This window comes from Capra hircus, chromosome 16, assembly GCF_001704415.2.
Source record: "Capra hircus breed San Clemente chromosome 16, ASM170441v1, whole genome shotgun sequence".
NCBI classification, from domain to species: Eukaryota; Metazoa; Chordata; class Mammalia; order Artiodactyla; family Bovidae; genus Capra; species Capra hircus.
Genome location: NC_030823.1, coordinates 47,056,586 through 47,199,547, shown reverse-complemented (window position 1 = coordinate 47,199,547; position 142,962 = coordinate 47,056,586). Strand labels below are relative to the sequence as shown.

General features: G+C 51.3%; 1 protein-coding gene across 1 annotated transcript; it reads left to right on the top strand.

Annotated features, from left to right (window-relative positions):
• AJAP1 (adherens junctions associated protein 1) lies at positions 24,503–141,513 on the top strand. The gene is made up of 5 exons (XM_018060457.1): positions 24,503–24,631; positions 82,170–82,987; positions 137,018–137,105; positions 139,297–139,539; positions 141,381–141,513. Exons 1-5 carry the CDS (start codon positions 24,603–24,605, stop codon positions 141,451–141,453), a joined length of 1,251 nt encoding a protein of 416 aa, XP_017915946.1. The 5' UTR covers positions 24,503–24,602; the 3' UTR covers positions 141,454–141,513.

Genomic DNA, 142,962 nt, shown 5'->3' with positions numbered 1-142,962 from the left:
GTGCAATTTGCCCCACTTTCAGCAGAGACAGATCACGGTAAACGATTACACCCATAAGTTCCGTTTGAGGATTTAATGGAACAAGCCTGCCCTGCATTGATAAATAGCTCAGGCAGAGAAGCAGGCCATGGGGGCGAGGCTTCGGGGAGGGAGGAGGAAAAGGAGGGGCGAGGAGGGAGGAGAAAGAGAGGAAGGAGGGGGTGGCCTCTGCAGGGAAGAGGGAGGAGGTGGATCTGTCTGCTGCAGCTGCCATAGCAAATACAGCAGACTAGTCCACGGGATCGCTAAGAGTTGGACACGACTTCACTTTCACTTTCACTTTTCACTTTCATGCATTGGAGAAGGAAATGGCAACCCACTCCAGTGTTCTTGGCTGGAGAATCCCAGGGACGGGGGAGCCTTGTGGGCTGCCGTCTATGGGGTCGCACAAAGTCGGACACAACTGAAGTGACTTAGCAACAGCAACAGGGGCTTAAGAGGCAGACACATGGTATGCACGGTTCTGGAGGCTGCACCTCCAAGGTCAAGGCCCCTGCAGACATGGTGTCTGGTGATGATCTGCTTCCTCTCTTGCAGCCCTGCCTCATCTCACTATCTTCACCTGATCTCTCCTGTCTTTCATAAAGGCACCAATCCATCAGGAGGGTTTCACACTCAGGATCTCCCTTGGCCCTGCCTCCTGATAGCAGCCCATTGGGAGATAGGATTAATTTCTTTTTCTTTTTAAAATATATTTTTTTACTTATTATTCATTCCAGGTGGTGCTAGTGGTAAAGAACCCACCTGCCAATGCAGGAGACATAGGAGACTTGACTTTGATCCCTGGGTCAGGAAGATCCCCTGGAGGAGAGCATGGCCACCCACTCCAGTATTCCTGCCTGGAGAATCCCATGGACAGAGGAGCCTGGCAGGCTACAGTCCATAGAGTCGCAAAGAGTCGGAGATAGCAACAACAACAACGTTCAATCTGCCGCAGGTGGTCCCCAGGACAACGCTCGCTGGGAGTCATCCCATAACCTTCAGTGGCAGGGACCTGCTGTTTCATCAGCTCTCCATTGGTGTGTGGCTTTGCCTCCAGGCTGCCCAGGGCTGTGGCTGCAGGCCCCCACGTGCAGGGAGAGGAAGGCAGGTGGCATATGCCGACAAGTCCTGTCCTCAGGCCGAGGGGAGCCCAGTCTCTGGGGGCAGGTCCCGGCTCTCCTTCTGCTCCCTCATCTGTTACCAGCTGTTACCACGCAGGATGCCCAGCTGAGTGTGAACTGCAGAGAAACCACACGTACGCACAGGCTGGTGCAGGGAAGCCGTGCCGCATCTGCAGTGCATTCATAAAAAGTTACTGTTTATCTGAAGTTCATGCTTCACCAGCATCCTGTATTCTGTCCCGCAGCCTTTGACCCAGGCAGGCCTCAGCTTCCCTGAGCCTCAGTTTCCCCCTCCCCAGACAGTGTCTACCTGCGGAGACAGGATGATTCCAGAAGGCAGGGGCAGAGCCCAGGGCAAGCCTGCTTAGCCGGTGGTGGGTAGGTCTTGGTTGTCCTTCCAGTGTCCCAGACAGCCGGTAGACCACCACATAGCCAAGCAAGGTGACCACATGAGGGCAGGCTCAGGCCAATGGTGGAAGAAGTCCATTAGTTAAAGCCATGGGGCGGGGGGATGGACAGGAACACCACCACAAAGATACAGGCTTGAGAGAAGGCTCCGAGTCAAGGAAGACATGCCCTGGTGCGGGGACAGGGGTGGGGGGTCCGGGGGTTGGGAATCAGGTGTGGGAGGACTTTGCTTTAGCATGGGGATGGAGGCCCTGGGCTGCTGGGAGAGGCTGTGAAGGCATCTGGGATGGAGGCCTGGGCAGGCTGGCTGCTGCCCTGGGGGTGGGATGGGGTGTTGAGCTGAACTGTGTCTAGGGAGTGTCCTGGGTCCAGGAGGGAAGAGGGCAGAGTAGGGGTCAGGCCACAACCTCCAGATTTGCCAACCATGATATAAGGTCCTAGCATGGGACGAGAAACTCCAGGTATCCCAGCAGATAATGGAATGGCTGCTGGCCACCTTGTGAGACCTGCAGGCAGAATTCCAAAGTGGCTGAAAGATTGTGGTTCACCCTGGAGCCTGGTCAGAATGGTAACTTGCCTCTCGCCCATGGACCGTTGGGCTTCTGTAGATGTCACTGAGGTCCCTAGTCGGCTGATCTTGAGCTCAAGTCCATGGAATTCTCCAAGCCAGAATACTGTGATGGGTAGCCTTTCCCTTCTCCAGGGGATCTTCCCAACCCAGGGATCGAACCCAGGTCTCCCACATTGCAGGTGGATTCCTTACCAGCTGAGCCACCAGGGAAGCCCAACAATGCTGGGGTGGGTAGCCTATCCCTTCTCCAGCAGATCTTCCCAACCCAGGAATCAAACTGGGGTCTCCTGACTTACAGGCTGATTCTCTACAAGCTGAGCTACCAGGGAAGCCCTGTCCAGGGTTAAGACTGACCCAACTGGGAGAAGGTTCTTACTAGAGGGACTGGGGCCCTTCCCAAGTCACAGGCTCTGTGTCCTGCTGGCTTTGAGGAAGGAAGCACCATGAATTCTACAGTGGCAAAGAACTGAATTCTGCCAACTATGGGAGCTCGGATGAGACTCCTGTCCCCATCAATACTGTGATGGAAGCCTTGTGAAACCACACCAAGGACCCAGCCTCTGACTCATGGCAATTGTGAGATAACTGACAGGTGTTTTAGACGCTAAGCCGGTGATGATCCTGAAGCACCATAGAGGCTGTGCGTAGCCATGCATGAGTTCAAGGAGTGGGCAGGTGGCCACCAGACAGGTGTGTTGGGCTGGGACTTTGGCCTGGGTGAAAGGGTGCACCGGACCACTTGCACTTGGGATTTGGAATCCACTATTCCATGTCTCCAGACAGACTAGGAGATGGGCATCATTCATTCATTCCAACACATTTTATGTAAAAAGCAAAGACCTGGTGGTGCTGCCCTCAAGGGGTGTAGACGCAGATAGAAAGGACCAGTATCAACAGGTGGACAGGTGGCAGCTGGGGTGGGTGGTCAAGGACTTGCAGTGCAGGGGGCTACTGGGAAGGGGGTGACAGTGCTGGGGCCCTGGGGGGCCTCCTGGAGGGAGGATTTGGTGCAATTGATTGGGAGCTTGGTGAGCTAGTCCCCAGAGAGAATGGAGGTGAACCTTTCCTCCGATCCACCAGGGATGCAGGCTGGGTTGGACCCCAAGGCCTTCCCTGACCTGAGTCAGGTGCCCCCCTCACCTGGGCCAGGTACACCTCAGGGAGTGGCCTCCTAGGGCTTTCATCAGGTCTCCTCTCATGTGTGCTTCTACCTGGGGGTCAGAGTTTCTCCAACCACCAATTTCTCATGAGGGGGAAAAGCAGGGAAAGGATGTGGAAGGCAGTGAATGAAGGGAATGGGCCTTTCCTCTTTCATTTAAAGGGGCCCAGGCTTTGGCCATCAGCCCATTTCTATAATCTGAGGACCCAGGTGGTGCAGCCATAGCCACTAACGTCCCCGGCTCTGCTTCTTCCTCTGTCTCAATTAAGATCCGAGTTTCCACGGGGATCCAGAAAGGTCCTCCTGCCATCTGAGTCTTCTTTCTAAACAAGGCACTGCTCTTCCTTGCTCTCTGCACAGCAGGAAATTTGCATTTTTAATGCTCAGTGCTGCATGTATTGATTGAAATTATACTGATTTGCATTTTCGAGGTGGTCAGCCACTGGAGCTGTTTTTTTCTGATGTATGTATCTTAGAAAATGAAGCCATAAGCCATAATCATGAGTGACAGAGGACCTGGAATTCGGAGGCAGCTTCTGGAGCCCTCCTTGGAGTAGGGGCTGCTGGGGCTCCTGGGGACACCAGCTCTTGCCCAGGAACTAAGGCTTGGCGCCTGGGGTAAATGCTGAACATCCTTCCCCGAGGGGTGTGTCTTGCAGTGTTTTATAGGGGGACTGACAATTAGCCAGACTGCCAAGGTCAGAGGACTCTGGGGTCATTCACCCAAGACCACATTCACTTCTGACACCAACACCAATCGGGGGTGGGGGCAGAATCCTCAAATCACCTTTAGGTTTGATAATTTGCTAGAAAGACTCACAGAACCCACTAAAGCTGTAACTCATGATTACAGTTTCTTATCGGTCAGAACCAATCAGGGGCAGAAGCATGGGAGGGTAGAGTCTGAGTGGGCTCCAAATACAGAGCTTTCATTGTTCTCTCCGCATGGGGTCAGGACACCCCGTCCTCCAGCATGAGGGAGTGACAACACATGCTGGGCATCACCCACCAGGCAAGCTCTTCTGAGCCCTGTGCCCAGAGCTTTCTCAGGGCTCCACGGTAGGCATGATTGATTGATTGACGATGGTTTGATTGGTGACCGACCCACTGAGTGCCCACCAGTTCCATCTCAGTTACCAGGCTGGCTGAGATGGCAGGACCCAGAGCACCTCTACCAAGTCATATGGGTGGTCTTTCCAGCATGGCCAGCCCCATCCCAATGGTGGCCCTCCTGTCAGGATGACAGGTCACCTTCCAGAAGCCAAAGGCAAATATCAGACCACTCTCAGTTGCCATTCAGTTGCTAAGTCACGTCCAACTCTTTGCGACCCCACAGACTGCAGCACACCAGGCTTGCCTGTCTGTCACCATCTCCCAGAGGTGGCTCATACTCATATCCATTAAGTCAGTGATACCATCTCATCCTCTGTCACCCCCAGACCACTCTTCAGGCAAGGCCAAATTTTTCACCGTGCAGAGGACTTCACGGGACTCACCCCACCCAAGGCCAGGCCACACCCCTACAGCTCCCTCTGAAGGACCCCAAGGCAAGGAGGAGTTTCAGACCATCAGAGAAAGAGCCCTGAAGTCAAGTGGTGTGGCTGTGGGCAGGGGCTATGGGGCTGTCTACTGCCAAACAAGAAGGATGAATATACCCTGAACCAAGCCAGGGGGGTGGAGACTGGCACCCCAGCAACGTTTCCCAGCTGTGCCCCCATTCACCCACCTGCCCTAGCTCTTGCTGCCTCCATGGTCGGGAGACCGTCTGACCTCAGCCACACTGGGCTGGCCCCTCCTCCTGAACTCAGTCTTCTGTGTGGGGTCACTTGCACAGTGAGGTCTCCCTGACCGCCCTGCCGAGGAGGCTGTGAGCCCACCCCTGCTCTTCCGGTTGCTCTCAGGCCCATTGTTATTGTTGTTGTTTAGTCCCTAAGTCATGTTCCACTCTTTGCGACCCCATGGACTGTAGCCAGCCAGGCTCCTCTGTCCGTGAAATTCTCCAGGCAAGAATACTGGAGTGGATTGCCATTCCCTTCTCCAGGGGATCTTCCCGGACCAGGGACAGAACCCGGCTCTCCTGCATTGCAGGTGGATTGTTTACCACTGAGCCACCAGGTAAGCCCCTTGGGCCCGTTACTTTTATTTCATTCATAGACTTGGGTGTGGAGGGTGGAGGGATATTAGTTTCCTACTGATGCTCTAGCGAAAGTTCATATACTTGGAGACTTGAAACACTTATTATCTTATCAAATATGTAAAAATCTATTTTCTTGTAGTTCTAGATTCATAGGTCCTATAATCAAAGTGTCAGCCAGACGTCCTGCCTCCTGGAGGTTCGAAGAGAGAATCCCATCTTGCCTTTTCTAGTTTCTAGAGGTGCCAGCATTCCTTGGTTTGCGGCCCCTTCCTCCATCATCAAAGCCAGTAGGGCAGCATCTTGCAGTCTCTGACTCTGACCCCCTGCCTTTCTTATACGAGGACCCTGTGATGATGCTGAGTTCTCCAGATGATACAGGACAGTCTCCATCTCGGGATCCTTCATTTACTCCCATCCATGAAGGTCATATACTCATGGGTGCTGGAGGTGAAAATGTAGACATCACTGGGGCCATTATTCAGCCTCTTGTGGGAGAGATTATCTATACACTATTTTTATCTACATGGCCTTCCCAGGTCGCACAGTGGTGAAGAACCCACACGCCAATGCAGGAGACACAGGAGATGGGGTGGAGGGGGGAGGGGGTTTGATCCCTGGGTTAGGAAGATCCCCTGAAGGAGGAAATGACAATTTACTCCAGAATTCTCACCTGGAAAGTTCCATGGACAGAGGAGCCTGGTGGGCTACAGTCCATGGAGCTGCAGAGTCAGACCCGACTGAGCACTGATGCACAAGTGCATATCTATACAGCGTCTGCTCACCAATTATCTGCCTCACACCCCGCACCAGCCTGCACATCTCCTGAGGGCAGCAGCTTGCTCATCGTTGCACACCCAGGTCCTGTTATGAGCTGGCGCATGGTGGGGGTCTGTGCAGATGCATGAAGTAAAGGACAGAATACAGTGTGAGAGGCAATGGGGGCGCTTGCTTCCTGCCTGTCACCCAGCAAGTTCAGAGAGACAGTGGGTGTGGGACCCAGCGAGGGTGGGGGTGGTCCCTGTGCCATGAGCTGCAGAGCTCTGCCTGGGAGGCCTGCCATGGGACTGGTGGGTTGTGTACCAGAGCCTGGACACGACAACCCTGCTTCTGAGAAGTGTGGGCAAGTGGTCCAGGGGAGGGGGTGCTGCAGGAGGTCACAACCCACCTCAGAGGCTGGTTCTCCCATCCTTGGCTGCACGATATGGAACATAGAGGTACCCCCTCTCTCTGGCTGTGCCCCACCCTGGGATGCTATTCAAGTAGTAGATCTGTGAGCCACAAATAATACCATGACCAGACTGGGTAACTGAACCCCAGGAAGAGCTCAGGTTTGGGGATGCCTGGATCCCTCTTACAGCCTTGTACCAGGAAGAGAGCAGAGAGAGACTCAAATTCAACAATGTTTGGTCTGTATCAGAGGGTTTGGGGAGGCCAACCCCTCCCATCCCATCAGCCTCCTCTCAGGTTCCAGAAGGTACAGCCTCACTGCTCTTGGGTCACCGGAGAGGCCAACAAGAAGCGTGGACGGCAGTAGGTGGACTCATGTTAATCGGAGATAAACAGCCATCTCCACCTCCTTTTCCGTGGTCCTCCCACCAGGATCCCCATCTCTCCTCTCCTAGAAGGTGGGCCTGCTTCCCTTCTGAGTGAGTCAGACATCCTGAGCTATTGTGTTTTGCTTTTCATTTGTTTTTAAAAGTCTCCAGAGCCCAAAATAGCATAATCTTCCTTGGGCATGTAAAGATAATTTATGAGAACTTGGCCTGTCTCTACAAGCATGGATGGCAGAAAGGAGGAACCACCTGAGGACTGTGTCTGCAAGCAGCCCTCATCCAATGTCTCTTCTTGGCTAAATTAGCCTCTTGTTCTCCGCCAGGTAATCCCAGAGTGCAGCCAGAGCCCGGCATCCAGCCAGATTCTCGTGTGTCATTTGTTTCTAGGAGAAATCCATCACTTACGATGTTTAATGGCAATGAAAGGAGTCGTCTCCTCATTGGGGCCTCCCATCCTTCAATTTGCCGGACTGTTTTATGTGACATAGGGGAGGGAGTGTTCCAGGTGACCCCAGGGACCTTCCTGCAGACCAGAGCGGGTTTAAGAAAGCCTACTCCAGCCTCGGCTGGGGTGACCTGAACTGCCCACCTTCACACTACCCACCCATTCACCCTGCTCATTCACCACCCACACAATACACAGCTGCTCAGCACCCGAACTGAGCCAGGCAGTGAGGGTGGGGCTTCCCAGGGCAGTATCTGGGCGTTTGCAAGGGCCAGTTACTAAGAAGGTCAGTTCCAGTTCTTCTCTGGAGGAAATGATGGTCCAGCAGGAGGAACAGAATATGATGAGGGTGGAGATGAGGATGACAGAAGAAGGCAGGACGAGGATGGGGAGGAAGAGGCTGGCAGTGGATTGTGGCAACAAAGAGGACACATGGTGGGCTGTGGACCCACAGAGGAGGGACGCCTAACCCGACAGGGAGGCTGGGAAGACCTCCCAGAGGAGGTGAGACTGTGCTGAGTCCTAAATGACCAGGACAAGCTGGCCAAGAAACAGAGGAGCGAGGAGGAGGCACTTTCCAAGAGGGTCCACTGGATGGTGCACAAGCCAAAGGGCCAGTAAGACGGTGCAGGGAGCAGGACATTGACAGTGCGGGCCTGGGACAGGTGCTGTGGGGCTGAGTACCAAGGAACGTACCTACAGGGAAAGAAAGTCCAGGCCCTGACCAGCCGGGTGCTGCTGTTCCGCATTGTATGGGAGAAGTTGAAATCCAGTGTTGAATTGTAAGCCAGGAAGTGACTTCACCAGGGCCATCATCCACTTCACCATAGTTACTGAGTATTTATTATTTACTGTGTACCAAACACTTCCAAGGGTCGAATCTATGATGACTCATACAATACATAGAGTACTCAAGAGGTAGAAACTATTACTTAACCTCTTTGTATGGAGCACAGAAAGGTTAAGTAACTTGCCTGAAGACAAACAGTTAAAATTTCTGATGCAAAGCCAGGGTTTGAACCCAAGTCGTCTGGCCAGCACCTACATCTTCACTGTGCTTCCTTATAACAATACTGTTCGGGTTTCCCTGTGGTCTTTGAATGATGCCGTGGCTCCTGGGAAGAAGGTGGGCTTGAGAGGGACAGAGCTGGCTGCAAAGGGTCTCCGAAGCTTAGACTCTCAAGGAACTTCTTTCTGTCATGTTGTGTGGGGGGTACCTTTTTCCCCTGACATCAGTGCCTGCACCCCACTTGACAGACATATCTACTCTCGGGGACCTCCTCAGCCTGTTAATCATGACAAGTGCAAATCAGAGATCTTTCTATCAAGAGTCTGAAAGCCCCGTTTTCAAAGGATGCCTCTCATTGTACAAATGAATAGCCATCTCCTTATAAAGCATTCTTCTTTGAAATTCTGGGATGAAAAGACGAGCCCAAGTGATTGGAGCGATGGTAATGTCACACAAATCACCATCCTTGTATGGTACCAGGATTCTCATTTTGATGTTGGGGGTGGGGAAGTGTGGCTAATTAGTGTCCTCTGACTTCATGCTCCAAATCTGAGCTGTGCCCTTCCTACAGCAGGAAGACTGTCAGCCAAGGAAAGTGGTGCATGCAGAAACAGGGCTCCGGTGAGGGGATACTCTCACCTTGGGCTTTCTCCTCCCTGCTCTGGGCCTTTTGAAGATCTGGCAAAGATGCTTCCGTGTCACAGCAGGAACCCCTGGGACCCCGAGGACTTAAATGTATTGGAATCCAGGACAAACACTTCTCAGCAGCTCAGGCCACGTGTCCAAAGTGCACTGCCGGCCTCAGGAGGCAGTGATGTCTGTTCTGCCCCAAATACGGGGAAATCCCTCACCTTGAACCAGGTGGCGCATGCGTGAAGTTGCTGATACCCAGAGCAGGGGTAGGGGAGCTGTGAGCCATCATCCCTGGGTGGAATGGTCAGGCCAGTCACTTAGGATGCCCTTGGCCCTCTGAAGCCCTCCTCCATTGCTTGCTGGGAGCACGGAAAGCTGCCAGGAGGAAAGGGGAGTCACAAGATGCTTGCATCGCCGGACCAGCCCTGTCGAGCTGCAGAAAAACAAGGAAACACCAGCAAAGAGAGCAGGAGAATCTTAGGAACTGAGATGTGCTCACTCAGGCATGCTCGCCACAGAGAGTGACCTGCAAAGAACAGGCAGGATAGGACAGTGCTTCTCTTTATGCACTTCAACCCCGAGTGCCCTCGATGGCCACCTCCTCCCTGTACTGTGCAGGGGGAGGTGGGGAGCATCCCACAGGCCTCAAAGCAAAGGACCTTTGGGGTTATCCCACCTGCTCATGAGTCAGAGGTACTGAAATGAGGCAAGAAAAGATAAGATTCTTCAAGACAGCTCTTATAATGGGGTGCTGTTGGGGCCAGTCTGGGTCACCGACTTTCTTGACCCTGAAAATTGTCTGTTGCTCAGTCGTGTCTGACTCTGTGAGACCCCATGGACTGTAGCTGCCAGGTTCCTCTGCCCATGGGATTTCCCAGGCAAGAATACCGGAGTGGGTTGCCATTTCCTTCTCTAGGGAATCTTCCCAAAGCAGGGATTGAACCTGAGTCTCCTGGTTAGCAGGCAGATTCTTTACCACTGATCCACCAGGGAAGCAAAAGTAACAGCATGCACCTTGCTCTCCAAGCAAAGTGAGTACCAAGTGGTCACGCTGGTCGAGCAGGGTGCCCAGAGGCTACAGGAATAGTCTGGTTAACAGAGGAAGAGACAAAGATTCCATCTGAGTTCCAAACCTTGCAGAAAATCCTCCTGAAATGCTTTGTCGCTTGGCCTCCACTGGAAATCTTTGCATGGACGCGAGAACAGGACTCTTAACTGTGGGCAGAGGCTCCTGTGATCAGTGCTGCCATTGCTTGGGTCAGAAGCAGCCGGAATGCACAGAATTTGATTAGCCCTACGTCTCCCTGTACAGCGTGGCATCACTGTCCATGCATGGCCCTTTTTAAAAAATATATGTATTTGTTGAAGTACTGTTGATTTAAATCATTGTCAAGTCTTATATTTAAGCCTTTAAGTTTTGAGTTTGTTTTGAGTAAATTTTTAAAAACTTAATTGGAGGATAATTGCTTTTCAATGTTGTGCTGGTTTCTCTTGTACAACAATGTGAACACTATAACTACATACATATCCGCTCGCTCTTGAGCCTCCACCCCACTCCCCCTTGAGTATATTTTTGTGTGTGGTGTGAGGGAGTGTTCTAACTTCATTGATTCACATGAGCTGTCCCGCTTTCCCAACACCGCTTGCTGAAGAGATTGTCTTGCCCCCCATAGTATACTCTTGCCTCCTTTGTTGAAGATTATGATGTATGGGTTTATTTCTGCGCCCTCTGTTCTATCCCATTGATTGTCATGTCTGCTTTTCCGACGATACCATGCTGTTTTGATTACTGTAACTTTGTGGTATGATCTGAGGTCTGGGAGGTCCAACTTTGTTCTTTTACCTTAGGGCTGCTTTGGCAGGTTTGAGTCTTGTTCGGTGATTATTAGTTCCACATAACTTCCCTCGTCTTGAAAAAGGAGGACCCATGACACTGAAGAACGAGGAGGTGATGGAATCCTGGACACAAACCCAGTCGGTGGGGGTGGGGAGGGATCAGACCCACTCTGGATTCATCAGCTTCTTGTAAGGGCACCAACCCCATCGTAGGGTCCCCGTCCTCAAATTTATCTAAACCCAATCCCCTCCCAAAGGACCCACCTCCAAATACCATTGCACTGGGGGTTAGTGCTTCCACATAGGAATCTCCAGGGGACACAAACGTTTGGTTCACGGCACTTTCCGACAATCAAGAAGCCAGCCGACCAGGAAGCAGGCAGGCGGGAACCAACAGCTGTCAGGAAGTGACTTTGTAACTCTGCACCCAGAACTAAATCTCTGCACTGCAAGTTCCCCTGGAGAGCAGGGGGATGTCCCACACCACCCCCAACCCATCCTGAAGATGGGCAACAGCCGCTGGACACTGATTCCACACCCGACTAAGGACGACAGGACTGCAGTGTGCACACCCACTTTGCCACACTGGCTGGGGGAGCTGGGTGTCAGCCACAGGGCTGAAGGGCTATGCATCTGTGCTGCCCACCTGCCAGCAGAAGACTCCAGAACACACTCTGCGGACCTGCCCCCTGGGTGCCTCCCAGAGCAGCTGTCTGGGCTAATAACGTCCTCACTTTAAGGGGTGCTATCAGGATAAATAGCCCAAATTTATCAAGACTTGACTCATCGTTAACTAGTTTATAATGTTAGCTGGAATTGATAAAATGATCACCATCATCGCCATCACTCACGCACAGAGTGGGCATCCGATGAATTTTTGAATGAAGGGGTAAACGGCTATGCTAACACTGCACAGGTTTTACAGGCTGAGCCAGTTATTGAGTCTGCATCTCCTTCTTCACTTAAAGATTACCGCTATTAATGTAACTAACATTCTTACTAAAAATAACATTTCCAAATTAAAAGGACATTGTGTGAGACATCCGGATCATCACATCTGAATCTCCATTCAGTCGGTTGCAACATGTCGTTTTGGTTAATGTATCTAAGGAAAACTCAGCCTCAGACATCGGTGTATAAGAGATGAATGTTTTAATAGATTTTTCAAATAATTGTGGGTATCTTGTTTGAAACCACATGGAAATTTGACAAGTTGTGGTTTCTTAATGGTTAGTTGCAAGGTGGAATTCCATGTCTGTGCCTTTTGTACTGTATTACATTAAAATCCACCAGTTTATCTTACTTTGAATGGATTTTTACCCATGCATGATTTTTAAACAGCTTTATTGAGATTTAATTCGCATACTACAAAATTCAGCCATTGAAGGTGTACAATTCAATGGTTTGGGCATATCCACAGATATGTGCAGTCATCACCTAGTCAGTTTCAGAACATTTTCATCACTTTAAACCATCTTAAACAGAAATTGTACCCTTTAGTTATCACTCCCTATCCTCCCCCTGCCCAAAGCCCTGAGCAAAACTCTTTCCTGTCTTGTTCTTGTTCAGTCGCTCAGTCATGTCCAACTCTGTGATCTCAAGGAGCAGCATGCCAGGCTTTCCTGTCCTTCTCTGTCTCCCGGAGTTTGTTCCCTGTTCTGGACATTTCTCATCAGTAAATCACACATGCCCTTTGTCTGGTTTCTTTCACAAGCATCATGTTTGCAAAGATCACACATGTTGTAGCATGTGTTGATGCCCCATTCCTTTTAAAGGTTGAACAGTCTTCCATTGTATGAGGATCCACATTCTGCTGTCCGCTTGTCTGCTCGTGAGCATTTAGGCTGTGTCCACCTCTGGGCGATTGTAAGCAAAGCTGCTATGAGCTTGCACGCCCACATTCCTGGATGGACTCTCACTTCTCAGTCTTAAGACCCCTGGTGGCTTCAACCTCCCAGTTGTGTGCTCAGCTGCTTCATCATGTCCAACTCTTTGCAACCCCATGAACTGTAATCTGCCAGGTTTCTTCTGTCCATGGGATTTTCTAGGCAAGCATACTGGAGCGGGTTGCCATTTCCTTCTCCAGACTCCTAGGTGGTATCTCTTTAATGCTCAATAGCTTTTGACAGCGTATTAAAAAGCAGAGACATCACTTTGCTGACAAAGGTCCATGTGGTCAAAGCTATGGTTTTTCCAGTCATCATGTACCAGTGTGAGTTGGCTCACAAAGAAGACGAAGCCCTGGGGAACCTATGCTTTCAAATTATGGTGCTGGAGAATAGTCTTGAGAGGCGCCTGGACGGTAAGGAGAGGAAATCAGATTATTCACTGGAGGGAATGAAGCTGAAGCGGAAGCTCCAATACTTTGGCCACGGGATGCAAAGATCAGACTCATTTGAAAAGACCCTGATGCTGGGAAATATTAGTGAACATGAATTTGAGTAAACTCTGGGAGATAGTGAAGGACAGGGAAGCCTGGCATGTTGCAGTCTATGGGGTCGCAAGGAGTTGAACATGACTTAGCGACTGAACAGCTTTTGATGTGGGAGCACTTGATTGATTGAGTCAGCATAGAACTTATAGTCCAAACCGGGACACCTTGAGAGTGAGACAGAGCAGTGTGAAGAGGTACTCCAGAACAATAGTCCTAGCCTGTCTAGGTCACCCTGTTTGCCGAGAGCCTCCCCTTTGGACACTCGTGTGTCCCTGGTTGGCAATCAAGTTCTTTTAATTAATTAACTAATTAATTAATTTGGCTGCGTTGAATCTTAGTAGAAGCACATGGGATCTTTTGCTGTGGCTTGCAGGCTTCTCTAGTTGTGATGCACAGGCTCTCGAGCACGAAGGCTCAGTAGTTGTAGCATGCAAGCTTAGTTGCCCTGTGGCATGTGGGATCTTAGTTCCCTGACCAGGGATTGAACCTCTGTCCCCTGGCTTGGAATGTGGAGTCTTAACCACTGGACCACCAGGGAAGCCTCAACAATCAACTTAGACATTATACAGATGAGGCTAGCTGCCCCTCTCCCAATTTTCAGGCAAGTTTTCATAAGCCGATGATGCCTCGATCGCAGAGAGCTTACTAACCTTCCCACATGGATGTTTGGGGCTTGGAACTTGACCCAAGGAATCTAAGGATGATGACAATCCAATCTCATCAGTCCCTTAATCCCAAATCTGGGTTCCAAAGTGATGTCTAGCCCGCATTTTCTGAAACTCACTAGGCTGAACAAGAAAACAACCCGAGAGAAGGGATCTCATTTGCCTGATGCAGCAATCATGGAATACAAGTTGGCTCAATGAGCATGTGAATCGAGGAATGGCTGACTCTAGGCTGCTGACTGCTCTGCCCGGAGAGAAGTTGACCCAGATCTGTTTGTCCTTGATTTCCTACCAAGTTGCTCAGAGGCACGGGCAGCTTCAGATCCCTCACAGCACTCTGCAGAACCCTGCCTGCATTAGGTCTCACTGTTCTGTTCAGACATGTATTACTTTCATCAGTATGGCTTTCCTACCGTGTGAGTCTCCAACTCTCCTCTGAGATCCAGACACCATTATTCCACAGCCACTCACAGGACCATTTGCTACTGTAGGAAGGAGGGCCAGGGATGTAGTTTGCAGGCTTCTAGCCCCTAAGAGCAGGAGAGAGCTTAGAAAGGAGGCGATGGTGCCGAGTACCAGACAACAGCCAGTCAATGACCTTCAGAAGGTTTCCAGTGGACAATTATGCATTTCTATCTTGTGTCCTGCTTATAGTCTGGATTCTTCTCTGAACTGTCTTATGAAGAAGGTGTGTTTTAACTGATCAAAGTTTACCTGGTACCTAGAATCATGCACAATAAATCTTTGATGCATGAAGGATAAATTAATAAGTAGCTGATACCTGTCCTCAGATGTATACCGGTTGCACTGACAGCAGCTCCTTCCTAATCATGGCAATGATTTATGAGCATCTAATGTTGCAGGAGCATCGCCCAGGTCATATGAGTTAAATCCCCCCGAGGTTTGCTCCTTCCGGTCTCATTTGCAAGATGTGAGAACCACGGTAAAGGAAATGACATAACGGTCTGAGATCTGGTAAGTGGTGAAGGCAGCACTTGACACTATCTGTCTGATGTCAAAAAAGGGGAACAAATGGAATCCATATCCTTCTGATTACTGTACACGTCCTTTTTTTGGATACAAATGTCACTGTTCATTATGAGGGTAGGGGCAGTTTCAGTGGTATCCAGGCTATTGCTTCAAAAAGATACCCTGGATTGCTGATGTGTTTGGGAAGCCTAAGTCCTCAAGCTCATCTGGGATGCTGTGGGCCTGATTCAGCTTTTAAACACCTGCTCCAGACACAGCAGACCAGGCTACCTTCTCTGGAGCCCTTTGCTGGCTCCTGCAACAGAGGAGAACTCTGGGCATCAGACATGCAACCCAGATGAGCCAGGAGTCACTGTATCCTGGGAGACATGTACCTCCTTACTCAGTGAAGCTTCCAGAAACTTCAGAACAAAGGAATGATGAATTCCTTAGCTTCAACTCTCCCATCCCCAAGGCAGGAAGAACTCAGCGAAAGAGGCGACATTGGTGAACCAGGTGTATATCAAGATGTTAAGGGGGAAAGGTGAAGCCGGTACAGGAGACGCAAGAGCCCCAGGTTTGATCTCTGGGTTGGAAAGATCCCCTGGAGAAGGGAATGGCAACCCACCTCAGTGTTCTTGCCTGAAAGTCCCATGGACAGAGGAGCCTGGTGGGTTATAGTCCACCCAGGGTCAGACATGACTGAGCAACCAAGCACAGCACACCGTGAAGACGTAAAACCCTGTGTTATGTTTCTATTTAGACTCTTGATTCTGGATTGATCTCAGTCATTCTTTTTTGTTTTAACTTTTAGTGACAGTTGATAAAATTCTACCCTAGGAAATTTAGAAACTTAAAACAGTGAAGGCCTACAACTGAATAACTACCACCCTTACAGTAAGCAATGGCATGCTCTCAGTGAGGATTACATTTGGCCAAAAGCTACAGAAAACTGGGACCAAATGAAGCTTGAGCTAATGCGAGATCTATTTCCCTTGCCAAACAGGAAGTCGGTGGGCAGGTAATTTGGGATGCATGTGGCTGTCCACCACGCCGCCGTGGCCCAGACTCCTTCTGTCCCTTTACTCTGACGTTTTGACATGCAGCTTCCACTCTCATAGCTGTCACCTCATGGTCACAACACGGCTGCTCCATCTCCTGCATCCTATCTGCTTTCCAGGCAAAAATGAGGACAAGAAAGAAGGCAGAAACAGGTGCTGAAAAGTCAGCCCCCTTCTAAAAAAATTCACCAGGTATCCCATCAAGCAATTTCTTCTTATATTTCATTGGCCAGAACTGCATCACAAGCCACCCTCAGTAAAAAGGAGGTGGGGAATACGTGAACTTTCAGCCAAGCACATTTATCACTCCTCCCCACCTCCCAACAAAGTTCTGTTAGTAAGACAGACAGGGGCAGTAGATACGGGGTGGTCATCTGGCAGTGTGTAAATGCAGCCACATTCCCTAGAGGTCCAAACAAAGGTGAACCCTTCATACAAGCACAGTTCTAAAGATGGGATTAGGGCCAGAGTTGATTATGCAGGGGACCAGCTCTACTGTGCATCAGAAAATCATGATCCCGGGTAGTGATTGGTAGAACTTGAGTACTGAACTGCTTTGAACACAGGTTCCCTTCCAGGGTTTCGGCTTTTTAACATACTCAAAAAAAAAAAAAAAAAAAAAGAATAAAACCCATAGGACCAACTAAAAAAAAAAAGAAAGAAAGAGGGTGGTGAAATGGGTCTCCATCAAGAGTCCTTCGTGTGTTGTACTAGAGAGAGCTTCAGCATTGGACATCCCAGACTGGATCACTGAGTCATCCCTCCCCTGCAGGGGGATCCTGGACAATCAGCTTTGAAGTTCTGAGGCATATGCATGTGATCAGGCCTGGCATTCAGTCAGCATGGTTGGGAGTAGCCACTCCAGATATTACAGAATTGAAGCACCTTCCTACGAGCTGCAAACAGCCCCTCTACTGCCCAGCACCCCCGACCGCCACCTCTGGTCCTCTCCCGGAAGCCCTGCATGACCCCGTGGCTGTGGACAACCTTCATCCCAGTGCCCAAGTTGCACGGTATGAAATGCTTTCAATATAAGCCCGTGTATGATAGTATCACCAACCTCTCCGGGTTGCGGCGGCACTTAAATGAGGTCAGAAATGTAAAATTCTTCATGGTGAAGAATTTAAAATTCTTCATTCATCTTCCACGCAGGGGTGACTTTCAGGCTACGCTGGGCATTTGCTCTGCACTGGCGCATTCAGGAAACGACAAGTCTTCCTCCCTCCTTGGCATGTTCTGGAAACCTCTTCAAGCCGAAGATAACAGCTCTGACAAGGCACTGTTAGAGGAAGTGGCTTTTCTGCTCAATTACTTTCTGGATTGGCTGAGAGCAGCCCAGATGAGCTGCTGCTGGGGGAAGGCAGGGTCCAGTAATTATTGACTGAGAAAGGAGGCCACGGAGGTATCTTAGAAATGATGGTGATGACAGTGGTGTCCATGGTGATGATGGTGATGGTGATGATAATGATGATGGGGATGGTGATGATGAAAAAGATGGTGATGGAGACGATGGTGACGGTTGCTTTCGACTAATCCAAGCTCTCTCTTCTAGATAGACATACAGGCCCTAAAGATGCATTATCTGACCATTTGTATAGTTAGGGATAAAGCCAATCAGCCCCACTACCCAATCATTAGCGACAACTGTCTGCCTCTGAGTTTCCAGCGTTAACCAGGTGCCTGACTCTTGGGTAGGGGATAATGTTTAGATGAATTCTTGCAGCCTTGAGGTTCAAAAATCCATCTAGAGTTCAGAGATAGAAAAAAAGCATGTGAGCACAACATGCTTGCCAGAAAACATGCTACCTTCCTTTGAACAAATGCTGGCATTGTCAAATTTAGGGGCTCTGTAAAAATAAAATATTAAACCTTCTGGAATTGTTGGCACCTATCAACTCTGAATATTCATTGGAAGGACTGTTGCTAAAGCTCCAATCTTTTGACCACCTGATGCAAAGAGCTGGCTCATTGGGAAAGACCCTCATGCTAGAAAAGATTGAGGGCAGGAGGAGAAGGGGAGGACAGAGGATGAGATGGTTGGATGGCATCACTGACTCAATGGGCATGAGTTTGAGCAAACTCTGGGAGATGGTGAAGAACAGGGAGGTCTGTCCATGGTGTCGCAAAGAGTCGGACACAACTTGGCAACTGAACGACAACAACAATGACTCATAAGTAGAGGTGTCACCTGCCTTTCTCTGGGGGAGGTTTCCATTTCCTCAGCCCGCTGATGCCAGCCTGGCTGTGCCACCTCCTGAGGGTAGCCTTAAGGGCCACAGTGAGGTTCTGCCATGACCCTGCGCTTCATGATGGGGTGTGCAGCTGACAGCAGCTCCTTCAGGCTGGTCCCGAGTGAAGACAACATGCATGAGGACTGATGGGGCAACATGGTGGTTTTAAGCCTGAGCGGGAAATCACCCTGTATCAGGTTTGGTCACCAAGCTCTGCAGGTTGTCTGTTGATGCAACAGTTTCTGGTCTGGGCTGAACGATGTTGTTGATGAATTGATTTGGAAGAGACAACAATAGCTCAGAATCCAGGGCATCCAATTCGGCCCTTCCTGCTTCGAGCCAGGGGTCCCTGGACCTGCCAGGAGCAGCGACCCCTCCAGGGTCAGCCTTCAGCCCCTGTGCACCCACCCCTGATGGAGGAGCTTGTCCCCCGGGAGCCTCAGTCACTGGTATTTTTTCCTGCACATCCTCAGGGCTCAGTCAACACAATGAGGGCATCCTCAGTCTCTCCCCTCTCCTCCTAGAAGGAGTGGGACTTCTGGGGCTAGCAAGTGATGTCCCCCGGTCCCTTACTGTATCATTGAGTGTAACCAAGGAGCCCCTGACCTGCCCCCAACCCCGTTGATTTTCCTTAATACCCAGTTCACCCATCTAAAGCCCCATCCTGAGAACTCTGTGAAGTTGGGTGGCCCTTCTTGCCACCATGGTCCCCATCTACCCAGGGCCCAGAATCTTCTGGAATGTGAGGCAGGAAGGAATTTTCCTCGCATCTCTTCTGGAATTAGTCACCGTGTCCCAATTCTTCCTCCTGGTTTCTCTGGCCACTGTTGTCTCCCCCAGCCCTCACACCCCCACAGCAGAGGTCTCCCAACTCCCCTCGACGCAGGCACAACTACAGAAACTTTGCAACACGGGACAAAAGCCTCAGACTTTGCTTCATTTAAAAATTAAAAAAAAATTGCTCATGTATTTTTGGCTGTGTGCATAGGCTTTCTCTATTGTGGAGAGCAGGGGCTACCTTCCTAGTGGTACAAGGGCTTCTCACTGAGGTGGCTTCTCCTGTGATGGAGCACAGGTGCCAGGGTGCCTGGGCTTCAGTAGTTGCAACATGCTGGCTCAGGAGCTGCGGCCCATGGGCTCAGTGATCGTGGTGCATGGGTTTAGTTGCTCCATGACACGTGGAATCTTCCTGGACCTCCGGCATTGGCAGGCAGAATCTTATCCAGTGCACCACCACGGAAGGCCAAAACCCTCAGATTTCAGACTCAGTCACAGGAGAATGTGTAAGGATTCAGCTGGGTAGCCCCATCCCCAGGCACCTCATTGCCTGGCTTCCCACCCATGTCTGTCCACCCTAGACCCTCTCCTCTCCGGCTTCATGCCCCAAACCTCCAGACCCTGTAATGCCAAAGGACTGCTAATCGAATGGTCACTTCATATTGCAACGGGAATGGACCCTCCTGGTCTTCATCCTTGCCCATTTAAATAGAACAGGAAAGCTGGTCATCACAGAGACTTTCTAAAAGGCTTGAAGTGAGGGTTTTCTTTTTCCCAGATCAAATTCTCAGGCAGCCCTCATGGGAGTCCACTGCTTGATCAGAGGAAGCGGAGGGACCATATTTTTCTCTCTCTGATACACATGCGTATTTGACGGGTAGTAGAGACCCAGCATCTCCTTTGGCCAGGCCTAGGTTGCTGGACAGTGGCCCTCTGAATCATTTGATCAGAGGGAGTCTGTTTCCCTCCCAGGCTCTGACCTGCCCACAGCTGGAGTGGGGGGTAGAACTCCAAAGTCAGGGGCACTTATCCTCCCCCACTCAGGAGGAAAAGTGACTTGGACTTCCTTTCCCAACCTTCTGACCCCTTGAAAGTTTTAATGAGCGGAGGAAGCTGGAAAGGCAGGGGGGCAGGGGTAGAGAAGACTGTGTGAACACTTTAAAGAGACATAATAATTTCAATCAGTATTTCCCATCCATTTAAAATCACAAACGTAGCCACTTAATCAAATGTCATGCTTAAGACACATTTACCTCCTTGGGAGAAAAATGAACAATGGCAGCTCAATTTGGCTTTGGATGGGTTTTAAAAATAGTCAGGTCTGTGAAGGCCATTAGGTAAATGGTCTAAGAGCTTCAAAGAGGGCCTCCCGCTGGGGGTCGGCCAGCTTCTTTGTTGGGAAAATAGTGCAGGGCAGAGAGGGCTTCCAGAGGCTGGGGCCAGTCTTGGATTCCAGGTCCCTGGGCGCAGGCTTCTCCTGGGCAGCGGGCAGGGGGGGAACTTGATGATCTTTCAACAATGGGTACATTTGAAAAGTGCCCTTTTGCATTTGTTGAAGCTTGTAGGCGTGTGTCTGTGCCTGTGTGTGTGTGTGCACGCTGGTGTTCTGGGTGGGAGATGACTTACACCATCCCCTCCAAACTCCCAGGAGAGGAGAAAAATGGACTGGTCAGAAATATGAGATGCCATCCAAGCACAAGAAACCAGTTACATTAACAGTGAAATATGTCATTGCTCTTAGTGTTAGTCGCTCAGTCATGTTCAATTCTTTGCGACCCCATGGACTGTAGCCCACTAGGCTCCTTCTGTCCATGGAATTCCCCAGGCAAGAATACTGGAAAGGGAAACCATTCATTTCTCCAGGGGGTCTTCCTGACCCAGGGATTGAACCAGGGGGTCCTGCAATGCACGCAGAGATTCTTTACCATCTGAGCCACCAGGGAAGCCCAATATGTCATGATTTTATTCTTTTTCAGCACATACAAATGGCCATGTTGGGACTTCCCTGGTGTTCCAGTGCTTAGGACTTCACTTTCTACTGCAGGGGGTGTGGGTTCGATCCCTGGTCAGGGAGCGAAGATCCCAAATGCCTTGCAGCCAGAAAAAAAAAAAAAAAACCAGAAGCAATGTTGAAACAAATTCAATAAAGACTTAAAAAAATGGTCCACATAAAAAAAGGCTTTTAAGAATGACAATATTTGCATCAAGAGAAAAAAATAAAAACAAAATAAGAGTTGTTCTCTTTGGAGAATTTGCAGCTGAGTGGTCAGTGCCCCAGGGAACCAGAAACTGGTAGGTCTTTGTCCTAAATCTGACTTTCCAGCCCGGGTGAGGGCAACCTCCCTCCCTCAGGTGTGGAAGGTGCCCCGCCAAGTCTTGGTGGTTCCCTGCTGGGTAACTTCCCCTCCTGACTGTCCCTGCCCCCAGCTCTTTCCAGAAAACACTTCCATTTGCTGTCTTCTCAGCCCTGAGGTTCCTACCTGAGGTCTGGGGATCCCCTGGGTATGTGGGTAGAATGCAAGGGGTCTTTATACTTGGATGGTGAGAAAAATCACTTAAGTCCAGCAGAGCAAGGCGGTGTGACATACCTGAGACCATCAAGCAGAAACTGCAGACATTTCTCTTGCATCACCACGACTGTGGATGGCTCAAAATATTACTGCTACATGTCCGGACACAGCCAAATCATGGCACACTTTGAATCTGGCAATTCATCCTCAGTGTAATAAGAAGAACATACACTGCTATATGAAAAATGCATTTTAATATCTTGGTGTGTTTCAGTACACTTGGTTCCCTAACAATCCTGTGCATTTTAGCTTCTATGCACTTAAAAACGTTCTGAGACGAGGGTTTGCTTAAGGGTGCTGAAGGGGTCCTTGGAGCAGAACTGGTCGGGAGACCCCCAGGCTCACCTGGTCGAGCAACCTCATTCATCAAGGATTATTCTGGCTCCTGAAGGGCCTCCCTGGTGCAGCACTCCCACTTTATCCCACTAGGTGGCAGCAGTGAAGTCACCGCTTCTCTCCAGGCCTCAGGGGCCCAGTCCATAGTTCCAGGACCTCCCTTTGGGATCTGTCCACCCCCTTAAACGCTCAAGCAGAGAGAGGACTCCAGGGGAAGACCCGCCAGGGGTGGTCAGGTAGGTGAAATGCTGATTCAGCCTGCCGCTTCTTCGGACAATAATAGTGAAACAGTGTGAGGCAACCTCATTTAACCCCCACAGAAATCTCTGTGGAAGGGAATATGGAACCCATTTCACAGATGCGAAAACTGAGGACCCAAAGAGGTTGATAATGTGCCCAGGATCCCACAGCGAGTAGACAGTGGCACCTGGGCTACCTGCATCAAAGACTTGGGGTTATCTGGCCACCACACCACCCTGTCCCCTGCCCTCTCCTCTAGGACCTTCTCAGGGAGGCAAGTCACCCCCTTCTGTCCTCCTGCCTGGGCAGAGAAGACCCTTATGACTTTCAAAGTCCTGGAGGCTCAGGGATGAAGTTGCCTGCCTGGGAGTCCACAGTTCCAGGGACAAGCACCGGGCCTGGCTCCACCCCACAACCATCTGCCCCCTCCCAGGGAGGCCTCTCTTGATAGAGGGGGTCTCTCCCGCGGGGCTGGGGTTACAGAGCTTCACTGGGAGAGGCACCTGCATAGACCACTGGTGCCTGCCCCTCCCTGGACCCCCGCATCCACACTTGCCACACAGGAGCTTCACTAGCTGATTTATAAGGCCTGGTTTGTGCACCTCGGGCCGCTGAGAGTTGGAAGCAGGGCTTTGTCGCGGCTGCTCACGCTCACGGAGTCGGCCTTCAATGCGGAGTTTCCCCCGAGTCTCTTCCAGGTGTGAGGGACCCCGCCGCGGGCCCTTTCGCCTTTAGTCAAGGCCTTGCAAGGACAACCTAACCAGGTAGGCACGGGAACTCCAGGAACCGACAGTCCGGGACGCCGGGGTCCTGGAACTCTCCGGGGTCCTCCTTCTTCAGGGCTGGCCGAGCAGCAGCTGCAGTCGGGCGATCAGGCGCAGCCGGACGCCCAGTCCGGGGGGCGGTTGAGGTTTTGGGGTTCGGGACGGGACGGGACCGGTGTGGGGACAGAAGATGGTGGAGCTCTGACCAGGGACGCAGAGACTTCTCTCACCGGAGCCGAGACAGGGGTCCAGGCCGCGGGGAGAGACGAGTGCCTAGTAGCGGACCCTCCCACCTTCCTGACTCCAGCGGCCGCTTCAGCGCACCTCTCTGCCTGGAGGAAACTTTTCTCCCAGTCTCCGCCCCAGGCGCCCCCAGAGTACTTCCTCGGGAACGTCCCCTCCCCCAAACCAGCTCTCCCGGGGCACTGGGCGCACCGGTAACCGGGTCAGAACCTCGAACCGCTTCGCGTGCCATCCGGTTACCGTGGCAACACCATCCGGCGGCGCCCGGCGGTCCAATCCGAGCCCGCGGCGTCTCTCGAGCTTTTCCCAAGGTGGGGACCGGGACGAGGCCAGAGCTGGGGAAGGGGCGGCCGGGGCCCCGCCTGCAGTGTCTCCGGGGCCGGCACAGCCCCGCTCGGAGAGGTGGGCCACCGCGAGGCGGGGCGGGCGGCAACCGGCAGCCTGGGCCGGGCAGGGGGCTCGGGCTTCAGTTCGAGGGGCGGGGGAGCGGGTGACGTGAGCCGGGCCGGGCGGGCGGAGTTGGGGCCCGCTCGGGGAGGCGGGGGCGAGCGCGCGGAGAGGCAGACGCGCGGAAGGAGGCGGCCGAGCGGCGCTGGCGGCTCTGCGGCGGGCGCGGTGGGCGCGGGCGGCGGGGCTCCGGGATCCCCGCGCGCCTCCTCGGCGCGGCGCCGCCGCCGCGCGTCCCCACGCCCCGCGCTCCACGGCGCCCTCGCCCCGCGTACCTCCCCCGCCCGCCTCCTGCCGGCCTCCGGCGCCGCGTCCGTCTGCGGAGCGAGCGCTCAGACGGAGCCCCCGGCCAACTTGAGCGGCGCCGAGCGGCGGCTGGAGTCCCCGGCAGAGCCCCCCAGGTCGGTGGCACGCGCAGGGGAGACGCGTCCGCCAGCGTCGCCGCCGCCCGCACCCCCGGACCTCGCCGCCCCCTCGGCGCGGGGCTCTGGCCGGATCGAGAACCGCGCGGCGAGACACGCACTGTGCGCGGCGGCGCCGCCCGCCTCCCTCTTCGCGGCTCCGGAGGACGAAGCCGCCGCTCCCCGATCCTCGCCGCGCGGCCGCGGCGCCGGAGTGCGCCCCTCCCGGGCCGGCAGCCGGCTCCCTCACCTCACCGCTGCCTTCTCCGGGTCGCTCCCGGAGGGGGTCGCGAGCCCTGCACCCGGGCTCAAGGATGTGCGCCCCCGCGGGCCGCCCCGCCTGAACCATGCGCCCCAACGGCGGCGGCGCGCCGGCCGGCATGGAGCCCCGCGCGGCCGCGCTCTGACTCGCTCTGCGCCCCGCGGCCGGCGGGCGGCGGGCGGCGGGCAGCGGGCGGCGGCGGACCGAGAGCCGGAGACCGGCGCCGCGGGACGGAAGCGAGCGGGCGCGGGCGCCGCGCAGATGGCCGGGGCGAGCGAGATCTGAGGCTCTGCTCCCCGAAACGTGACCATGTGGATTCAACAGCTTTTAGGACTCAGGTGAGCGACCCGGCCAGCGCCGGGGTGCGTGTGGGCGCGCGGGTGCGTGGGTACCGAGCTGGGCTGAAGCGGCGCTTTCCTCTGTGTTGCGAATAAAGCGAACCCCTCTCTGCTCCTGCGAGAGGCCAGCCGGTGTCCCGGGATCCGGGTCGGGGCGCCGCTCCGGAGCTTGGAGCCCCGGAACCGGCTGTCCCGGGTTCCGCGTGTCCGGGTCGGGGCGCCCGCCCCATTTCTCCCGGTTCTGGGGCCGGCCGGGCGCGCCCGCGGCTCCCGGCGCCAGCAGCGCAGTGTCCTGGCCGGCCGCCCCGGCGCGCCGCCTCTTCGGGGCCCAGGGTAGGCGCGGGCCGCTGGGCGCGGCGGGCTGTGAACCCAGGGCGGGGGCCGGGGCTGCAGGGAAAGCCAGGGGCTCCAGGTCTGGCGAGAGCTCGGCCGGCGGAGTTAGAAGAAACCGAATCCTGATAGCCACGCCGCCCCTCTTTTCCCCTTCCTCGGGGCCCCGGGGCTGAGCAGGGGCCTCCTGGGCTCCCAGCTGCCGATCCAGATGTTTGCCGGTGACCTCCGGGCCCGACGGGCGCGCACAGCTGGCGGGCAGCTGGGGCGGGAGACGTTGAGGCTCTGGGGGAGCGCGGGAGGGCACCCTTTCTCCCCTACGGGCAAACACCCTCCAGGAACGCCCCGGGGTTTGCCTTTGTCCCGGACTCCAGGGCCGGTTGAAACCGGGAGTTCGAGCTCGATGCCCCCAGCAGGGGTACCCAAGAAGACCCTTTGGTGCAAACTTTGCTCGCCTGCCACGGCTCTCGGGTTTCAGCCCTGCTAGGAGCCAGTCGGACACACTTGGCCCCTTGGCTGGGCAGACGGCCTCCGATCCGTCGCCCTCCCGCCGAGGTCTCGGCGGAGCTGTTGCGTGTGGGTCCCAGGTTGCATCGGAGAACTGGAAGGACGCAGGCGGAGACTGCGAAAGCCAGCGTGCGGTTCTCGAGTTTGTCCACTGGGATGCACTGCACTCCCGCTTTGGGGAGAAAGGGGCCCGGTCGTCGCCGGAGCCTGTGCCTGAGCCTTCCCCACCACCAGCCGATAAAAGCTGGGGGAAGCGAGCTGAGGGGGGAATCGAGTGCGCGTCCTGATTTTGAGAAACTGGGAGAGGATGCAGCCTGCAAGGCGTCTCCTAGCTACCCTTGATTTATGAGACGATTCCCCAGTCCCGGGGCAAAGCCTGTTGGAAATAGCTAGTGAGAATTGTCCAGTGTTATCCTTGGCCTTTTTCTTGAAAGCGGCGTTCCTTGTCTGGGTGGCCGGGTCGCGTTCGGCGGCCTGGGCTTTAATAGGTTAATACTGAAGCGGGTTGCGCTGGATATTGGCTCAGCCTGAATCGATGTCCTGTACTCAGATTAGATAAGGTTGAGGCTCAGCCGCTCTGGGACACAGACTCAATGGAGCGTCAGGGCAGCTCTGCCCGAGTGACCCCTTCCAGGTGCCCTCGCCTCTGCCTGCCGGGTTTCAGCCAGACTCCAGAGCCTTCCGAAAGACAAAGGGGTTCCCCCTCTTTGGGAGAGAGTGCTCCTTCAGCTCCCAGACACCTCCCCAGCTGCTGTCTGGCACTGCCTTCCTGATTGACTGACGGCAAGTTATTTGAACCGACATCTTTCTTTATTACTAACTTGCTAGATTGAAAGATTAGTATATTTTGATAAAGAGAAAAGTGAATAAATATTACGGGAAAAAAGAATCTCTCTGGTGGTTCAGAATTCACTAAAACAGTTCATCTAACGTATCCCTGAGTGAGGTCTACTTGGGCTTTTGCTTTAGGAAATAGTTCTGTTGCTGATTTTGAAGTTTGACCTTTTGTTTCTTTCCCTTCAGTTTTAGCACAAGAGATTTTCTGTAAATGTGCCTCTGAGGACGGGCTGTCACCTTTCGGGGAGGCTGGCAGGAGAGAGCTCTGTCGTGTCTGAGAGCCATCCCCTGGCCGGCTGGCCAGGAGAAGGGGCTGTGCTTGGAAGGTCTGTGTTTCTGCATCTCGCCAGGCACAGCGAAACAGTCACTAAAAGCCAGGAATGGCTTGCCTGGGACCTGCTAATACGTTTTTCCTTGAAGGCAGCCCATTTCCTCTGCTCCTGAGCCCTTCCATGGCCCCCCCAGGTGAGCACCGGGCATTGTGCTGCCCGGCTTCCAGCCTGGTTAGGTCAGGCAAGCATAAGACATGGGGCCCAGGTGACAGGAGATGGCTCTGGGCGCGACCTGAGTGAAGACTCTCAGCTCTGGCTTGCGAGACAAAGTCTGGGCTAGGATTTCTGCTTCTGCATTGGAAAGGAGCTGTGCGCGGTGCCTTTTCTTCCGAGGAGGAGGAGGAGGAACAGATTGAGTGTTTTGGAGCTGTTTTTATGCCTTTTTGGTGGTGGTTGTAGCAGAGCTCCAAAGATACCTTCCATCCGTGCAGATAAAGGTATCTTTTGAAGGTGGCCTCAGAGCCCTGCCAGCTGCGTCCGAGCTCGATCTGGGAGCAGCTTGAAGGGGATGCTTACTCAGCAGGCGGCACAGATTTTAGAGTTCGGCCGCCTGCTTGTGAGTGGCCTCTGAGGCCACAGCCCTCCACGTAGCAGCTTTCTCAGGGCTCGGAGCCTGCCAAGCACTTGCCAGGTGTCCTCAGGGGCACAGTGGCTAGCCAGCAGCAGGCTCCTTGCAGGCCTGGTTCCTGTCCTTCTGTCTGTTCTTCCAGCCTAATGTTCTGTTGGCCCTTCTGTTCCGGAGGCCCCGGGTGTGCCTGCGGTGGGGGAGGGTCTGTAGCAATTTAAGATGACTCTTCTTTCATGGGGGTTCACACAGGTCCCCACCGGCCACACGGTACCATGCTTGGGCCTCTGTGCACAGTCCCAGTGGTTTGGTTGTCCCCATCGCTGCCTGTAAAGTCCTCCAGCAGCTGGGGCCCTGCAGCTGGGCTCTAGAGGACCAGGTCAGAGGCTCTGTCCACAGACGTCATCCTCCTGGTCAGTCTTGGTTCTCACTCACTTCCAGCTGCTGGCACCAAATTGATTACCACTGGAGCCCCTCAAGTGTCAGTGGCCGTGATACTCATCCAGGACAATATTGCTGGAATAAATCATCATTTCAGGAGACAGTTCACATCTTTTCTGCCACGTGGGTGCATCTCCCCTCACCACTCAAAGCTCCCCCACCCCCCAGGGAACACACTGTCCACGAAGAGGAGGGGGCAGTAGGCTCCTCCCAGCCTGTTGATTGATTTATTCTTTGGTTGATTTATTCTAATCACCTGCTTCTTTTTCTTCTGTGCATCAAAGAGGCCAGTAAGTGGGGAGCAGGGCACAAGCTGAGACAGCTCCTCGCCTCCCTGAGATGTCTGTCTCCCAGTCCCTGGAGAAAGAGCTGCCTTCTTCCCCATGCATCCTGCATCCTCCTAGCCGGGTCGCTCAGAGGGAACAGCGGCATCCCACCCGCCTTGTGGTCCCCAGCCCCAACTCGGACACCATCAAGGTGTTTGGCAGGTGTGGGCTTCTTGAGTTCTTTGCCCCTCAGACATTGTGTGGGGAGATCACAGGGTGCACAGAGCATGTGGGGCAAAGCTGCACCCTGCGTTGTGATGAAGTGGGTGGACACCAAGCCCCAACCCGGCCGACCACTGCCCAGCCTCCCGGAGGCCTGGGCTCCTGTCTGGGGTTACGTAAGAGTCATCTGCTTTCCAAACGTAGTTGCCAAGTTTTCTTCAAAGGGCTACAACTCAGTAGAGACCAAATTGATGTAGAGATTAGCTTGGAAAGCCAAATATATCCTTGATCTAGATTTTCACGTTTGAAGTCTGGCTCGAGAGGGTTTCTCCTGCCTGATGCCAGTCAGCCAGGAGGGGGAGGCAGGAGGAGGACTCACTGGGGCTACAGTAAACAGACCCTGTGGCCCCAGACTCCACTCTCTCTCAAGACCCCCTTCCAGGAATTCAGAGGAGCTGGTTCGTCAGGAGGCCATCCAGCGGGGAGTGGTGGTTACGTAACTCAGATTAACTCAGTTCATAGAAAGTCAGAGGCTGCAGTGTTCCCATGTTGGAGCTCTGGGAGCCCTTGGGTCCTGGCTCCCCCGGTGGCCATTCATATAGAGCCTGGGTTGTTTCTGGCTGCTTGGAGGAGGCTGCTCTGGCCCCTTGTTGGGAACAGCACTCTCTACCAGCAATGAGCCAGGCACAGTAGGGTACTTCTTCAGGGCCTCTTCCAAAGCCCCTTCCAGAAGAGCATGCAGGATCCATCCCCTACTGCTGGTGGTGGTGGGTGGGGGTAGTGAGCTGGATTGTCTCCTAGCAACCTCTGGACCAGCAGAGTTAATTGGGATGTCCCAGCAGGTGCAGGGAAGTAGCCAGGCGATAAGTGATGTTTCTCTGAGGGTGCTAAGAGGCTAGAAGCCCCCCGTTCATCTATGGGCATCTTCGTAGTAGATAAATACCTCCAGCATGATCCAAAGAGAGCTCGGGTGGAGGACAGTGGGAATGGTGGTGTCCGTTTTGCCCTCGTTGGTCCTGACCCACTGACCTGGGCACCATCAGAGTGTCATGTGCTGGCAAAGAACAGGGTCCTGCTGCTGTACCATGGGAGACTAGGCGATCAGGGGGTCAGGGGTGGGAATCAGGGGGCGGGGGAATCAGGGGGCTGGTGGAGGGTTGGGGGGCTAGGCTGGAGGGACTGGGGATTGTATTTGCGTCTCCATCCCATACGTGCACTCTGAAATAAGCTATTACCTTTATTTCTCCCCTCCCGCCAAGACAAGGTGGGTGGCAGCCGTGCTGGGTGCATCTGTGCGTCAGCCTTCTGCACACGCCGCTCACGCGCTGGTTCTGTCCACTCACCAGGGTTTTGGTCATTTGGTGCATGGTCTCTTGGGTGGTCAGCCAGCAGAGCCCACTGCCTCTGCCCTCTTGCCGTTTTCAGCCCAAATGGGCAGGGGCCTGGACTCTGTGTCTGCTGAGACCTCCTGCCTGACTCCCCAGCAAGTCAGTGCTTGGGCCCTGTGTGTGACCTCAGGGGTTTCAGCTGGCACTGGAGACTCGGGTATACTGGTGCACCTGCGCTCAGGCTTCCTGGTTGATGCTGGAGAGGAGCCCTGGTCTCTGGACTGTGAGTGATGAGGGCAAGGGCCGTCTCATCCTTCAGCACCTCTAGAGAAGAGTGCTGCTGCTGCGCAGATGCTCAGGAGCTCTCTGCAAATGAGTAAACGTAACCACTTGGCACAGTGCCCATGCTTTTTCTAAGTGTTGCCCTTGTAGTCACTTGGTCTTGACGCTAAGCTAAGATCCAGGAAAGGAATGCACAGCCAGAGCCAGGTTTAGGTTGAGACTCTTTCTGCCCCCCCACAGACAGAGACCTTCTTCAACCCTACTTACTGGTGCTCACAATTCCACCATTAGAGATTCATTCCTTTGGCTTGAAACTTCATCACAATTGGAATGCAGGCATGTGCAGGAAAAACTGTCTGAGCTACTGATCTGATAATAACTGAAAGCACTCAGTGGGATAGTTTTGAGTTACTATCAGTTCAGTAGGAGTGAGAGCATCCAATTTTTAACTTTCTGAGAGGAAAGGTGAGTGTAGAAGAAAAGAGAACATGAAGGCAGGTGGCACAGGTCTGGCAGTGGGGGCTAAGGTACCACCAAGGGAGGCCTGAGAGGCTGGGGCAGAAGTTGAGGGCAAAAGGCAAGCTCACTGGCCTTCCATGGGCTGAGGTCTCCCCTCCCCTGGACTGTCTTGGGGAATAGGGACAGTTAATGTGCCTACTAGGGATTAGTGGAAGACAGGGCCAATGCATCTGAAAGAATATTCTGGTCAGTATAGGAGTGCAGGTGGGCAGCTGGAAGATATTGAGGAATGTTAGTAACACATAGGCACCTTAAGCCATGTCTGTTCCTGTCTTAAATGTGAGCTGTGGAATTTGTACTGTATTTGGATAAAATATGCACGCTTTTTTTAAAAATTGAGGTATAATTTTCATAAACATTATATTAATTTCAGGTGTACAACATAATGATTCCATACTTGGATACCTGTGAAATGAGCAACACAGGAAATCTAGTTAAGATTTGTCACCATACATAGTTACAGAATTTTTTTCTTATGGTAAGAACTTTGGGGGGGGGATAAATTAAGAGGTTGGGATTAACATATATGCACAACTATATAGAAAATAGATAATCAACAAGGCCCTGCTGTATAGCACAGGGAACTATACTCAGTGTTTTGTATTAACCTGTAAGGGAAAAGAATCTGAAGAAGGATATAAACAGATAGATAGTTGTTTAGATAAAAACTCAGTCATGTCCGACTCTTTTGTGACCCTGTAGACTGCAGTCTGCCAGGCTCCTCTGTTCATGGGATTTCCCAGACAAGCATACTGGAGTAGGTTGCTGTTTCCCTTCTCCAGGGGATCTACCTGACCCTGGGATCTCACCCATTTAGGCTGCATTAGTAGATGGATTCTTTACCACAGAGGTATTGGGGAAGCTTCATAGATGGAGCTTTATACATATATATCTTTGCTGTTTACCTGAAACTAACAAGACAGGGTAAATCCACTATAATTCAACTTTAAAAAGAAATTAAAAAAAAAAAAAACAAAAAAGAACCTTTAATATCTATTCTCTCAACAACTTTTAAATATGTGATTCAGAGAATAGGCTGGCGGTTGCCAGAGATGGGGGGTGAGGGGTGGGGAGTGGGTGAAAGGGTGGACGGCTCAAAAGGTGCAAATTCCAAGAATGAAATAAGTCCCGGGGGTGTCATGTGCAGCTTGACACTGTAGTTCAGGAGAGATATCTGCTGTAAATGTCTGTACAGCACAGAAAGATGTCCTGATCCCTGTCTCCACTTATCTCTCTCATTGGGCTTGCTCAGCTCCTGAGTGCCTGGGCATGTCCCACTCTGAGCAGATGCCGAGCAGACCCAGAAATGAGTGGATTTCTCCTCTTCGAGACTCCTCACTCCAATAACGGGGGCAGGCAAATGAGGGTAAAACACCCTTATTGGGGTGAAGAGGAGCACTGTCCAATAGAAATATAACACGGGCTACATTGGTATTTTGAAATTTTTCAGTAACCACATTAAAAGAAAAATGTAACAGGTGAAATCAGCTTGAATGATATATTTAATTTTTCAGTATATGCAAAATAGCATTTCCACGTGTCATCCGTCTAAAATAAGATTAATGAGGATTCCTGTTACATTCTTACCCTGCTCTGAGGCTTGGAGATCAGGAGTGCAGTCTGCTTTCATCTCTCCCTCTGGACTTGCTGCATTTGGGGGCTCATATTGGACACTTCCGTATGGAAACTCAGAAGTGAGAAAAGCAAGTGTTTGGAGACTGCCACCTCCCCAACCAGTGGGTCATGTTGGCACCGTTGCTCCATTAGTAAGAGCTCCGAGGAGGGCCAGTCTGGCCAGCAGCCCTCCTGATTCAACAGCGGGCATTTGCTGATGCCAGCTCTATGCCGGGTCGGCGCCAGGGCCAGAGGCAGAAGGATGAGCTGGGGTGGGGGCATTGGCTGCTGCCATTAGGGGTCCTCAGCTTGGAGAGGGGGATGGGCTGTGCTAGCATGTCCTGTCCTCCATACCTACCATACCATCAGGGGCCCCCCACCAAGGGCCCCCCAAGCTGTAATAAAACATTTTTGGGGCCCTGAAGAAGGGATGGCAGAGCTGTTCCTTTGTAACAGAGGTGTCAGAGGCCAGGGTCAGCTGATGCAGAGGGAAAAAACCAATGAAAGAGCCTAGTGAACACAGAAGCTGTGTTGCCCACCAGAAAGGAGCGCTGACCCCCAGGATGAACAACCACAATCAGAACCTGGCTTCTGACAAATGCTCAGAGAGACAATAGACCCCAAGGGGCTGGTGGGCAGCTGATCAAAGCTGCACAGGTACAAGGGGGCTCTTCAGCAGATTTGGGGGCAGTGTCCTTGCAGTGACCAGCTCACCCTGTGCCTTCAGGAAACACTGATGGGGATCTCACTAAGTGCAAGACCTTGGCTCTGGGCACACTTCTGGGCAGTGGGGTGTGATCTGTGAGGGGACTGCACTTTGCTGAGGTGCCCTGAGTTACCTGTTCTTGAGTATTAAAGAATTTGTACTGTGGAGCAAGTCCACAGTATGGGAGTCTGTCTGTATTACATGGTAAACTCTTTGAGCTCTGAGAAAAGTCTCTTTCTGATATCATTTAAATCTTTTTGAATGTACTGACTCAGTTAAGCAGGGCACAGATTCACTGTTGTTCAGTTGCTAAGTTTTGTCCTACTCTTTGTGACCCCATAGCCTGCAGCACACCAGGCTCCTCTGTCCTCCACTGTCACCTGGAGTTTGCTCAGATTCATGTCCATTGAGTCAGTGATGCTATCCAACTATCTCATCGTGTGCCACCCGCTTCTCATTTTGCTTTCAGTCTTTCCCAGCATCAGGGTCTTTTCCAGTGAGTTAGCTGTTTCCATCAGGTGGCCAAAGTATTGGAGCTTTAACTTCAGCATCAGTCCTTCCAATGACTATTCATGGTTGATTTCCTTTAGGATTGACTGGTTGAATCTTGCTCTCCAAGGGACTCTCAAGGGTCTTCTCCAGCACCACAATTCAAAAGCATCACTTCTTCATCACTCAGCCTTTTCTATGTTCCACCTCTCACATCCATACATGACTACTGGAAAAATCATAGCTTTGACTATATGGACCTTTGTTGGCTAAGTAATGTCTCTGCTTTTTAATATTGTGTCTAGGTTTTTCACAGCTTTCCTTCCAAGGAACAATCATATTTAATTTCATGAATGCATTCACTGTCCATAGTGATTTTGGAGCTCAAGAAAGTAAAATCTGTCACAGTTTGCACTTTTTCCTCTTCTATTTGCCATGAAATAATTGTAAAATCCCTAAACTCAAACTTAGGGAACTTTGGGGCAACTTAGATGACGATTAAGTGGCTTCTTGTGCCCAAATCCAATGATGCAGCCTTTTCAAATGGATCTATAGGCTCTACCAGCTGTTGTGAAGATTCCAGCAAAAGAAGGGTGAGGAAGGAGTAGTCATCAGTGTCTGTAGAAGAGGGATCTCAGGAGTTCAGTATTGATTGATGGACCTCAGTATACCAGGGCCCTGTGCAGAATTTTCATGCTATTTCATGGAATCCCTGGTTCTGAAAAAAGAACATGTAGGTTGGAGGAAGGGAAGGTCTCATGGAGAAGTTCTGACAGCGGGAAAGTGTTATTAAAAAGCTATCATTCTCAATTCTGTAGATCAATATAATTTATGAAAATAGACCAAGAAAATCCTTAACAGAGTATTAATAAATAGGTAAACTTAGCAACATGGAAAAGAAGCATGTGGGGGCTTTCAAGGTGGCTCAGTGGTAAAGAATCCGCCTGCCAGTGCAGGAGATGCAGGTTTGATCCCTGAATCGGGAAAATCCCCAGGAGATGGAAATAGCAACCCACTCCAGTATTCTTGCCTGGAGAATCCCGTGGACAGAGGAACCTGGTGGGCTGCAGTCCATGGACTCGTAAAGAGTCAGACATGACTTAGCAACTGAGCATGCATGCAAAACGAAGTATGCACCGTGACAAAGTGAAGTTTATACCCTGGATGCAAGGATGGTTCAATATTTGGAAGTCGGGTAATGTAATGTATCATAAGAAAAGGCTAAGGAAGAAAAATCAGAGGATCATATATGTTTAATAAATTCAGAACTTATCTGTGATGAGAACCTCTAGAAAAAAGGAGTAGGAGTGCATTGCCTCAACTTGATAAAGGACATTTATAAAAACTACCACTGCCTTGATAGTTAATGCTGAGAAACTGGATGTTTTTCCCCTGAGATGAGGAAAAAGTCAAGGATATGCGCTCTCACCACTGTTATTCAACACAGTGCTGGAAGTTCTAGCCAGTGTGCCACAGGAGAAAAGGCAATAAAAGACATACAGAAAAGGAGAGATAAAACTGTTCTTATTTGTAGATGATACAATTATCTCTATAGATATGATTATCTACATAGAAAACCTCCTGTAATCTATTTTAGAAAACTCCTAAAGTTAATAAGTGAATTTAGCGAGGTTGCAGGATATGAGATAAATTTACAAAAATGAATTATATTTCTATTATCAGTGAACACACGGACACTGAAATTTAAAAATGCAAAACCGTAAGTGGTTACAGTTGCTAAACAATGAAATATTTCAGTGCAAACCTAATAAAACCTGTTATGCTGACGCCTTGTATTCTGGGAAATACACAATGCTGATGGAAGAGTCAAAGAAAGTCTGAATATATGAAAGACATACCAGGCTCATGTACAGGAAGACTCATCATAGTATATGTTTGAGGATGTCACTTTTCAGATTGATGCAGAGGTTTAGCACAATTCTAATCAAAATCCCAGCAAAATATTTTAACACATAGATAATTCTAAAATCCATATACAAAGGAAAAGGAACTAGAATAACTAAGCCAATTTTGAAAAAGAATGATGAAATAAGAGGCATCGGCCTATCTGATTATGGCATTACATAACTACTGTTATCGAAACTGTGTAGTATCAGTGAAGGGTTAGATTCACAGATCAGTGAAACAGGAACAAGGAATCTAGACTCCCACAAATACACACAACTGACTGCTTTTTCAGTAAATGATGCAAGAACAAAAGGACGTTTATAGGCAAAAATAAAACCCTCACTTTATACAAAAGTAACCCTGGATACCAAGTTCTGGATCCCAGAATTAAATATAAAACACGAAAACACTAAAACTTTTAGGAAAAAAAAATCTACAAGATGTGGGGCTTCCCAAATAGTTTTTAGACTTGACAGCAAAAGCACAGTCCATAAAAGGGGAAAATGATAAACTGGACCTCATCAAAATGTTTGCATTTTCTCTGTGAAAACTTTTTAAGAGGATGAAAATATAGGCTGAAGAGTGGGAGAAAATATTTGCAAACCACACATTTGACAAAGGGCTAATATCCAAAATACAAAAAGACTCTCAAAACTCACAAAGACATCTCAAAAAAAAAGAGATACAAGCTAATTAGAAACAGGTAAAGCCATGATGGGACATTCATCAAAGAGGGTGTTTAGATGGTAAAGAAAAAAAAAGGCATGTGAAAAGAGGGTCAACATCATTGGCTGTTAGAGAAATGCAATTAAAACTACAATGAGACTTCCTTATCTATCTACCAGAATGGCTAAAATAAAAAATACTGACACCAAATTCTGACCAGTATATGGGGACCCTGGATCATTCATACACTGTTGATGGGAAGGTGAAATGTTCCAGCCAGTCCACAGAGCACTTTGGCAGTTTCTTATTAAATTAACCATGCAACTTCCTTGAAGTTGAGCATTCCACTCTTGAGCATTTAGAAAAATGAAGATTTCTGTGCACACGAGAAATTGTATATAAATGCTTATAACAACTTTATTTGTAAATAAATTCTCAAATTGGAAACAATCCAGGTGCCCTTCAGTAGGTGAATGGCTAAACATATCGTGGTACCTTTACACCATGGAATACTGTTGAGCAATAAAAACGAGGAAGTGCTTAGTATGCGCAGCTGCCTGCATGAACCTCCAGAGAGTTATGCTGGGTGAAAAGAGGCAACCTCAAGGGTTACACACTGTATGGTGATTCCACAGTCTTCTTGAAATGAAAACATTATAGAAATTATAGTTCTTGTAATTATAATTATAGAAACACAGTAATAATTGTCAGAGGTTAGAGAAAGAAGAGAATGGCTATAATAGGACAAACTCGGAGGCCCTCATGGTGACGGGAACTTTCTGTCTTGATTGCATCTGTGTCACTATGCAACTTATGTTGTTGCTGTTCAGTCACTAAGTCGTGTCTGACTCTTTGTGACCCCATAGACTGCAACACGCCAGTCTGTCTGCAACACTATCTCCCAGAGTTCGCTCCAATACATGTCCATTAAGTCAGTGATGCTATCTAACCATCTCATCCTCTGTTAGCCCCTTCTCCTTTTTGCCTTCAGTTTTTCCAGCATGGGGATCTTTTCCAATTAAGTTGGCTCTTCCCATCAGGTGGCCAAAGTATTAGAGCTTCAGCTTCAGCATCAGTCCTTCCAATGAATATTCAGGACTGATTTCCTATAAGATTGACTGGTTTGATCTTGCAGTCCAAGGGACTCTCAAGCGTCTTACCAGCACCACAGTTTGAAAGTATCAGTTCTTTGGCACTCAGCCTTTTTTATGGTCGAACTCTCACATCCGTGCATGACGATTGGAAAAATCATAGCTTTGATTATATGAACCTTCATTGGCCAAATGATGTCTCTGCTTTTTAGCACACTGTCTAGGTTTGTTGTAGCTTTCCTTCCAAGGAGCAAGCGTCTTTTAATTTCCTGGCTGCAGTCACCATAAGCAGTGATTTTGGAGTCCAAGAAAATAAAGTCTGACACTACTTCACTCTTTCCCCGTCTGTTTGTCCTGAAGTGATGGGGCCAGATGCCATGATCTAAGTTTATCCAGCTTATACATTGTATTGTAGTTTTGTAAGATGTTACTGCTGGGGAACTGGATAGGGGTGTGCAGTATTTCTTCCTATCATGTCTTACAACACTTGTGAATCAACTCAAAAAGTATCGTTGAAAAAACTAGTATTCTCTACCACACTGTCAAAGGTTAGCATCTGATTGTGTGTGTGTCCCCTCTTTAGGTACCATGTATTTGAATTTAATGACAAGTCATGGGTGATGTGAAAACAGGTAAAAAAAAATTTACAAGATTTGCTATGCCACACTTTTTATCATGCTCAATACATCAGCATGTACACTTGCAGTGTTGCTAATGTGATGATATCTGTTAGCAGTGATGGTAATGAATGACCTGGTGCATAATTATTGGATAAGAAGAGCTGTCCAGATTCATGCATAAATCAGGTCAGCTCTGAAAATAGCGCAGGCTTTCTGGGGACAGTCCTGCTTGCCTGCCCTGGCACATAGGGTGGTATCAAGACTGTATTCCAAGGAAACGCAAACAGTTAGTTTCCTGTTTTTAGATCAGTAAGACAAGAGCCTCAAGTTTGTGAAGGCACAATGTTCCTTTGTATCTTTGCTGTTTTCACTTTCTTTGGTCTTTATGATAAAAGAACTGGTGTGTGTGTGTGTGTGTGTGTGTGTGTGTGGGGTATGCACACATGTGCTCTATTAATACTTGTGGAATGAAGTTGGATAATGCAGTGGGAAACTCCGTGTCAGATTTGGCTGTGAACTGCTGTGATTCCAAGAACTAGACCTTTTACTTCTCTTTTTCTCTCCTTTTCTGTCCAGCTAGGAGGCGCTGGAACACAGTGTTCCAGACCTTTCCATAACCTGGACTTTTGCAAATGCTAGCCAATCAGCACCATCTCAGTCTGTCCTCAGGATCCACGTGACAACCCTGCAAGGCAGGTGTTGCCACTCTGATTTTACAGAGGAGGAACCTGAAGTTCAGAGAGGTTAAGTGATTTGCTCAAGGTGACTCAGGTGGCTGGTGGAGGAATATGCTCTTCCCACCGTCCTTTATGGCTCTCATGTTTTATATAAAATCTACTTTTCACTCCCTTGATTTAAGTCACATTTTGCCCTTCTAGGAAAAATAAAAATGAAAACAAAACCAAACGTAAAGTGGAGAAGGACCCAGCCACTGTGATGTCATGTTAGCACTCTGTGGATCTAGCTAGCCCTGACTCTGAGGTGGTAAGTCCTTCCTGCACCCAGAATTTTAGGTAAAAGCTTTGTACTCTAAATCAGAGGTTATTTTGCAGCAAAGAATTCATAAGATGTCATAAAAAGATGAAAACTCATACCTGTGACACAGATACAATTATTTAATCTATTTAATAATTTAAAATAAGTATGTTACCAAATTTAAGGAAGCCTCTTTTGAGAGCTCTTGTGAAATTAAACTTGAAATTAATGGGTTGAGAAAGTTTGGTTTAACATGACTTGTAAATCTAGTCTAGTACCAAAAGAATTCATAATGGAAGTTGGCACATCCCATAATACTCAAAAGCTCTCACGCATGGGATTATCTGAATGGTTGACTCTGATTATGATGCGTATGTATATGTACATGCAGATGTTTAATATGTAAAGCTAAATAGATGGACATAGCTAAATACAGCACATTTAAGAAAAAAAAAAAAAGCTTAGTCTGGATAAAAAGGATTGCCCACCATGTGTGTGTTTATTGAGGTATAGTTTACGTACCATAGCATTCATCCATGTTAAATGTACAGTTCAGCTTCTAGTGAACTTACTGTGTGTGCAACCATCTCTGTACTTATCTTAGAGCATTTCCACCGCCCTCAATAAGATCCCTTGTATTGTTTATAGTTAATCCCATTCTCACCCCCAGCCTCAAGCAATCTCTTGCCTGACTTCTGGCTCTAGATTTGCCTCTTCTGGGCATTTACTATGAACAGGATCAGACTTTTTAGTCTGGTTTCCTTCACTTAACATAGGGTTCTTGGGGTCTACTTTGTGGGCTTTTAAAATTTCTGATTAGCGTTCCATTTTTTGGACATACCACAGTTGGTTTATCCATTCATCTGTGGACGGGTCTTTTCGCTTTGCTATTCTGTGGCTGATACAAACAGTGCTGCTGTGACCATTCTTTCCATTTCTCTCCTGATCCCATGCTGTTTGTACCCATCCATATAAATGCTTTGGCAGGGGTGGGGTTCAGAGATGCCCTTAAGGTGTTACTCATTTGGTGGAAATGCACAGGCCAGGTATCCAGGCTCCACCTCTGGCTTTGGATTTGCTCCTTCCCTTTGATCTGAAGAGAAGAGCTGACTGCACAGAAACCTTTGTTTATTCATTCATTTTTCATTCGATACACATTTATTGAGTGTCAGCTGTGTCTCGCCATGGTGCTGCATCTTGGCGAGATAAAGACCCGGACAAAGGTTTCCGTTCTGCCTTGGTACAAAGATACTGTGAAGGGGAACATTTTGTTCATTGGAACAAGGGCTCCTAACTGGCCTGGGGCTGGTTCACATGGCTGGAGGGAGGCAGCCTGTGGCCTAGGGGTGGAGGGGTCCTGCAGATGGTCCTGCAAAATGTCCCCCAGCCACAAAGCACCCTCCTGCTGCAAGTGGCTGGTGTGGCCCTCGGGTCTCCCAGGGAGTCTCAGGGAAGCAGCTGTGCTTTTTTGGGGGTCCTATGCTTCCTTCCGGAGGGCAGTGGCCATTTTAAGGAAATCTACCACCATGGGACATCTTAAAACAAAAGCTATCATTTCAGATGAAAGAGAGAGTGCGGGTCTGAAAGCTCAGGACAGAGTGTTTGGTCTGGTTTTGCTGTGTTGGCTGCAGAACCCCCAGACCATCCTCTCCTGCTGGGGGTGGGTGGGGAGCCTCATTCTCAGCAGTCAAGGTTGGCCCTGAGAAGTGAACCTTTGGGTGAAGCTCCACATGGTCCCATTCGAGCATCCATATAACCCACTTTGATGAGTCTCATCACTCCCCCTTCGGCCCAGCTGTACCCGTGATCAAAAGTGAATGTTCCCCCTGGGGATCCAATCTCCCAAACTGTTGCAGAAAGCCACCTTAGGCCGGGAATTACCCAGGGATGCCCGATGGGCTTCATTTGCGCACATCCACTGTTTTATAAAACTGACTTTTCTAGGTGATCAGTGAGCAGGCAGGGTTCTGCCTTGTAGGCTAGCATGGAGCCTCCAGAAACCACGAGGCCAGGCTGTGACAGAAGCCTCAGCCTCCAGACCAGTTGAAGACCACGTTCTCACGCTTAGCAAGGAGCACATTGTGATGAGGAAGGATCCACCCTAGAGTCCGTTTCTCTCACTCCTCCCACCCCCTGTCTTTTGTAAAGAGAAGATTCAGGACTGTACCCAGATGCTGAAGAGAACTGTGCTTCCTGCTGAGGGACACGGTGGCTTTCAGAATGCAAGGATTCTTTAGGGAGCCAGTTATGCAAGACAAGAGTAAGCATATTTATTTTTATGACACCACATTTCAAAACCCCAGAAAACATTGACGGAATGGCCCCATTAGGCGCTGGCCCCTAGTGCTGTGGCATGGCGCTGGGCAGGTTTCTGGGGGGCACTGGCAGGCCCTTAATGAAAGCCCGGCCTGGGGCTAGTTGACTGCCTGTTACTGCTCTGGCCCCAAATTCCACCTTCCCTCAGCATCTGCAGGCTAATTCAAGTGTCTTCACAGAAGCCCGATGCCTTCGAAAAGCTGAGCCTCAAGCTCACACAGCTGGCATCTGTCTCCCAGGTTCTTGTCCCCAGGGTCACGGGAGAGGTCAGGGCTGTGGCTTTGTCACACCAGCCACCAGATGGCCCCCTGAGGGTGTGATGCCCCAGCACTGCAGCCCAGGCCACTTCTGGCCTGGTGAGGCCGAGGGAGAGTTTCTCCTGCAGCTTCATTCTGCGGGTGCGGTGACCTGCCCCCAGGTGCAGTGCTGTGCTAGGCACGGAGACAGGGGACTGCCCCCAGCTCTGCAGGAACTCTTCATCAGAGTGGGAGCAGCGGTGCAGCTGGAATTGCAGGAGCTGAGAGGAAGAAGCAGAGGGCTCTACCTGGAGCCACTGGGAAGACTTCCTGGAGGAGGTGGCACTTGGCCCTGTCTGGGAAGAGGAGGAGGAAGAGGGTGCAGCTAGGCAAAGGGAAAGGGTGGCCGCTGTTGACCACTTCCAGTGCACGTGCTTCACAGCCAGCGACCTGGGGTACCGAAGGGTCAGTGACTTTCTGAGGACACCCCTCTAACCCCCGCCGCCAGGAGGAGTGTGGGTGCCAGGAGTAGATAGAGCTGGGTGATTAGCCAACAGCACAGAGTCAAGGTGGAAATTTCCAGCAGGAAAGGGAAGATGGGAGATTGGATCCTCCTCAAATGATGTCACGTGTCGTCCAAACCTGCGTAGCAGAAAAGACGCAGGCCTTCTTACAGTAGCTTCAAAGAGAGAGCTGGTGTGTGCAGGTGTGTGCGTGGAGGTGTGTCTCTATATGGGGTATGTTTGTGTGGGGAATATGGGTGTGTAGGTGTGTGTGGATGTCTGTGTGTTGTGGGAGGTGTGCATGTGTGTGTACATTGTCTATGAATGTGGTGCTGTATGTAGCTTTTGTGTTTTTGTGTGTGTCTGTGTATATGGGGATTGTGTATATGTCTGTGAGTGTTTTTGTATGTGGGGTGTGTGTTGTGAATGGGTGTGTATGAGGAGGTGTGTAAGTGTCTGTGTGTTATGGAGGCATGTGTATGTGTGTGTATGTCTATCTACAGGTATGGGAGTGTATGTAGTTTTTACGTGTCTTTGTGTGTGTCTGTGTGTATAAGAGTGCATGTGTAGACGTGTCGATTTTTATATCTGGGCCTATGGGATGTGTGTGTGTGTGTGTGTGTGTGTGTTGTGTAGGGGAGTGGGTATGTGGCATCACTAGACTTGAAAATCACCAATTAACAAATCTTTGCCCTTTTCATCCATCAGCTCTCAAGCAGTGCAAAAACTTTCACAAAATCTCTTAATAGCTCTCCAGGGTCAGGAAACATCATTAGCCTTATTTCACAGACTGGTAAACTGAGGCAGAGAAAGGGTGAGCAGTGTACCTCAGCTCACGCAGAGTCACAGAGGATCTAGCCCAGACTCTCGGGCAGCCAGCGGTCTAGCCCCGGCCCTGGGAGGGGGACTCCGGGGACAGCATGGCATTTCCTTGTCTTATTCTGTGTGTCCTTGGGAGCCCCAGCCTAGGAGATGGGACATCATCCATGCTGATGTCCATGGCAGCTCTGAGAGATGATGGGAAGGGTGGGCTTCGAACCAGCTCCTCCCATCATCCTAAGGCCCCCCTCCTCCCACCTTGTATAGGAATTCCAGAGTCCTTCTGAGCTACAAGCAGAAAGAATTCATGTCAGTGGCGCAGGGAATATTTGGATCTCACAGGAAGGAGTCAGACTCAGCCAACACTCCTTTATTTTTCTTTCTTTCTTTTTTTTTTACTGATATGAAATTCAATGGTTAACAAAACTAACCATTTAAAAATGTACTTTTCAGTGGCATTAGTGCGTGCACAATCCTGGGCAGCCATCAGCACTAGCTAGCTGCAGACGATATTCGTCTTCCAAAGGGAAGCTTGGTACCCACCAGCTGTCACTCATTCCCCTCCCTCATCCCCTGGCAACTGCCAGTGTACTTTCAGTCTCTAAACTGTCTATCCTGGACAGTCCCTGTAAATGAGATCATGCAGCACCTGACCTTTGGAGCCTGGCCCCTCTCACTCATCCGCACGGCTGCCCGAGTCAGTGCCTCATTCTTTCTCGTGGCTGAATAATACTCCACTGTATGGGTGGACCGCATTGTATTTTCCATTCATCCACCGATGGTGATTTGGTTGCTTCACCTTTGGGTACTGTGAATAGTGCTTCTGTTCATGTGAGTGTACAAGTGTCTGTCTTAGGCCCTGCTTTCGATTCTTTCAGGCGTGCGTAGGTGTCAGCACTTCCCACACACGGCGTTTATGCACACCTACCTGGGTTGGAAGCAGCTGCACTGTTTGCGTGATCTTAGGCAGCTCCCGTGGTCCCTCTGAGTTTCCCCGTGGGCTTGGGATGGGCTTGTCACCCCACGTGGGGCTGAGAGGAGGGTCACTGTGTGAAAAGCACAGCCCAGGACCTGGCTGCCCAGTGACAGAGCCACCCCCATCCCCACTCCCTTACAGAGAGCCAGGCTTTCGCTTTGCCTGTGGTCCCAGTACTGGAGTGCCCGGCATGGAGCAGCTGTTTTCATCTTTACTCCTGACACATCCCCAGGGAAGAGGCTCGGGTGAGAAGCAGCGCTTTTTATAAGCTCTGCACTAAAGAGGGATTATGAGCCATTTTGGGAGTGGATTAAAGCAATTGCCCCTGGGATGGATCTTATTCTCAGTGACTTCTGCTTTCCCCTTTTCCTGGACCTCAGAGCTGAGTCGTGTGGTCTATTGAAAACCACCTGAACCAACATTTATCCTTTTAGTTGAAAAGCCAGCCTGGACCATGCAATCACATGGGACCTCTGTGAGCCAGCCATGGGCCGTGAACTTGGAGCATCCCCATAATGACTTCCTGAGCCTGTTGCCTTTCCTTGAGAGCTGTGTCTTGCCAGCACAGAAGTGCAATGCCCACTCTGCTGCTGGCTCCTGGGACACTGCTATCCCTCGAGTCCAGTGCCTAGGTCCGCAAGGAGCAAGTGGGTGGACGTCTCCCTGTCCGACCCCATCCATCTGCAGTTGTTAAAGAACCTGCTGGGCGACTTGTCAGTAAAACATGTGAGAGCGGGAGCACAAAGGCGTCGTATTCCAGATTAATTGGAATACGGGTTCCCAGAATGTTATTTTGTCCTCTCCCTTTTGGAGGAGGGGAAAAGGCAAATGACTTACCCAGTATGTCGACAGGAGGGTTTAAGTTTTAGGGAAGCGTCTTTTAAGGGATGCCCTGGCGTGGAGACGGTTTGCAAGAATGCCCTGAGCCTCATGCGTCGTTCCCCGTCTTGGAGATGGAGGTGATAGTAACACTTGCTGGCATTTCATAGAGTTTGCCTCACACTTTCCATGCGTTGTTGTTCACAGCCACGGGTAGAGTTGGGTGATTTTGTTCATTTCATAAGTGGAAGAAACCGAGGTCCAAAGCATAATAGTGATACTAATAATGACATGAGGATGACAGTTTTCATAAAAATAGCAATAGCAAGCGACTGTTACCAGGAGCTTACAGTGTATCATAGCACAAATGCATCATCTTTCTTAATCTTCACACAGACTGATGGGAGCATCAGAACATGAATCTTCTTATCTGACAGGTGTGGGACCGTGGGCTCAGGACACGCCCGCCTTTCCCAAGCACAGTCTGGGCAGTGGAAGAGACGGACCTCTCCCAGATCCTTCAGTCCCTCTGAATGTCTTCCTGATTCTGCGCTCACAGCGTATCTCCATTCATCAAAGGATGCTGGCATGATGACATGGAAACCTCGTTAGGCATGCTTCTAATCTAAAAGATATTGGCCCATTATTTTTCCTGCTTTTGTAGATCCGGAGACTGAACAAAATTGAATCCCTGGGTAACCAGAAAATGTAATTAATGGGAACACAGAGTTTCATAGAGAAGCTGGTTGGAGCCTGCTTTCATTGTGATGGTCTGAGCGGGGATCCACGGTGCAGACCTCCCACGTGCACTTGGGTGCGGTGGCAAGAATGAGACTTTTGGAAATGAGCGTTCTCCTGAGCACTGTTCTTCCCCACTGATGGTGTCTTCCAGAACCCTCCCCCACCTCCATGGTTTCTGTGGTTTGAGGCTCTCTGAGGTGCCTGAGCATCATTACAACGTGTACGTTTAATCTAAACACTGCCTGTCTCCTGGGTGTGGACCCTTGGCATTGGGTGGGAGGGCATTCAAGGTCACGGAGACCTTCCGTGGCTGGACCTTTTGGTTGCTGAGTGTCACCAAGGTTATTGGACCCCATATCAGTGCAGTATGAAAAGCTACAGGCACATTGAACAAAAATGAAAGAGCTGAACCTCTAGGGGCCACAGGGCTACAAGTGGTCAGATGTTCCAGCATTGGGGGCACTACAGGAATGGAAGATGTTTCTACCTGAGCTTTGCCCATGTGGTGTTGGGATATGGTATGGCCCTGTTTGGGATTCTGCATCGTGCTTCTGATGAAGTCTGAGGGTCTGGGAAGCACGATGTCTGGCAGAAGCTCCTCAGATGGCCCCAAAGCAGCCATTTCTGGGGACCAGAACCCACTGTAGAGGCACTTCCATTGCAAATGCCAGCTCTCTCCAGTGCCATTTCCGGAGACTGGACCTTGTCTCTCTGGTGCTCCACGGGGTCTCCAGGGGTGAGTGTCCCAGTGGATGATGGTTGAGACTTGTGGCCCCCTTGCAGGTCCTGGGCTTTGACTGGGATGCGATGCTCTGCCCTGAATCCATCACCTGACACACAAAGGGGACTTTGCAGAAGTAATTAAGGTCACTAATCAGTTGATCCTAGAATAAGGAGATTTCCCTGGATTATCCAAGTGGCTGTAGTGTGACTGTGCATGCCCTTAGACACTGAGGCAGAAAGACGGAGAGATGCAGAAGCCAGGTAGGGTGATTCCAACCATCACAAGGATGTGACGTGGTGTGGAGATGGAAATGACCACCCATTGAGGAAACAGGGACTTCAGTCCTGCAACCACGGGGACTGGATTGTGCTGGCTGTCTGCATGACCTCAGAAGAGGATCTTTCCCCAGGGTCTCCTGGGGAGAAGCAGCCCAACAGTGCCTTGATGTGAACTTGTGCAGCCCTGAGCAGATGGTCAGCCATGCCCCTCTGGGCTTGGACCCACGGAGGTATGGGCTGATCCCTGGCTGGTGGTTCAAGCTGCTAAGTTTGTGGTAATTTGTTACACAGTGCAGCTGACTGATACAAATAACTTAGGTTAAAAAGGTGTCCTAGATGTCCAGTTTTCTTATGCCCGCTCCTCCCCTCTTCTCTCCCCACCCCCCATTCTGTTCTCTCTTCCCTTCTCTCCTAAGGCTTTATCAGAATTAGTGGTTCCTGAGATTTGGGATCTCTGTAGACTGTATTGAACTGTGTTGCCACCACATGAGGCTGCCAGATAAAATATAGGATGCCTGGTTATATTTGAATTTCAGACAATTGTTTAAATGTACCAAATACATTTTTGGTAAAAGTTTGTCCCAAGTTTTGCATGAGATATCCTTACATTAAAAAAAAAAAAAAGGCTAAAGCTGTGGTTTTTCTGAAATGCAGATTTTATTTTCATTTGCTAAATCTGGCTGCCCTGGACCCCGAGATTGCAACCAAGCTGAGGGACTGGCTTGCAGCACAGGCTAATGGGTCAGGGGAGGGCATTGGAGAGGGGATTCACAGAGAACCTTCGGGGTTTTAGGAGCTATTATGTAGGTCAAGGGTCAGCAAGCCAAAGTCTGAGGGCAGTATCCCACTCCTGCCTGATTCTGTAAATAAAGTTTTATTGGCACATGGCCACACCCACTCATCTGCATATTGTGACTGTTTTTGTGCCACAAAGGACAGGATTGCATGATTGTGCCAGGGAGCCCTGCCCAGCTCAGCAGCCTAAAATACTTGCTCTCTGGACTTTTACAGGCACAGTTCGCTGACTCTTGGTGGGTTCAGAGGTCAGAGGGAAGGCAGAGGTGCTGGTGGTGAAATGAAGGACTGAAGTCAGATACAAGGGGGGGCTTTCTGACCCAGAACACAGCTGGCCAGGCTTTTGCACACAGCAGGCAGGAGCTCTTGGCCCCCAGGGCTCTGGTTTGATGAGAAGCTTATCAAGCCAGTTTTTGTTTGCACAGAGGACAGGGCAGAGTAAGCAGGCTACACTCTTCTCTGCCTCCCCGTCTCTGTATTTTGGGGTCTCTGGCAGAAAGTTCTGTGCAAACAAAAGCCTCCTTTCATCTGCATGTGCCTATTTCTGTCTCGTTGCCTACTTCTGCTCTTCCTTCTTGACATTCAGCGTTTTCAAACACAGATTCTGCACAGGGCATGAATCATGTTGCCATGTGGCCATGGAGACGTTGTCTGGGGCGCTGGCTCCAGCATCCTCCTACAGGCTTGGGGAACACACTCCCTTCCCCATAGAGTCCAGGTGTCAGAGCCTCAGGACAGGAGGAGGGAGCAGGACCTGGGACATAGACCGTGTCCCACTCTCCAGCCCCTGTCCCTCTCCTGAGCCCCTTGAGGACCAGTGATAGGAGCTGTCTCCAGGACCACCATCTCTTCCTACTTGGGCTCCTGTGTTTGGGAATCCCCGGACCACTCCCACTTCTGACACCAGCTGTAGCATTTGAGGGTCCTCAGGGTGGTAAATTACTAGAGGGGCTCCCAGAACTTGGAAAGGCTCTTGCACTCACAGTTAAGGTTTATTACAGGGAAAGGATGCAGATTAAAATTGGCAGTGGGAAGAGACACATGGGCAGAGCCCGGGAAGGAGCCAAACCCAAACTCCCAGTGGGCCCCTCCTTGTGCAGTCAGGACATCGTCCTCTCCTGGGGACAGTGTATGATGGTGCACCTGCAGCGTTGACCCCAGGAAAGCTCACCCGAGTGAGGCTTGGTGTCCACAAAGTTTCCACTGGGGCTCGGTTGACTGCCCAGGTGACTGGCCTCCATCTCCACCCCTTGAAGGTCAAGCAGATACCATGTGACGGACCCCTGAGTCATACTCTTGAACTATTTGGTGGCCAAGCCCCCCAGGAAAAAACACAGGCATTCCGATCAGGCAGGACATTCCCAGAGCCTGGACGCACCTCCCAGGGGCCATGGGCAAAACCAGACCTCTCAGGTCAAGGTTAAATCCTTTACCACACAGTGTCCTTTACACCAGGGTCTGAGGGTCTTGCAGAGTCTCACTATGGATGGAGGTGTAGCCAAAGCTGGTTAAACGCTGGTCTGCAAACCTTCAGGGCAGAGGAACTGGGAGAAGGTAGAGTGGTTTCTCCCTGAGTCAGCATGACATCCTGGGTGTGCAGTGGAGTTGCTTCGAGAAACAGCATCAGAGCTGCTTCGTTTCCTGCCGGGACTCAGACACCTTCACTGGAGTGGAGGCTTGCGTCCTTGCTCAGGGACAGCAGCCCTTGCCAGCCACTCACTGCCCCTCCTCCTCCTCTGGGTCTGGACACCCAGCCTCCCTCAGAAGAGGACTCTGTGTTGCTTGGTTCTCGAGCTGCAGATATCGGTGGGCACCATGCGTTGGCCTCCTCATTTCATTTTCGGTGCCTGTGTGTTAGTCACGCTGCTCCGATTTCCTCATCTCTTAGGCACTCGCTCTTGGTTTTTTTTGTTGTTTTTTTTTTTTTTTTCTTATTCTTTTTTTTAACCAGTTCCAAAAAAAGATGATTTGTGTGAAGGGAGTGAAAATTGAGTTTATTTACGACAAATTCAAACTTCGGCGAAGAATTCCAGAAGAGGCTACTGGCTCCTGAGATGGGTCTGGTTGCATCATCATTGTACATGATGTTTCCGGTCCAGCTGGCCAGTGAGACGCTGACCCTCACTCCTGTCCTCCTGGGGTCCCTGAGGTCGACTTCTGCACCGCCCCTTCTCAGAGTCAGGAAAGTTCGCTTTCAAATAATGCACACATCAGAAAGAGAAGGTGGTTCCTTGGGGACTCCAGCCCACAGGGTCTCTGGACGTTTACGAGGGGGTGGAGGCAGACAGGCTGATGGAGGGAGATGGGAATTTTGGGTGTCCTTCCTGTCTGTCATCCAGGTTCTGGGGCTGACAGTGCTCAGGCAGACCTTGTCTTCTAGGGTCTCACTGAGGGTCAGGCACCAAAAAAGGGCACTGTGAGGATTTCTAGATGCCAGCTGGGGTATGGCATTGTTGAATTTGCTAAGAGTAGGGACTCTTGAGAGTCCCTTGGACAGCAAAGAGATCAAGCCAGTCAATCCTAAAGGAGATCAACCCTGAATATTCACTGGAAGGACTGATGCTGAAGCTCCAATACTTTGGCCACTTGATGCAAAAATCTGATTCATGGAAAAGATCCTGATGCTGGGAAAGATTGAGGGCAGGAGGAGAAGAGGGTGACAGAAGAGGAGATGGTAGGAGGGCATCACCAACTCATTGGACATGAGTTTGAGCAAGCTCCATCCAGGAGATGGTGAAGGACAGGGAAGCCAGTTGTGCTGCAGCCCATGGGGTCTCAAAAGTCGGACACAGCTGAGTGACTGAACAGCCAAGAGTAGGGAAAAGAGATGCAGTCGTGCTGGCTCCAGAAGTTTTTTTTCAAAAAGAGCAGTGGACAAAACTTCCGCTGATGGGTTGCTGTTCACTGGGTCTGAATAGAAGGTCAGGCCTTCACCCAGCCGTGGGTATTGGAGCTTGATTTGTAGATGGAGAGGGGAGGAGGTAAGAGTCTCCTCTTGCAGGAGCACCAGCTCACTCCCCTTTCCTTGAGTCATCTGACTCCTTGGAACCAACCATGATGCCCTCCCAGCCCTGCCTGCCTGGCCCAGCCCTTTGTGGAGGGGCTGGCAGCCCTGCTGGTGGTCTTGCCCAATCCCTGGGGGCAGGTCAGAAGGTGACTCAGACACCCTAATCTATATCAGCATCCTCCTTCCTGTTCCCTGGCAGAGATGACCAGTCCCACTCAGAGCCATGGAGAGAACTCCAGAAGTAGGAGCGACCATCGGTAGGGCCCCGGTGCCCAGCATTTTCCTTTGTCCTCACCCTCAGGCGTCTATGTATGTCCCTGGCCATCCTGTGTTCAAAGGCCCACCCCCCGGGGCCCCCCGAGACAGTTCCTCGTTTGTAGGACACTGGGGAAATGTGACACGGCCTCGCTGACTCTCATGTCCTTCATCAGGGACAGATAGATGTTCCAAGAGAGCAGGGCTGTCAGTCTCACTCCTGCTGGATCCCCGCACCCAGCACAGGCCTGGCGCATCCCCAGCGGTTGTCTGCCATGGGGTTAATTCACTCAGGGATGGATGGGTGGGTGATGGAGGGGCTGAATACACAGAGACACGGGAGATGTTTGTGTGTCTAGGAGGAGGGAAGGCTTGGGAGAATCAGGAGTTAACCTGGGCCGTGTGAGCTGAGGTCCTCCGTCAGCAGGGCTGTTTGGGATGGAGGGTGGTGTGAACTTTGTGATGGGATGGGGAAAGTGGGCTCACAGGGTGGCTGAGATTAGTTCAAGGTAAACAGTGACATACTCTTTGCAGGAGGTGTCCAGTGATGCAATGAACGGCTCACAGAGAGACTGAGTTCCCAGACAGAAGAGGCATACAAGCCCAAGCTGAGTTGTCAGGGACAGTACAGAGGGGCACGCCTGTGGAAAGTTGGGGTGGGCTGTGATCTATGGTGCTTTCCAGCTTGTCGGGCTCCTGAAGGCTAAGGACTCTGACCTCACGACCTGCTTCTTCTAATAGAGAGGCTGCCGAGGTGGTGTGTGCAGCCCCTGCCCAGCCTGCTGCAGAGATTAATTGCTTTTCTTGGTCATAAATGAGCTGTTCAAATAGAGGAGGGTCTCCATGAGAGCTGGCCAGTGGCTTTTCTCTCCTCTTCCAGAGGGTACCCCACTGTCTCCTGGCTCACTCTGCTATGCCAAGTGGATGGCAGAGAGGGGATTAAGAAGGGAAAGAAGGATTAAAAAGAAAGCAAACAAACAAAACACTCTAACATCTGAAACCAAACCTGGCCGTGCAGTGGGCGTGAGGCCCTGGTTTACGGGAGACTCTTTTCAAGTTAGTCAGCCAAGATTCACGTGGGGTGGGAGAGACTTGCCTCATACAAAGGAACCAGCAAATATTCCAAATGAAAATGACATAAATTAAGAAAAAAATTATGTGTGAGCCTGTGCTCAGCTCATTAAGAGTCTGTAGTAAATATGTACCATGAATGATGAAAATGAACCACTGTATTTGTCTGTCCACAGTGGTTTTGGAGCCAACTGTTGGTTCAAATCAGAATGTCAATTCACTAATTTTTTTTTTTTTTTAATATCTATTTTTCATTTAGGCTGCATTGGGTGTTAGTTGTGGCCTGCAGGCTCAGTAGCTGTGATGTGCAGGCTTAGTTGCTCCGTGGCACCTGGGATCTTAGTTTCTTGGCCAGGAATCAAGCCCACAGCTCTTGCACTGGAATGCTGGTACTTCACCACGGGACCACCAGGGAAGCCCCTCGATTCACTAATTTTAAGAAGAGATGTTGGGAAATTCCCTGGCTCTTGAGCGGTTAGGACTCTACCCTTTCACTGCCAGAGCCACAGTTTCAATCCCTGCTGTAAGATCCCACAAGAGGCATGTGCCCAGTTGCTTTAGTCGTGTCCAGTTCTTTGTGACCCCGTGGACTGTAGCCCCCCAGGCTCCTCTGTCCATGAGATTCTCCAGGCAAGGATGCTGAAGTGGGTTGCCATGCCCTTCTCCAGGGGATCTTCCCGACCCAGGGATCAAATCCACGTCTCTTAAATCTCCTGCATTGGCAGGCAGTTTCTTTACCACTGAGCCACTGGGGAGGCTCCAGAAGCTGCATATCCCAGCCAAAAAAATAAACAGTAACTGATATTATAAATACAAGCTAGAACTATGGAGTAGGGTGCTTTTTGTTTTTCTGAGTAGTGGGTTTTCTCCCTGAAGACAGCTTTTTGAGTGTGGCTCAACCTGGGGCCCAGTAAGTGGTGGGTTTAGCAACCCCCAATGGGACTTAAATGGAAGAAAGTAGGGAAAACCCCTAGACCATTCAGATATGACCTAAATCAAATCGCTTATGATTACACAGTGCTAGTGACAAATAGATTCAAGGGATTAGATCTGATAGAGTGCCTGAAGAGCTATGGACAGAGGTTTGTCACATTGTACAGGAGACAGTGATCAAGACCATCGCCAAGAAAAAGGAAATGCAAAAAGTCAAAATGGTTGCCTGAGGAGGACTTACAAATAGCTGTGAAAAGAAGAGAAGTGAAAGGCAAAGGAGAAAAAGAAAGATATACCCATTGAATGCAGAGTTCCAAAGAAGAGCATGGAGAAATAACAATGTCTTCCTCAGTGATTAATGCAAAGAAATAGAGGAAAATAATAGAATGGCCAAGACTAGAGATCTCTTCAAGAAAACTAGAGATACCAAGGGAACATTTCATGCAAAGAAAGGCACAATAAAGGACAGAAATTGTATACACAGAAGAGCTATATGAAAAGATCTTCATGACCCAGATACCCATGATGGTGTGATCACTCACCTCGAGCCAAACATCCTGGAATGTGAAGTCAAGTGGGCCTTAGGAAGCGTCATGATGAACAAAGCTAGTGGAGGTGATGGAATTCCAGTGGAGCTATTTCAAATCCCAAAAGATGATGCTGTGACAGTGCTGCACTCACTATGCCAGCAAATTTGGAAAACTCAGCAGTGGCCACAGGACTGGAAAAGGTCAGTTTTCATTCCAATCCCAAAGAAAGGCAATGCCAAAGAATGTTCAAACTACCACACAATTGCACTCATCTCACACGCTAGCAAAGTAATACTCAAAAATTTCCAAGTCAGGCTTCAGCAGTATGTGAACCATGAACTTCCAGATTTGAACAAAACCAGATTTAGAAAAGGCAGAGGAACCAGAGATCAAATTGCCAACATCTGTTTGATCATCCAAAAAGCAAGAGATTTCCAGAAAAACATCTACTTCTGCTTTATTGACTATGCCAAAGCCTCTGACTATGTGGATCACAACAAACTGTGGAAAATTCTTAAAGAGATGGGAATACCAGACCACCTTGCCTGCCTCCTGAGAAATCTGTATGCAGGTCAAGAAGCAACAGAACCGGACATGGAACAACAGAATGATTCCAAATAGGGAAAGGAGTACATCAGGGTTGTATATTGTCGATCTGATTATTTAGCTTATATGCAGACTACATCATGCGAAATGCCAGACTGGATGAAGCACAAGCTGGAGTCAAGTTTGCTGGGAGAAATATCAACAACCTCAGATACACAGATGACACCACCCTTATGGCAGAAAGAGAAGAAGAACTAAAGAGCCTCTTGATGAAAGTGAAGAGGAGAGTGAAAAAGTTGTTTTAAAACTCAACATTCAGAAAACTAAGGTCATTGCTTCCAGTTCCATCACTTCATGGCAAATAGACAGTGAAACAATGGAAATGGTGAGATACTTTATACCTGTTTGAGCCCTGAAGGTCAAGAACAAGCTGCTGACTAGGGCCCTGGTGGGTAGCTCTGTGCCATGCGCCCCCCAGCTCCTCCCCATCTTAAACGTATCATCCAACTTCAGACAGCACCCTCGTGCGTGTTCTGTACCCCACTTCCTGATGCAGCCATTTCTCTCGACGGCCCTCGTTGCTGTCTGGTCTGCTGTACTTTCACTTGATTTGTGTCTTGCCTGTCTCCCCTTCCTGGAATGTAAACTCCATAAGGCAGAGGGTTGTATCTTGTGTCCCCAGACCCCAAACAGAGATGTTTCAGAGCAGACCTTCAGTAAATATTTGATGGGTCAATGAATGAATGAATGAATGAATGAAAGATCCTCATGTCTTTGACTTTTAGGTGGGGGCCACCTGAGATAATAAGTGACCCCAGCTGATTAGTTTTCGGGGCTGTCATAACAAAGGACCCCAGTGACCCAGATATCATGTCTCTGGATATTTACCCAGAAGAATGAAGCTTATGCTTACACAAAACTCTAGACATTATACTTTACCACAATTCTATTTGCAGTAGCCAAAATGTAGAAATAACCTAAATGTTCTTTGATAGGTGAATGGTTAAACAGACTATGCTGTCCAAAAGACAGCAGCCTTGAGACCCAGAGAAGAGCTAAGATTTTAGTTCAGGTCCAAAGACAGGGAATGCCCGATGTTCCAGCTCAAAGCAATCAGGTAGAAAGAGGTCCTGCCTCCTCAGCCTTTTGTCTTTTTCAAATCTTCAACTGATTGGGTGAGGCCCGCCCACAGCAGGGAGGGCAGTCTGCTTTACTGAGTTTCAGATCCAAATAGTGATCTCATCCAGGAACCCCCTCGCAGACACTGTCAGGATGACATTTGGCCAGATGCCTGGGGACCTCATGGCTTAGACAAGTTGGCACATAAAATTACACATCACACCAGTTGTTAGACTTCAGTATGACCTCTTCTTGATTACATCTTCAAAGACCCCATTTCTAAATAAGGTCACATTCTGAGATTCAGGGGGATGTGGATTTGGGAGGATGCTATTCCCTTCCCCTACTATACACCCAGGGACTTCTCTTGTGACTCAGCTGGTAAAGAATCCACCTGCAATGAGGGAGACCTGAGTGTGATCCCCGGGTTGAGAAGATCCCTTGAAGAATGGAAAGGCTACCTGCTCCAGTATTCTGGCCTGGAGAATTCCATGGACTGTGTAGTCCACAGGGTCGCAAAGAGGTGGACACAACTGAGCAACTTTCACTTTCACTATACACCCATGGGAGGCAGAGGCTTGGAAGGAGTTCAGTTGTGGGTCCACTGGGCCCACAGCCTTCTCCTCAGTAGATGCTGTGTGTGAATGAATGTCACGGGACTGCACAGAGGCCTGACCCTGCTGGCCCCAGCTCTGGGCACCATGCAGGCCATGGCTGTCCTCTTTACTCCCTTGCAAAACCTTTCTTGAGGCTGGTACAACTGCTGGGCAGAATTACAGATGTATCTTCAGGTGTGCTGGAGTTTTTCTATCTAGACAAATAAAATTTGTTTCTTCCCCAATAAGAATGGCAAAGTCGCTGTAGCATTGCTGCTTAGGTGCTTAGGTTCCAGCACAAGCCTCTTTCCAGACTTGTTTTTATGTGGACTTTTGGCTGAAGGGGAGTCTAAATAGGCCATTTCTCTGCAGGATAATAGTCTTATGTCTTATAACCTATACAATATACGAGCTAAATAACAGGTCTTTGACATTAGAATTTGGGTGGATTTGGAAATATTGTGAAGATAAACTTCTGAGCAAGTTGTGTTTGAAAAAGAGTGCTTTCCAGCACCTGTTATTGGCTTAAAATCCTGAGGGGAAGAGTTAAATAAATCAACGAGACAGGTGCAGTTTTTAGATTAAACAGCCAAACTCGTACAAAATCCCTTTGTCTAGACTGGACAAACGTCAAGTGTTATTTCAGACGTTTTGATGAAATGCCCACTGTTAACCCGCAGCCCGCTGAATGCCCACACTGTTTGGAAAAGCCCCTTGGACGTTCATGTTTTCAGCACCACGGACAGTGTGCAGAATTACCGCAGACCTCGATGGAGAGGGGTGTGCGCTGGGCCACGCTGGCGTCCCTGTCTGCCAGCCGCAGGCCGAGGAGAGGGGCCCAAGCGCCTGCCAGAGCCAGACTGGGATGCCAGCCATGCCTGCCCCTCTGGCCAGCCTCTAGGGAGACCCACGAGGTGCCAGGGCCTCTGGGGGTGGACCGAGGCAGGGCTGGGTGCTGTCCTTTCTGAGCCTCTCTGCTCACACTCCTAAGGCGAGTCATCTGGGGCAGAGGGGACTTGACTGCACAGAGGTGGTCCCAGGGCAGAAGCCGGCTCCTCATTCTGGGAATCTCTGTGCCCCATCGTGGCTGTGGAGGAGAAGGCCTCTCTAGAAACAGTGCATCTTCAATTGTCACTTCTGGCTGTGTCCCCACACAGGATAGGCAGGCCGTGGGCAGGAAGCTGCGTGCTTGGGATCTGATGGGCCCGAATGGGGATGTTGCTCAGCTCGTGATGTAGGTCTCCCCACCTGCAGAATGACAAGGGTGATACTAGCCATGGTGGCAACGTCTCTCAGCTTGCTACATGCTGGACACCACACGGTGGTCAGTCCTCAGCACCCCTGCAGTGATGCTCATGTTACTCTCTTGAGGCACAGAGAGGGTGAATACATCCTTAAGGCCACACAGCCCAGAGAGCCCAAAGCTGGGATTAATCTGTGGAGTCTGGCTGAGGGTCTGTTATCAGACTATGGTCTGATAACACCATAGTCCCCTGGGGCTCTGATGCTGTGGATTGGGATCTCGTAACTTCAGAGATGCTAAGCGTGTGGGCAGCTCACGTCTTAGGATCATGGAAGCAGAGGTGCTGATGTCATGGGGCTGTGGGAATGGTTGATGAGGGTCTCTGTGAGTGGTGACCCATCATCACTACTGAGGTTGTCATTACTACAAAAGCATCTCCATGCTGGTCCAGCCTGACCACCTGTCTGGCTCCCACCTACCCTGTGGGGCTTCCTCCCCTGACCCTGCCTGGGCCCACCCCCATCTGTGTCTGCACCTGGACCACTTTTCTTCTGATCTCCTGGCTGGAGACCAACCACATCAGCCCTCAGAGGCCAGCCCACGCCCCCACTGCCTCAGCCTTGGGGCGTCCCAGCTCCCTGTACCAGGCAGCTCATTAGTGCCTGTGGAGCATCTACCTGGTTTTGTATGATTTCAAACCCAAGGTGTCTTCTTTGTTTCCTGTAGCCCCACCCTCACAACATGCAGAGCCATGCTGAGCCTTCGTGGGGCCTTGGACGTGGGTGTGACGGTGACGATGATGGCAATGATGATGCCTTTGTAAGGAGTAAGGATGCATCATTGTCATGGCCAGGACCCTTCTACCCCGTGGAGCTCAGTGGGTGGTGTGTGGGCTCCACCTGCCCCACCTGCCAGAGCCCCAGCGCTGTGTTACTGGCAAGAGTCAGATGTCTGCGTCTCAGATCTGGACTGTTACCTGCTGTGTGGCCTTCCATGCATTACTCACCCTCTCTGGGCCTCATGCCCATCATCTGTAGAATGAGCTAATAACTGCATCTGTTTGTCAGGGGCTCAGGGAAATTAAATTAAGGCCTTTGAAGTGCTGTGCACAATGCCTGCCCCTGGTGCTCACTCAGTGAAGGGCCACTGGCATTCCCACTCAGCCTCAGAGCCCGGGAACCCCAGCCCTGAAGAACTTGTGAAAATGCAGATTCCCGGGCCCAGGGCCTCTTGATTCCCTGGGTCTGAACTGCAGCTTGAGAATGTGCATTTCTTCGAGTTCCTGGGTGTTGCTGGTGCTGCTGGCCCTGGACTCGCCCTGAGAACCTCAGAGCCAGTTTGTTCTGCTTCAGTGGCTCTTCTGTGACTTTGGTGTGCGGAAGACAAAGGGACTCTGCAGACCTCGGGGGCAGAGATGTGGGAGGCGCCTCTCAGTGGTTTGGGGGCATGGCTTCCTGTACCACGTGCCCTCGACCCTGGGCCTCGGGGGAATCTAGAACGTCTTCTGGCCTCAGAGCTGGAAAACTGCCCTGAGACTCAGGATGAGATGAAGTCGTCACTCACCCTTTGTGTCATTCAGTTTGCTTCCATCTGAGGTCTCTCCTTGTGCCGGCTCCAGAGGGAGGTCTGGGGCCATGGAGGCAGGGAACGTCACCCCTGCCTGAGAAAGCCTCGTGAGAAGGGTCAGGAGAGCGTGATGCACAGGGCTGGGGGCCTGGGGAAGGCATCCAAGGTAGGCAGGAGGCCGGGGAGCAGCTATAAAGCCAGGGAGGGTGAGCCTCTCAGGTGTGCGAGGGCAGGCAGGCCTGGCTCACTGGGCGGATCCAGTTTCCTGTCTCTGCAAAGCTCCAGTATGTGCAGGGCAGTGAAAAAGGGGTGCGTTCCGGCTGTTTCGGGGCAGCTGTTATACAGTTGATAATTGTCCTCAGTAGAAATTGTTCTCCATTTCATTTGCTGCTGGCTCAGCATTTCTTATAGGTTTAAGAGTGCACAGTGCAGGTCGGCAGGAAGGAGTGGGCCAGGAGACCCCCTCGCACCTGGAGCTGCCTGCCATCTCTGAGCGTGGCTTTCTAGCTATCAGCTTCATGAACTGAGGGAGGCAGAGTTCAGGGAAGTGAGGTGAGACCGAGGGCAGCTCAGCAGCCTGCCTGCCTGGCTGCCTGGGGGAGGCATAGGGTGGGGTGGAAGGGCGTGGAGAAGCTGTGGGGAGGGGAGGGGAGGCAGCAACCTGAGCAAATTCTCTGCACATCCTGATTCCAGGGAACTGTTCACCTCCTGCTTCTCAGACATCCCAGATCCGTGGCTTCTCTGGGTGGAATCCTGGGATGAGTAGTTTTTGCAGGTCACCTAGGGGTCATCACTGGCTTTCGAATAGAGCTGCATCCTAACCATCAGAGACAGTCTGGCATCTCTCCATCTCACAGATGGGAAGGCTGAAGCACCGGGTATCGACTTGTTCAAGGGCAGCTTCCCAGGTGGCGCTAGTGGGAAAGAGGCTGCCTGCCAGGGCAGGAGACGTGAGAGAGGCAGGTTCAGTCTCTGGGTCGGGAAGATCCCCTGGAGGAGGAAATGGCAGCCCACTCAAGTACTCTTGCCTGGAGAATCCCATGGACAGAGGAGCCGGGTGGTCTACAGTCCTTGAGGTCGCACAGAGTCAGACACGACTGAGTGATTTAGCAGCAAGGGCAGCTAGTAAACACAGAGAGGGGATAGGACCATCCCGTGAGCTCACCCACCCCTGGAGGGTCTGCCAGTTTCTTCCGGGATAGCAGGGCCTCATGGTGGCCTCAGAGGATGGACTCAGACCTGGTCCCAGGCATTGTCCTCAGCTCTCTGAAAAGTCAGGAAGACTATTCTAGCCTCCTGCTGCCGGAGCATCCCCTCTCAGCAGGCCTTCTCTGCCGGATGTGATAGTGGCTGAGAGACTGTCCACGCTGCCCCATGTCTGTGTGACAGCCAGCCTTCCTGGGCTCCAAGAGTCTCTGTTAGTCCGATTATGTCCAGAATCGGGAACTGTGAAATGCTTCCAGCCCATAAATCATGAAAAACAAAGACATAACCTTGCTTCTTTCTGCACCATCAATACATTACCTAATTCAATCATAAAATGGAAGAGTGGTTCCATTTGTATAATTCCATAGGAAACATCAGCAGATCTTTGCATTTTAAGTGCTGCCTGCATGGCCTCTCCACGGGCCATGCAGGGTCCCCTTTGATGAAATGAGTGTCGAGCAGAAAAGGGTATCGAGGAGCTGCTATGACACTGCCTTCATGCTTATTTAGGGGATCTTTTAAGGCCTCGCTGCTGGGGTTTATTTGCAAATGGTCTGCAAGCTGCTAACAATTTGTGTTTCACAATTTGTGGGGCCTGGTAGCAGCCAGGGTCCTAACTAATGACACTGACAGGTCATCAACGTGGCATCTTTGTCTTCAAACTGCTGTCGGCAGGCACTGCTTCCTGAGAGCAGGAACTTGGGGCTGCAGCCCCCTTCCCAGGCAGGGGATAGGTGGGCTGGATGAAGACCATACCCTGGCTCCTTCTTAACGTGCACTGTGGGGCCTCCCCTCATCCCCCCCAGCAACACCCCCAACTGCAGGGGCAGGTGCTGTGGGCAGCCTGCCATCAACCATCTGGTCAACCTGAGGCCACAGGGCTGAAGGTCTGTTTGCTTGGTTATAGCAGCCTCTACCAGGATGGGGATGACGAGAAGAGTCAGATGACAGACACAGGGACCCAGGCAGCCATTGAAACACTCACCAAATTTGACAGAATCCCTTTCTTTAGGGATTGCCCCTTGTTTTGCCAGGCAACCCAAACTATAGCCTAAATGTCAGGGTCTTTTCTACTTCTCTGAGGTCTTTTCCTCAAAAGCATGTGCCAGGCACAAGAGAGCTGATGGTTGATGGTTACTGAAGTGATGAGACAATTGAGCCTCCTGTTTACTTCCTCCTTAAGTTTACTTCCTCCTTGCTAAAAAAGCAGAGACATCACTTTGTCGCCAAAGTCCATGTAGTCAAAGCTATGGTTCTTCCAGGAGTCATGTACGAATGTGAGAATTGGACCATAAAGAAGGCTAAGTGCTGAAGAATTGATACTTTCGAATTGTGGTGCTGGAGAAGACTCTTGAAAGTTCCGTGGACCACATGGAGATGAAACCAGTCAGTCCTAAAGAAAATCAACCTGGAGCGTTCATTGGAAAGCCTGATGCTGAAGCTGAAGCTCCAGTACTTTGGCCGTCTGCTGCAAAGAGCCAACTGATTGGAAAAGACCCTGATGGTGGGAAAGATTAAGGACAGGAGGAGAAAGGGGCAACAGAGGATGAGATGGTTAGTTAGCATCACTGACTCGGTGGACATGAATTTGAGCAAACTCTGGGAGACAGTGGAGGATAGAGGAGCCTGGAGTGCTGCAGTCCACGGGGTCACAAAGAATCAGACACAGCTTAGTGACAGAATGGCGACAGCATTACTTCCTCCTGAAAGCCCTTGGTGGGGAGGGTGTCCTCCATTCAGGGCTGCCTTAGCAAATGATCACACCTGTGCAAATGTCCCGGGGCAGCTGTACCACTGGCTGGGATTCTCAGAACAACGGAAATACATCCTCTCCCAGATCCGGAGGCTGGGCATCTGAAATCAAGGTGTGGGCAGGGCCGTGCTCCCTCCAGAGGCTCTGGGGGAGGGGCAGGAAGATGCTTCCCACCTCTTCCAGCTCTTGGTGGCCCAGCATCCCTTGGCTGGTGGCTACGTCTCTCCACCCCATGTGTCCTCCTCCTCCATGTCCAAAATCCCCTTCTGCCTTTCTGCTGTAAGGATACTTGTCACTGTATCATATGTCCCAACGAGTCCAGGATGACCTCACCTCCTGATCTTTAACTTAATCACACTGCAAAGACCCCCTTTCTAAATAAGGCTCAAGTCCAGGTGGTTGGAGGTGGCCATCTCTTTTGGGGGGACACCATTCGGCCTGTGTAGCAGCTCTGGAACACCAATCTCCTGCTGTGAGCTGGGGACTTTGCATCCATCATCCCTGACCTTTCTGAGATCCCACCAGACACCTTCTGTCCTTTGAAACTTACAGATGAGGACACCAAGGCTCACAGTGGGCCCGATGCACAAAGGTATGGCCCGGGAGTGAGTGGTTGAACTGGCCCTCAACCCAGGATGGTTGGGCTTCAAGGTCCAGATTTCTGCCTTGATAACTGTCTCCCTTCCTCAAGCTGGAACCTTGAGGGGGCCTGGGGTTAAGTTTTCTTTCTTCTCTGAGAGTGTAAACCCCTGAATTCCCTTGCACCCCCAGCAAAACCCCTTTTCCAAAAGAGTGCCCCTATTCACAAATATTCAGTCTCAGTAAGTAAATGAAATGATAAACCCCAATTCTCCTGGATCGCTCACTGGTGCCAAGGGAGCAGGTAAGCCTGGGCCAGGTCCCCACTGAGCCTCTCTGGTCAGGAGGCACCAGTAGGAATTTATCCCCTTGCTGCTATTCTGCCATCTCAAAGCCTGCAGATAAAAAAAGGAGATTAGCTGAGATGCGGATGTGGACAAACCATTCTTCTGAAATGTTTTGTCCACTCTTCTCAGCTGTGGTCAGGACTACCGCCTGGCTCTGGGCAAGTGAGCCCCTGATCTGTGTGTCCCCTGGCCTTCCAACAGTCACCAGTCCCTCTGGTCCATTGGCATGACTCACTGGCTGTGTCAGTCCTGCTTTTAGGATTTCAGGCTCCAAGCAGAAGGTAGTCATTGCTTCTGCAGAGGGCTCAGGGTGGATAGAGTTAGTGTTCCCGAGTTGGACCAGCATCCTTGCCGCCCACACCCGAGCTGACCAGGGCAGCTGTCTGTCATTGTGATCCCCTGTAAGGGAACCTCCCATTCCCTCCACCCTGGATTATCAGGACCAAGAACACTCTTTGTAGAATCCATTCAACAAACATAGGAAAGTATTTGATTTTTAGAGCCACGACTATAGTGAGGATGTGGGGTAGAGGGCTTGAAAACTTAGGAGATCTTTGTGGGCAGTCACCATGTAGCGCAATCCTGGGGGCGTTTAGAGAAGCTGTGGATGGTTTTTGCAGTTTCCTAGGATCATTTGTTGTCTCAGCTGAAAATTCAGAAATTGGCTCTCCTTAAGCCCCACACAGAAAAGTATAGAAACATGGGCATTCCCTCCATTGGCCTCAATGTACCGATCTAGCCATAACATTGTGTCCAGTGTGAGGTCAACCCGCGTGGGCACAGCCTGGTGGGCAGCCTCTGGACTGGGGCTGGAACCCCTGGGGTTTACATGCTGGACCGGAGGTCCTGGTTTTCTTTTTGATTGGAAATAAAAGTACCTGACAGGTTGTCTGCTTTCGTCATCAGATGGTGGGGGTCAAGGGTTGCATGGTACCAGCTGGGGCAGGGAATGGACACAGTTCAAAGGGATGGTAGCGGGAGTTTCTGCCCTCCATGACTAAGGCTTCTTTAAGAAACGAAGATGTTCACAAGGGAATTACGACCACTCGGGCTGTGGCTGTGAAACCCTGAGCTGAATTATGAGATGAACGTGGCTGTCATTTAGACAAGGCGGAGCACGCAACACCTGGTGGTCAGCGCAGACAGAGAATGGAGGGAGGCACCCCACAGATGGACCAACACAGGTGTCGTCCGTCCGTCCATGCATCCATTCGCCCGTCCCATGTTTGCACGTGGGGTGTTGCCAGGGAGACTGGGATACAGACCAGGGCAGAGCCCACAGCCTCAGGGGCCCCCAGCCAAGGAAAGGGGTGCAGCTTTAAGGGGCTGCTGATGCAGGCTGTGGCTCCCAGAGACTTTCTCTGGGCCCACCTTTCGTGGGATATAGGAGGTCGTTAAGGCCGGCAGGAGCTGCTGCGAAGATGGGAAGAAGGCCGGGGAAGGGGCGTGCTGGGTGGGGCCAAGACTGGCCTCGCGAGCCCTGTGGGGTCAGATGTGGGATGTGGGGGCACCGTTTGGGGTCGATAGTGCCTGGCCCAGGGGTTGGCCGAGCCATGGGAGCGTGCACGTGCGCTCGGAATGACCACAGGTGCGCAGTCTGAGAGGCGCTGTGGGCCCATCCCCTGTCTCTCCCAGGGTCCAGGGAGGTGATTCCTCCACTGTTTGGTCAGACCTCGGGCTGGCTCAGTGGGCCCAGGTCTCAGCTGGGGCCTGGGAGGGTCCAACAGCGAGCTGGCCTGACCGGGGTCTGTCAGCTCTTTGGTGGGCTGTGGGTCCAAAAAGAAAGGAGGAGGGAGGAAGGGAAGGAGGGAGATAGACAGACAGGGAGAGAGAGGTTGATGTCCTTAGGTGAGATGCAACATGTGAGAAATGTAAATATACATTCAAACATAGGCTTATTTAGTGAAAACACCCAAGGTGTAGCTTCTCACTAAAAACAAACAAGTGATTAACTTGGAAATAGAATTCTGGAACAAAAAAAAAAAGCCCGATTCGACGTTTTCTCTCGTCGTTTATCTCACCGTGGAGATGATCCACATACTCGAATTGGATCAACTCACAAAATGCACAGACTCCCTAAGAGTATCGTCACCCCCATGGATGGGGAGACTGAGTTCCAGAGGAACTACAGGCCCTGAGGACCCCCGCTCAGAGCAGGCACGTAGGCACGCAGGCAGCACGCCCATTGGAGAGACCCGTTGGGGCTCAGCCTAGGGGAGCTTAAGAGGCTCTTGGTGAGTGGTGGGGAGATGAGGTCCCATTCTCTGTGACCATGTCTGTGGGGTGGGGGGACTCGGGCTCCTGGCTGACTTGGCATGCTGGCCCTCATCCAGAATACTCTCTGTTCCCTATGGAGTGTCCTGAGGCCGCAAGAGGGAACAGGGCATCCAGAGCAGCTCCTGGCAGAGCTCAGAGAGAGATATGCCTACATCCTTCTATCCCAGGGAAGGTTCAGACACAATTACCGATAAATCAGAACAGCGCTCCCAGTATGAATTCAACTGATTGAGGTGGTTAAATCGTTTGCCCTTGTCAAAGGGTGGCCCGATTAACAGCCACACAAGCAATTTGATACACCTGAAATGCCCACTTTCCTACTTTCTGAGCGGATAGCAGATTGAGGGGAGCCTGGTGGAGCCCTCCAGGAAGGCAGAGCCTGGACCAGAGGCCCGGCCCACCCTCCCTGTGAAAGGTGAAGGGAATTCCTGGAGGATTTTATACACATAGCAGGGTGAGGACCAGACTCTCCATTGCCCGAGACCCTCCAGCAGATTTCTGCTGAAAGGGGTGAACACGGGAAGCCAGGACTAGATGCAAGTTGAAGATGGGGTCCTGAGGCCTGGGCCTTGGATTTGCTCCTTTACGGAGGGCTGTGCCTGGAAGGGGCTTCCCTGGTGGCTTAGCCGTAAAGAATCAGGCTGCAATGCAGGAGACCCAGGTTCTATCCCTGGGTAGGGAAATCCTTTGGAGGAGGGAATGGCTCCCCACTCCCGTATTCTTGCCTGGAGAATCCCATGGACAGAGGAGCCTGGTGGGCTAATAGTCCATAGGGTCACAAAGAGTCAGACACAACTGAAATGACTTAGACACATGCATATGCCTAGAAGAGTCTGGATTTCAGCCTTGAGATGTGATAGGGCTATGAGCACCTGGAGTGAGCTTGAAGGACCATGTGCTTTGCACTCCATGGAGAGCTGGGCTCCCGTGAAGGGTATCTGTGAAAGATGGGGGAGGGATGGAGAAGCAGGCTGGCGGGCAGCATCGCTGGAGGGGATGGGAGCCCCCGGGAGAGACAGGTCAGAGAAGAGCTTTCTTCTTTCTCCCCTTCAAAGGGAAAGAGGGTACTTGCCTCAGGTGGGCTGCCTGGCCCAGGGCAGCATCCCCAGGTTATAACACGGGACCTGCTCAGCTCCAGTGCATCCATGTGGACTTGATGGATGTATATAATATTTCCTGCCTCCTGATAAGACAAACAAGGCCCAGCCCTTCTTTGGAGGAGCATAGTCAAGGGTGGGGTCTCCCCACTGACCATGGCCAGACATGTGCCCAACTTCCCCAGGAGGATCATGCAGGGGCTTCTCCCATCGAGACCCCGCAGGAGGTTTTCCAGGCTCTAGCCCCTATCACTGATCCCTGGGCAGGGCTGGCCACTACCCTGCCCTCTCCTCAGGGGTCTGGGATGCTGAGCTGGGTCTGCAAAGGCATCCAGAGCTTTCCTCCCTTCACGACATGTGTGACTTCTTGTATTAAAGATGGGGACCCAGCGAGTGGCCATCAAAGCCTACACGGCTGCTGCTTCTTGTCCTCATGGGTCTGCAACCTGGAGCTGCCCTGGGTTCCCCGAGGAGGCCCCTGGAAGCAGGAACATCACTGTTGCTCTGTGTCTGCACCTCCGGGCTGCAGGCCTGGTTGAGAGGGGCAGGGCTCTCCCTGTTTATGGAGCATCTGCCCACCCTGGGTCCTAGATTGACCTTGTTTCATTTACTCCTTGCCCCAAGGCATCCTGTCCATTTCACAGGTGAGAACACTGACAGCTTAAACCCCTGCCCGAGGCTGCACGGTCCATAAAAAGAGACAGGCCTTTGCAAGTTCTCTGGACATTCGAGGCCCTTGAACTGATTCTAGTGGAAGGGAAGTCCTCAGTGTGTATCGACCCCAGTCCTCTACAGGGGGACATGCCCTAGGGCTGGGAGAGTCCAGCTGCTCTTGGTAGCCATGCCTCCTTCCCCCATCCCTCTCAGGCTGGAGCTGGGCAGGGCCCCCAGCCACCTTCCTTGTCCCTCTCTGGGAAGTAGGGCTCAGCCCTCAGAGGCTGTGGGGGGTGCAGGTCAGTCAGCAGGGTCTGGGGCTGTGGGTGGGCAGCCTGGATTTCCCATCTCAGGAGGCCTGTCCTCTGCGTTATCAAGGCAACAGGCGATAATAGGAACAACAGCACTGGTGCTCCTGGGAGCCAGCTCTGCACATGTCACGGCATCTCCTCGCCACCACCTCTCCAAGGGTTAGAGGTCATCCTTGTCAACAGAAGAGGGTGGAGATGTTGTCTCTTTGTTTCCAGATCCCCAGAGCCCATCACTGTAGCTGCTTAATCAACGTTTGTGCAATAATTGGATTATAACAAGAATTAGGAAGCAAAGTGTTATCAATATTAAATAAGAATCAGGTTCAGTAAGCATCCACCTTAGGCTGCAGATTTCCTCCCTTATCCCAGTTCTGGGAGTTTGGTGGGGCTGGATTCCTCTTCCAGTTCCCAGAAGAAAGCATCTGAGCAAACCCAAGAAGCCTCTGTGATGCTATCAGGATGTGGAGATGCATGTAACGGGATGGGGGTGGGAGGAGAGGCAGTGGCCACCAATGTCATGGGTAGGCGCTGGGAGAGATGGACTCTGAGCTTCAAAGGAGACCTGGGAGAGAGAAGGGTGGGGGTGGGAGTTAGTCATGGGTGGCTTCCTGGAGGTGGTGAGGAGGTGATAGGGGCTAAAGCACACCTTCCTTGGAAGTGCCAGAGCTGCCACCCCCACTGTCTGCAAAGGGGGCCTTCCTTCCACAAGTGAGGCTGACCACAAGTGCGCTGGGCACCGAGGAGCTGAGAGAGAGAGTTGCCTACCTGCGTTAGGTTCCTGGGCCCCAGGGCACATGTGATCATGTCAGGAATGTTTGTCACGACTTGAGGGGTGCCATTCTCATCTTCTTGGTGGAGGATGGCAAAGCCCCCAGGTGTCCTGCAGTGCCCGGGACAGCCCCCCTCACTGCCCTGCCCCAAAGAATGGTTCAACCCAGATGTCCATGTGTAGAGGCTGAGAACCCCAGTGTGGGAGGGAGGGAGGCATGGATGGAACTGCTGTTCAGAGTGGGGGTGGTGGGGAAGGGGCGGGGGGCTCCGAGGGCAGAATTCTGGCTGTGTTACCTGGTAAGTGGTGGTGCCCCATGGCTATGCTGATGGCAGGGGTTTTACAGGGCTCAGGTTGAGTTCTGCTGTGAGCTGGCTGTGAGGATGGTCAGGCCCAGGACTGGAGAGCCGAGTCTGGACCGGTAAGGTGGGGTCGTGCTTGTGAGTGACCCCTGCGGGGACAGTATCTGGAGCTGCAGTGCCGGGTCCCAGGAGAGAGTGATGACAGGGACCCACAGCAGTCACTGAGCCCTGAGCCCCTGTGGTGGGAGCAGCAAGAGAGAGCACCCTGTCCTGGTCAGCTCAGGCGCCGTAACAGCCACCGCAGGCCTTTGTCCTCTCCTGGTCCTGGAGGCCAGAGTCTAAGATCAAGGTGCGGGTGGGGCCTCTCTCCTCAGCTTGTAGATGACCAGCTTCTTCCTGTGTTTCTACATGGTCATCCCCCTGTGTGTGTCTGTGTCCTGATCTCTTCTCTTATACCACACCAGTCATAGAGAATTAAGATCCCACATCTATGAGTCATTTACCTTAATTACTTCTGTAGAGACCTCACCTCCAAACAGTCACTTTCTGAGATATTGGGGGTCATGACTTAACATATGAATTTGGGGGGACATGGCACAGTCTGTAGCAGAGCCTCAGAGGGAGGGAAGGTTGACCCCAAGAGGAGGCATTGCTTGGGGGGACGCTGCTCTCAGAACTGCCAAGGGTTCATGACTGATGACCCCCCAGCCTATCTCCCAGGTCTGATGCTCAGCTCTGCTGGGCTGATTGGGGAAGAATTTCCCGTGTTTCATCCCCAGGCCGGTGGTGACCATCCCATTAGCTATACACCAAATTGTCTTGCGGCCAAGCTCTGGACACCCCACTTACAGACTCGGGTGACATTGTGCCCAGGATGGTGGGCTTCATGGCACGGCCCCTGGAGGGGATGCAGGGTGAACCAGAAGTGGAGTGACTGCAGATGTGTGGGCACCTATGTCCATGTGTGACCATATGTATGCACACATGTAGTCCAGGCTCGTGTGGCCTGCAGGGGGAGCACCTCTCGTGGGTTGGATGAGTCCAGAGTCCCAGCAGGATAGCTGAAGAGGTGAGATGGAAGTGCCCCGGGGAGGCTGTCTACCTGAGCCCCCAACCCAGACCCGCTCAGTGCTCTTTGTACGTAGTGAGTTCCCTGTCAGCATTTGTATTTAAGCTGAGGCTGGAAAAAGCCATGGATAGTGGCGGTTACAGCACAGATGTCCATCAGGCAGGATGTCCCCTGGCACTGTCTGGCCAGCTGGTGGCTGGGCCCTCCTCACTCTGTACGCAGGCCCCAACATGAGATGGGACCAGGCAGCTGAAAAGTGGGATTGAGTCCTGTAGGCGGGTGTCCGGTCCCCCAAGCATCTTGCTGACATCTCTGAAACATCCATCCCCTCATTGGTAATGTGGGAGGACTGGAGTTGCATCTCTCGGAGGGTGTGGATGGAGTAAATGGGAACTGGGGGACTGTTCGGGCAAGCGCTCGGCTCCTATTTGTCTGGTGTCTTTCCCAGCACTTGGGGGCACCATTCCCTGGTCCTGTGGGACTAATGCCAGGCCCCTCCCCACCTCGACTAGGGATGAGTGTGTTGGGATGTCAGCAACAGAGCCTCTGTCCTCCTCATGTCTTCCCGACAGGGACGCGGGAACTTGCAGTCATAGAGACAGAATGGTGACCTACATTGTAGGATTTGCACAGATGACTTCACGGACTTCCGGCTATGCCAGCTTGTTTTCCAGTTAGCACTTTCTTTCTCTCCCTCGTGGGCACTGTGGTATTAGATGGACCAAGGAGGAGCCCCTGACCACTCCCTGCTCCCCAGATGCCCTCTCCACAGGAGCCCTGTTCTCGTGGAGGCCACTGTGTGGTCCCTCAACCACCTGCAAAGGCCCCATTTCATCTCAGCCTCACTTACACTCAGGTACAAAAGACTGAGGATGGTCATATGGTTGCAGCTGGGCGTGGAGATGGCTGCCTCTGGACTTCCGTGCTCCCTGGTCCCATTAGGTGGGCTGAGTCTACTTTCACTGTGAGAGGAGGACCCTGCTTTTCCCTCCTACCTGAAGTCTGCCCATCACAGACTCCGGAGGACCTTCAAGGTCATCTGCCCTCCCCCCACCCTGGTCGGCTACAGGGGCTTCTCCCCTGGTGGCTGATGAATGGTCATCCTTCCTTTGTATGATGCTCCTGTTCCAACACTGGTGCCACCCACGAGATTCGGAACCTCCCCAGGTTCCTCTGCAATTTCACCTCCTTCATATTGCTCACTGTGAGCTCTTCAACTAGCGCCTTTGTCTTCCTCATGGTTTATCTTGATATTCAGGAGCCCACCATGGTCAGCCACACTGAGCCCCTCTGAGCAGAGGCTGCAGCTTTCCCTAAGGGATGGTCCCATGGGCCCTAGGGCTTGGGGTTGGCCTGGAGACCAGTGGAGAGAACTAGAGGGTCGCAGCCTAAGCTGGTCCTTGGGCTCCTCCGGCCGTCCACCCGTTTTGTCGCTGGACACAGAGATACTCTGCCTTCACCGCCTGTGGCCTGAGCCCAGCCTCCTCTTCAGTCCTAGGCAGCAGTGTAGCTGGGCGCTTTCCCGAGAGCTCTGCCGGCGTCTTGTCACTGTCACCCTCTCCCGCACAAAGCGGGCAGGTGAACACCTCGGGAGATGGCGTGCAGGGGAGGTGGGGTGACCTGTCCCCGGCCATACACTTGGTGAGCTGGTGACGGAGCTGGACTTTTAGGCCGCGTCTGCCTAACCCCCAAGCTTTCCCTCAGCCTTTTCACTCTTCCTTCCTCGTGTCCCACCCTCGCCACCTCCACCACTGTCATCCTTTTCCTGTCTCTGCAAGGCCCACGGCAGCTCTGCTTCTGTGACTCTGAGAGGCAGAGACGCCTCCACCGTTCGCCCCTGTCCTTCCTGATTGGCTTACACAGTACCAGGCACCTGTACTGGACTTCGTAAATGCGACATAACGATGGCAACAAAGCTGAAATAGACATTTCCCATGAGGACAGAGGGACTTCACTGGGTGTTGTGGAAGCTGACATCATTTATCCTTCTGAGTCCACTCTCCGGGGACAAGATCAGCATTAAGGAGCCATCTATCACCAGGAGCAGTGTCGGCTACTCGGAATGTTCTCCACGGGGAACACGTGTGTTCCCCAGTGCCAGAGAGGTGATGGGACGGTTCTCCAAACCTGAAACCCTGGAGGAATGCGTCCTTCCCAGAACCGGCTTCCCTCCGGGCTGAATATTTACCTCCTTCAGCGTCAGCTGCTTTCAGTTGTATTTTTAAGAGTCTTCTTTCCAGAGAAAAACACAGCTACTATTTTTGTGCTTTTCTTTCTTCTGCAAGATGAGAGTAACAGCCGTTCTTCTCGGAGGGTTACCGTGAGAACGGCATGAGACAGTTCGTGTTGAGCACTGAGCCCAGAGCCCCACGTGGAGCTGGTGCTCCGTCTGTGTGCGTGATGGTTCTGGTGCCCGCCCCGCCCTTTCTGTCCTCGATCAGCTCTGTTCAGCTCAGTTTTCCATAAATACGCATCTGTGCCGTGGTCCTTATCTCTCCACATGATTGCATAAGAATTTTCTTGTGAGCATCTTCCTAGCCTGGCAGGCCTGACACGTGGTGCCCAGGACCCCTGTGCTGAAGAGTCAGCTGGCCTACAGCATTACTTCCCCCCAACCCCATCTTGTTGGAGTGTTAGTCACTCAGTCGTGTCCTACTCTTTGCGACTCCATGGACTGTAGCCCGCCAGGCTGCTCTGTCCATGGGATTCTCCAGACAAGAATACTGGAGTGGGTTGCCGTCTCCAGGAGATCTCCCCAACCCAGGGGTCAAACCTGAGTCTCCTGCATTGCAGGCAGATTCTTTACCGTTTGAGCCACCTGGGAAGTATCATCCTATGTCTCTTGTTAAAAATGGGTAGAATTAAAAAGTAGAATTAAACTGAGCCCTACGGAGGAGCAGGGTTTCCCACGTGGCTCAGTGGTGAAGAATCCTGCCAATGCAGGAGATGCAGCAGACACAAGAGTTGCAGGTTCGATCCCCCTAGTCGGGCAGAGTTCCCAGAGAAGGAAATTGTAACCTGCTCCAGAAATCTTGCCTGTAAAATCCCATGGAGAGAGGAGACTGGTGGGCTACATATAGTCCATGGGGTCGCAAAGAGTCTGACACGACTGAGCACATGGGTGAAAAGCAGGCAGTGTTCCCCAGCTCTCAACCCTGGATGCCTGGGGAGCATTCCAAAATGTTATGATGCTGGGCTCCCTCCCCAAAGATCCTGATTGGTGAGTCTGCTGTGGTGGGACTGGAGCTCAGAGTTTGTAACCATCCTTTCTCCCAATCGGATGGTTCTCATGTGAAACTGAGGCTCAAAACCACTGCCAGGGGTTTGGAGAATCGACTTAGCCTTTCTGGGGAGTTCTAGTCTTTGTTCTGAGTTGGCTTTTGTGATGATGAAGGTTTACCAGACATCAGATTTACCTCCAACTCCTATTCAGGTTTACCTTTGCCCTGAGAGAGATGGAGAAGACAGGCTTGACCAGGGGATGGACCAGCTCCTGACAAGGGCCCGTCTCAGACCTTTGCTTCCTTCCTGCAGAGGGAGGATGGCCCTGGGTACCTGGCAAGATGGGCTGGCAGATCCGAGGAGGCTGCTCAGCTGCTGGTCACATCCTGGGTGCTGCCCAGACAGGGCACTGACCCCACGCTGGGGGGACGGTAGCTGGGCAGAGGGGACTGACTGGGCTGGGGGGCACTTGGTGGGGCCACCTTTCTCGGATGGCCTACTTGCTTTCTGGGTGCATGACGGCTGCAGGAGGGCAGTGGGGGCCTGGCCGCAGCAGCAGGGGCTGTAACATGAGACACGCAGAGACCCTGCTCTCCACTCCCAGGGAGAGAGTGTTCCGCCCACAGGGCTCCCCACCCACCGCTTGTCACCACTTCACTCCTCCGGAATGCTTGCGGGCACGTTGCCCAGGCAACCAGAATGCCAGCGCGTTGCTATCCTTCAGTCTCCTCTGAGCACCTGCGAAGCCTGTCGAGCAACAGCCCCCGTGCCTCAGAGTTCTGTACACGCCCTGCTCTGGAGCACCCAGGGAAGGAGGATGGGTTCCTGGGTGCCATCCTCAGCCATGGTGGGGAGTGGTGGGACCATGTCTGGGAGCCGAGCCTGAAGTACTCACCATGGAGTCCCTGACACACCATGGTGCAGGCACCCATGTTCACCCCATTTGATAGGTGGGGAAACTGAGGCTCAGAGAGGTTCCACTCATTGCCCGTGCTCACACAGCTAGGAGGTTGGAAGTCAGGTCACCAGCCCTGAGCCCCTGTGTCAGCACCACACCAGGCCACTTCTGGAACTCCAGGGCTTTGTGATGGGGGCCTGTCCTGTGCACGTGGAATGTCCTGCAGCCTCCCTAGCCTCTGCCCACTAGATGCCAGTAGCAGAGCCTCCCTCCCCAGCTCCTGGTGCCCAGGAACGTCTCCAGACCTTGCAGAACATCCTGTGGGGGCGTGACTCCCCTGGGGAGACACTGACGGCATGAATGCGCTGAGTTATCTGGAAGGCGTCACTGACACACGAGGGCTTGTTATCTTTTGCGAGTTCGTGAAATGATTCCCTGGAAGCCGCAGGGCCCTGATAGCTGGATAAGGTTGGGGGTAGGGATGTGGAGTCCTACCTGCCCAGGCTAGGCACCCACCCAGGCACCTCCCTATGAGTGGAGCCTCTGTGCAGATGGTCCAGGGAGTACAGTTGCCACGGTTACAGCTTATCATGGGTTTGTTCTTGCTCTACTGCTTCTAGTGTGTCCCCGGTCCCAGTGGTCTAGGGCTGTTGGGACCTAGTTTCTGAGCACAGAGATCATGAGTCCCTGAGTCCTGGACTCACAGTGACCCCAGGCAGGTGCCTTCATTCCTGGGTCTCCTGTTGCCCACAGCTGGGTAATGATGGTTTGGGATGAGGGCAGCTACACACAGATGCTGCAGGACAGAGGGGCCTATCAGGAGACTGATCTTCATGTGCTTCGCTCACTGTGAGGCACCAGGAGTGCGAGGGTGCCAAGTGGAGGGTGCTGAGGGGCCCGCAGACCCAGGACTGATCCCACTCTCCAGGGAAGGAGAGTAGCCAGAGATATCCTGTTGCCTGTTGTGTTGGAGGTTTATTTCCAGGCCTGCTCCCTCTCCACGTCAGACACCGTGTGTGTGCCCAGCATCCACGGAGGCCACGGAGTACAAAAGTTTAGGCACCGTGAGCACCTTTGCTGAAAGGAAGTGAAGTGAAGTGAAGTCGCTCAGTCGTGCCCAACTCTGCGACCCCATGGACAGTAGCCTGTACCAAGCTCCTCCATCCATGGGATTTTCTAGGCAAGAGTACTGGAGTGGGTTGCCGTTTCTTTGGGAGGCTTTAATCCCCTGAGTCCTGGGGCTGAGCACGGAGCAGCTCCAGCAGGACATCATGGTGATATCGGGCTGGGAGCACTGTTTGAATGAATCAAGGCTGCATTTGTTTCATTAGGAAAACTGAACCAGTGACACTTTCCAGAAGAAAGTGTGTGTTCCCTTCTGGAGCCGGTATGGAGGGGTGGAAGTTGAGGCACCTGTGTCCATGAGCAGGGAGGGTGGGTCTCTGCTCTAGAGAAATAGTCAGAAGCTACTGCACTCTATTGTTGCTGTTGGGGATCCAGGGTACACAGGGTGGAAGGGGGCCCCTCGAGTGCATCTGGGCACCAGAGGGTCCCGTGTGGAGGGGGGAGATGGACATACCCTGGTGCTGGAAGTCCTTGTCCCTCTTTCTCCAGGGCAGAGAACTTGGGGCAACACTGAGTCGGGGTGACGCAGCTTTTCCTGCCCTGGGTACCAAGCTCTCCCGCCTCAGCTAGAACCGATGCTGCTGCTTCCTTATGGGATGTATGTTCCACCAGGAGGAGAGGGTGCTGAGTCCACCTGGAGTTTCACTTTGCCCGATGGGCAGCGTTAAGTGTGACTATCCTCTCCCCTCTCTCCCAGCCTTGCGATCTGGGACATGACCTCAGAAGACTCACTGCCACCTCCATCCACCCCAGACCCAAAGCCTGCACTCCACGGTCTCTGGTCTTTTTCGAAGAACAGAATTCTGCCATCAGTTTCTAGGAGAGGGCAGCTCTAAATGTCCTGAGAGAGAATCTCATGACTTGTTCCTCCCAAGCCTCCCTCCAGCTCCCTGAGGGGGAGATCCCATGGCTGAGCACCCCAGTGCCTTCCTGCCAGCCCACACACCCAAAGCACATGGAAGGTAGGTTTGAAAGGAAGAGAAAATCCTGCCTGTCACCACTGTCCTTTCTGTTTGGGACGGTGACTTCCTCAGATTTGTCCCTTTCCACAGAGTATTAATAAGCAGAGACATCACTTTGCTGACAAAACTCTGTATAGTCAAAGCTATCGTTTTTACTGTAGTCATGTATGTTAGAGTTGGACCATAAAGAAGGCTGAGTGCTGAAGAATTGATGCTTTCAAATTGTGATGTTGGAGAAGACCCTTGAGAGTCCCTTGGACTGCAAGGAGATCAAATCAGTCAATCCTCAAGGAAATCAGTCCTGAATATTCATTGGAAGGACTGATGCTGATGCTGAAGCTGAAGCTCTAAAACTTTGGCCACCTGATGTGAAGAGCTGACTCATTGGAAAAGACCCTGATGCTGGGAAATATTGAAATATTTGGAATAACATGGAAATAATGAAGGCAGGAAGAGAAGGGGGCGACAGAGGACGAGATGGTTGGATGGCATCACTGACTCAATGGGTGTGAGTTTGAGCAAACTCCAAGAGATCGTGAAGGACAGGGAAGCCTGGCATGCTGCAGTCCAAGAGATTGAAAAGAGTTGGACATGACTCAGCAACTGAACAGCAACATGGCTTGGCTGCTGGATGGATGAGATTTGAAGAGTTAAAAACAGTGGGTTTTCTCCCTTGAGTGTTTGCTGTGCTTGGGGTCCTACTTCCTGAGATGAGCATGTGGAAAGGGGACAGTCATTACTTTTCAATGGGGACTCCTGGCCGACAGGACGTCACAGGGGGCTGAGGTCATCAGCAGTGGTGGGTTGTGCTGACAGCAGGTGCCCCCAATATCATGTGATGAGGAGGCTGCTGCAGTTCTGTGTTTCCTCCCAAGAACCCATCAGCCCAGTCTAACCTTGAGAGAAGCACCAGACAAATCCCAGTAGAGGACCATCCTACAAACTACCCAACCCATCCTGCTCAAAACTTTCAAGGTCATCCAGAGAAAGCGAGTCCGAGCGTCCATCACAGTCTAGAGGAGCTTGAGGAAACGTGATGACTGATGTCACATGGGGGCCTGAGCGGGATCCTGAAAGAGAGAACTGGTGAAACCCTAAGACAGTGTGGAACTTGGTTCCTGGTCATGGGCCCATGTGTTCTCCTAGTTTTGATGGATTCATGTTGGTGATGTAGGATGTTCTCATAGAGGACTCTGGAGGACTACACAGGAGTTCTCTGTGCCCTTGTGCAATTTTCTATGAATATAAAACTGCTCTAAAAGCTACCATTTGTGGCCCCTTGGACAGTAGCCTGCACCAAGCTCCTCCGTCCATGGGATTTTCAAGGCAGGAGTACTGGAGTGGGTTGCCATTTCCTTCTCCAGGGAATCTTCCCAACCCAGGGACTGAACCCAGGTCTCTCGCATTGTAGACAGACAGTTTACCATCTGAGCCACGAGGAAAGTCCAAAAGCTACCATATGACCCTGCAATCCCATTCCTGGGTGTACACCAGAGGAAAACATGATCCAAAAGGATACACACACACCAGTGTTCATTGCAGCACTGTTTATGATGGCCAAGACATGGGAGCAACCTAACCGTCCATCGACAGAGGAATGGATAAAGACGATGTGGTCCATATACACAATGGAATGCTACTCAGCCATGAAAAGAAGGAAATAATGCTGCTTGCAGCAACATGGATGGACCTGGAGAGTGTCATCGTGAGTGAAGTAAGTCAGACAGAGAAGGAGAAATATATGGCTTCCCTTTTATGTGGAATCTGAAATGATGCAGATGAACTTGTTTACAAAATAGAAACAGAGTCAGAGACTTGGAGAAGGAACTTATGGTTCAGGGAGGGGGATGGACAGCGGGGGGGATGGGGAGGGGTAATTAGGGAATTTGGGATGGACATGTGCACACTGCTATGTTTAAAATGTGTAATCAACAAGGACCTACTGTATAGAACAGGAAACTCTGCTATGTGTTATGTTGCAGCCTGGATGGAAGGGGAGTTTTGGGGAGAATGGATACATGTATATGTATGGCTAAGTCCATTTGCTGTTCACCTGAAGCTATCACAGTGTTGTTAATTGGCTATTCTTGAATACAAAATAAAGTTTTTTAAAATTTAAAAAAGATAAAACTGCTCTAGAAAGCTTATTTAAACAAACAAACCAATAAGTGGCGTGGGATGGAGAGGCGTCTGCACGCAGGGTCCTGCTGAAAGTGGGGCAGGTAGACTGAACAGGGATCCCGGGTGAAGAGATGCTCGAGTCTGCAGGGGATTGGGAGTATCCACCTAGGAACACGGACTCCCCCAGAGCCAACTCTGTGCTGGAGGAAGCTCATCTGTGTCTGTCGCACATGCATCTTTGGAGTCATTTCAGGTTGTACCCTGGCAATTATTGATCACAGACGCATGGTTCTTCTTAGAAGGTGTGGAGTCCTCCATGCCACTGCTCCAAACGTGTCCAGGGCCTGTGAAGCAGACGCAACAAGCCCACATTCAGGCCAACCTCAAACAGAATTATTCCTACCGTGACTTGTCCCTCAAGCCAGCTGATGACAAGCCCAAGAGCAGACATGGAAGGTGGGGGTCTCCCTCAGTCATCTGGTGCTGAGATTGCACACGGGGTGCTGGTCACTGCCTGTGGCAGGGCTGGGACAGGCTGGCCACCTACCTGACACCTCTAGGGTCCTGTCTCATCCTGGAGATTGTGGTATGGCCTCTGAGCCATGCAGACTCAGGGCTCCTGCATGAACTTGTGGTCTAGGCCCGGTGCTCAAGCAAGTGGAAGCCAGCTACTTGCGGGAGGCACCCTTGCAGACGCCTCGCTTGAGAAAAGTGCACCCTTAAACTGGAGAGACGTCTTTGTCTCCCTTAATTGACAGTGATTTTCTTCAGTGAAGAAAATACACAGAAGGTATCGAATTGAATCTCAATTTGCTGAATCTTATTAAACCATTCTTGGGGAAAAAAAAAAAACTCGATAAAAATTTAAAAGGGAGAGAAGCAAAAAGCCTGCAAACTAGAAAGTAAAGTGAGATGGAGCTGTAGTTCCCGATTTTGGAGCAGTCAGGTGGGGTGACTGGGGCGTTTGTTCTTCATTTGAAAGTCTGGGCTGGGATGCTGCCGTGGGGGAGCCGTCTGTCATGGAGTGTAGATGGGCAGCTGGACATTCAGGCAAGGATCATGAGGACGAACCTGAAGCCTCAGCTGCAAGTTTATTGCCAAGGCCGCCTCTGACCCCAGCATCCTTTCTTTCCTCCTGCCTGCCATGACTGGGAGCAGGACTGGGCCTCAGTGCAGGGCCCCCCAAGCCTGTCTACTCTATCCTGGCACACACCACCTCTTCAGATCCAGTCTGCTGCTGCTGCTGCTGCTAAGTCACTTCAGTCGTGTCTGACTCTGTGCGACCCCATAGACGGCAGCCCACCATTACACACCCTAAAATCCACTCCTTTAAAGTGCAGATGTTAGTAGTTTTGATATATTCACAAATTTGTACAACTGTTGCCACTATAATTCTGGAACATTCTTATCGCCCCTAAAAGAAATCCTGTAATCATTAGAGTTTAGATAGTAACTCCCAACCTCCCTGCCCCAGCTCCTGGCAACCACCAGTCTACTTTCTGTCCCTGTGGATTGATTGATTCTGGGCATTTCGTGTAAACAGAATCGTGCCACATGCGGCCTTTTGTAACTTCTTTGTGATGTCTTCAAGGTCCATCCATGTGGTAACGTGTATCAGCACTTATTTCCTTTAAAAAAAAAAAATTCTTTGGAGTGTAGTTGCTGTACAGTGATCTTCCCAGGTAGCTCAGCTGGTAAATATTCTGTTATTTTCTACTTACAGCAAAGCAGATCAGCAGTGTGTTTACATATGTCGCCTCTTTTTTGGGTTCCCTTCCCATTTAGATCACCATAGAGCACTGAGCGGAGAAGGCAATGGCACCCCACTCCAGTACTCTTGCCTGGAGAGTCCATGGGGTCCATGGGGTCGCTAGGAGTTGGACACGACTGAGCGACTTCACTTTCACTTTTCTCTTTCATGCATTGGAGAAGGCAATGGCACCCCACTCCAGTACTCTTGCCTGGAGAGTCCATGGGGTCCATGGGGTCGCTAGGAGTTGGACACGACTGAGCGACTTCACTTTCACTTTTCTCTTTCATGCATTGGAGAAGGAAATGGCAACCCACTCCAGTGTTCTTGCCTGGAGAATCCCAGGGACGATGGAGCCTGGTGGGCTGCCGTCTATGGGGTCGCACAGGGTCGGACACGACTGAAGCGACTTAGCAGCAGCAGCAGCAGAGCACTGAAGAGAGTTCCTTGTGCCACACGGTCAGTTCTCCTTAGTTATCTGTGTTATTCATAGAATCAGTAGTGTGTATATGTCAGTCCCAAATCTCCCAATTCATCCCGCCCCCATACTTCTTTTCATTTTATGGACTGTAGGGCTGGCCCACCTTTCTTTATCCACTCATCAGCTGATGGACACTGAGGCTGTCTCCCCTTTCCTCTGTCAGAAATAATACTGCTGTGAACATTCAGGTACACATTTTTGCTCCCAAGAGTGGAATTTCTGGGTCCACTGGTAACTCTCAGTCTTTGAGGAACTTCCAAACTCTTTAATGGCTGCCCCATTTCACGTTCTCACCAATGATGCATGAGACTTCCTGTCTCCCCCGCATCCCCGCCAACACTTGGAATGGTCTGTCTTTTTGCTCGCAGCCATCCATGTGGGGGTGAAGTGGTGGTATTTTGTAAGGGATCTGTGGAGGCCCCAGAGTTTAGGGGGAGCTGGCCGCACCTCTGCCTGCACTGTGACCTGACCTTGGTGTGTCACCTGCCGGCCCTGATGGTTAGTGGCACCCTCAGCAGTGTTAGCAGCAGTCTCAGGTGCTCCCAGCCCCCACAGATGTGTGGGGTCCTCTTGAGAATAGGCTGATGGCACCGTGGATGCCTTCCTGAGTGAGAGGATATGTGAGTGGTGCTCTAAGAACCCCTTCATCATAAACTGGGTGTGGTGTTGGGGGCTTCCCAGTCCTGTGCTGAGCAGTGTCACAGCAGAGTGTTCCTGGGGTCCTGCCTGGTTTCAGGACCAGCTGAGGGATGAGGACAGAGGTGACCTGCTGCCCCTCACGTGGTCCTTGCAGACCTGGCTGAATCCCCTCATGCCAAGGTGCGTCTTCAGCCCAGCGTGTCCCCACACCAGTCCAGGAAGGTCCAGATTTCACGTAGAGGCAGCAGGCCTGCTGATAGAGCAGGGGGTGGAGCCTTTGACCCTTGTAAAGAGATGGGTGATGATGGGTCCCCTGTAAAGAGGCCACAGGATCAGCTGCTGACCTCCTTGTTTGAGGGGCTTGCTCTGTCCCCACCCTGAGCCCTGCATTTCCTGGCTGCTGGGGGTTGGGGGGTAGGGTGGGTGGAGTCTCTGTCCTGACCTGTTCACCTGGCCTCCTGTTTTCCCTGTGAACAAGTCCACCAGTTCAAAAAGAAAGAGACTGGACTGGAAGAGGAAAAATATATCCAGCTCTCCCTGCCATTGTGATGGCCTGGCTTTTCTACATAACAGCTGGGTGGCATGGAAAAGAGGGTTTCCATGGTAACCAATTACAGCTCATGATTGGTGGAAAATGGCAGAAATATCCTGCGTGTGAAGTTATGCCGGGCAGGCAGGCACAGGCTCAGGGGCTGCTGTTTTAATTTCCTGGGGTGATACTTCTCCAGGTAGAGGTGGCAAGTGGGTTTGTGTATAGCTGCTCTTCATTCAGCCTGGTGAGGCCCGATGTGACTGTGGTACCTGGGGGTGCCTGGACAGGCCTGGGTATGCAGGTACCTGGGGAGGCCCGAGGGTTCCTGGTCATACCTGGAGGGGCCTATTGGTGACTGGTGGGGTACTGTGAGACCTGGTGAGGTGGTGGTACTTGGTGGTGCCTGGTGAAGCCTAAGGTTACAAGACAAGGCCTAGTGGTACCTGGTGGCACCTACTGAGGCCTGGTGGTACCTAACAGGACCTGATTGTACCTGGTGTAGCCTGGTGAGACCTGCTGAGACCTGGGGGCTCCTGGTAGTACCTGGAGGAGTCTCGGGGTGCCTGATGGGATGTGGTGAGGCCTAGTGACACCTGGTAAGGTGGTGGCAGTTGGTGGTGCCCAGTGAAGACAGGTTACGAGATGAGGCATGGGGGTTCCTGGTGAAGCCTGGTGAAACCCAGTGATATCGTATAAGGCCTGGGGGTGTCTGTGAGGCTGAGGGTGCTCAGCATTGCCTTGTGGGTGCCTGGGGGTGGCCAGTGGCATCCTCCAAGCTGAGATCACACCTGCTGGAAGCAGTGTCTCACTTCCCCAGGGGCTGGACTTCCCTGGGGGCTTCTAAACCTCAAGGGTGCGTGCCTGGGGGCCCTCACTGACCTGAGTCTCTGTGGAGCTGGCCTGCTCCCTGCCCTGCCCTGGGCTGGCCATGCCGAGAAAGGGCACACCGACAGCCTCTAGATGCGGAAACATTAGCATAATGAGCAGTTCCTAATTTCTGCAGCCAAGCACTTTCTCGTTCTGATTAAAAAACCAAGGCCTTATTATTCTGGGATCTGTCCTTTTTGGCAATTAGCACTCATTAATACAAGTTTGTTTCTTTCAACACACGGATGTCCAGGGGCACAGCACCTTCCTGGGCGCTGGCGAGCATAGGTCAGCCCCAGGCACATGGACAGCCTCATACTCTCTCAGGGGCTGAATTAGCCACTTTTAAAGTCATATCACAGCCTGGCTAAGAAACGCTGTCGAACTCCACTTCCACAGGCCTGGTTCCGAGCAGCGTTTGGGTTGGCAGCTCAGCTCACTGAACACACACACCCACCCCTGCCCATCACCATCCCTAAATTCTGGCTTTGTGTCAATTTTCAGATTTGACGTTGGTGCTGAGCTCTGATTTTGAAGGGCACCTGTCCCCGGCCCTCAGTTACCTAACTAAGCAGGAGGGAGGACCCGGGGGCCGGGTTCCCCTGCCCTGCGTGTGGCTGCATCCTGACCTGGCTCCATCCTGCCCAGGCCCAGTGCATGCTCAGCCCTGTGCCCTGGCTGAGGGGTGTGCCCTCCCCAGCCTCCCCACGCTGAGGACACAGGGTTTGCCAGGGCACCTGCATGGGAGGTCAGTGTCAGCAGAGCAAGCACTTGGTGGAGTTGGTGCCTTGATGAACTTTCCACTTCCAGGCAGCACATCTTCTGAGCAAGATCCAGTTCAGTTCAGTTCAGTTCAGTCCAGTTGCTCAGTTGTGTCCGACTCTTTTTGACCCCATGAACTGCAGCACGCCAGGGCTCCCTGTCCATCACCAACTCCTGGAGTTCACTCAAACTCACATCCATCGAGTCGGTGATGCCATCCAGCCATCTCATCCTCTGTCGTCCCCTTCTCCTCCTGCTCCCAATCCCTTCCAGCATCAGAGTCTTTTCCAATGAGTCAACTCTTCGCATGAGTGAGATCCAGAGGTGGCCGCAAGTCAGCAGACTTCCCTGTGCACACATCACGGCATTTGAGGCCACAAGCCTGCTTTCAAATAGACGTGTCCGATTGAAATAGGAGGCGGAAGGGGTGGGGGTGGCAGGGCCCAGGGCCCAGCCGGAGCAGCAGGTGTGGGACTCTGTGCCCCATGGGAAGCCCCACGGTCTGAAACCCCCGTCCCTCCAGACCTCAGGACTGGCAGCTGTGGGCTCAGCATCACTCACCCTGGAGTGGGGACTTCTGTGACCCAGAGCGACGTGCCGGGCCTTGGGCATGGTGTGTGGACACAGTCCTGGCTCTGCTGTCCCCTCCCTGGTTCCCTCTTGGTACCTCTGTTTTATTCTGGGTCAAACCAAAGTGGGATGGAAGACCCCTGAAGTCATCATCTCTCTGGGGGCTTTGGAGACTCAGTGTCCCTCCTGTAAGCGGATTCTTTGACACCAGCTTGTCATCAGCTGGCCATGTATGGGAGAGCTCCTGGGAGGAGAAGTGGGTCCTGACAAGTGAGGTTGGGCCTGTCCTTCAGCGATGCTAGCAGAGCGGACATGAGTTGGCTTTTGAAGGGGACTAATGAAAGGTTTCATTCCTCTTTGGAAGTTGGGATTAGTGCTCGTTACTAGGAGAGTGTTTCCTCGACCTGGAGTGGGGGTGGAGAGAGCCCCCCAGGTGGAGGCCCCCACTGACCCTCTTCTCTCTTTCCCATGCAGTTCCATGTTCATCCGCTGGCCCGGCTGCTCCCTAGGAAGCCATGCTTGGATCCTTATAGCCATGTTTCAGCTCGCCCTGGATCTGCCCGCGTGTGAGTCCCTGGGCCCGGGCCCCGAGTTCCGGCTACTGCCTCGGCCACCCCACCGGCCGCCTCGCTTGTGGAGTTTTAAGAGTGGACAGCCCGCCCGGATCCCCGCTCCTGTGTGGAGCCCCCGGCCGCCTCGCGTGGAACGCGGACACAGTCACGGACAGATGCCGAGTCCCCGGGCCCGACGGGCACACAGACCCAGGGATCAGGAGGCCACTCTTGGGCCCAAAGAGGGGCTGGCCAAGCCCCCAGCTGCTGCCAAATCCAGCCCTTCCCTGAGCTCCTCCCCCACCTCCTCCTCCTCTGCAGGGGCCAGCGGGGCCCCCACGGACCAGCAGGCCCTCCTGCGGAGGGGGAAGAGGCACCTACAGGGGCCTGCTTTCAACAGCTTTGACTTCCGGGGCAGCAGGCCCACCACGGAGACGGAGTTCATTGCCTGGGGGCCCACAGGGGAGGAGGAGGCCCTGGAATCCAACACATTCCCGGGCTTTTATGGCCCCACCACGGTCTCCATCTTCCAAACGCGGAAGACAACTGTGGCCACCGCCACCACCACCGCCACAGCCACCACGGCCACTTCCGTGACACTGCAGACTCAAGGGGTCACTGAGCCCCTGGACCCCAGGAGTAGGATCCCGGTTGGGGTAAGCACAACGGAGCCTTCCACCAGTCCCAGCAGAGACAGTGGCCAAGACAGCCAGCCCCCGCGGGTTCTGGGGGAGACCTCAGGTATGCCCACCTCTTCTCTGGTTGGATTTGGGTTGTGGGGTGCTTTGGGAGGGTGTGGCTTATAAGTGATGCTGGGATTGTCTGTTTTCTAGCAGGAGCACTAAAGCCATAGTACCTGAGGGCGAGATGGGGAAACTTTGTGTCCATGAACTTGCACATGTCCATGTCCTGGCAAAAGAGGGTTATGCTCTACGAGGAGTGGCCAGGCTCTTCTAGTAGATTAAGCGAGAGGGGAGAGGGTCTCTCCCTAGTAGTGACCTAGAGGTGGGCATGTACCCGCCCTGACTTTGTAGGGGATTCTGAACCCCACCAGACATTGAGCAGCATCTTCTCAAATGCCAGAACTTAATCTCCTGAACCAGCCTGGGAATCAGGTGTGAGCACATCTGCTGATGGAGGTAGGGTGTGTGGCATCTTCAGAAACCTTCCAGGGTGCAGCCCTCTGGAGGGGCAACTACCAGACCCACCCAGAGTTAGGAATTACCTTAAACAGCAGGAGAGGCGGAGGCCAGGTTATCAGGAGGAATTCCCTTCAGTGTTAGCTGAGGCATTGCACACTGACTCGGGCTCTGGGGTATCTTGTCCCTGAAGTCAGGTTGAGAGGTGTTTGGAGGATGGAGGTCAGACAGGTGGCTTTGGTTCTTCTGCCTGTGTCATTCTAGGTGCGTGCACACAATTAGCATTTCCTGGTTTTGAAATATCTACTGCATCGTCATTTTTTCTTTCTCAACTCCTCCAATTGCTTCAAAGGGAGTAGCCCTTGGAAATCTCCCAGACCAAAGCACTTCCCTTCTCTAGTAGCCCCTTGTATATACCTGGCTTCAGGCCAGCAAAGGGGCAGCCCAGAATCCTGGACCCATTTGTTCCCACCCACTGCTAGCATCCTTGGCTTCTGTGAACAGGCCATGGCCCCAGACCCCATCACGACTTTCAGGTTTAGTTTGGAACTGTCCATGCACATTCTTGACCAGTAGCAGTATTTGCTAACTTGTAATACAGGACACAAATTCCAGGGCATAAGCAGGAAGGTGATGGGGGCACTGTTCAGTCTCTCCCACCCCTGGCTTGCCTCTCTACTTCCTTGGGGTTTGGAGCTGACACGGGTCCTCTTCAGAACCCAGAGGACAGAGAGAATTGCTCCTCAGGATCCCTGTGCAACCTGATTACCATGCTGTCCCTTGCACTCCTGGTGTGCATTAGATTTTGCAAACTGGCCGGCAGGCAGGCTATGGTCATTAGTTGGACAGGAGTGGGTGGCTTTTGCTCCATGACCTACTTCCTCCCTTCACCTGGACAAGAGAGCTGCAGTTTTTATTCTGAGCAATTCTTCCCTAGAGAGCAACATATCTATGGACGCAAAGCCAAGCTCCATCTTAATGCTGGGGCCCATGGGTCAGGATGGAGGGATGGAGGCCGTGAGCTTGGGAGCATCATGGGTGAGGGTCTGCAGGACTGCACTTCAACCATCTCTCCTGTAGCCTCCTTCTGGAATCCACAGACACAGAGCCTGCCATTCATTTCTGTGCCAGGCACCCGAGCGGCCGTTTACAAAGCATTAGTTTTTACCTCAATAAACTCCCAAGCCATCATCATAATAGAATCTAGTGGTGCGTTCATTTATTGTCATCTCCCTGCCTACGTCACTTACTATATAGACGTGGATGAGAAAACGAGTTCCCATTTCTTCCAAATTACATTTGTTATTACTAAAGTTAAACGCCCGGGACACCATTATAAGGCTTAGCAAATTAATTCACAGTACATTGGATATTGCTAATCCAACTCGACAGATGCTTATCTTGGAAAAGATTTATGGTTCTTCATAATATAATCTGGTGCTAGATTAATTTGTTTAGCACAACAAATTTAAATGGGGGAAAATATGTGTGTTTGCTTTTAATGCAGAGAAATGCTCATTCTGGGAAGTGATGCTGGATGCTGAGGAAGGGCACCCCACCATCCTCAGCTACGAATTCAAGGCAAGAAAAGAGAAAATGCAGAGATGATTCCCCTAACTGGGCTCCTCCGTGCTCAACTGGTCCTGCAAAAGTGACCCAAGCCCCAGAGCATCAGGAGCCCAAGCAGGGGTCCTGAGAATCCCCCTAGTGGTCAGATACATACCTAAGCCCCCCCCAACTCTTTGGAGTATGACCACTACTCACACTTCTTGGCCAGCAAGAGTGGCCTTGGGGATCCCAGAGCAGTGGTCTGCGGGCCTGTGTGAGCTGTAGTGAGCAGTACCTGCTTCTAAGCTGCAGATCTGCTGAACATAGCTGGATGATTCTGGGAAAGTTCCTTCCCTCTTCGCTATATTTTCTTCATCAGCATAATTAGAGCTTCAAAATATCTCTCCTAAAAGGTTGCTGTGAGGCCTCCATAAATCAACCCTGAGTACAAAACGCAGTGTCTGGCAACCAAGAATCTTCCATTTGCACCAGTTGTTTTTATACCCAGCAGGAGTGACTCCAAGGAGAGAGTTACAGATGTCGAGGGCAAACAGGCCCAGGCTTGCCCACTCACTGCACCCCAAGTCTGGAATTAAGGCTTTAAGAAATACAAAGAATTTGCTAAGTCAATTCTGTTGTCCAAAGAAGTGTCTCTGGAATCAGACTTAGGGAGTTATGTTTTTAATAACCTATTTATTTATTTTTGGCTATGCTGGGTCTTTGTTACTGTGAGGGCTTTCTCTGGTTGCAGAGAATGGAGCTGGTCTGCATTGCAATGCATGGGCTTCTCATTGCAGTGGCTTCTCTTGTTGTGGAGCACAGACTCTAGAGCAAAGGCTGGGGATGGACTTAGTTGCTCTGAGGTATGTGGGGTCTTCTTGTGACCGAACCTGTGTCTCCTTCATTGGCAGGTGGATTTCTTACCACCAAGCCACTAGGGAAGCCCTGGGGAGTTGTTTTATTTTTCTTCCTGTAGATAAATGTTTAGAAAGGGAATGTTATATTTTCTCCTCTTTCTATAGCACAGACATGGTTGGGCATAGAAAGGGCAGGTGGCTGGTGATTTGAAGCCCTGTGAAATCTGTCAGAAGGTAACATTTTATAGAAACACTACTGGAATTGTCCAAGGGCCATAAAGTGGTTGGGAGAGCTCTCCTAGTTTTAGTGTGATGGTTAAGAGTGATGTAGCCTGATGCCAGTTCCTGGCTTCATTTGTATTAGTTGTTTGGACCAGGACAACTTGCCTCTCCTCTTTGTGCATCAGTGGGAATTACAGAATAAACCATCTCATAATGTTGTAGAAATTAAGTGAGATAGTATGTGCCAGGTGCTCAGTGCCTGTCACGGGGCTTCCCTGGTGGCTCCGCAGTTAAGGATCTGCCTGCGATGCAAGAGAAGCAGGAGACTTGGGTTCCATCCCTGGGTTGGGAAGATCCCTTGGAGGAGGGAGTGGCCACCCACTCCAGTGTTCTGGCCTGGAGAATCCCATGGACAGAAGAGCCTGGCAGGCTACAGTCCAAATAGTTGCAAAGAGTCAGACACAGCTGAAGGGGCTGTGCATGCATGCACAATGCCTGTCACAGAACAGCTCCTTAGGATGTGTTTGCTGCTGTTAATATGGTAATGATGATGGTGGTAGTGACGATGATGATGACGATGATAGAGACAGTAATGATAATGATGGTGCTGGTGATAGATGTGATGATGGGGATGGTGGTGGTGGTGGCGATAGTGATGATGGTGGTGGTAGTGATGATGGTGGTGTGATGATAGAGGTGGGGATGACGGTGAGGATGGTGGTGGTGGTGATAGTGATGATGGTGGTGATGGTGGTGATGGGGTGATGGTGGTGGTAGTGACGATGATGATGATGATGATAGAGACAGTAATGATAATGATGGTGATGGTGATAGATGGTGATGATGGGGATGATGGTGGTGGTGGTGGCGATAGTGATGATGGTGGTGATGGTGGTGATGGGGTGATGGTGGTGGTGGTGGTGATAGTGATGAGGGTGGTGATGGTGGTGATGGGGTGAAGATGGTGGTGGTGGTGATAGTGATGATGGTGTTGATGGTGATGATGGGGATGATGGTGGTGGTAGTGACGATGGTGGTGTGATGATAGAGGTGGGGATGACGGTGAGGATGGTGGTGGTGGTGATAGTGATGATGGTGGTGATGTGGTGATGGTGGTGGTAGTGATGATGGCGGTGTGATGATAGAGGTGGGGATGACGGTGAGGATGATGGTGGTGATGGTGGTGATGGGGATGATGGTGGTGGTAGTGACGATGGTGGTGTGATGATAGAGGTGGGGATGACGGTGAGGATGGTGGTGGTGGTGGTGATAGTGATGATGGTGGTGATGATGATGCTACTGGGATGTGATGGTGATGCTGATGATAGGGATGATGGAGATGATGGTAATCATGATGATGGAGATGATGGTGCTGGTGGTACTGGTGGTGATGGTAATGACAATGATGGTTATTATTCTTGAATGATCACTGGCTTTCTGCTCCACTTGCTCTTCTCATGGTGAGTTCATTTGATGAGGTCATTAGATGAGGTCCCCATGTTCTCATCCCTGACCTTGGTGCTTCGAGCAAACATGTAGATGATGCTTAGCCTGGAGCTGCTTGGGATGGAAAATCACCTGGCTCAGGTTCACGGAGGCACTGAGCTCCAGCCTCACATGGTGCTGGCAGAGGCTGCGTGTCAGACGGTCAGCAGTTCACCCGAGGCTGGTGGGGAGGGCTCCCCACAGCAAAGCACCTTCCTCCCATGACAGCCCTCTTGCTGGTCGTGTTCCAAGTGTAGAATCACAGAGTCCCCCTGGGGGAAAAATGGAAAGTCGTTTCCCAGGCTTTAGTCTTAACCCTGGGAAAGGGAGCCGTGGGGAATTGAAGCCAGCTGGTTTCAGTCCCCGCCTTGCCTGCTATGGTATCTCCTGGGCACTGGCTACAGTTGTTGTTGTTTCAGTTGCTCAGTCTTGTCCGGCTCTTTGTGACCCTGGCTTGCAGCACACCAGGCTTCCCTGTCCTTCACCATCTCCCGGAGTTTGTTCAAATTCATGGCTACAGTTAGTACTCAGTGAAGATTTCCCAGCCCTGCCAGTCCTCGACCCAGCCTGCCGGCCCCTGGCCCCCTGCCTGCACAGATACAGCTGACACTTTCCCTACCAGCCCACACTCACAGCTCTGGGAAGGGGCACTGCCCAGGAGGCCAAGGTGCCCATCGTCATTCAAGCTTTGTACCCATTTGGATCAATCACAGATTCGTGACACCCGGCAGCTCAGTGATTCGGTGGCACAGACGTCTTCCCAGCTCTGCCTGGTGATTTTTACATTGGAAGCCACTCATGCGTTTCCAAGGGTGATTTCCAGGCTGCTTTGGCCTTGTCACCAGGGGCCTTCAGTGTCCTCATTGTGGGATGGGCTGTTGTCGTCTTCTCTCACCCTGATGGTCAGCTGACTTGAACCGGGAGTGGGGAGACCTTGGGACCAAGTTGTATAACAATGGAGTAGTTTCTGGATGCCCGAATTGGAGGAGAAGGGAGTGAGAGGCAGATGGAAGGGACAGAGATGTGGTCCTCCCCTTCTGTTTGAAGCCACGATGGCGGTTTAAATGTTGAGCCCCTCTTAATTAACTTGCTGGGTGTTTGCTACCAGGGAAATGAATGTGTCCTTCATTTAAAGATATTTGAAGCAAATGACTCATGAACTTCAAAAGTTTGGAGTGGCTTAATTGGTATAAGAGCATCAAAGGACAAATGAGCATGTGGAGCTTTGCTAAACACGCTAAAGTCTGTAGATGAGGAGGCTGGTCTTCCGGGTCTTCATTGGACCCTCTGGGGTAGATGGGGTGTGGCCTGTCCTATTGGCTGTGGTTCTGCAGTGACCCGTCCTGGCCACAGGCAGGGATCCTACGTGTCTGCCGACAGCTCCTGGACCTGTCCAGCCTCCCCAGGCACTTCCTTGCTTTTGCTGAGCAAAGCTGTGTTCACACCAAGTGGATAAATGAGCTCTGACTCATTAAAGCCGACCTCGGGTTCTCCTGGAGATGACTGTCACTGGGTTCCTTTTATTCCCTTCACATGCTTCCTGCTCCAACGTATTGCAATTAGTGCTTCTTAAGTTCTTTGCTTCCCTCAGGGTTTCATTCTCCTTCTAAGAGCACCTTGGAATCTGGAAGGTTCTTCAGTTCTTGTGGAACCCAGGTGCCTATACTGCACTTTCTGTCTGGAAACCAGGGCCTTCCACACCCCTGGGCTGTTGTCCTCGCCAGGCCCTGGGGAGCTGCAGGAGGAGGCCTGGATTGATGCCTCCTCACCCTGGAAAGCAGTGTCCTCTAAAGGGTGTCCCTGGGGCTGCCGGCCACTCAGGGCCTGGGGGTTGCAAGAGACACACCCTGTAGGACATGTGTCCGCTCCATGGGAACTGCACTCACAGATCCATCTGATACATGGTGGATTGAATTTATGGTTTCATCTGCTCACAGGGTAATGATTCTAAGCATTGTGATTAAATATTAGATAGAACATCATTTTTAGCATTTTTATTTGACTATGTTAAGGGAACCGGTCTCAGAGTTTCTGGCTTCTGATCAATTGCTCAGGAAACCGTTCATTCCTTAGTTGACATTAAATGTTGCACCTCAGGGTGGAGAGGGGGCCAGGAAATGGAAGACCCATCCCAGTGCCCTCTTTTCAAGGAGTTTAAAAATCTCTCTGGGAAAGCCAGACAGGGAAGGGCACAAGAGAGGTAAATGACAGTTAAGGACACTAGCGGGAATGTCACAAACACCACGTAGGCTGCAGCTCAGTTGTTATTCTGCAAACGCCGATCGGGGAGAATGAGGTGAGTCCTGATGGGTTGGGAGGGTGAACAGGGGCAGAGGCTGGGGAGCCTGGTGCTCCCGGAAGCCTGGTGGCCTGCCTGGTAGAGGGAGCCTTGTGGTTGAGGGGGAGAGGGCCGACGCCAGGACTGTCTTCTTGCCTCTAGAACTGCTGGAAGAGAAAACCTGTGAGGGCCTTGGGCTAGCTCACAGCTGAGACAGGACCATGAGCAGCCCTGTGTCCTTCTGCCAAGAGCTGGAGCTATAGCCTTGATGTGGCTTCCCTCCCATTTTGTCATCAGTGAAAGGAAGGCCTTGAGGAGCTTTGGCCTGCCGGCTTCTAGCTTCAACAGCCTGCCAGCCGAGGGGCTGAGCAGTGGGCCCAGCAGTTCTCAGGTGCAGGTGAGCTCCAGGGTCAGCAGGCAGATGCTGGGAAGGGGGTTTCAGAGCCACCATTTGGGGTGAGATGTCACCCCTCCTGTTCCCACCACCCCCAGCCCAGGTGTGGCCCTGGGTTACAGTGAGTAAGGTGAAATGGCCCAGGTGAATACATCTGGGGAGAAGCTGTGCCCTCACCTGCAGCAGGTAGGTTCCCAGTGAAGCTCAGAGCCCCCTAGAGCCCCCGCCCAGATCCAGAGACCCAGTTCTGGCTGCCTCTGGGGGGTGGACGTGCCTTGTGGTCACCAGACCTTCGGTCTGTGCTTTCCATGAGGTTTAGCGACTTAAGGCTGCTGTTTGTTGTTGTTTAGCCACTCAGTCACCCCGACTCTTCATGACCCCATGGACTATAGCCCTTCGGGTCCCTCTGTCCTTGGGATTGTCCAGGCAAGAATACTGGAGTGGGCTGCCATTTCCCACTCCAGGGGGTCTTCCTGACCCAAGGATCGAACCCTAGTCTCCTGTATTGGGGGCGGATTATTCACCACTAAGCAACCAGGGAAGGCAAAGTCTGTTGTTAGGAGGTGATGATCTGCGATGGTAGAGGAGGAAGCTTACTTTTCTAGAAGTTTTCTTCAGCAGCAGGGATGCTGAGTCTGTCTAGGGAGCTGCATGGGAGATGAAGCCAGAGGTGGGGGGTGTTGGGGTGTGCAGCAGAGAGAGCCCCTGATTTGACCAGACCTGCCCTGGGCCGTGGCCCCCCGCCTGCAGGCTGCTGGTGTGTCCTTAACAGTACACGTGACCTCAACGGGTCCTGGCTCCCCTGCCTGCAGAGCTGGGAAATGCCTTCCGCCTGGCAAGGCCGTCCTGAGACTTGACCATGTTGACCCTGGTGGAGTGTGGAGCTCCTGGGAGGGCCTGGGTAGCGCTGACGTGGTGGAGTCCACCTCCTTTGGGGGATGGAACAGTGCCAGCGCTGGGAGAATGCTGCTTATTTTATGTCCTTCAAATGCTCCCCAAAGATGTTAGCAGGAGGAGGAGGGTGTTCAGGTGCCCGGCCAGCTCTATGGCAGCTCTCCAGTGACCTTTCTCTGCCCTGGAAGGCTTTCAGCAGCCAGAATTACCCCGTGCCCCCTAAAAACCCAGCAGAACCCACCAATGAGGCACATCAGCAGCTCATGTGTGGTTTGGGGGGCATCCTACCTGGGGGAGATCAGGGGCTGAACTGTCCTTTCATGAGGGCAGCTTGCTTCTCTTCAGGCACCCCCTGTACACCTCCCCACTGCCCCAGTAAGTAGCCAGGAAGCACTTTCCATGCTCCAAGCTTGGCTTCACTCTGCTTTTTCTTAAACTGCTTGGGGGTAGGGGTAGTGATGCTGGTGTTGAAGGAGGCTGGTGGGCCTGGGCCCCGCTCTCCTCACCCCAGGCCAGGGCTCTTTCCATGACTCTGGGGGCCCTCCCCCCACATACCCCTGTTGCCTGAAGCTTCAGGACATCCTGATTAGAGGGATGTGTGTGCTTAGTCGCTCAATCATGTGCAACACTTTGGGCTATAGTTTCTCTGTCTATGAGGTTTTATAGGCAAGAATACTGGAATGGGCTGCTGTGCCCTCCTCTGGGAGATCTTCCCAACCCAGGGAATGAACCCTGTCTCTTGTGTCTCCTGCATTGGTAGGCAGAGATTTGCAGGAGTCAGGTCCAGAGTCCACAAGGAAGCTGACTGCCTTATTCATTAGGATAACCTGGGCCCATGTGTGAGGTCCAGTGATAAAAGAACCTTCTGTGGCCTCTTGGGCCTTTAAGAAACTCTGTTGTGGTGGTGTGGGGGGGCTTCACCATCAGAGCCCAGCCAGGGTGGATGAAAGGGTCACATGCCCACATGACGTGATCTCACACACTGTCTGGAAAGGCCAGCAGCTCAGGCCCCAGCCAGGACTCTGGGGGCATGTCCTGGGGCCAAGAGCAGAGCCCCTGCAAGGTGCATGCCTGGGTCCCCTTCTGCTCCCACTTGCACACACGGGAGGACACCAGTGTCCTCTGTGGAGACAGGGCAGGAGGAATGACTTCAGGGGGCAGTAGTGACTGGAGGAAGCTAGTCCGGGTGGAGGATGCTGGGGGCAGGAGAAAGAAAGACCAGGGCTCTAGGTTAGGACCCCTGCCCCATCTGGACACAGAGCCTGGGTTCCTGGTACACATTTGCCAATGTTCCTTTAACTCACCTCTGATGTACCTTTTCATAGAAAGTACAGCTTGCCAAAATCTTTGGTTCTAAAAACTCTAATCAGGATGTCTAATGCAGTGCCCTGACTGATTCAGAGGGAGCACAACAGAAGGTTACTTAGAATAAACGCTGGTCTGTGCACGACTGGGAGGCTCGAAGGGCCCCCCACCCCCCTACCCCTGGCCTCACCAGGAACGTGATGCCACATGAGCTGAGATGGGTGTGTCTTTCTGGGCCTTGAGGGCAGTGACTTTCTGAAATGGGGAGCAGCTTGCTGGGACAGATTAATACAGCTTCCTTCTGATATGCTTGGTGGTCAAGTTCTGGAAACTTTGGTGCTTCTTAACATCATGCAGAAACATGGTGGGTCTGTGCATGGAGCCTAAGGAGGTGCTCCAGGCTCAAGAGTGTTGAGAGCCCAAACATGCAGCAGGACAGGGCATCTGTAGTCATGCAGGACAGAGGGCCGTCAGGGGATGCATATCTGTCCCACATCCTGTAGGGCGGGCAGCATCTCAGCCTCACCCAGCTAATGCCAGTCGTCATGACAACCAAACATGTCCCCACATTCCAAGACGCCCCAGTCCTCAGAATCCTGGATATCCCAGAGGTAGCCTTGTACCCCGTGTGTCCCAGGCCCCACCCCCACCCACGTGCTGCAGATAGAAGGGCCAGCTTTCTTCTGAGCTTGAGTGTCCTGGGGCCAGAGCAATGAATCAACCCAAATGGGGGCCCAAAAGCCAAGAGAAGTTCTTTCTCTCCCAGTTCTAGAGGGCAGAGGACAAGAATGGAGGTGCAGATAGGCTGTGCTTCCTCCAGATGTTCTGGGAGACCATCCTTGCTGCCTTGTCCAACTTCTGGGGGCTTCAGCATCCTTGGCTTGTGGCTGTGCCTCTCCAGTCTCAGCCTTGTCTTAAGGCTTCTTCCTTCTGTGTCTGTGTCCCTTTGTAAGGACACCTGCCATTGGAGTTAAGGTCCAACCTGATAACCAGGATGGTTTCATCTTGAGACTGTTAATGTAATTACATTTGCAGAGGTCCTTTTTCTAAATAAGGCCATATTGACAGGTTCCAGGGATTAGGACATGGCTGCCTTGGTGGGGCTGCCATTCAGTCCACTGCAGTGGGAGGAACTTTGGTTGGCTCTGGCTAGCAGTTGGCAGTGCCAGGGGATTTTCTCCTGTAGAAGCAAGGAAATTGCAGCTTCTGTCCATGCTGGTCTTGGCAATGACGAGGGCCTCACCTGTGGCCCTTCACCTGGTGAGGCGAGCTTGGCATCATCGCCTGGTTAAGTAGTAGATCAACAGGTATGGAAGAGTCCATTCCAGCTACATCCCCTCTACCAGGGCCTTGCATCCCCCACCTGCCCAGTTGAGCCCGTTCTTGGCTTCTCTGATGGCTTAAGTGGTAAAGAATCCGCCTGCAGTGCAGAAGGTGCAGGAGATGTCGGTTTGATACCTGGGTTGGAAAGACCCTCCTGGAGAAGGAAATGGCAACCCACTCCAGTATTCTTGCCTGGAGAATCCCACGGACAGGGTAGCCTTGTGGGCTGCAGTCCATGGGATCTCAGAGTCAGACATGACTTGAGCAACTTGAGCACACACACGCTTGCCAAATTCACAGAGCATCCCAGGCTCTTTGTGCTGCCTTCCATCTGTAAGCTGATACCAGTGGCAGCCCCTTCCACATATGGAAATCAGTTTCTCCTCTGTGAGAGCCTTTCCCCGAGGCTGGAGGCACTGCTGGGCCAGAGAACGGCCATCTGGAGTACACCCTTTAACAGTCTTCTCTAAGGCACACCAGAACTGGTCCTGCTCCTGGCAGAGACTCAGACTCAGAAATGAGCCCCTCACTCTTTCTTAGGAGATCCAGGCTTTATTGGAAATGATGTTCTGCCCCCATGGGGACTGGGCGGACATGCAGGAGGTGTGGACCCCAGCCCCAGGGCTGGCACCACATCCACAAATGTGGTCAGTGGTCAGCTACCTGTTTGGCAAGACTGAGGCGCACCTCTGGCCAGTGGAGGACTAACCCATTAGTGGACATCAGACTGGGTGCTGTTCCCAGAGGCTCAGGAGAGGATGAGCCGCCATGGGTGACGATGCATGACCAGCAGCATGCCAGCTCTTCCGGTGTCTCGGCAGTAGCTGAGGACAGGCTGGTGCCTCCAGCCCATTATTAGGAAAACTGAAGCATCTGGGCAATGAACACACTTTAGTCTGTCCTGCCACTGCCATGAGCTTCCGTGGGGTGGGCACCATGCAGGGCAGGTGGAGGGGGGAGGGTGGCTTACATCCTCAGGGTGTCCTGAAGACTCATGCCCCCTGTCCTTCTGTCCTCAGATACAGGCCACGGTCTATAGGGTCACAAAGAGTAGGACATGCCGAGAGTGATTGAGCGCACATCCTGGCCACAGAAGCCACTTTCCTGCGAACGTCAGTCTTGGCCACGTCTTCTCACGGAGTTTCCCACTCCACCTTGGGCCCGGGACCCCCACTTCCCCTAGCCCACCCTCCTGCGGGCTCTCTGTCACCAGAACCAGCCCCGCTGGACCTGTCACCTCTGTCCTGGCTGCAGACCCCCGCCAGTCTCCCCATCAACCCCTGATGGTCACGAGGCCTGTGGACCCCCAGGACTGCTGCTCCCACTCTCTTCTCCCCCTGCCCAGCTCAGAGACCATTGTTCTCCCATGTCCCAGGAAAAAAAAATCATTGATATAAATTACACATCAACAGCTAGAGATGGATCATTAATTAATACACTCAGCCGTCTCGGCTTCCTACCCGTAAATAGCACCTCCAGTGAATGAATAAGAGGCTTGGTTCCTGACCTCAGTGCTGACAAGATCTCCCTTTTGTTGGTCAGAGTGGGAGGAACGCTGGACAGGGTCTTTGTCCCCCTGGGTGTCATACATTCACTGGGGCACTCAGGTGGTCCAGCTGGAGCACGTGGACTGGGCTTCTCCGTAACTCAGTGACCTCCAAATGAGGGAGCAGCCTGAGGTCCTAGGGGTTACGTCTCCAACAGAGCATTTGTGGGGGACATAAGTCAACTTGAAAAGCTTATCATTGGATTTAGGGCCACCTAGATAATCTAGGATGATCTCATCTTGAGACCTTTAACTTAATCATATCTGTAAGGACCCTTTTTTCCAAGGAAATTCACATTCCCAGGCACTGGGGACTAGGACTTTTGTGTCTTTTCAAAAGTATTTTGCTTATTTTTAATTGGAGGATAATTGCTTTACAGTGTTGTGCTATTTCTGCCATACATCAACATGAATCAACCATAGGTATACATTATGTCCCCTCCCTCTTGAACCTCCATCCACTTCCCACCCCATCCCACCCTTCTAGGTTGTCACAGAGCACTGGTTTGAGCTCCCTGCATCTTTATAAAGGGGCAAAGTCCAACCCATAAAAATGTCCCCTTCTTCTGGCTCTTCCATTGCCAACCAAAAACAGCTCCCCTCTCCTGTCTGTATGAGCTTCCCAAGTGGTGCTAATGGTAAAGAACCTGCCTGAGAATACAGGAAACATAGATACAGGGTTGATCCCTGCATCAGGAAGATCCCCTGGAGGAGGAAATGGCAGCCCACTCAAGTATTCTGGCCTGGAGGATCCCAAGGATGGAGGAGCCTTGGGGGGCTATAATCCATGGGGTTGCAAAGAGTTAAATGCAACTAAAGTGACTTAGCATGCACAGGTACTCTTGTCTCTGTGGCCCCACTAGAGCAAATCCTTGAGGAGGTGGGTGTTTAGTAAGACTGTTGCAGAGGGAAGGGCTTCCTTATCACCAAGAACAGAAGTTTCTAGAAGTTTCCCTTGACCACACGTGGATTGTTTAACAACCTGTTGGAGGAGGAGATGGGAAAGAAGAGAGGCATGTCTGCTACATGTTTGCGGCAGAGGTTCTTGTAAAGTTTGCTGTTGTTGACTTTGGCTTTGGGGAAAAAATGACTCTGCAAGATACTGAAAGAGAATTCTAGGCAGCGAGCTTGGCACAGCCAGTCCAGAAGCCAGGATTAATGTTTCAGCTCGCCTAGCCTAGTGCCTGGAGAAGAAGTGGGGGGTGGGAAGCACTTACCTTCCTCTTGATCTCATTTCATTTTTACACATTTTAAAAACAAGCAAAAACATGAGCCACAGCTTTTCCTACTGGATATGTCAATCCCTGGCAGGCGTGCTGTGCTACCTGCTGGTCCAGACACAGGAACAATGTGGGGCCTCCTCACTCTGCAGCTGGAGAGAGTACCACGGAATCCCTCTTTTGGGCCAGAGCCAGAGCCCAAGGGGAGGACACCTCCTCCAAGGAGGAAAACACCTTCCCTTGCTGAGCCCACACCTGCTGGATGGAGGCAGCCCTGTGCTCCTGTAGAAACAGGCATTTCTGGAGCATCTGTCAAGTGCAGGTGGAGTTGGGCATCCAAAGTTGTACAGAGAAGAACAAACACTCCAGCCTCCTTCCCACACTCTGTCTTGAGCAGTTCTTGTCCCTTGAGTGACTGGATCAAACTTTGCCTGCACTCCTCCTTTTCCTCCAAGGAGAAATTTTGTCCTCTTCCTTGGGTACCTCTCTTTAGTTTCACTCATAGATTCAGCTCCTGAAATTAAAAGACAGTTGCAGATGCTTCCACCACAAGATCATTTTATTGTTGTTGTTTTGGGAAGTAACTGAAGAGCTGACATTTGCTCAGACTCTTTCCAGATGTCATCTCTGGGGAAGAGCTGCAGCCTCTTCTTGGCATTTTAAGTGCCTCCCCCCCCCCCCCACCTCCAAGAGCTAAGACAATTAAAAAAGTATATCAAAGCATCCTTTTGTAGGCCGTATATTTGACTTTCTTTGTCAGTGATACCTGAATAAAGCTGAAGGGAAAGAAAAGACAAGTTCATGAGAAGGCAGGCAGGCAGGCGGAGGGTGCTGTTTGTATGGATTTCCAGAAGGACCAGCTCCTGCAGCGTCCCGGCCTCCCTGGGGCAGCAGCAAATGAGCTCAGACAGTGGCCTCCTAGCCTGGAGCTTCTAGAAAAAGAGACGAAGCCACATCGGCTCTGGAATGGTGCTCTCTCCCCATTCTTTGTCTCAGGTCTGAGCCTTCCTGGGGTACTGGGGTCTCAACATCTGCCAAGGGGTTTTGGGGGGACATCTCCAACAGGGTCCTCTCCAAGCTGCCCATCCTCTGAGATCCCTCCCTGGAGGCCAGGGCTTCCCCGTCTAACCTCAGCTGTGATAGCAACAGAGGGGGAGCCCCCAAAGCCTTGGGGTGGCCAGGAATGGACATGTCCTCCAGGGAGAAAGGCTTCAGGGAAAGAGTGATGTGAGTATGTTCCCCTGCCCGAAGGGTTGATGGAGTGCATTTCCACAGCCCCTCACGGTGCATTTCAGCCATACGTCAGGGGCTCAGAGGGCCCCTGACACACAGTTCTGGGGACAGCTATGTCCCCCTCTTCCCTCTTCCTCAGAAAGCCTGAGAAGGGGGTTGCATGGTAAGGTAGGACCCTGGGGGTGAGAGTGTACAGAAGAGGCCATGCAGGTCCAGAGAACTCTAATATCATCCCATCTTATTTATTTACTTGTTTCTTTCTGGCTGGTCAGGGTCTTCATTGTTGCGTGGGACTCTTCTCTAGCTGGAGTGAGTGGGGGCTACTCTCTAGTCACGGTGCACAGGCTTCTCATTGCCGTGGATTCTCTTGTTGTGGAGCGCAGGCGCTAGAGCACTCGGGCTTTAGTACTTTTGGCACATGGGCTTAGTAGCTGTGGCTTCTGGGTTCCAGAGCATAGGCTCAACCATTGTGGTGCACGGGCTCAGTTCCTCCATGGCATGGGGACTCTTCCTAGACCAGGGATCGAACCAGTGTCCCTTGCATTGCACTTTCCATAAACAAGAGCGTCACCCTCGCTCTGGGTGCCCCATGGTGCATAGTGCCATCCAGTACATAGCAGCTTAGTAGAATCAGCTCAGGAGCGAGGCAGCTCACTGCTCCCCCTGAAGGACCTGGGATGGGCAAGGAGCCCTGGGCCTCAGTGTGCACTCCTGTAAAATGGGGTGACCTCCCTGCCAGGCCTCCCTTGGCATGAGGGTAGTGGATGCTGGAGCTCCTGGTGAGATACGCTGCACTGCCATCCTTTCCAGAGCATCCTCAGTAGATCCTCAGAGAACTTCCTTCCCAAGCATCCATCTCAGCCTGGACATCTACCTGTGGCCTTTCCCGCTCCAGTGTCCTCACGGATGAACTGAATAGGATCTGGGACTCTTCTCTGCCCAGCGGAGCATTTCAGAGCATGTTAGCATGGAGAACAATTGAAAAGCTGTTGAAATACTTACTTTCACCTCGGGAATCTTCATGGGATTGCCTGGCCCCCTTGCTGTGGGCTGCTCTCCACCCAGTCTTTCCCCTTCTGCTCTTGCTGAGCTGAGCTCACCGGGCTTGATTCAGTTTCACTTGATTTAGTCATTTTTGACTGTTTATTGATTTGGCTAAGCTGGGTCTCAGATGCAGCTCTTATAGCTGCAGCATGTGCGATCTCCTTGGAAACTCGAAGTTGCGGCATGTGGGATCTAATTTCCTCACCAGGGATCAAACCCAGGCCCGATTGCATTGGGAATGTGGAATTTTAGCCACTGGACCACCATGGACGTCACTGACATTGTTTTATAGAAATGAAATGCTCCCTTCGGACTGCATGCATGAGGGAGACCATATTTGCCCAAGGCTCCGGTGGCCCTGAGAACCATCATTTCCAGATCCCTGATGTAGAAGCAGGGAGGGAGACAATGCCCAGAGGAATCCTTATTGCTTGTTCATTCATTCATTCGAATCAAGGGGAATATATGGAATGCCCTGGTCTGTGATCAGAGCTGGGGCTTTAACAGTCATCAGAATAGATTCTGCCCAGGCCCTCAGGTCTTCAGGGAGCCCATGACTAGCCCAGTGGGAACCAAATACAACTGGGCAGCTGCCTGTCCTGTTCGGAGAGGCCGTTCTAGTTGTTCCGGAAGTGCAGCGAGGAGGGCTGGCCCTGCTCCCAAGCAGAGGAAATCCACTGGGCGTGACCTGTGGGAAAGGTCCAGGGTGTTCTGACCTGCTCCTGGGTGTCCCCTCCATGGCCCAGCAGGAGCAGGACGAGGCCACTGTGACTTGTGCCACTTCCCAAATTCCAGAGAAGATTCTAGTGTTGTGATCTGCCCACAGCTATCGTCTGTGTCAGAGCCAGAAATAGAACGCGGAAGAGTCTTGCTCTGATTTCTGCGCTCATAATTCTAGGGCAAGCTGCCCTTACGAAATGTGGATCAAAGGAGACGGGGTGGGAATGGGGAGGGCAGAGCGGAGTGGTTCTCCGCGAGGGCTGTGCCGCGATCGCCTGGCCTCCCCGAAGCGCCAATTAGCTGCATTTATAACCCATCACGTCCAAGAATCGACTGGGTTCAGCCCAGGGTAAAAAACGGGAGCAATTTGCAAAGGCCCTTTCAACCATGACAATGAAAATCCACAAGGGACTCGAAGATCTCCAGAACCCCGGGTACTGGTTCATGGGGGAAGCCCAGAAGGTGCCAGCTGGGATGTTGCACCTTCTTGGAAGAAAGCCACACATTATGTGAACCCCAGAAAATGGAAGGGGTGTCCAGTGTACAACTCCTGCCTTCAATATTAGTAATTTACATGTACCTTGTACCCACCAAGAGACAAGTGTTTGGCTTGAATTAAATCTTGTTGAACTCACAGCAGACTTAGGAGACAGACACTTCTCTGATCCTTATTCAGCAGTGGCAAAACCAGAAGCATAGAGAGGTTAAGTGACTTGCCCAAGGTCACACAGCCTACAAGGATTGGAGTTGGGATTCTGGACTTCAGGGATTGCATTGTAATGCAATGCACCTTGTTGTCAAAAGGTCGTGTCTGACTCTTTGCAACCCCATGGAGTGTAGCCTACTAGATTCCTCTAAAATCAGATGGGATTTCCCAGGCAAGAATACCGGAATGAGTTGCCATTTCGTTCTCCAAGGGATCTTCCCAACCCAGGGATTGAACCCAGATCTCCTGCATTGCAGGAGGATTCTTTACCACTGAGCCACCAGGGAAACCTAATGCACTGCAGGAGCCTGGGCCTTTTCTACTTCAATCTTCTCAGCAACTCTTTGGAGTCTATAGTACAGACTAGGAAATGGAGACTAGAAGAGATTAAGGAGTCTGTGAGCATCACTGAATTTGACCCCAGTGCTGGCCTGGCCCCAAAGGCCTGCTGTTCCCAGTGCCCTGGGCCTCTGAGCACACACACGTGGAGCCCGCCATCCCTTGGCTAACCTTACCTAAGCCTCCTTCTCCTGAATCCTCCCACCCTGGGGCCCTGGCCTGCCCTCTCCTCTTGGCCCATTCAGACCCATTCTCAGGGAGCCTCTGTTCTCAGTGGCTAGAGCCCAGCTTCTGTTGCTTCTCCCAGAGGTGTGGCCCCAGGAGGTCCCAGCAAAGACGCTTAGAGTATCTGAAGAATGGGATGGGGCGACGGTGCGTGAGAGGAGCAGACACCCCAACACTGCAGCACCCCGTAGCAGCTTTGGGAAATGCAGACCTTTTCCCTAGCTGCCCAGGGACCAGCTGCACATCCTCAGGCAGACAAAACCAATGACAGCCCCAGTGCATGTTATCTCAGTCCCCGTCCCTCCGGGCAGAGGGACCCACAGGGCTGATGCCCCATATGATGCATGAGCTCTCTGTGAGCATTCTTGGAAGGAAGAAGAGAGGCAGCCCCAGGGAAGGGCCAGCGTGGGGCAGCTTTCTCACCTCCTTCTGCACAGGTTCCAAGGTCCAGGGGCTTCCTCTGCTCCCAGAGCCCACGGGGGTGCCTCCCCTACCTTCCTGTGTCCCCATCACATATTGACTGGTCCGTGTCTGCTGTCTGAGCCTCCACCCATCTTTGCCGGGTACATAGACGGGGGCTTGGCTAGTCAGTAGAGGTGGGGGCCTCCCTAAAGGCCTCCAGCAGGATCCAGGGGTCCTCACTGCTAGACAGAGAAGCTGAGAAGAGCCATTTGGGTTCAGATCACTTCAAACTGGATGGCAGCCTGTCTGCCATCCTGACTCTCTCTTCTGGGAGCTGGAGGGATGGTGTGAGGCCCACAGGGTCCCAGGGTTGGGGCTCTGCCTTAGAGGAGTCTGTCCACCCCCACCCCCACCCTGCCTGTAGATAAGCTGGGAGGTACTCAAGGGCAGGCATGATGTGTTGGGGGCCACCCATCCCTGTGTCTCTGGGTCAGCAGCCGGCTCTGCTTCAGCTGTCTCCTGAAGGTCCTAATTCTCTATCCTCTATCCTGGCCACCCCTGGCCAATCCAGGGGACCAGGCTTAGGAGAAGAGGGCCAAGTCTCCTCAAGTCCAAGTCCAGATCCTTGCTGTCATTGCCTGACTGCTCTGTGTCTCACCTTTCTCACCTGTGAAATGGGGATATGAAAAATGCCTGCTTCGTAGTGCTGTGAGGGCAAAAGGAATCAATACTTGTAAAGGGCTCAGAACATGCCTGGCACATGGGAAGAACTATGAAGGGTTTATTCCATACAGTTCATAAAATAGCTTGCACACAGTGACCAGATCTGACATTACCACTCCCTTGCTCAAAAATCATCAATGGCTCCCCATTGCTATGAAGAAAGCATGCTCCCTAACTGGGCTCAAGGTTGCAGTCACCTATGCACATGGCCTCCAGGGACCCTCCTCCTTCCCAGGCCTGGCCTCTGCCTGCAGGAGGCATCCTGCTCTAGAGGCTCTGGCCACAAATGTTCCCCAAGCACAAATCTCTCTCTAATCCCCTGCAGCAGGAAGTGATCTCTTCCTTCCCTTCCCTGCTGTGCTTGTCTACAGAAAGTATTGCAAAATAAGACTGGAATGAGACCCTCCCTCCCTAGCTAGCCCCAAACCCCATCTGAGCTGAGCCCTGATAAGCTTTCTGTTTTCATCCTCCGTGTAGAACATGGAGAGTAATTGTACCTGTGGTGCTCTGTGCATGCGTGCATGCCAAGTTGCTTCAGTCGTGTCTGACTCTCTGCAACCCTATTGACCGTAGCCCGCCAGGCTCCTCTCTCCACGGGATTCGACACGACAGCTGGGTGACACCCCCTGGAAGCCAGGTGACCATCCCCCCGTCTTCTTGTGTTTCCCAGGCGAGAGTGTTCACCTGAGGTCTTATTGCTGCCTGCCGAGCTTTCTGGGGAAATAAGTCAAAAAGTTAATTTGATTTTGAACAGATTCTTAAATCAGTTCCCGAGAGGCAGAGATCAATTTGCATTTTATTTTTTCCTACTGAGTCATCTTGGCTGGTATTTCACACGAGTTGTTGGTATTTTCCGTGTTCTCTCACTGCACAGAAATGACCCTCCGAGCATATTTTTAAAAGAAGAAGCCATCTGAAGATGGGAAGGAGGCAGCAGGTTCTTCTGTATGTGCGGCTTCTGTTCCTGATGGCACGGAGGGTCGCAGCGGCCCTTGTCTCTGAGTTGTGTGTTTGGTCAGAGGAGCGTTTGCTTCTGCTTTTCCACCAGAGCTCAGCGTCTCTTCCTGAATCCTTAGCCACTGAGTATCTCCTAGGGGTTGTTGTTGTTCAACTGCTAAGTTGTGTCCAACTCTTTGTGACCCGATGGACTGCGGCACTCTGGGCTCCTCTGTCCTTCACCATCTCCCCCGGAGTTTGCTCAAATTCATGTCCATTGAGTCAGTGATGCTATCTGTCCATTTCATCCTCTGCCACACTCTTCTTTTGCCTTCAATCTTTCCCACCACCAGGGTCTTTTCCAATGAGTCGTCTCCTCGCAGAATATTGGAGTGGATAGTCATTCCTTTCTCCAGGGCATCTTCCTGACCCAGGGATCAAACCCATGTCTCTTGCATTTGCTGTCTGAGCCACCAGAGAATCCCTACGTACTAGGGACAGGGTTCTGCTAGTACAGACCCTCCCCCAGCTTGGGCGTCCCCATGCAGAGCTCAGATGTCCTCACCTTGGAAGGTGGACAGGATATGATGGGCCATAGACCCCCAAAGAATGGAAAGCAGGGACTCAAGAGATATTTGTCCACATACGTTCACAGCAGCATGATTCAGAACAGTTGAAAGGTGGAAGCCACTTAAGTGGCCCTGGATGGATGAACAGATATACAAACTGGTCCATCCATGCAATGGAATATAATTTTGCCTTATAAAAAGAAGAATGCCTGCTGCAATACTGATGAACCCCAAGGACACTATGCTTAATGAAATAAGCCAGTCACAAAAAGACAAATCCTATGTGATTCCACTTACATGATGCCCCTAAAGTCGTCAAAATCAGAGACACAGAAAAGGGTGGGAGTTAGGGGCTGGGGGGAGAGAGGAGGGGAGTTAGTGTTTAATGGGGACAGAATTTTAGTTTGAGAAGATGAGAAAGTTCTGGTGATGGATGGTGGGGATGGTTTCTGGACAGTGTGAACGTGTTTAATGCCACTGAGCTGCATGCTTGAGGAAGATGAAGATAGATTTTATGTGTATTTTTGTCATTTTTAGATTATTTATTTTAATTGGAAGGTACTTTACAGTATTATGATGATTTTGCCATACATCAACATGAATTGGCCATAATTATGCATGTGTCCCCTCCATCCTGTACCCCCCTCCCACCTCCCTCCCCCACCGCATCCCTCCAGGTCGTCACAGAGCACCTGGATATCTATTTTACACTGGATGTCTATTTTACATATAGTAAAGGAATGATGCTAAAGCTGAAGCTCCGGTACTTTGGCCACCTCATGCGAAGAGCTGACTCATTGGAAAAGACTCTGATGCTGGGAGGGATTGGGGGCAGGAGGAGAAGGGGACGACAGAGGATGAGATGGCTGGATGGCATCACTGACTCGATGGACATGAGTCTGAGTGAACTCCGGGAGTTGGTGATGGACAGGGAGGCCTGGCGTGCTGTGATTCATGGGGTCGCAAAGAGTCGGACACGACAGCAACTGAACTGAACTGAACTGAACTGAAATAATGTATATATTTGGATGTGGAAGCAACCTAGATGTCCATTAGCAGACGAATGGATAAGGAAGTTGTGGTATATATACACAATGGAATACTACTCAGCTATAAGAAGGAACACATTTGAGTCAATTCTGATGAGGTGGATGAACCTAGAACCTGTTATACAAAGTGAAGTGTCAGAAAGAGAAAAACAAATACTGTATATCGAAACATATGTATGGAATCTGGAAAGATGGTACCAATGATCCTACGTGCAGGGCAACAAGGGAGACACAGATATAAAGAACAGACGTTTGGACTCAGTGGGAGAAGGAGAGGGTGGGGTGATTTGAGACAATAGCATTGTAACATGTAATTTTTTTAAAGTTAAAAAAAAGGACTCACAGGGTGAGGACTAGGGCATCCTGCTTCTGGCCTCAAATCTTCATCAGAAGCATTGGGAGCAGAAAGGCATTCTGGGAGTTCTAACTGTAGAATCACCATCAGACTCTACAACTTCAGAGAAGGCATGGTCTCTCTGCCGATGCATGTGACTGGGGCCATTCCAGGGGGTTTCAGAGCAGGGCAGTGGCCGGTGGGATTGAGAGATTGGCCTCCTGCAGGGGACGGAGCTGGGCAGACAGGCAAGGTTTCCCCTGGGGATATGAGAATGGGAAACTGAGGATTAGCTGCAGGGGTGGGTTGTGTTTGCCGGTTGTGTTGGTTTTCTGGGCCTTCTGCAACAAAGTGCCACAAACTGGGGGTAGGAGGCGGACTTACAGCAGCAGACGTTCATTCTTTCCCAGGTGTGGAGGCTAGAAGTCTGAAATCAAGGTGTGGGCGTGGCCAAGCTCCCCCTGGAGGTTCTAGGGGACGGTCCTTCTTTGCCTCTTCCGGGCTCTGGGGTCAGGCTGTTCTTTGGCTTGTGGCCGCTTTCCTACAATCTCTGCCTCTGTCTGCATTTGGCAGCATCTCCCGGAGTGTGTTGTGTGTCTCTCTTCTTAAGGTACTGTTGCAGGAAGCGGGACCCCTTCGGGGCCCAAGAGTGGATTCTTATCTGGCACTTGGAAATGAATTGTCCGAGGAGACACCTGATGACAAAGCAAGAGGCTTTATTCGTGGCTCTCAGTCTCGGGTTTTACGGTAATTGGGTTCCCTTCTGGATTGTCCCTGGCCAGTCACTCTGACTCAGGATCCTTCCTGACGGCATGTGCATCACTTGCTGGTGGATTCTGGCATGGAGGATTCTGGGAAGTTGGTAGGACATACAGACTAGCATCCCTAGTCATTAAGTCATGTCCAGCTCTTTTGTGACCCCATGGACTGTAGCCCACCAGGCTCCTCTGTCCGGACAAGAATACTGGAGCGGGTTGCCATTTCCTTCTCCAGGTGATCTTCCCTACCCAAGGATCAAACCTATGTCTCCTTCTTGGCAGGTGGAATCTTTACCACTGAGTCACCTGGGATGCCCCTTCACTCTTTTGGACCTTTCTCTAATTGTTCCAGTTGGTGGTAGCTTGTTAGTTCTGCATTTCTGATCAGGACCTCCTGTTATGACTCATGCAAGTGGTTACTATGGTACCTGGCCAGGGTAGGTGGTTTTGGTCAGTGGTTCCCCTAACAATACCAGTCATTGGATGTAGGGCACACCCCTAGCCCCAGTGTGACCTCCACTTAATCACATCTTCAAAGACTCTATTCCAAATAAGGTCCCATTCTGAGGTTCTGGGTAGATAGGAATGGTGGGGGCTGTTTAACCTCCTGCAGAGTGATTGGTGCAGACTCACGGTTTCCCTTGTGATCATCAAGACGTCTCCCCAGCTCTGGGGCTCAGGAGCAGCAAAACCCTAGCCTGCATTCTCTGCTGAGGGCTGAGGCCTCCTTGAAGAGATGCCTGATTTCAGGGCTGGGAAGGAACAAGCCAGACCTGGAACCCCTTGTACCTAGGGGTAAGAATGTACTCCCAGAACTGAAGGGATGTGTTCCAGAGATTGAGAAGCCAGCTTGAAGGGACTCCCACTGACCAAACCTGAGGCAATTTCAGGTACAAAACAAGAGAGGAGGGCATAACCAGATGAATAAAGTAGGGCTACCTGAGTGGATAAAGAAACAAAGAGAGCCTATCTTTTGTTTTTTAATTTTTTAAATTATTTATTTGTTTGTTTGTTTATTGGCCGTGTTGCATGTGGGATCCTAGTCCCCCAACCAGGGACTGAGTTCATGCTCTCTCCATTGGAAATGAGGAGTCCTAATCACTGTACCATCAGGAAGATCCCAAGGCCCCTCTTCTTGATGGCAGGATGCCAGCTAATAAAGGCAGAAGGAACAATGGCATTAAACAATTGCTACTTTTACAGGCGGCTCAGTGGTAAAGAATCCACCTGCCAAAGCAGGAGACGCAGGAGACGCGGGTTCAATCCCTGGGTTGGGAAGATCCTCTGGAGGAGGTGATGGCAAGCCACTTCAGTATTCGTGCTGGGTGAATCCCATGGACAGAGGAGCCTGGTGGACTACAGTCCAGGGTATCCCAAAGAATTGGACAGGACTGAGGACTAGGCATGCACTCAACTTGCACATTCATAGTGATAATTAACTCAGACAAGAAACATTGATGGACCATAAAAAGAGTGGATGAATGTTGGGAGAGCCACAGGACTTTACATCTTAGATTTTCTCCCAGAAAATGCTGATTTTCACAAAGGTAGGGGGAGTAACTTTGCAGCAGAGATGCTTGGTGGACACCATCTGGGCCCAGTGGTCCTTGCTGCCCTACCAGGGAGGAGACACAGTGACCTGCTCATGCCAGTAGGAGTCACAGACCACACAGCCTCACTTTGTGATTTCCCCTTGAATCCACAAATTGGGGAAGATGTTGGTCAAATCAAAATTTCATGCTACAAAATGCCTAATTATTCTGTTTTCTTAAAAAATGCCAAGCTTGTGAAAGTCTAGGAAAGACTGGAAAATTTTTCCCGATGGAAGGAAACTAGAGATGAGTCAAAGCCAAATGGGACAAGTGGTCCAGGACTGGATCTTGTGGCAGGACCACTGGCAAATCCCAGTGGGGCCTCTGGTTACAGGCATGTGGGCATCTGTCCTGTCCTTGCCCTTTTCCTCTTAAGTCTGAAATTGTTTCAAAATGAGAAGTGAAAGCTAAATATAAAAGCCTCTCACCTTTTGCAGCCCCTCCCTAAGCCTCTCCCTGCATATGTGCACACAGACACAGACAACAAAAGTGTTCCCGTTGTTGGAATCAACATAAGGCATAAGGGGAACATTGTGACCCGTTGTCAGTTAAAGCACAGCTCAGGGACAATACTTGCACTTTTTTTTCCCCTAAAAGTCCTGGAATTCAGAGGCCATTCCTAACATGAGTTGTTTCCTTGTAGGAAAAGAAAAGAAAACGTGAGGCAGTGATGGGAATGACGACTGTCCCTCTGAATGGTATTCTAGTTTCCAGTTACCTGAACAGGTAGATCGGGTGTGCTGGCACATTCTGGGAGATGCCCCTCAGGTCCCATGTGCCTGGAGACCCCGTACCAGTTCCATAACTACCTCCAGAATGTGACTGTGGGGAGGGGGTCCTGAAATGTGGTTCCAGGGTGGCTGCAGTGCAGCCCCCATCCACACGGACAGCTGCCCTGGGCCAGGTGTGAGAGCCTTTTGTTAAAAAGGAAATGTGTTCTCTGTTGTGGGACCCATGGGGTCACCTGGGCTCCTTGTTGTTAGGTTATAAGGATGTCATCAGAGGCTCTGGGGCCGAAGGATGCGGGACCGAGGTCTTAAACAAGCAAAGGCTGTAAACCCAGCACTACTTAGCCAGGAGCTTGTGTGCAGTGGGGAGGCGGGGACTAGGGGAGGAGGGCCATGATGGGGTCAGGAGACAGCGTCTGAGTTTGTAGAGAATAAAGGGAAGAGGCCTCAGCTCGGCTGGAGAAACAGGGAAAACAAACTGGAAACTGCAGGTATCTGTCTGCTCTCCACAATTACTCACACTCCCAGGTGTCTGTGTATTCGCCATTCATTCGTTCATTAGCAGTAGGTCATCAGGCAAATGCTGAGGCTTTGCAGGGAGCTCAGGATATGTGGACAATATGTGAACCATTCCCTCCAACTCTTCCCCCCCCAGCCTTCCCCAAGGAGTTTGTCTCTTAGTTTTTGACCTGAACCCTTAAGTACTCTGGGCAGTTGGAGCGGATTTGCATATTGAAGGTCAGGTTGGCTCAACCTCATCCACAGGAGGTCTCACCAAGAACAATTCCTGACTTACCTACTCAAAATGGATTGGGGGATAATTGGCCTCCTGACTTCGGTAATGCTCGTGTGCTGATTCAGTCTTGATGGTATAATTATGGGAGAAGGCGGGGCTGCGGCATGCTGGACGGTCCCCCAGGCGCTCTGGAGGCTGCACTGCAGCTCTGGATGGGAGGTGAAGTGATCGCTGTCTTTCCTTGGGATCTGTATGAACAGTGTGGGAGAGAGGATAGCAGAGACTCATGGCTTCCTGTCAATGCCACTGTGACCCTCTGCAGGACAGCGGAGTGCTTGGACCAAATGGGCCCTTTGAGTGCCTGAGTCACTGTGCCCAGGGCAGTCACGTGCGTGCGAGTTTAGACCCAGAAGTGGTCTTGTCTCCCAAACACTGAACCTAGCCACTGCTCCTGTTTCCAGCTCCAGAGATAATCCTTATATCTGTACAATGCTTCATGAGTTTTAAAGGACCTCTCACATGTTTCCTCCTCTGGCAGATGAGTCGGCTGAGGATTTAAGTGGTTTGCCCAAGGTCAATGAATCAATCAACAGAGCAATTATTGAACTCTATCAGAGAGGGTGATGCTGAGGGCCTGATGAGAAGGACGAGGGCCTGCCCGAACTGCTCAGGGAAGGGGTGGATCTCAAGGCAGATTCAGGCACACGTGTGCACATACACCATGCCCACACAGATTCCAGCCTCAGACCAAGTGCATCTGTGTGCCAGAGGGTGAGGACACCACCTTGAAGGAGCGAGAAAGCAAAGGAGATAGAGCAGGTGGGTCATGGGGGCTTCAAGGGAGGGGGGCCTGGGTCCCAGGTGTTGGGCCTGGGGACCCAGACCCCATCCCCCCACCTCGAGCTGACGCCACCACACCAGGAAAGAGCCCTTCAAAGTCTCCTTGGAAGGAAGGAAGCAGCGAAGGAGCTGATCCTGGTGGAACTTGCAGCTGCCTGCCCCCTCTGCTGATGGAATTGAAATAATCAGAATAATCACAGGCAATCAGACTAAATAACAATGTGTAATGATAACAAATGGTCGTCGGAGCCCCTCCAAGGTCTGGAGTCGACTGGAGAGCCTAGGATGACAATTTCCTAAATTAATTGCTCCGGGGCCTCGGCTCAGTGCTCGGGTGCGGAAGGGGCTCGGGCATGATTGCTGCTCCTTCTTCCCAGCCTGCAGTAGATGTTCCCACTTCTCTGTTTTCTCTCCATTGCCGCCCCCGCCTTCCAACCTTGACAGCAGGTACGGATCTGGATGCTTTGATTAGAAAATAATAAAGTACAGCCCTCAAAAAGGGGTGTGAGGGTTCACCCCTCTGGGGGTCCCCCTCCTTCTGCTAGGACTCTCCCGCTGCCAGTCAGCCATGTACCTCGCAGTTGATTGGTGTCCTGGAATGAATTATGCACGTCTCGGAGCCTGGGGTGGAGCGCAGAGGGGGAGAGGAAAGGCAGCCTCAGAAAAGTGCAAAGTATGAGCGTCCCTTCCGCTTTTGGCTCCAGCAAAAGGTGGGTCATTGGGGCATCTCAGGTGGAGTCTGGGAAACTTGTTCTCTTACAGAAAGTCCTGGTCCCAGGTGCCTCTGCTGGTCGAGTGACCTGGTGGGTATTCAGCTGGAATTTAAGGACGAGTGGAGAGAGCATGGATTTTGGAATCGGGCTGAGCTGAATCTGAACATGGGCTCTGCCACATACCAGGCACCTAGCAGCCGGGTTCAGCTCTCTTCCCTCCTTATAGAGTGAGGACAGCAAAGTCTGCTGTAATAAGTCACCACCAAGGACAGCGGATCTGCTGTGACAAGTCACCACCAACCCAGCGAGGGTCTTAACAGGACAGCAGTGTACCATCCCACAGCTGGTAAAGAATCAGCCTGCAATTCGGGAGACCTGGGTTCAATCCTTAGGTTGGAAAGATCCCCTGGAGAAGGGAATGGCTACCCACTCCAGTATTCTGGCCTGGAGAATTCCATGGACTGTATAGTCCATGGGGTTGCAAAGAGTTGGACAAGAGTGAGTGACTTTCACTTTCACTTTTCCCTACAGCTCTGGAGGTCAGAAGTCCTACATCAGGGTGTGGGTGGGGATGTGCTTGCTCCGGAGATTCCAGGGAGGGTCCTTCCTGCCTCTCTCAGCTGCTGGGACCTCCAGGCATTCCCTGGCTTGTGGCTGCCTCTCTCCACTCAGAATGCTTCTGTTTACCCATGGCATCCCCCCACCCCCGCTGTTTGTCCCATATCTCCCTCTGTTTTCTTTAAGGATACCTGGCATTGGATTTAGAGCCACCCCTAAGTCCAGGATAATGGAGTTTCTTAACTACGGAGATTCTTAACTAACTACATCTGCAAAGACTGTTTCCAAGCAAGGTGACATCTTTGAGCAGGGCTTTCCAACCCTCTGTACCTGTTCTGTAAGATCACTGATATAAGAATAAGTACTACTGTGTGTAATGGCCTGCCAGCTCCTGGCTATGGCCACTATCCCACACATGGCAGGTAGCTCGTCACCGTCCCCTGCAGAAGGACCCAAACTGTCCCATGGTGACTACTCCAAGTCTGCTGTAAACTGACTTCACACCATGGCTGAAAATAGATTTATGCCTTAGGATGACAGTCATCATGTTTAGCATCAACTATTTTCACCAAATTCCCCTCTTTATTTTTTGTGGGTTTTTAACATTTTGTTTGTTTGTTTTAAATTAATTTTTATTGGCTTATAGTTGCTTTCCAAATTTGCTGGCATATTGAGTTTGCCAACAAAGTCCGTCTAGTCAAGGCTATGGTTTTTCCCATGGTCATGTATGGATGTGAGAGTTGGACTGTGAAGAAAGCTGAGCATCGAAGAATTGATGCTTTTGAACTGTGGTATTGGAGGAGACTCCTGAGAGTCCCTTGGACTGCAAGGAGATCCAACCAGTTCATTCTGAAGGAGATCAGCCCTGGGCGTTCTTTGGAAGGAATGATGCTAAAGCTGAAGCTCCAGTACTTTGGCCACCTCATGCGAAGAGTTGACTTATTGGAAAAGACTCTCATGCTGGGAGGGATTGGGGGCAGGAGGAAAAGGGGATGACAGAGGATGAGATGGCTGGATGGCATCACTGACTCGATGGACATGAGTTTGAGTGAACTCCGGGAGATGGTGATAGACGGGGAGGCCTGGTGTGCTGTGATTCATGGGGTCACAAAGAGTCGGACAAGACTGAGTGACTGAACTGAACTGAACTGATAGTTGCTTTACAATGTTGTTAGTTTCTGCAGTACCACAAAGTGAATCAGCTATACATATACATGTGCGTGTGTGTGTAGGTGTGTGTGCATTCCAAGTCCCTTCAGTCACGTCCGACTCTTTGAGACCCCATGGACTGTAGCCCGCTAGGCTCCTCTGTCCATGGGATTCTCCAGGCAAGAATACTGGAGGGAGTTGCCATGCCCTCCTCCAAGGGGCCTTTCCAACCCAGGGATCAAACCCCTATCTCCTGCTTTGCAGGCAGATTCTTTACCTATGAGCCGCCAGGGAAGCCTATGCATATACGTATATCTCCTCTTTGTTTGGATTTCCTTCCCATTTAGGTCACCACAGAGCACTGAGGAGAGTTCCCTGTGCTATGCAGTAGGTTCTCATTAGTTACCTATTTTATATACAGTAGTGTATGGCGTCAGTCCCAGTCTCCCAGTTCATCCCACCCTCTCCTTCCCCCCTTGATGTCCATACACTGGTTCTCTACAAATTCCCTCCTTTTTCTGCTTAGTGAGCACCAGCTTGGCTGGAGGTGGTTGAATGGAATGAACCCCAGGCTCTTTGTGTTGCCCGTTCATTTGGTTGTTCACAGCTTGGTTTCTCAAGATGCTCCCCCGATCGAGAAATTGCCTCCTCACTTTGGGAGTTTAGTCGACAAGGCAGCTGGTGGCCTTGGGCGTCCCAGGTGAGACAGCAGTACACCAGAGGTTGCCCCACGCTGCGTTGGGAGGGGCTGTGTCCCTGTGGTCACTGTGATGCTGGGATGGATGGTCTGCCCACGAGGTCAAGGATCACAGCACCATAGCAGTCTGCCAAGAAGAGTCTTATTCCCTGCCACCGGCAGATGAGACTGTCTGTGTCGCGTCCATCCGGGCCTCTTTACAGAAGCCCCTTCTGTGGAGGTTGGGCTGCCTGAGCCCAGAAGTCTGCCTTTTGCTGTTTGTGTTACTTTCTTGTGGCTGTCGTGACAAAGCACCACAGACTAAGAGGCTTCAGACAGCAGAGATGGACTCTCACAGCTTGGAGGCCAAGATCAAGGTCGAGGAGGCACCAGGGGCGTGCTCCCGGGTGACTCTGGCTCAGGACCGAATCACTCTAATCGCCGCCTCCGGGGTCACGTGGCTGTCTTCTCTCCATTTTGTGTGTCCCTGCCTGTGGACACCGGTCACACTGGATCAGAGGTCACCCTGCTGAGTGTGCCCTCATAGCTGGTTACATCCGCCCTGACCCTGTTTCCCAGTAAGGTCACATTCTGAGACGCTGGGGGCTCAGACCTCACCTTGTCATTCGAGGTCACAGTTCAACCTGTAGCATAGTTTTTCAACCTGAAATCGCATTCCCGGCACACCCAACCGCCATGCAATTCAGCCTGGAGGGCTCTGTGGTTTCAACCCCTTTAACTTTGATTCTCTGCCTGATTGTCAAGTACCCTTCAGAAGTTTAAACAGGTGATGACACACCCCCACCCCACCCTGCCAGTTCACATGGGATCAAAGAAGGCTCTAGGGATAAGGGCCCCATGCACGGCATGGCATCGGCACCACTTTCAAGCTGCGAACGTGCCTTGAAGAGGCCGCCTTGTCCCCAGACAGTAGGGCTTCTTATCCACACAAGTGAGACCACATCACCACCCCGTGGGTCTCTGCAAAGAGCCAAGGCAAGAGACGCTGCAATCCCAGGTTCTGAGCATTTTTGTCTACCCAACTCTAATGCAAGGTTTCAGAGGTCAGATGGACCCTTCCACATGCACGAGAGGGGGCTGTGAACTGATAAGAGGTGGACCAGAAGGAGCCAAAGTTGGGGAGTCTGTCTGATCACCAGGAAAGTGTGCAAAAAGAGGCACCGTAACCCAGATGCTGGATGGTTGAGGCCACAGGTAAGCGGCTCTGTATAGACAGGTGTTTCAGAAAGGCATGTGCACGCGTGTGTCTATCTGCCCATGTGTGAGTGTTCATGTGGACCCACGTGCGCCAGAGGGAAGCAGTTGGAGGTGTGGACTCACTTCAAGTCATCAGGGCAGGACTGCCTGGTGGCCTCACAGTCCTTCAGGCTTTTGTGCTAAAGATGGAGACAGAAGGTGACCAAAGGGTCCCGACAGCCAACCTTGTCATCCTTGTAACTTGTAAAATAGTTTGCAGCTATAAAAGTAAAAGACACTTGTTCCTTGAAAGGAAAGCTATGACAAATCTAGAAAGTGTATTAAAAAGTAGAGACATCACTTTGCTGACAAAGGTCTGCATAGTCATAGCTATGGTTTTTCCAGTAGTCATGCACAGATGTGAGAACTGGACCATAAAGAAGACTGAGTGCCAAAGAATTTGTGCTTTTGAACTGTGGTGCCGGAGAAGACTTCAGAGTCCCTTGGACAACAGGGAGATCAAACCAGTCAATCCTAAAGGAAATCAACCCTGAATATTCACTGAAAGGACTGATGCTGAAGCTGAAGTTCCAAGACTTTGGCCACCTGATATGAAGAGCCGACTCACTGGAAAAGATACTGATGCTGGAAAGATTGAGGGCAGGAGGAGAAGGGAGTGACAGAGGGTGAGATGGTTGAGTATCATCACCGGCTTGATTGAATCTGAGCACATTCTGGGAGATAGTGAAGGACAGGGGAGCCTGGCGTGCTGCAGTCCATGGGGGCTGCAAAGAGTCAAACATGACTGAGTGACTTAACAACAACAACAAACCTGGGATGGACGGCACACATGGTAGACACCGCCTGAATGGATGGAAGTGTTCTCCCTACCTTCGTTACAGGTTCTACAGAGTGCAGGGCTAGGGGCAGAGGAGACTCCTTCAAACACACCAGAGCCAGAGTGCATCATTCACCAAAGGAGGGCAGGGAGGAGGGGGGAGCAGGAGACACTGGGGGTGTCCACCAAGATGGACGCGTGAAAAATGGGCAGGCTTGTTTTGTGCTTGAGGTGTGCAGAACTTCCCCAGGGAGATCGCAACAGAGGCAAGAATGCAGAAGGTGAGGGGTCTCAGTGGGAGAGGATGCCACAGACATAATCAGTGTAGAGACAGTAATCATAGGTTGAGAGCCACCAGGACTGCCCAGGGAGGGCCCCCGTGAAGTTTCTGTGCATCCCTTATTTGCTGTCCTACCGGGCCAGGAAGACTGAGTGCTCCACCCGGCACGCAGCCGGTCAGAACAAGTAGGATTGTCATGCGGTGGAGTCTACACTGGCTAAGTAGAAAGGAGCTGGTGTAGCTCCTGGTGGAGAGCTCTCCATGAGATTCCACCCCAGCTTCTCAACATCACATGTGATGCACACCCAGGACTCTCTCACTTCTCTGCATCCCTTGTGTCATTAAGAAAGGACCCTTCACCTCCCACACTCTCCACACCCCACCTAATCACAGTTACCTGAATGGTTCAGTCTTTCAAGGAGGGTTTGCCCCTCAAAGACAAGAATAAAACCAGGAGCTGAAGGATGGAATTCAAGTCACGAGATGAAAGCTGGATCCTTGGGGCTGGAAAAGGAGAGGGAGGCCTTGTGGGGCTGGGGAAGACACATCCTGATCCAGGGGAGCCGGTGGGTCCTGCTCTGCTCAAGGCTCCTTGTGCCTGTTGCACAGACATCCTCCCGACTGTGACCTGGGGGCCCCTTGGCCCCTGGACTTCGTCCTGGCCACCCTGTAGGTCCCCCTCCATGGCCTTTCCTGCTCATCACATCCCCACCTCTGAAGACCATGAATCTCCTCCTTTCACAGAATCTTACATCTTTGCTATTGGAAAGGCCCTCACACGCTAATGGATCCAACATTTTCAAAGTGCTTTCTGGTGAACTTTTGTATCTCCAGTGTGGAGAACAGGTTGAAAGGGGACGATGCAGTGAACAGAAGTGAGGACCCCAGAGCCACCTCCTTCATCCTTCCTGACCCCCAGGAAGGCGCAATGTCAGGCTCAGAAGATTTCACTGGGGACCACAATGGAGGCCTAGTTCCCCATGACACAGATGGGGAAACCAAGACCTCAGAAGGAAGTAAGAACTTCCCAAGGCTGGCCACATAGGAATTGGCAGGAATAGATTCTGTTTTCTTAAAAAAAAATTCATACATATTATTCAGACATAAATATAAAAGCTATTCATATGCATTATATGGGGCGTCCGTGGTGGCTCAGACTGTAAAGAATCCGCCTGCAGTGCAGGAGACCCAGGTTCTATTCCTAGGTCAGGAAGATTCCCTGGAGAAGGGAATGACTACCTGTTCCATTATTCTTGCCTCGAGAATTCCACGGACAGAGGATACAGTCCATGTATTATTCATACAGAAATATATAAGCTATTCATATGCACTGTTTATATACAGTAAGTCTCCATAAGAATGAGTTCTGTTCTGAGAGCCTGTTTGTAAGTCCTTATTTGTTCATACGTCCAACAGAGTTAGCCTAGGTATCCAAATAACATGATCGACTCCACACCGCTCCTTTTACGCTAGTTTCTGGCCATCGTAGGCTTGAAATAAAGATGCTGTGTTCTGTACAACACTGCACAGTAAGGTGCCCAAGTGCACAGCCGCTTGCCGAGGAGGCGTGCGCTTGGCAGTGAGCACCAGACACGCGTGCTAACTTACAGGATTGGACATGGGAAGGCAGGTTCACATCTTCGAAAGTTTGCAACTTAAAAGTTCGTGTGTAGGGGACGTACTTATAAGGTATCAGGATTTAACCAACTGTCTCTTTATTGTCTGAGCCACCAGGGAAGCCCAATAAGAGATAGGTCACCGTTATTTGAAACTTGGTGCCCGATAACTATGAAACCTGGATCTTCTTGGAGACTGCCTTTTTCTGTCTACTTGTGCTTTGCTCTCTTGGTCTCTGTTCACCGGGTCTTGTCCCTTGCTGTGTCTGGTAAGGTTGTGCTAGATGCTGGACGTTGCATCTGAAACCTATGGAGATCATCTGAGGTTGTCGACCAGAGGTGGCCAGACTATGGCCTGTGGCGCAAACCTTGCCTGTTTTCTGCTTATGTACATCATGGGATCTAAGAAAAAAAATTTGTTTTACACATTTAAATGGTTGAAAAAATAAAAAGGATACTATTTCATAATATGTGAGAATTATTTGAGATTTGAATGTCAATATCCACTGCTTCGATGGACACAGCCCCGCCTGCTTGCTTGTATCAGAGTCTCTGGCAGCTTCTGAGCCACAGTTTGTTGTTGCTGAGTCACTAAGTTGTGTCCAGCTCTTTGCAACTCCATGGACTGTAGCACACCAGGCTCCCCCTGTCCTTCACTGTCTCCTGGAGTCTGCTCAGATCCATGTCCATTGAGTCAGTGATGCTTTCTAACCGTCTCATCCTCTGTTGCCCCCTTCTCCTCCTGCCCTCAATCTTTGCCAGCATCAGGGTGTTTTCCAGTAAGTCGACTCTTCACATCAGATGGTCAAAGTCTTGGAGCTTCAACTTCAGCATCAGTTCTTCCAGTGAATATTCAGGGTTGATTTCCTTTAGGATTGACTGGTCCAAGAGACTCTCAAGAGAGTCCACAATGGCAGAGGCGAATGGACTATATTGGTCACAAAGCCTAAATGTTAACATCTGGCCCTTTGCAGAAAGAATCTACAGACTCCTGCTTAGAGGCTGTTCCTCAGACAAAGAGGTCGGAACCATGAGTTTGGAAGCCAGGTTTTCATCCTTCTGGAAGGCCATCCTCCTTAGAAAGGTTCAGCCCCCATTTCTGAGTCTGCAGCCCATGGATGCCTCCTTGACTCCAAACAGCTGTGGGAAGATAATAACTTTTCTGGTGTCTGAACCTGCAGGAAATTCCTGGCTTCTGACTTTCCAGACTGAACTTGAACATTTTTCCATTTCCTGCTTATTCTCTCGGACTGGGTCTCAAGCGTGTGCTTGAAAATCCTGTCTGGAGAACATGGGTTTGAATATTGCAAGGACCCCAAACCAAAGCCACGAGTTGCTGTGTCCCCATTGTCTCCCTTCTTCCTCCTTTCTCCCGTGCCTCCCAGCCTCAGGTCTTTCTCCTGGCTTCCTTAGAGTCATGGGGATAGGTCCCCAAGCTATCACTGCCTGGGCTCTTTATGTGCTGACTTTGCAGCAAGCTCAGGGGGCCAAGATGCAGGGGGAGGTCCAGTCTGACCTGGGCCAGGTGCTTTTCAGCAGGACAGACAGGGGGCTCTGCCTTGGGGATGCGGTTCTCTCCTGGTGCCCCTGCTGGACACTGCCTTGCACTGTCTGCTCCCATCCTGGTGGGAGGAGAGGGATGGACCATCACCTGAGGTCAGTGGGAGAGCCAAGCAGGGCTGCTGGGTGGAGATGGTGGTACTGGAATCTTTTAAATGCAGCTCTTTGTCTGTTTATTGCTTTTTAAAAATTTGTTTATTTATTTTAATTGTAGGATAATTACTTTACAATATTGTGATGGTTTTTGCCCTAGATGAATATGAATTGGCCATAAGTATACATGTGTCCCCCTCAATCCTGAACCCCTCTCTCCCCACTCCATCCCTCCTGGCTGTTTGTTGTTTTAATAAAATGGTAGTTAGCAGCATAAGGACCTCAGCAGTGGCTATTGGATTTAAGGATATTCCCCACCAGGAAGCCTTTCAAAAATGGGCAACTGGTGCTGGGAACGCTTGCCTTTCTCTTGCTCTCTAACACCCCCTCTCTCATTGCCCCCATCAAAATTGCATTGCAATTTCCCCAAACTTTCTGGCTACAGATAGGCTTTAATGGGACATGGGGATAACCATCTCCCTCCTGCTGGCTCCACTGACACTGTCAGTGGATTCTGAAGGCAGAGCTGACAGCCAGCTGTGCCTCCCAGTCTGTTTGCAAACTGAGCATCTGTGCTCCGTGGAGGCTGAGCCGGAGCCTCCCACCCCACCCCTCGCTCTCAGTTTAACCCTGAAGGTTTGGCTTAGACCTTCCAGAAGGCTGTTACAGATGGGGCTTTGTTCCCTCCATCAGTGAGTGTAGAAATAGAGCACCAGCCAGGCAACAAGGCAGGGCTGAAGGTGTGGCTGCCCCAGCATGGTGGGGTCGCCTGACTTGGAGGCTGGGACCAAACCCTTGCTCTGGATGCCCTGGGCAGGGTCTGTCACGGACAGGAATTTCAGACAGCTCGTCTCTGGCTGTTTTTTAGTCTCCAAAGCAGAAGCTCATCCCAGCCAAGACTAGGCAACAAGAATGTTCCCTCGTGATGAGCAGTTCCAACGCGAGTTTCTTGTCTCCATCCACAGATGTTTGTTGAGGGCCGAGGATGCAGCAGGAAGTGAGTGGGACTTGGAGGAGCACCAGAACCTCGAGCCGGGGTGGAGGGGGCGGGGGAGGCGGGGGTCATGCTCCTATCCTGAGCCCACGTGCTGTTGAGTTCCATCCATGGACACTCAGTTTTCCCCGAGGTTCAGGCGCGTCTGTTCTGAGGGAGGAGAGAGCAGATGCCAGAGCGTCTGGGGAATGCTGGGTTAAACCAACTTCCTGAAACAGGCTTCTTTTCTGGAGGATTTTCAGACCCGTGCATCATGAATCTCTAGGAGGAGTCTAGGGTGCATGGGCAGAGCCCTTGTTTTATTGGATTGCTGAGACGGGTCTTTGGAGAAGGCAGCGTGGTCCCTCCAGGTGAGCTGCCCACAGCCCCCTGCCTAACCCTTCTCTCTCCACCAAGTAAATCAAACCCTGTCTGTCCCATGTCCCCACCCTTTATTCTGTGCGTCAGAGCCTGGCATTCCTGAAGGGAGAGCCTGAGGGTCACGTGTGAGTTGTTACTGGGGACATGATCTCAGTGAGTGAGTTGGGGAGCTAGATGTGCATCCTGGATGACTGGTCCCCTCAGCTCTGGACCAGAAACCACCATGCCTCTTAGGAGCCCTAATCTCCCTGCATCACTGTGTCTGTGGAGCCCTCCTGCCACAAGGCCTTCCAGGGAGTCCCACACTGACCTTCACCCATGCAGTTCCTCCTCTTTCCCTGGAAGAACCATCATCCCTTGCTCTCTTCACCAAGTGTACTGGTTAGCTATGGCCCTTTCAGTGCCACGTAATAAACAGCACCAAACCTCAGGGAATTCAACCACATGAGTGAATTCCTGGGGTTTGCTCACATGGCTGGGGCTGCTTTGCTTGCTGATCTGGGTTGGCTTCCATCCCATTGATTGAGGCCATCAGTTCTGCTCCACCTGCCTCCCATCCCCCTTAGTAGCCTGGGTATGTTTCCACGGCAACAGCAACATGCAAAAGAGCCAACCTCACACACTAGCCCATGTCCAGCCTCTAGTTGCCTCACTGGCTCAGCCCAGAGATGACAGCCAGGGCAGGTCACCCTATTTAGGGTAGGGATGGCAGGAGCACTCCAAGTGCCAAGGATGGAGGGAGGGAGGGAGGGGGAACACCTGGGGTCACCATGGTGTCATTACACCAGGGGGCTAGTCTGAGGGTCTCAGGACCCTTTCCCTGTCTTCCTAGATTGGCTCATGACAGGCCTTCTCAGCACCTCTTGTCATTGGAGCCTTTGTCACAGAGACAATGCACAGTTATATTTGAGCGTTTTTGATGGCATCTGCCCCCTAGGTCCCCAACTGCAGCTTTAGTGTCCAGCCTGGTGCCTGCACACAGTAGGTCCTCAATAAACAACTGCTGACAGGACACGTGACACTTTCCTATCTAGCAGGGCCATTCCATAAAAGAGGTATCCATCTTCATCTGGTCTTGCTGGGGGCTCTCAAGTCTGCATAGGGACCAGGGAAATGATATTGTAGCCATTTGAGGTCCTGCGGCAAAGCACAATCATGTCCCCGCCCTGCCTCGTTGATCAAAGAGCACTTCACATGCCTCTGTGGGATGAGAGCATGCCCCCCACCCCACGCCCCCTCAAGACATCTTGAGTGCAGAAGGCATTCTCATGAGTGACTCCCAAAGGTGCAGCAGTCAGCGGGCAGCTCCCATCTGAAATCATGTTCTCAGAACTGCGTCTCAGACAAGCTATTTCTTCCTCCTGAGACCCCAAGCCAGGAGCAGTGGCTGCACCTGCTTTGCATGGGGTCCCAGGTGAAGGTAAGAACAGTTTTCTGCTGGAGTTTGTTCAAACTCATGTCCACTGAGTTGGTGATGCGATTCAACCATCCCATCCTCTGTCACCCACTTCTCCTCCTATATTCAGTCTTTCCTGGCCTCAGGGTCTTGCTGGGTTATTAACATTATTACATCCCGTGATTGTCTTTATCTGTGACACACTGACCAGCAAGGGGTATTCTGGCTAGGATGCTGAAGCCCCTCCAGTGCTTGACCGGCATCTGAGAGCCACTCACTCTGCCCTCCACCTGGCCTCTGCCTTGATGATCAGGTCTGCTCCTCTCTGCTGGAGCCACTGGACAGCCATGTCTGTCCCGGGTCATGGTCACCATGCTGAAATGTCACTAAAAGTAGGAAGAGGACTTGGGCACATGCAACAGGGAGGTAAATGCCCTACAGTCTGGGCTCCTGTCTGTCTGATTTGGAGAGGTGTCAAGGGCATGGGGAATTTGAAGAGTCTCAAAAGATCAGTGGAACTGAAGCCTCTGGGACTGGACTTGCATAGGAACATGGACTTGCTTTCTTCTATTGGAGTATAGTTAATTGCAATGTGTTAGTTTCAGGTGTACAGCAGAGTGATTCAGTTATATATACAGACATATATATTCTTTTTCAGATTCTTTTCCCTTAAAGCTTATTATAAGATATTGAGTGCATTCTCCATGCTCTACTGTAGGGCCTTGCTGTTTATCTATTTTATATATAGTACCTTGTATATGTTAATCATAGGCTCCTAATTTATTCATCCTCCACCTTTTCCCACTCCCTGGGGCTTTCTGAAAAGGATGCAGCATTGGTCCTTCTGTCTATTGTTGTTGTTCAATTGCTAAGTTGTGTCTGACCTTTAGCAACCCCATGGACTGCAACACGCCAGGCTTCTCTTCACCATCTCCCTGAGTTTGGTCAAACTCATGTCCATGTCATGCTTATTTAACTTACATACAGAGTACATCGTGAGAAACACTGGGCTGGAGGAAGCACAAGCTGGAATCAAGATTGCCGGGAGAAATATTAATAACCTCAGATACGCAGATGACACCACCTTTATGGCAGAAAGTGAAGAGAACTAAAGAGCCTCCTGATGAAAGTGAAAGAGGAGAGTAAAAAGTTGGCTTAAAGTTCAACATTCAGAAAACTAAGATCATGGCATCCGGTCCAATCACTTCATGACAAATAGATGGGGAAACAGTGGAAACAGTGGCTGACTTTAATTTTCTGAGCTCCAAAATCACTGCAGATGGTGACTGCAGCCATGAAATTAAAAGATGCCTGCTCCTTGGAAGAAAAGTTGGACCAACCTAGACAGCACATTAAAAGGCAGAGGCATTACCTTGCCAACAAAGGTCTGTCTAGTCAAGGCTATGGTTTTTCCAGTGGTCATGTATGGATGTGAGAGTTGGATTATAAAGAAAGCTGAGTGCCGAAAAATTGATGCTTTTAAACTGTGGTGTTGGAGAAGACTCTTGAAAGTCCCTTGGACTACAAGGAGATCCAACCAGTCCATCCTAAAGGAGATCAGTCCTGGGTGTTCATTTGAGGGACTGATGTTGAAGCTGAAACTCCAATACTTTAGCCACCTGATGTGGAGAGCTGACTCATTTGAAAAGACCCTGATGCTGGGAGGGATTGGGAGCAGGAGGAGAAGTGGACAACAGAGGATAAGATGGCTGGATGGCATCACTGACACAATGGACATGGGTTTGGTTGGACTTCAGGAGTTAGTGATGAACAGGGAGGCCTAGGGGTGCTGCAGTTCATGGGGTCTCAGAGTCAGACACAGCTGAGCGACTGAACTGACTAACTGACTGACATGTCCACTGGGTCAGTGATGCTATCCAACCATACCATCCTTTGTCGTCCCCTTCTCTTCCTGCCCTCAGTCTTTCCCAGCATCAGGGTCTTTTCCAATGAGTTGGCTCTTTGATTCAGGTGGCCAAAGGATTGGAACCTCAGCATCAGTCCATCCAATATTTAGGTCTGAGTTCCTTTAGGATTGCCTGGTTTGATTTCTTTGCTGTCCAATGGACTCTCAAGAGTCTTCTCTAGCACCACAATTGGAAAACATCAGTTCTTTGGCACTGAGCCTTCTTTATGGTCCGATTCTCACATCCTTCTGTTACTGGGAATGTGCTACTCTGTGAGTCTGCTCTGGGCCACGCCCAGTCCTGTCCTGTGCCAGGAACGAGGCCTGAGCCTCTGCCCGGTCATGATCACCTACTGGGGTGGGAACTACTGTCCTCTGCACACCTACTGTGCGCCACCTCCTGGTCTGGACCGCTGGGAGTTCCAGGCACATGGTCTACAGCACAGGAATGTGCAGGTGACCCTGTGGGGGTGCTTCTGAAAGGAGGGGCAGGCAGGCCTCACTGTTTGCCTGGAGGTTTGAGCCATTCACTGTTTTATGGGCTAAATATAGACCCCATCCTGATGGGGGGTGCTGGTTCCACTTGTGAGTAATCCGGTCACAGACTTTGCAGCTGACACGTGGGACCCAGAGCTCCTGCTGCACAGTGCGCTCTCAGCAGTGCTGGCTGATGGGCACCTAGTGTGTGTCCCTTCCCGGCCTCTCACCCCTCCTTAGCATCAGGCAATACTGGCTGCCCGCCTACACCCCATCCCAGCCTGCTGTCCTTTGTCGGAATATTCTGATGCAGTTGGGAGTTCAATGAAGGAAATGGGTCATTTCCATGTTGGCTATTGAGCTCAAAGCTGAATGTCATCAATGAGATGAGCAGTAAATTCAGCATGCGTGCGTGTGTGCCTGTGTGTGTGTGTATCCACAGAATGCCTTGTGTGCTTGTGCATGTGTATATGTTGTGAGTCCGCAGGTTCTGGAGGGGACTAGGGAATAGCACGGGAGGGGGGGGGGCAGTGACACACTTGAGCAGCCCCAGTGTGCATGCTGCCTGGAAGTTTCCGACTCCATCCCAGCTGTGTGTTTTGCGTCTCCCCTTGTTGTTCAGTTGCTAAGTCACGTCCGACTCTTTGCAACTCCATGGACTGCAGAACACCTGGCTTCCTGTCCTCCATTACCTCCCGGAGTTTGCTCAAACTAATGTCCACTGGATCAGTGATGCCATCCAACCATCCAACCTCTGTTGCCCCCTTCTCCTCCTGCCCTCAATCTTTCTCAGCACTAGGGACCTTTCCAATGAGCTGGCTCTTCACATCAGATGGCCAAATATTGGAGCATCAGCTTTAGTGTCAGCCCTTCCAATGAATTATTCAGGGTTGACTTCCTTTAGGGTTGACTGGTTTGATCTCCTTTGCAATCCAAAGGTCTCTCAAGAGTCTTCTCCAACATAACAGTTCAAAAACATCAGTTCTTCATCACTCAGTCTTCTATATGGTCCAACTCTCATATTCATATGTGACTACTGGAAAAACCACAGCTTTGACTATACCTACCTTTGTCAGCAAAATGATGTCTCTGCTTTTTAATATGCTATCTAGGTTTGTCATAGCTTTTCTTCCAAGGAGCAAGCATCTTTTAATTTCTTGGCTGCAGTCACTGTCTGCAGTGATTTGGGAGCCCAAGAAAATAAATTCTGTCAATATTTCCACATTTTCCCTATTTGCCATGAAGTGATGGGACCGGATGCCATGATCTTAGTTTTTTGAATGTTGAATTTTAAGCAAGCTTTTCACGCTCCTCTTTCACCCTCATCAAGAGGTTTTTTAGTTTCTCTTCTCTTTCTGTCATTAAAGTGGCATCATCTACATATCTGAGGTTATTAATATTTCTCCCAGCAATCTTTATTCCAGCTTTTGCTTCATCCAGCCTGGCATTTTGCGTGATGTACTCTGCATAGAAGTTAAATAAGCAGAGTGACAATATACAGCCTTGATGTACACTTTTCCCAATTTTGAACCAGTCCATTTTTCCATGTCTTGTTTTATCTGTTGCTTCTTGACCTGCATGCCGATTTCTCAGGAGTCAAGTAAGATGATATGGTATTCCTATCTCTTTAAGAATTTCCCACAGTTTGTATCTCCCTAGGGACTGGCTTTTCTGTGGGAAATGATCCTGCCTGTGAATGAGTAAATCTGACCCCTGTGTCTGGCTGGCCAGGGCCCCAGGCTGGGGGCACATTTCCTGGGCCAGCAGTGACAACATCCACATCACTGCTGCCCACTGAATCGAAATTTGGTCGAGCGGCCAGGTGGATAGGCCCTGGCTTCCGTGGGCAACCCATGTGCATAGCCATTGAATCCAGTTCAAAACCCTCTGAAAGTGGTGACCCTATGGCTCAACCCTCCAACCCGTGTGGTCATGCAGCAGGAGAGACACGTGATAAAAGGGTATGGTGGGTCACCCCTTGCTTTCCCCAACTGTTCACTGCTCCTCACCCCAGTCATGCCACATGCACCGTGGTGCCCACTCTGGGATTTCAGCTGTCCCCTAGGGGCACATAGAAAGTATTTTAGGATTTCAGCCACACTGCTCAACTCTACCATTGTAGTATAAAGGCAGCCCTAGACAATATGTAAATGAATGGACATGGCCTTGTGCCAATAAAAGTTTATTTACAGTGTCAGGCAGTGGGCCAGATGTGTCCCAGTTTTCTGACCTCTGCCCTAAGGCTTTGTTGTGCTGGTGTGGTATCAGGGACCCCAGGAGCAGGGGCACAGGATTTCAGCCCCTCAGCAGGCCAGCTGAGTCCCTCTCTGGAAGGAATTTGTTTCCAGGGTGGAAGGAGGACCAGCCTCACTGTTGCCAGGAAAGACACCTACCCTTAAGGAGACAGCAGCTAAAGACTGCCTGGGTACTGTGTGCTGTGCTTAGTCTCTTAGGTGTGTCCAAGTCTTTGTGACCCCATGGACTGTAGTCCACCAGGCTCTTCTGTCCATGGGGATTCTCCAGGCAAGAATACTGGAGTGGGTTGCTGTGTCCTCCTCCAGGGGATCTTCTAACCCAGGGATCGAACCCTGGTCACCCGCATTACAGGCAAATTCTTTACTGTCTGAGCCAGCAGAGAAGTGTAAAGGCTGCCTACATCCCCCAAATAAACCTTCCTCCTGTGATCACTTGCTCAGTCATGTCCAACTCTTTTGCAACTTCATGGACTGTAGCCTGCCAGGCTCTTCTGTTCACAGAATTCTCCAGACGAGTACTGGAGTGGGTTGCCATGCCCTCCTTCAGGGGATCTTTCCGACCCAGGGATCTAACCTGCGTCTCCTGCAGCTCCTGCTTTGCAGGTGGCTTCTTTACTGCTGAGCCACTGGGGAAACATCATTTCCTCCTGCATCTTTTTGTAAATGAGGAAACTGAGGCAAAACCAGTGTATCTGTGTTCTGGGGCACAGGCTGGGGCATAAAGTAACAGAAAGGTGTTCTCAACAGCCTGGAGGTTAGGATCCAGTGTCTGAAGGGCCCTGCTCCCTCCACAGCTCTGGGGAGGATGCTCCTCATCTGCTCCAGCTCCTGGTGGCCACAGCTCCTTGGCCACATCCCTTTTTCCCTTACCCCTGTCTTCACATGTGTTTCTCCCTTGTTCTGTGTCTTCTTCTCTTGTGTGTCTTGTAAGGACACCAGCCACCGCGTTGAAGGCCCGCCCTGAATCTAGGGTAACATCATCTCCAGATCCTTATGTAATTCATTAAATCTGTAAAGACCCGATTTCCAAATAAGGTCATATTCTGAGGTTCTGGGGGGCATGAGTTCTAGGGGGAGACTATTCAACCCAGTACAGAGAGATGTCACCTGTCCCCTGTTGGCTCTCATGGGACTGGTGAATTGTATGGTTAAGATGGGGGCTTGGGAACTTCCCCAGTGGTCCAGTGGTTAAGACCTTGCACTCTTAATGTGTGTGTGTGGGGCGGGGCATGCATTCAAGTCCTTGTCAGGAAACTTAAGATCCAATGTGTCATGTGGCATGAAAAGTAAACAAAATAAATAAAAATAGATCTTTAAAAATAAATAAAGTAGAAACGTTTGAAAAAAAACGATCACAGCTTTGGGCACATGGTCCCCTCCCTTTGTGATGGCCCTGTCAGGGGACTGACTGAAGGGCATGAAGCAAGGGAGGAAAAAAGAAATTGAGACCATGGCTTTGCAGTCATCTGTGAAGTGGATCATAGGGTGAGGGCTCTGGGTTTCTTGACCCTACTGACACCTCCCTCCCCAGTCTGCCTGAGTGCCACAAAGGTCAGAAGGTGCAGTCGATTCCTGGGGTCCCCATGACACAGATCCACAGATTGAGGGGAGGGGGAGGCTTACACAGCAGAGTCTATCCTCTCAGTACCCTGCAGGCCAGAAGTCGAGGCCAGTGTCTGCGTGGCTCTGCTGCCTCTGAAGGCACCACAGAAGCATCCATCAGTGGCTCTCTTGGAACCACGGTAGCATCCATTATGGGCTCCCTTCCAGGCTCCCTCCTGGCCCCAAGCAGATCCTTGGCTCTTGGCAGCATCACTGCAGTCTGCCCCCGTGTGTGTGTCCACATGCCCCCTGTTTACAAGGACGCTAGTCACATGGGAGTAGGGGCCACCTGACTCCAGTGTGAATGAAGTCACTAATTGCATCTCCAAGGACCCTATTTGCAAACAAGGCCATATTCTAGGAAGGTGGGGGAGACAGAACTTCAACATCTGCACTTGAGGGGGACAAGCCAACCCCATAACCTGGAGCAAACCCTGCTGCCCGTGAGTGGGGTCTCCTGAAGCTTGCTATGCCCCAAACCCCACTCTTGCATGGATCGCAGGTCTGAATGGGCAGAGCTGGCCCTGGAGCTGAGAAGGGACTGAGCTGAGACCTGGCTGAGAAGACAGTGCTGAGAAGAGTGAAGGTGGCTGGATGTGTTCTCTGGGGTTTGGATCTGACATCTGCATGACCGTGTTAGGTTCCAGGCTCCCTCTGTCTCCCCATCTGCAGCACTGGGTTCTCTAGTTCAAGTCCAAAAATGAAGGAAGTTCTCTACTGAGAAACTTGCTCCCAGATATGGACAATGTGGATGGAACAGTTTTAGTTGAGCCCAGTGTCAGGGGATGTCATTCAAGGTCAAGTCCCTTTTGAAGACTCTGGACTGCAGAGTGGGTGTCATCCCAGGACTGTGTCTCCACAGACACTGACCTCCCATGCAGAGAGAGGACTGCCATTCTCCAGCGGGCTGTGCAGGGCACCAGCTAACAGTGCAGGCTGAGAACAAGCCTGCTTGGGTCTGAGTCCTGTGTTTGCTGAGTCTCTGCTATATGTGCAAAAAGGGTTAAGCTTGCTCAAAGAAAAGCTCTTGGTCCTACCTCCTGGGAGGTCACCTTTCAGCTTCAGGAGTGTGCTGCCTGATATGAAGGTCTTTGTTTACCTGGGGTCTTGAACTGGGCATATAGCCTATGCTAACAAGGTGATTTAGGCTGGGACCGTAGGCTACTATGTCAGCTTGACCTCTGGATGGGCTGGAGACCACAGCCAGCATCACGGGAAGTCAGCTTTGTAGACATGACCAAGCCCCAACAGGACTGGACACTCAGGCTTGGAGGAGCTTCAGTGGCTGAGCATACCCTGTGCATATTGTCACCGTGGTCACTGGGAAGCATCGTGCTGTCCACACCTCCATTGGCAGAATGGTTGGAGGCCACTGGTCTCTCCCACACTCTTTTCCTATTGCTGATTTTAATCTGTAGCATTGAGCTGTCATAAACTGTAACGAGTTTAATAGCTTTGCTCAATGCTGTGGGTCCTTATAGGGAGTTATTGAATCTGAGAGTGGCCTTGGGGACCTCCCACGTTGCTCTGTGCTATCTCCCCATGGAAATGGGGAGCATCTTTGTGCCCACTTCTGCAGGGGAGGGGGTGCTGAGCTGCACGGGAACTCATTCACTGAGAAGCATGGGTGGTATCGCCGCCAGCACAATCACCGGGTGGATCAGCTCTACAGCCCCCACATCAGTTCTGCACCCTCGCTGCCAGTCCTATCTGCTCTGCATGGGGACAAGACTAGGGGAAGAGACTTGATGGGGAAGAACCGCATTCCTCATGGTGCAGCCCCAGAGGGTGTCATCTTGGGACGTTTCTTACCCGCTAGCTGCATGCTGCCTCAGTGATGGTGTCCCCGGGAGTCAGTTCAGATGGTCTGCTGGGGGTTTGAGAGGTGGACGCCCGTGTCTTGTTCACCCATTTCTCCTTGCAGACAGCCTCAGCACAGTTGACATTTGGGTCCAGGTCTTTCTTTCTCATGAGCCTATCCTGTGCATTATTGGATGTCTGCTGGCTTCTGGGTTTGTTGTTATTGTTGTTTTTATTGGAGGATAATTGTTATTACAATGTTGTGTTGCTTTCTGCTGTATAACGAAGTGAATCAGCTATATGTATACATATATCCTCTCCCTCCTGACCCTCCACCCCACCCCCTCCACCCCACCTCTCTAGGTCATCACAGAGCACTGAGCTGAGCTTCCTGGGCTACACAGCAACTTCCTACTAGCTCTCTATTTTATACATGGTGGTATATATATATGGGCTTCTCCAAGGGCTCAGTGGTAAAGAATCCACCGCATTGCAGGAGCTGCAGGAGACACCGATTTGATCCCTGAATCAGGAAGATCCCCTGGAGGAAGAAATGGCAGCTTACTCCAATATTCTTGCCTGGGAAATCCCATGGACAGAGGAGCCTGGCGGGCTACAGTCCATAGCGTTGCAGAGTCGGACATGATTGAAGCAACTGAGTATGCATTCACAGTGCATATACATCAGCGCTGCTCTCCCAGCTCGTCCCACCCCCTTCCCCCTGCGGTGTCCATATGACCATTCTCTATATCTGCATCTCTGCCTGCATCTTTGATGTCCACCCTTTAGATGCTAGTGGGACCACACATGTCCCCTGCGTCTCTGGACCCAGCCTGATATTCCTGGCCCAGGACCACTGCTGCAGTCAGGCCCTGAGGTCCTTTGGGGTGATTCCTTGAGGTGTCGGCACAGCCGTTTCCTGGGTGAGCCTCTGAGCTCTCTGCTGACGTCCTGCCCCAGGCTGGAAGTACTTTGGATGGGTGGACATGTCATCTCAACAGTCTTGTCTCTGAACCTCTCTTATCACTCACTCCTTGGAAGGCTCTTTCGGGTCAGTTAGAAAATGATGTGCCTTTGTGTCTCCACCACAAAGCAGGTAGCTTTTTCTGTGAACACCCCATTTTTAGAAGGTGCACTTTCTCTCAACAGCCTGCTCCCCTCCAGGTGGCCAACTGCCTCAGAAAGAGCCTCAACCTTGTGGTTACTGTTTCTCAGGAAAGTGAGGCTGGCCTCTCACCTGTCACCTGGATGCTGTAATTTCTGCGGTGTTGCCAGAAACCATTTGTCAAAGATGTCCTGTGTATTCAGTGCTTTGTGGTGTTTGTGGTAAAGGAATGGTCTCTTTGTGGTGGAATTGGGTACCACAGTCACCTGTCCAACCCCTGGAGACAGACATCCTTGCATCCATTTGTCACTGAGTCTTGATTCCCATAATGTGGGTGCATGAGAGCCCTGCTTTGGAAATGAGCCAGTGTAAACCCAGAAATGCTATCCTTTTCCTCAATTATGGGGCCCTTGTTCCTGCCTTAGATACCCACAGGTGAGTCCCACTGCCCCTTCATGTCTGGAAGGGAGGTCCTGGAAGGGCTGGTTCCTGCCATGGACAGTTGATTCAGCTGCATTTAATAAGAAACTCATCCAGACCCAGAGATGGATTACCAATTTCCCCATCAATCTTCAGGACCTGATCTTATTACAAACCACCACAAATATATCCATAAAAGCCCTATTGATTGATGCAGCGCTTGGTAATCCATCTGTCGCCATCCATTATTCCGGGTATAATTTTTCATTATCCGGATGGCAGCTGATTCCTAGCACATTAGTATACAGTGGCAATTACCAGGAGCAGAAAGAGCCCCTAAATTAGCAGGAACAATCACACCTGTCAGGAAGAGGAAGCAAGATTCCCCACACAGCTTGCTCTGCGCACTGGGACCATGTCTGAATGGCAAAGAGTTTGAAGATGGATTCAAGATTGACCTTGGAAGGTGGAGAGGAGAAAGTAAGTTGTCTTTTCCTCCCTTTCTTGAGGATATAGAGTGTATGTTCCCTTAAGGTGACATCCTTGTCAACCCAATCACAACCCACCCAACAGCTGGCCTTGCTCAGGGTCAGTAAGGTTTATGGCATAGATGTTGCTGCTTTTGCATTATGTAATGAGTACCAGAGACCTGACCGGAGGGAACATCATTGAAGATGAGAGTGTTGAGAGAAATTATTCAGAGAGGAGAAAAGTTGGGTGAATGTGGCAGCAAAAACCCTGTCCACAGACCCAGGGGTAAGATCTCTCCCAATGCAAGGATTCTATGCTCTGAACATTCTTTATTTTTAAAAATTAATTTTTATTGGCTCTTGTTGCTGTAGTCACTAAGTAATGTCTGACTCTTTGGACCCCCATGGTCTGTAGCTCTCTGGGCTTTTTTTGTCCATGAAATTTCCCTGGCAGGAATATTGGAGTGGGTTGCCATTTCCACCTCCAGGGGATCTTCCCCACCCAGGGATCAAACCTGCATCTCCTGCATTTCAGGCAGATTCTTTTACCTCTGAGCCACCAGGGAAGGTCCCCCTAAGCTTTTTTTAGTTGGAGTATAGTTGATTTAGAGTGTTGTGTTAGTTTCTGTTGTACAACAAAGTGAATCAGTTATGTTGTTTGTTTTTTAGTTGCTCAGTCATTTCTCTTTGTGACCCCATGGACTGTAGCCCTCTAGGCTCCCCTGTCCATGGGATTTCCCAGGCAAGAATACTGGAGTGGGTAGCCATTTCCTTCTCCAAGGATCTTCCCGACTCAGGGATCGAACCTGCATCTCCTGCTTGGCAGGTGGAATCTTTTCCACTGAACCACTTGGGAATCAGTTATTAATATACATATATCCACCCTTTTCTAGATTCTTTTCCTATATAGGCCATTACAGAGCACTGAGCAGAGTTCTCTGTTCTGTATAACATAGGTCCTTATTATCATTCACACCATGAAGCTTCTTTTCAACCTTAAAGGAAAAATTGAGATAGACACATGGCTGAAATATTCCTGAGGGCTATTGATTCAACTGGTAAGATTCTCCCTGATCTTTAGTCTCCAAAAATCAAGACTCCTGTTTAACTGAGTGTCACAGAGCGATCTGTTCTCAAGCCAGCTTTGCATGAACGTATCCAGTAGGGTGAAGCTGTCCACTGCTGGTAGTTTTGGCCAGACTTGATAAGACAGATGCTTGACTGTCTTTAAAATCACCTTGACACTTACGGTGAAGGTCTCAGAAGACTCCAGATCTTTGATGATAGAGCAGGAAGGTTGTATAATACCAGATGTTTGCAGTTTGAGTCCCAGCTTTAAGCAACCATTCAAAACCGATTGTCTGTTTCTTAACTGATAAGCTACATCGCCTTCAGCTATTCACCTAAATTAGCTGTGTGTTTTCATAAATAAAGTTTTATTGGCACACAGCCATGCCCACTGGTTGCATACCATCCACAGCTGGGTTGAGAAGTTGCAACAGAGGTCATGCTACCTGCCAAACCTAAAGTATTTGTCATCTGGCTCCTTATGCCAAACTTTGCCTACCCAGGATCTGTGCAGGCTTAAGTGACTTACATGGATGAGGAAACAACTCCTGGCATTTGGGGAACCTGAATGATAAGACAGATGCTTGAAACACTACCCAGCCTCTCATGAGAAGTTCTATCATCCTTTTAGGAGTGACCTCTCAAAGAGAAGAAAAGATGAGACATCCTTACTGGGTTTACATCTTCTAATCTGCTTCCTACAAATATCATTCTCACTACGTGTCAAAAGGCCTGGTCCTTGTCAACTGTCCTGACTGTGGGGTCTTCTTATAGTCATCAGTCCCTTGTGCCTGAACCCAGTGACCCATCACAACCCACGGGCCAGGCATGGAAGCACAAGGCTGTTTGCTTTGCAAATGAAATACATGAGGAGCAGTAAGGAGTTTGCCTCTAAGTACCTTTATTCCCAAGAATGTGGTTACAGATTTGTTCACTTGGAGCTTAATGTTTGATTTTTCCAGAGTAGAGAACTGCCTACACCTGGGCTCTGCAGGCTCAGCAGTGGATTAAATTGACCACGGGTGTGAAGACAGGCATACAGCAGCCTTTCCAAAGAGCATGGCCATGATATTATTGTTGTACTTCCACCCAGATGATCCCGGCTGGTTATTAACCCATATATCATTTTTTCCAAATTTTAACTTGGCAAGTCCTATGGAGAAATTTCACACAGAAGGCAGGAAAGGGTCCTCTAGAACAAGGCAAACATTGGAATTATGTCATTAACTTTCTCCCTGTTCCCTGGCTTTTTGTTCTCTAGTCTTCAGTTATCAATTTCATAATATGTCACACAGTGCTGTTGCAAGGTTCTGTGTCAGGCAGTCTGTGTATGGTTGGGAGTGGGGTGGATATAAAGATGATGAAGATTGGGCTTTTTCTTCAGGGGCTCAAAGACTCATGAGAACCTTAGGCCGAGGGCTGGGCTTCTGGTCTTCTTGTCATCAATGAGGGCATTCCTTGAGCCAGCTGTTTTCCCCTCTGATCATCAGTTTCTTCCATTCATCAGATGAAGAGAATGAATGTTTTTTCCCCATCCTTAGTTACAGAGGGAGTGGGAGGGAATTAAACATCTAAGATGTAGCTGGTCATTGAGCTCTTCCCTTCTAAGGACTTTGGTCACTGCAGATGTTCACCCCAACAGAAGAATTCCCTTGGTATGTGGGGTCCACATCCAGTGGTGGCCTGGGCCTCTCTGGCCCTGCAGACATTGGGGCATGGACCACAAAGTGTTCTGCTCTTGTAAGGGAGCTCTCAGTGCCTCTACTCTAGCTGGGCTTGGCCTGAAGTTGAACCAATCCCTACTACTTTTGGCTCACTCCCATTCAGTGTGCTCTTTTATACTCCATAGATGTTGAATGTTCCTACCCAAGAAAATGGCAGGTTTAGCTCAAGAAACAGTGGTTCAGTTCTTGCCATGGACTTGGGAATATGACCTGCCAAGATGGCTGAGAGGCTCTTGACATGGGTCTGGAGCACTCCTTAAGAGATCTATCCATGGAAGAGATGATAAGGCTTTTAAACACCAGCATCCATAATTTAGCAGATTATTCTCCCCAGGAATGGAGAGGGTAGTGGTGCCAGCCTCTGTCTTGGAAGATGCAAGGACCCAAGATCAAAGCCCAAACGGAAATGAATAAAGTTTAAGATCAAATCCTATTATACTACAGCTCTTAGTATGGGTTTAGTAGCCATCTGGTTCTATGTGATCCAAGGAATTTAAGCAAACTTGTCCAGATGATTTTCAGTTCCATATTTATTATGACAGTATGCACGTTTGAGTGATGTTGCAAAGAACAAATGAGATAATACACACCTGACAATTTCTAATACTTGAGCATGCCTGTGATCTCCATCATTATGACCAACATCATTATAATCACCATCACCTTCATTATCATCATCAGTATCACCATATCATCACTACCACCGTCATCACTAACATCATCACCAGCATCATATCACCATCATCACCACTATACCATCATCATCAATGACATCATCACCATCATCATCACTATCACCGTTTCCACCATCAAATCACCATCAGCAATAGCAGGAACATCATCATTACCACTATCACCGTCACATCACCATCATCACCACTTTCATCATCACCACCATCACCAACACCACAATCATCATCACCAGCATCATATTACCATCATCACCACTCTACTGTCCTCATCACCACCACCATCACCATTTATGTTATCAAATCACCATCACCAACAGCAATACCACAATGACCATCAGCAGTGACGACATCAACATTACCACCACTGTAACCATCACCATTATCATCTCCACAATTACCATTTCCATCATCATTGTCACTGTCAGCAACAGCACAATCACCATCATCATCACCATCACCATCATCAGTACAATCATAGTCACCATCACCATCATCAACATCAGTACCATCATAGTCACCATCACCATCATCAGTACTGTCATAGTCACCACCAAAATCAGTACCGTCATAGTCACCATTGCCATCATCAGCCTCCTTCTCTTCACAAGAAGCACAGATGCAGGATGAGCTCATACTCTTCATGACAGCATCCTCGTCTCTTGACCGAATCAGAAGGATTGTGTAGATGGAGGGTGAGGGAAGACTGAGCAGCCGTCTTTCCTGATCATCCATTAAACTAGACATCCATGTCAACCTCCCTCTTCCAACAAAGTCTGAGTTGGGTCTCAGGGAAGAAGCTGGCGAATATATAGAGATTACTGAGACTGGTGGACACTTTGTTGGTGGTGAGATTAAGAGTGGTCCTTTACTGGCATATGTAGCTTTCAACCCCATTGTCAGGCTGATCTGTCAGACCCAGAGGGAAGGCAAACCGGCTCAGAGCTTTGCAGTACATGTCATGCATTGGGCACAGGTGTATGGGAAGCCACTGGTCAGAACCAGCAGTGAACACTGCCACTTTTAAAAATGGGCACCACACCAGCTGTTCCTGAGGGCAGGCACCATGACTGAGTTAGTCAAAACTGGCCCTGCTTGGCATGCTGTAGGTACTCAATAGGTGATTCTTGAATCAGTGGCTAAAAGAATGAGTGAAGGGAGGCCCATGACATCTTCGGTTTTCTGAGTGTTGCTTATTCTGTGGGCTCAGGAAGGGAATTCCTGGGGAAAAAACAGAAATAGCCCGGAAGAGAGGCGGCCAGGAAGAGCTTGTTTTCTGATCATGCCAGCTTTGAATCATTTATTAGCAATTCCCCCCACGAAGATCATATTCAGTGGAGAGGTAACATCTGTGTGTGAATGTGTCCTTCAGAGGCCACCAAAGAAAAGTGTTACATCTCTGAGATGCTCCACACTGGACCACACACATGCTGTGTCCTGACTCCAGGACTGGCAGGGTCCACAGGTGTGATGGGTGGCCTCTCCACCTGAACATCAGAAGTGGAGAGAGACAGATACTCAAGTGGCAGAGATGTAAGAACGGCAGAGAGTCAGCACTCCCGGGGGCAGGGTACTGCACCTGCAGGGGTCTCTGCAGAGCCCCTTATGGCTGTTAGCCCCCAGCTCCTCGGGTGTGGTTCTTGATGATGGGAGAAGAACAGGACCAGAGTCCTGGGCCTTCCAGGTGGACCTCACTGACCAGAGGATTCAACCCTAGTGTCCCTGGAATGATGTAAAGATGAGTTACACGGGAAGGGATCAGAAGTGTTGCCAACCTGTCTTTTTTCCCTCCCCCTGCATCTGTGGTTGATGGAAGGTGATGCAGGGGATGGGGTGGATGGACAGAGGGACAGCACAGACAATTCTTGTCCTCCGCCATCCTGGCCCTCGTGTGGGGTTCAGACCACTCTCATTCGGGGCTGTGGCTGCTCTGCTCCTGGAGTGGCCAGTCCTTCTGTCCCTGTCTGCTGTTTCCCCTGCCCCCTCCCCCCATGGTGTATAACACACACAAGAGGAGACAGGACCTGGAGGCCAGGCTGCAGATCCTTCTCTGGGACTTTAGGAAGCATCACCTGCTGGGTCTGGATCTCTTATTCCCTGGAAGCTCATCTGGCTGTTGCTCTCCAGTGACCCAAGTGCCTGAATCTACAACAGTGTCACCTGCCTCTCTTCCCTCCCTTCCCAATAAATCCTGGGCTGTCCCGGCTCCTCCTGCGTCTAGGCAAACCCTGCTCCCACCAGCAGGCCAGCTTCCCTGATTCCCAGACACAAGGAACAGAACTTACCCAGGTTGGGAGGAGAGAAAGGAGTGGTGCCAGAGCTTACCTGTGCCAGGTGAAGGGCTCAGCAGGTGCAAGAAAGGGCACAGCTGCCCAAGGGCTGAGTCATTTCTCAGGGCCTGAGAGAGGCCAGGCTGGGGCCTCCCTTCCCTGGCTCCAGGTGAAAACAGCCCTGGTGCCCACTGCATCTGGCAGCACCTGCATGTGGGCAGAAAACCAATCTGACCTGGTCCCATGAGATCCCATCGACGCTGACCCCTTTGCAGGGCTTCTCAATATGTGACTGGACCTCGTGTTCAGGGCTGAGTTGATGGGACAGGTCCCTCCTCCCTGTCCTTTCCTGGGCCCCTTCATCTCATGCCTCTGGTTTCACGGCTCCCCTCCTCCTTTTCTGTTTCCAGGTTTGGCCGTCCATCAGATCATCACCATCACCGTCTCCCTCATCATGGTCATAGCTGCTCTGATTACAACTCTTGTCTTAAAAAACTGGTAAGGACCCTCGGCCCTTCTGGCTGGGTAACAGGGGTCAGTGGGGGTCCCTGGGGAAGCACACACAGAGAGTTCTTGCTTCTCAACCCCATCTCAGCTCACAGACCAGGGAATCATTTCTCTGGGGTGGAGAGTGCCACACAGCTCCTGCTCTGCTCAACCCACTAACCTTTGCCAGGGCAGCTCGGCCACCCAATGGGAGGGGTTGTTCCCTGACAGTGCCCTCCCAGTGGCTTTCCCTGCAGGGCACAAGCCCAGCCTGCTTGGCTTAATTCCTTAGGCAGCAGGTAGCCTGTTCCTGAAGTCCATCTCTCGGATCCTAGCACCCCTCTGAATGTCCCCCTCACAGCTCAGTTTGGTTTTCCTTATTTCATACCAGCAGCCTGGCTGGGGTCCCTGCTGGCCCCTTGCCATCCCCTGCCTTCCTATCACAGTCACTCTGTGTCTGCTGAACTAGGTTACTTCTTTGCTCCAGGCAGCCCGTCTTCGCCTATTTCCTCCTGGAAATTGGCCTACTTTGAGCTTGGCCTTGCTGGGTGTACACACCTGCTACACCCCTGGGAGAACTGGGGGGCTGCCAGCTGACCCCACTGCCCACACGCCTCCTGGGCCCCTGTCCGCCTGCAGTCTCTCCTCCAGCTAGCGAGGCTCCTCTTAACATCAAGGCCAAAGCACCTTAGACACAAATCATCCCCCTGCTGACCTTGGTAGGAAGTCACAGGTTTATGGGAGGGAAGTGCCCTGAGCCTCTGGGTAACAGAGACTTGAGGAAATGTGAGAGAAAGCTGGCCTCCAGGATTATAGAGATCAAAGTGTGGAGAGGTACCACCTTGGAACAGCCCAGGGAGGTCTTAGAGCACCTGATGGCCTGCAAACCTTGGACCTGGGATGTTTTCTGGGGGAGATAGAGAAGATAATGGTCAGCTCTCAGCAGCGTGTCTTGGGCAGGGCTGGCTGGTTGGAGAAGGGGCTCCAGGTCCCTGGACCACATGGATGCTCGGCAGGTCCGATCCCACTGGCTGTCTTGATGGTGAAATCCCCTCCCCACCAAGGAGGTGGCAGACTGTGATGCTGTAATAGGCAACAAGTTTCGTTTTGGTTTTCCCACACTTTGGGGTTTGCAGCAGACCTTCAAAGAGTCTTTTGGGGAAGACAGTCCAGCAGGGAGAATAAGTGGTTCCATGACATTGGTGAGCGGGGCGGCGTCGGGGGGGGGGGTCACTTGGCTTTCACGTCCATCTTCTCACCTTCATTTATGGGCGGTCTTCCCTGCCAGCTATAGGGATATCTCTCGTTGAGAAGAGGCAGGGAATTAACACGATTTATATGGGGATAGGCTCATGAACCCCTGCCCCTTGCAGCCCACTCGCTCTGCAAAGGCTCTGAGCTGTGAAGTGGGTAGAAAAGGAGAACTGATGAGCTGATGAGAACCATGACCCCTTAAATCTCCGCCTTCATGGGCATGACGCTTCCTTCCGTCCTTGTGAACTTGCCCCAGAGCTGATTCCTGGAGCCGGGAAGGGTCCCTGTGCACCTTTTGTGTCAAATCCCTGGGTCAACAGGGGTGGGACCCATGTGTGCAGTCTACAGTGTCTGAAAGCCTCTGTGGTCCAAAAGAACAGGGGACAAAGGCAGGTACCCACGGGCACAAACACAGTCTTCTTCATAGACCCAAACGATCTGCTTTCATTTCCAGCTTGTGAGCCTGGCCAGAGGAGAGGCTGAGGATGAAAGTTCCCAGTCTTCTCTCTCCCCAGAGATAATTATGTGGTCCACTCCACAGGAACCATGGCTGCCCCGACCTGTGCACAGAGCCTTCCCCATGATCAGCATTTCCATACCATCTAGTCGTTCCTGGGGAAACTGAGTCAGTACCACCGCCCGGCTGACATTCCTTGGCCAAACCAGACCTCCGCTCCCCAATAACACAACTCCACTCCTCACTTCTTAATCCTTACTGCAATAATGGCAGCATCTAAAATTCAAATTTTATTTTATTTTTTTAAAAAAAGCCCATTGCTTGTGGTTGATCTTTCTGAAGAGGCTGGAAATTACTATTAGATGATGTCTAATTAATGCCTGGAGGTGAAGTTTCCTTAGGGTCAGGGCGGCGGGAGATGCTGGTGGGTCTCTGCACCTGCGAGTCCCCCACCCCGACTCCGACCCCCACCCTGACCTCTCTCTCCCCCAGCTGTGCGCAGAGTGGGAACCCACGAAGGAACAGCCACCAGCGGAAGACGAACCATCAGGAGGAGAGTTGCCAGAACCTGACAGACTTCACACCTGCCCGAGTGCCCAGCAGTCTGGACATCTTCACGGCCTACAACGAGACCCTCCAGTGTTCCCACGAGTGTGTCCGGGCATCCGTGCCCGTCTACACTGACGAGACGCTGCACCCGGCCGGGGAGTACAAGTCCACATTTAATGGGAACCGGTAAGTGCAGGCACGAGCCAGAGCTGGCCGCTGCCCCCTTCTGGGGATGCCGGGTCTGTGGATGGGTGTCAGGCAGCTTTCTCATCTCTTTATGTGGTCAGGGCACATGCAGGCAGCTCATTTGCTGAGTTGAGACAAGAGGCGCAGAGTAGATGTACTAAGGTGCCAGGGTTCACACCTGGACCCCTGCACTTGGCCAGTGGATGGACCTGTCTTCCTTGGTCCTGGATCCCACATGCTGGAAGCTGAGCAGATCTCTCAGAGCCCAGAACCAGCCTCTTAGTTTCAATCAAGCCTCCAAAATATCAGCAAATCATGATGGGTCCCTCCCTACCCAGTCAATATCTGTGAACCCCATCACTAAAATGTCAGCAGCAAATCTGACAGAAATATCAAACACCAAGCAGACTCCTGGTTATTAAATGCTCTTTTTAATGAGTCATATGTAATCCCTCAAAGAAGACATGTCTCTAAAACCATCCCTGGGAATATTTAAGAAACTCTTGAGTCAGCTTCTGAAGGTTTATCCGGAATTAGATTAAAATATCAATAAGCTATTTTTTTTTTTCCTAAGTGAGTACACATTCATGCATCATTTTATAAATTAAAAGAGAAACAATTCTCCAACGACTTAAAGATCTTAGGAAGAAATGAGCAGGACAGCAGGCTGACTTGAGGGGCATGGGTCAGTGACAGGAGTGGTGACCGGGGACACTGCCCAAGGTGCCCTACTGGGCTCCTCCCAGAATCCAGGTCGAGGAGACTCGGGAGCCTTCAACTGTTGTGCCTGTGGCTCATGTTGGCCTTGTCCTGTCCTGGAGAGCAAGGAGGTGTTCCTTAGACACCTCCCTGCTGCTCCTGTCCTGGTATCTCCATGTCGGACTCTACTGTATGTTCTGTCTGAGATACTCCCTCCCCAGGGGAGAAGAGTGGAGAGCAGAAACCCCAGGACCCTCCCTCTGAACGACTTTGCTTTTACTCGACCACATTTGGGAGCCCGTGGGTTGCATCCCAGCCTTCCAGAAGGCCGAGTTCACAAAGAATTGGAGAAAAAACTTTCAAACCATTTCACTGAATGCCTGTGTGCCTATTTGGATGTAAATCTCGGCCACCCAGAACCTCAGGCTTGCGGGAGGAGGAAAAGGGAGTGGCTGGCCACCCAGAACCTCAGGCTTGCGGGAGGAGGAAAAGGGAGTGGCTGGCCACCCAGAACCTCAGGCTTGGGGAAGGAGGAAAAGGGAGTGGCTGGGTCCTGGTGTTTCACTGTGTCTCCCTCTCTGCTCCCGTGTCCTGGGAGAACCCTGTCCTTGTGCATAGTGGGCACAGCTGGCTGGTGTGAATGCCCTGGAGGGAACCGCTTCTTGCGTTGGGGCCAAAGGTGATGCTCTGTTGGTTCTCACTGGCTCTGGGAAACATTAGCTCAGTCTCAAAGGGGACAAAATAACTGGGGGCAAGCGGCATTTTAGGCCTCAGGCCCTGCCCTCTCCAGAAGGTGCAGTAAAGTGGGTGGAATCTCTGATCTCAGAGACAGAGACGCTGAGCTTTGCACTCGTACTGCAAATGAAAGACTGAAATCCAGACATAGCATCTTTGTGCATCTTCACCGGATTCGTTCTATGCACGGAGCCCCTGGACTGTGTGTCCTCTTAAGCCTCCCAGAGTGGAAGGGAGGACAGGCCAACACAGGGAGAGGTGGCCAGTGCGTCCAGGCCAGGTGAAGCATCACCTTCTGGGAGTTCTTTTTACCTGGAGAAGCCAGTTTTCTGCAACAGGTCCCATCCAGCCTGCCTGTCAGGTTTTACATATGAGCCCTTGCAAGCCCATTTTTCTGCTTGCTGCAGGCCCTCTTCTTCTGATCGGCATCTTATTCCTGTGGCCTTTGTGTCTGAGAAATGGTTTGAAATCTCCTGCTGACTGGCCGAAGTCTTTTTTACCTCCTGGGGGCAGGGCAGACGCCATGTGTCTGTTTTATGGTACGTACCTCTCTTACTGGACCTTGCTTGATTTTCCCCACCCCCACACCCCTCCCCCCATCTCTCCTCTGGAATACTGGGAGCCTGTCTGGACATGGCATGTGGGTCTCAGCAAGGGCATCATTGCCCTGGATGCAAACCAGAGGGCTGGGCGTGTGGTCTCTCTGCTGCACTCGTTAGAAATGCCCCCACATCCTGGTGGGAGGGAGTGACAGACTCAGGAACCCCTTCTCTGCAATCTTGTTCAGTCCTGCCCATGCCTCTCCATCTCCCAGGAAGCCCTGTAGGGCAGGGGACCCCAGTTCTGGAAACAAGCTATAAGTACACCCCTCACTTCCCCAAACAAGAGGAGATCAGAGCCCCAACCCAGTGGGCAGACACCATGCCGCCACCCCGTCTGTACGAGGGGGTGGGGAGAGAGAACCCTGAGTGGAATTAAAATACAATTTTGAAATATAAAAATAAGAGATAAGAAAGAAAATGATAAAGAGAGAAAGTGAAGAGTTGAGACGTCTACTAATTTGAAGCCAGGGACTGGTACCAAAACAGGGATGAATTTGCCACGCTCTGCTGGATAGGAACATTTGGTTTGCTTTCAATGATATTGACTTTAATGCTGACATTAAATTGCTTTCTTCTGTGCTGAACCTCCTGAACACACAGGCTGCTGTGGGGGGAAGAGCATCTCGTCGCCCCCCTAGTGACTGCACATTCTGGATGAACAGTCAATTGAGGTGACTGGGTTTTTTTTTTTTTTTTTTTTTTTTTTTCATTTTTTTTGTTTGATGCTAGGGTTTTCAAAGGATGACATCTTGTTGATCCACAGAGAACATCTTTTTTCCTCCGGATCTTCTCTCTAAGCATGACATCACATCCCTTCCAGGAGCAGGGAATCTAGTTTTTAGGGTTATCTATATTTGAAAAAATGTTTTTCCTTTACTTTTTCTCACCTTCTGATGTGGGGACTGAGTGGGAAATGTCATTGTCAGAATTGGAGGAGTGCCCGGGGCTTCTTGAGGTGTACCCCATCTTCTTAGGGAGCACACAGGACCCTCAGAGGCTTCTGCTTACAGCACCTCTGAGGGGCCAGGGGGCCCAGCTGCTTGGAGAAGCAGGTGTCAATCAATCAGTTCATAATCCCAGCCCTAGCGAATTGTATATTTTTTCCACATCAAATGTCCATCCCTCGCTTTTGTCCTGAAGCCAGAACGACCCGATTAGCACTATGTTTAGCCAATGGGTGAAGGAATATAATGAGGTTAAAATGGAAATTGACCCCCTATTCACACAGAGGCCTTTGCTGAGATGTGTAGGCCAGGCAGGTGAGATGAGGGCTGTGCCCGACATTCAAGAGCCACATGCCCTGGGCACAGCTCTCCATCAGATGCTTGCACCTTTGTCTGCCCGGATAAGACTCATCTCATTAAGGCCTCGGACAAGCTCCCTTTGG

Excerpts from the sequence above, each read along its gene's own strand:
- AJAP1 (XM_018060457.1), top strand. The coding sequence starts at position 24,603 with ATGTGGATTCAACAGCTTTTAGGACTCAG. Across the intron at positions 82,988-137,017 it reads GGTTCTGGGGGAGACCTCAG|GTTTGGCCGTCCATCAGATC; the intron begins GTATGCCCACCT and ends TTCTGTTTCCAG. Across the intron at positions 139,540-141,380 it reads TCCACATTTAATGGGAACCG|GCCCTCTTCTTCTGATCGGC; the intron begins GTAAGTGCAGGC and ends TGCTTGCTGCAG.